This window comes from Ovis aries, chromosome 6 (genome assembly GCF_016772045.2).
Source record: "Ovis aries strain OAR_USU_Benz2616 breed Rambouillet chromosome 6, ARS-UI_Ramb_v3.0, whole genome shotgun sequence".
Lineage (NCBI taxonomy): Eukaryota > Metazoa > Chordata > Mammalia > Artiodactyla > Bovidae > Ovis > Ovis aries.
This window is the reverse complement of record NC_056059.1, coordinates 2978140-3122318: the sequence shown is the minus strand read 5'-3', so window position 1 is coordinate 3122318 and position 144179 is coordinate 2978140.

Below are 144179 nucleotides of genomic sequence, written 5' to 3'. Positions count from 1 at the left end.
ATTAAGTAAGAGTTGCCAAATTCAGACTCAAACTGAAGAAAATAGGGAAAACCGCTAGACCATTCAGGTATGACCTAAATCAAACCCCTTATGATTATACAGTGAAAGTGAGAAATAGATTTAAGGGCTGAGATCTGATTGATAGAATGCCTGATGAACTATGGAATGAGGTTTGTGACATTGTACAGGAGACAGGGATCAAAACCATCCCCATGGAAAAGAAATGCAAAAAGCAAAATGGCTGTCTGGGAGGCCTTACAAATAGTGTGAAAAGAAGAGAGGTGAAAAGCAAAGGAGGAAAGGAAAGATATAAACATCTGAATGCAGAGTTCCAAAGATTAGCAAGAAGAGATAAGAAAGCCTTCTTTAGCGATCAGTGCAAAGAAATAGAGGAAAACAACAGAATGGGAAAGACTAGAGATCTCTTCAAGAAAATTAGAGATACCAAGGGAACATTTCATGCAAAGATGGGCTCGATAAAGGACAGAAATGGTATGGACCTAACAGAAGCAGAAGATATTAAGAAGAGGTGGCAAGAATACACAGAAGAACTGTACAAAAAAGATCTTCATGACCCAGATAATCATGATGATGTGATCACTAATCTAGAGCCAGACATCTTGGAATGTGAAGTCAAGTGGGCCTTAGAAAGCATCATTAAGAACAAAGCTAGTGGAGGTGATGGAATTCCAGTTGAGCTGTTTCAAATCCTGAAAGATGATGCTGTGAAAGTGCTGCACTCAATATGCCAGCAAATTTGGAAAACTCAGCAGTGGCCACAGGACTGCAAAAGGTCCGTTTTCATTCCAATTCCAAAGAAAGGCAATGCCAAAGAATTCTCAAACTACCGCACAATTGCACTCATCTCATATGCTACTAAAGTAATGCTCAGAATTCTCCAAGCCAGGCTTCAGCAATACATGAACCGTGAACTTCCTGATGTTCAAGCTGGTTTTAGAAAAGGCAAAGGAGCCAGAGATCAAATTGCCATCATCTGCTGGATCATGGAAAAAGCAAGAGAGTTCCAGAAAACATCTATTTCTGCTTTATTGACTATGCCAAAGCCTTTGACTGTGTGGATCACAATAAACAGTGGAAAATTCTGAAAGAGATGGGAATACCAGACCACCTAACCTGCCTCTTTAGAAATCGGTATGCAGGTCAAGAAGCAACAGTTAGAACTGGACATGGACCAACAACTGGTTCCAAATAGGAAAAGCCGTATGTCAAAGCTGTATATTGTCACCCTGCTTATTTAACTTATATGCAGAGTACATCATGAGAAACGCTGGACTGGAAGAAATACAAGTTGGAATCAAGAATGCCAGGAGAAATATCAATAACCTCAGATATGCAGATGACACCACCCTAATGGCAGAAAGTGAAGAGGAGCTAAAAGCTTCTTGATGAAAGTGAAAGAGGAGAGTGAAAAAGTTGGCTTAAAGCTCAACATTCAGAAAATCACGATCATGGCATCTGGTCCCATCACTTCATGGGAAATAGATGGGGAAACAGTGGAAACAGTGTCAGACTTTATTTTGGGGGGCTCCAAAATCACTACAGATGGTGATTGCAGCCATGAAATTAAAAGACGCTTACTCCTTGGAACACAAGTTATGACCAACCTACATAGTATATTCAAAAGCAGAGGCATTACTTTGCCAACTAAGGTCCATCTAGTCAAGGCTATGGTTTTTCCTGTAGTCATGTATGGATGGAAGACTTGGACTGTGAAGAAGGATGAGCACTGAAGATTTGATGGTTTTGAACTGTGGTGTTGGAGAAGACTCTTGAGAGTCCCTTGGATTGCAAGGAGATCCAACCAGCCCATTCTGAAGGAGATCAACCCTGGGATTTCTTTGGAAGCAATGATGCTAAAGTTGAAGCTCCAGTAGTTTGAACACCTCATGTGAAGAGCTGACTCATTGGAAAAGACTCTGATGGTGGGAGGGATTGGGGGCAGGAGGTTAAGGGGACGACCGAGGATGAGATGGCTGGATGGCATCACGGACTCGATGGAAGTGACTCTGAATGAACTCCGGGAGTTGGTGATGGACAGGTAGGCCTGGCGTGCTGAGATTCATGGGGTCGCAAAGAGTTGGTCATGACTGAGCGACTGAACTGAACTGAACTGCCTAGAATTTCTCAGTTTTGTAAAGCCAGGAATGCAGCTCTAAGAGAGCTGCCTCCTTGTCCCTAAAAATTTGTCTCACTCAGTAACACAATAACAACTAATATGCTGTATTGTGCTAGTTACTGTTAATTTATGCTTGCTATTTTTGTCTAGACTGTCACAGTTTCCTTGAGGGCACAGTTTATATCTGATACCTTTCATGCCTGTACAAGTACAGCACAGTGCTGGGTACGCACCTTGCACTGACTAGGAAAGAAAGTGAAAGGGAAAGTTGCTCAGCCGTGTCCAACTCTGCGACCCCATGGACTGTCCACGGAATTCTCCAGGCCAGAATACTGGAGTCGGTAGCCTTTTCCTTCTCCAGGGGATCTTCCCAACCCAGGGATCAAACCCAGGTCTCCCTCACTGCAGGTAGATTCTTTAGCAGTAGAGTCACAAAGAAAGCCCAAGAAGACTGGAGTGGGTAGTCTGTACCTTCTCCAGCAGATCTTCCTGGCCCAGGAATCGAATCAGGGTCTCCTGCATTGCAGGCGGATTCTTTACCAACTGAACTACCAAGGAAGCACTGACTATCCTTGCTGGGTAATTTTAATACATCTTTTTTTTTTTTTTTACAAGTACTTTTGAAATTTACCAGGACTCTGAGATCCCTCAGCATGGCAGCTTTTCCTCCATCTCTTATTTGTAGGGAATAGGCTTCAGCTCCATGACCCTCCCTGAGTCACAAAGAGCAGATTAACATAATTTCTAATCACTGAAGGAAGGGGAGGCAGTGAGAAGGGAGGAGCAGCCAAGAAACAATAGTGCAGCCTTAGGGCAGGGTCCTGGTTCCACTTCAGGGGATACACAGAACAATATCTTTGAGTTGTTTATAGTTCTTTACGGAACTCAACCCCAACAAATGGACTTAGCCTTCTTCATTCCAGAATAGACCATCTAAAGTCAGATTAAGGGAACCAGAGAAACTCAAGAGATTTCCTGAGACCAGATTAAGTGAATACAGGCACTTCACACACCCTAATCTCATCAGCAACCTCACCCTTGCTATACTACTCCTCACCAAATTCCCCCAGGTTGAGACAGTTTTTCAGGAACATGAGCCTGATGGTCCCTCCCGCCTTAGCATGGTGAAGCAATAAAGCTATTTTTTTACTTCACCCAAAACTCTGTCTTCAAAATTTGATTCAGCACCAGCGCACATTCTGAAGTTTTGGCAACACCTTTGCAAGTTTTCTTCAGCGTTACTGGTTGGGGCATAGCCTTGATATTGAATGGTTTGCCTTGGAAACGAACAGAGATCATTCTGTTGTTTTTGAGATTGCATCCAAGTACTGCATTTCAGACTCTTTTGTTGACCATGATGCCTACTTCATTTCTTCTGAGGGATTCCTGCCCGCAGTAGTAGATATAATGGTCATCTGAGTTAAATTCACCCATTCCAGTCCATTTTAGTTCACTGATTCCTAGAATGTCGACATTCACTCTTGCCATCTCTTGTTTGACCATGTCCAATTTGCTCTGATTCATGGACCTGACACTCCAGGTTCCTATGAAATATTACTCTTTACAGCATTGGACCTTGCTTCTATCACCGGGACTAACAGGCAAATTTGCCCCTGGAATGCAGAAAGAAGCAGAGCAAAGACTAATACACTTTTGCCAAGAAACTGCACTGGTCAGGGCAAAAACCCTCTTCCAGCAACAAAAGAGAAGACTCTACACATGGACATCACCACATGGTCAACACCGAAATAAGATTGATTATATCTTTTGCAGCCAAAGATGGAGAAGCTCTATACAGTCAGCAAAAACAAGACCAAGAACTGACTGTGGCTCAGATCATGAACTTCTTATTACCAAATTCGGACTTAAATTGAAGAAAATAGGGAAAACCGCTAGACCATTCAGGTATGACCTAAATCAAATCCCTTATGATTATACAGTGAACGTGGGAAATAGATTTAAGGGCCTAGATCTGATAGAGTGCCTGATGAACTATGGAATGAGGTTTGTGACATTGTATAGGAGACAGGGATCAAGAACATCCCCATGGAAAAGAAATGCAAAGAAGCAAAACGGCTGTCTGGGGAGGCCTTACAAACAGCTGTGAAAAGAGGAGAAGCAAAAAGCAAGGAGAAAAGGAAAGATATAAACATCTGAATGCAGAGTTCCAAAGAATAGCAAGAAGAGATAAGAAAGCCTTCTGCAGGGATCAATGCAAAGAAATAGAGGCAAACAACAGAAAGGGAAAGAATAGAGATCTCTTCAAGAAAATTAGAGATACCAAGGGAACATTTCATGCAAAAATGGGCTTGATAAAGGATAGAAATGCTATGGACCTAACAGAAGCAGAAGATATTAAGAAGAGGTGGCAAGATCTTCATGACCAAGATATTCACGATGGTGTGATCACTCATCTAGAGCCAGACATCCTAATGTGAAGTCAAGTAGGCCTTAGAAAGCATCACTACAAACAAAGCTAGTGGAGGTGATGGAATTCCAGTGGAGCTATTTCAAATCCTGAAAGATGATGCTGTGAAAGTGCTGCATTCAATATGCCAGCAAATTTGGAAAACTCAGCAGTGGCCGCAAGACTGGAAAAGGTCCGTTTTCATTCCAATCCCAAAGAAAGGCAATGCCAAAGAATGCTCAAACTACCACACAATTGCACTCATCTCACATGCTAGTAGAGTAATGCTCAAAATTCTCCAAGCCAGGCTTCAGCAATACGTGAACCATGAACTTCTTGATGTTCAAGCTGGTTTTAGAAAAGACAGAAGAACCAGAGATCAAATGGCCAACATCCACTGGATCATGGAAAAGCAAGAGAGTTCCAGAAAACATCTATTTCTGCTTTATTGACTATGCCAAAGCCTTTGACTGTGTGTATCACAATAACTGTGGAAAATTCTGAAAGAGATGGGAATACAGACCACCTGACCTGCCTCTTGAGATATCGGTATGCAGGTCAGGAAGCAACAGTTAGAACTGGACATGGAACAACAGACTGCTTCCAAATAGGAAAAGGCTGTACATCATGAGAAACGCTGGACTGGAAGAAACACAAGCTGGAATCAAGATTGCCGGGAGAAATATCAATAACCTCAGATATGCAGATGACACCACCCTTATGGCAGATAGTGAAGAGGAACTAAAAGCTTCTTGATGAAAGTGAAACTGGTGAGTGAAAAAATTGGTTTAAAGCTCAACATTCAGAAAACGAAGATCATGGCATCTGGTCCCATCACTTCATGGGAAACAGATGGGGAAACAGGAAACAGTGTCAGACTTTATTTTTGGGGGCTCCAAAATCACTGCAGATGGTGACTGTAGCCATGAAATTAGAAGACGCTTACTTCTTGGAAGAAAAGTTATGACCAACCTAGATAGTATATTCAAAAGCAGAGACATTACTTTGCCGACTAAGGTCTGTCTAGTCAAGGCTATGGTTTTTCCTGTGGTCATGTATGGATGTGAGAGTTGGACTGTGAAGGAGACTGAGCACCAAATAATTGATGGTTTTGAACTGTGGTGTTGGAGAAGACTATTGGGAGTCCCTTGGACTGCAGGTAGATCCAACCAGTCCATTCTGAAGGAGATCAACCCTGGGATTTCTTTGGAAGGAATGATGCTAAAGCTGAAACTCCAGTACTTTGGCCACCTCATGCGAAGTGTTGACTCATTGGTAAAGACTCTGATGCTGGGAGGGAATGGTGGCAGGCGGAGAAGGGGACGACAGAGGATGAGAAGGCTGGATGGCATCACTGACTCGATGGACATGAGTCTGAGTGAACTCCGGGAGTTGGTGATGGACAGGGAGGCCTGGCGTGCTACGATTCATGGGGTCGCAAAGAGTCGGACACGACTGAGTGACTGAACTGAACTGAACTTGCAAGTTTTCATTCTTTCTAAACTGAGTAAGTGATGTTAAAACTAAGGTCGCATTAACTTCAAGAGTGAGTGATAAGTCTTTATCTATCACTTCTCTAATATTAATGTGAGAAAATCAGGCTGGATCAAATGAAATCTTTAAGAACGATAACCCTCTGGGTGTTGATATTTCCTTATGGAAGGAGCTCCATTAAAGGAACACTCCAATCTCTTTTACCTGATGCTCCTCACCTCTGGGAAGACAGTAAGGAAACCACTGTACTCAGGATCAGTTCAGTTCAGTCGCTCAGTCATGTCTGACTCTTTGTGACCCCATGAATTGCAGCATGCTAGGCCTCCCTGTCCATCACCAACTCCCGGAGTTCACTCAAACTCATGTCCATTGAGTCACTGATGCTATCCAGCCATCTCATCCTCTGTCGTCCTCTTCTCCGCCTGCCCCCAATCCCTCCCAGAATCAGAGTCTTTTCCAATGATTCAACTCTTCACATGAGGTGGCCAAAGTACTGGAGTTTCAGCTTTAGCATCATTCCTTCCAAAGAACACCCAAGGCTGATCTCCTTTAGAATGGATGGTTGGATCTCCTGGCAGTCCAAGGGACTCTCAAGAGTCTCCTCCAACACCACAGTTCAAAACCATCAATTCTTCAGCTCTAAGCTTTCTTCACAGTCCAACTCTCGCATCCATACATGACCACTGGAAAAATGATAGCCTTGACTAAATAGAGCTTTGTTGGCAAAGTAATGTCTCTGCTTTTGAATATGCTATCTAGGTTGGTCATAACTTTTCTTCCAAGAAGTAAGCGTCTTCTAATTTCATGGCTGCAGTCACCATCTGCAGTGATTTTGGAGCCCAAGAAAATAAAGTCTGACACTGTTTCCATTGTTTCCCCATCTATTTCCCATGAAGTGATGGGACCAGATGCCAGGATCTTCGTTTTTTAAATGTTGAGCTTTAAGCCAACTTTTTCGCTCTCCTATTTCACTTTCATCAAGAGGCTTTGTAGTTCCTCTTTGCTTTCTGCCATAAGGGTGGTGTCATCTGCATATCTGAGGTTATTGATATTTCTCCCGGCAATCTTGATTCCAGCTTGTGCTTCTTCCAGTCCAGCGTTTCTCATGATGTACTCTGCATATAAGTTAAATAAGCAGGATGACAATATACAGCCTTGATGTACGGCTTTTCCTATTTGAAACCAGTCTGTTGGTCGATGTCCAATTCTAACTGTTGCTTCCTGACCTGCATATAGGTTTCTCAAGAGGCAGGTCAGGTGGTCTGGTATTCCCATCTCTTTCAGAATTTTCCACACTTTATTGTGATCCACACAGTCAAAGGCTTTTGCATAGTCAATAAAGCAGAAATAGATGTTTTTCTAGAACTCTCTTGCTTTTTTCATGATCCAGCGGATGTTGGCAATTTGGTCTCTGATTTCTCTGCCTTTTCCAAAACCAGCTTGAACATCTGGAAGTTCAGTTCACATACTGCTGACGCCTAGCTTGGAGAATTTTGAGAATTACCTTACTAACATGTGAGATGAGTGCAATTGTGTAGTAGTTTGAGCATTCTTTGGCATTGCCTTTCTTTGGGATTGGAATGAAAACTGACCTTTTCCAGTCTGCGGCCACTGCTGAGTTTTCCAAATTTGCTGGCATATTGAATGCAGCACTTTCACAGCATCATCTTTCAGGATTTGAAATAGCTCAACTGGAATTCCATCACCTCCACTAGCTTTGTTTGTAGTGATGCTTTCTAAGGCCCACTTGACTTCACATTCCAGGATATCTGGCTCTAGGTGAGTGATCACACCATCCTGATTATATGGTTATGAAGAACTTTTTTGTACAGTTCTTCTGTATATTCTTGCCACCTCTTCTTACTATCTTCTGCTTCTGTTAGGTCCATAGCATTTCTATCCTTTATCGAGCCCATCTTTGCATGAAATGTTCCCTTGGTATCTCTAATTTTCTTGAAGAGATCTCTATTCTTTCCCATTCTGTTGTTTTTCTCTATTTCTTTGCATTGATCCCTGAAGAAGGCTTTCTTATCTCTTCTTGCTATTCTTTGGAACTCTGCATTCAGATGTTTATATCTTTCCTTTTCTCCTTGCTTTTTGCTTCTCTTCTTTTCACGGCTATTTGTAAGGCCTCCCCAGACAGCTGTTTTGCTTTTTGCATTTCTTTTCCATGGGGATGGGCTTGATCCCTGTCTCTTGTGCAGTGTCATGAACCTCATTCCATAGTTCATCAGGCACTCTATTTATCAGATCTATCCCTTAAATCTATTTCTCACTTCCATTGTATGAAGAGACTTGATTTAGGTCATACCTGAATGGTCTAGCGGTTTTCCCTACTTTCTTCAATTTAATTCTGAATTTGGCAATAAAGAACTCATGATCTGAGCCACAGTCAGTTCTTGGTCTTGTTTTTGCTGACTGTGTAGAGCTTCTCCATCTTTGGCTGCAAAAGATATAATCAATCTTATTTCGGTGTTGACCATGTGGTGATGTCCATGTGTAGAGTCTTCTCTTGTGCTGTTGGAAGAGGGTGTTTGCTCTGACCAGTGCGTTCTCTTGGCAAAACTCTATTAGCCTTTGCTCTGCTTCATTCCATATTCCAAGGTTAAATTTGCCTGTTACTCCAGGTGTTTCTTGACTTACTACTTTTGCATTCCAGTCCCCTATAATGAAAAGGACATGTTTTTTGGGTGTTAGTTCTAAAAGGTCTTGTAGGTCTTCATAGAACCATTCAACTTCAGCTTCTTCATCATTACTGTTGGGGCATAGACTTGGATTACTGTGATATTGAATGGTTTGCCTTAGAAACAAACAGAGATCATTCTGTTGTTTTTGAGACTGCATCCAGGTACTGAATATCAGACTCTTTGTTGACCATGATGCCCACTCCATTTCTTTGGAGGGATTCCTGCCCACAGTAGTAGATATATCGGTCATCTGAGTTAAATTCACCCATTCCAGTCCATTTTAGTTCACTGATTCCTAGAATGTTGACGTTCACTCTTGCCATCTCCTGTTTGACCACTTCCAATTTGCCTTGATTCATGGACCTAACATTTCTGGTTCCTATGCAATATTGCCCTTTTTCAGCTTTGGACCTTGCTTCTATCACCAGTCACATCCACAGCTGGGTATTGTTTTTGCTTTGGCTCCATCCCTTCATTCTTTCTGGAGTGATTTCTCCACTGATCTCCAGTAGCATATTGGGCACTTACTGACCTGGGGAGTTCCTCTTTCAGTATCCTATCATTTTGCCTTTTCATACTGTTCATGGGGTTCTCAAAGCAAGAATACTGAAGTGGTTTGCCATTCCCTTCTCCAGTGAACCACATTCTGCCGGACCTCTTCACCATGACCCGCCCATCCTGGGTGGCCCCACAGGGCATGGCTTAGTTTCATTGAGTTAGAAAAGGCCGTGGTCATAGTGTAATTAGATTGACTAGTTTTCTGTGAGTATGGCTTCAGTGTGTCTGCCCTCTGATGCCCTCTCGCAAAACTTACCGTCTTACTTTCCTTTCTCTTACCTTGGACGAGGGGTATCTCCTCACCGCCGCCCCTCCCAACCATGAACGTGGAGTAGCTCCTCTAGGCCCTCCTGCGCCCGCAGCCACTGCTCCTTGAACGTGGGGTAGCTCCTCCCAGCCACCGCCCTTGGCCTTGGGCAGCGGTAGCTCCTCTTGGCTGCTCCCGTGCTGTCGCAGCCTGGCACTCTCAGCTGCTGACGCTGACCTCAGACGCAGGGTAGTTCCTCCTGGCCGCCACCCCTCAGGCATGGGGTCCTCCCGGCTTCAGCCCCTGACCTTGGACGTGGGGTAGCTCCTCTCAGCTGTGCTTGTGCACCATCGCAGCCCACCGTGTTCAGGATGGGACTTCTGTTTTCACAACCCCATGGAGATACCATTTACACTGTAGTTCTAGACTCTTTAGGAAATTATCAGTGAAACGAACCCTGCTTTAAGGGTCTAATTAGCTACAGAGAGGTTGTTTTCCTTTGTTCTCAGCAAATAAACTCAACAAGGTATAGTCCTATAATTTAAGGGGATAAATTTAATGTAAGGAGCAAAATTAGCAAGACCACTTGTCTACAAATCTAGGCTATATTTTCCACACAGTTTCCTCACTCATGAAACTGATTTTTTTTTTAGTGTATTTATTTTGTAATTGAAGGATAATTGTTTTATGTAATTTTGCTGTTTTCTGTCAAACCTCAACATGAATCAACCATAGGTATACATATATCCCCTCCCTTTTGAACCTCCCTCCCATATCCACACCCCCATTCCACCCTTCTAGGTTGATACAGAGCCCCTCTTTGAGTTAGAAACTGATATTTTTGACTCTCATGTTATTTGCTTCCAAATTCATGTGCCAGGAAAGGGAATTTATTTATTTAGTGAGCCTCCTTAAATATCAATAATGGTTGCCTCTTTTTGTAACTCACTTCCAAAGCCCCATAAGAGGACAGCAGGTGTGATCTTGGCTGTTGGCTGTCTGAGTATCTCAGAAGCTAAATATAAGTGTCCACTGCCTGTGGAAAGAGAAATGGAGTGTTATCTCCTGTCTCATTTTCTAAGACAGCAGAAGCCAGTAAACTCAACTTTTACATTTCTAGCATTTCTGTATTTTTAGCGTTGAGAAGTCTTGTACAAATCAATGCAGTCATTCATTTCACCCAAGTTAGTGTTCCACTGAGCTGGGAGCTACAGTTTTTCACATGAAGGCTCTGTAACTAGATTGTCATAAGCAACATTTTGTCCACCTGAGACACTGCTGAACTAACTTGATGCAATACATCAAGCATTGACAATTTGTCACTTGCTATTACAGTGCTTTGGAAAATGATTGGGTTAATTAGTTAGTAAGCATAACTAGTTCAAAACATTCAACAATAAATCAATTAATTTACTTTTAGTAGAATTAGTATGGATACTAAATACCTCCCAGGAGAAAATGGAAAAATGGGCTGTAATGTTAGACAGGGTAGTCAAAATAACATAAACAGAGTGTTGGGTAATTTCTCAGTTGCTTTCCTAGTGAGGCCTTTCTAACCACTCTTTCTAAAATTTCAACCTGATATCCTGACACTTTATAAGCCCCTTCTCTGTTTCTTTGTTTGCTTGCTTTTTCTTCTTGGGTACTTATCAATGATTAAAGTGATATGTATATTGTTTATCTTTTTTTTTCTCCAAAATACACACTTCATGAAAACAAGGATCTTTTGCTCATTTTTGTGTCTCCAGATACTGGAACTATACCTGACACATTAGAGGTTATTGATAAACATTTTAAAATGAATGAACAGATACATGAAGGACAAAATTCTGAAAAAAAATCCCCTTATTTTCTCTTCCTTGCAGTGAAGAAAAATTGCCTTTTTCTGCAGGAAGGAAAACTGCTTTTTCCCGTCCCAACCTTGCCCTTGCAGAGTTCCTTTAACTTCACTCCATCACTTTGGTCTACACCTTTTCCCATAATAACAACAATACAGACACTTAGAAAAGTGTGAGATTGTGTACCTAAAAACATAGATTTGTTTTACCTCTCTCACTGAGGAGCTGTTTAATGTGAGCCTGTTATCTCACTTGTGAAGTGGAAATACAAATACATTCACAAAGATGTAGAAAAGATTAAATTAGCATTGCAAAGTGCTTTGCAAACCTCAAAATCCTATATAAATATTTACAATAACAAGCCAACTGTCATTTCTACAAGAGCTTTTTCTTCTCCTTTCTGCCAAATTGTATTCTGCAATCCCATATATGTATGTTTTAGATATAAATAAATATTCCATGAACTCTTTATTTGGAAATGGACAGAACGGCAGTCCAGGAGCTTCTGTACCTCTGGCTAATAGAAGTAAAGGCCATGCCATTGGCCATCATGTGTGTGACTGCTGCTGCTTACAGACCTCTGACAACCAGATGTAAATCCATGAGCTGATAGAAAAGATAATAACACATTAAAGGGTTCAACAGCCAAAGAGCAAAATACCAGGCCAAGCAGGCAAAGTACATGCATGGTAAATAACAGCACAAGTGGAGTAAGTAATATAATTAGAAAGGTGGTAGAAACATCTTTCCTCATTTGCTGTGGACTCTGAAATTACAAAATGAGATATTGATTTATTTGTTTCATGACATTTCTCTTCAGAAGTCTTCTATTAGTGAGTAAATGCCATCTGAGAGAGACACATAAAAGCCAGTAGCAATCTTCAGTATCTTTGCATAAATTAGGTTTTATAACTAGCCCTCTCATTGAGAGTATAGAGGGTTTTTTTTTTTTTTTTTTGCTTCTGTAGGATTGTTTTGTTTTGTTTTTGTTTTTTGTTTGCCTGTGTTGGGTGTTAGTTGCAGTATACAGACTTCTATAGGTGCAGAATGTGAGTTTCTCTCTAGTTGTTGCATGGGGGTTCCAGAGTGCACTGGCTCAGTAGTTGTGGCAAGCAGGCTTAGTTGCCCCACAGCATGTGGGATGTTTATTTTCCCAACTAGGAATCAAAGTTGTTTCTCCTACTTTGGAATGTGGACTCTTAACCACTGAACCACTAGGGAAGTCCCAAAAAGAGTATGTCAACCTATAGCAAGGTTCAGCAAATCTTTTCCATAAAGGATCAGTTCAGTTCAGTTGCTCAGTCGTGTCTGACTCCTTGCTACCCCATGAATCGCAGCACGCCAGGCCTCCCTGTCCATCACCAACTCCTGGAGTTCACTCAGACCCATGTCCATCGAGTCAGTGATGCGATCCAGCCATCTCATCCTCTGTCGTCCCCTTCTCCTCCTGCCCCCAATCCCTCCCAGCATCAGAGTCTTTTCCAATGAGTCAACTCTTTGCATGAGGTGGCCAAAGTACTGGAATTTCAGCTTCAGCAACATTGTCTCCAAAGAAATCCCAGGGTTGATCTCCTTCAGAATGGATTGGTTGGATCTCCTTGCAGTCCAAGGGACTCTCAAGACTCTTCTCCAACACCACAATTCAAAACCATCAATTCTTCAGCACTCAGCTTTCTTGATAGTCCAACTCTCACATCCATACATGACCACTGGAAAAACCATAGCCTTGACTAGATGGACCTTTGTTGGCAAAGTAATGTCTCTGCTTTTCAATATGCTATTTAGGTTGATCATAACTTTTCTTCCAATGAGTAAGCATCTTTTAATTTCATGGCTGCAATTACCACCTGGAATGTCAGGTCCATGAATCAAGGCAAATTGGAAGTGGTCAAACAAGAGATGGCAAGAGTGAACGTTGACATTCTAGGAATCAGCGAACTAAAATGGACTGGAATGGGTGAATTTAACTCAGATAACCATTATATCTACTACTGCGGACAAGAATCCCTTAAAAGAAATGGAGTAGGCATCATGGTCAACAAAAGAGTCTGAAATGCAGTACTTGGGTGCAGTCTCAAAAACGACAGAATGATCTCTGTTCATTTCCAAGGCAAAACATTCAATATCACAGTAATCCAAGTCTATGCCCCAACCAGTAATGCAGAAGAAGTTGAACGGTTCTATGAAGACCTACAAGACCTTTTAGAAATAACACCAAAAAATGATGTCTTTTTCATTATAGGGGACTGGAATGCAAAAGTAGGAAGTCAAGAAACCCCTGGAGTAACAGGCAAATTTGGCCTTGGAATGCGGAATGAAGCAGGGCAAAGACTAATAGAGTTTGCCAAGAAAATGCACTGGTCATAGCAAACACCCTCTTCCAACAACACAAGAGAAGACTCTACACATGGACATCACTAGATGGTCAACACCAAAGTCAGATTGATTATATTCTTTGCAGCCAAAGATGGAGAAGCTCTGTATAGTCAACAAAAACAAGACCAGGAGCTGACTGCGGCTCATGAACTCCTTATTGCCATAAAGGATCAGATAGTAACTATTTTAGGCTTTTCAGGAGATTTGGTATCTATTACAACTACCCATCTCTGACATTGCAGCTGTCAAAACAATAAATATATGAATGGGCATGGTTGTGTCCCAATAAAATTTTAGTATTTACAAAAACAGGTATTGGACTGAATTGGCTACTGGGCCACAGTTTACCAACTATGGAGGTTTGGCCTGGAGGTTCAAAATGGGCAGCTATAATTGGGATGCACCAGGGAGTGCCTGGGGCAATAGAGACCTGTTGGATGTTGTTACAGCTTGAGGTGGTCATAAGCTCTCCAGAGGAAGATTCCCCAATTCACGGCTCCCTGTGAAGAGCCATACTGTTTAAGCCCCCAGAATGGTGTGGGCAGTAACCTGTGCCTGCTTACAGCCTGGTAGTAGCTCCACCTCTTGCATCAGAACCACATCAGCAGGGTTTTGTCCACCACCTCAGGCACCTTCCCTGGGTTTGGCAGCTGCAGTCACACCTAATTCTGCAGCTGGGTCAAAGTAGCCTTCTCAGCATGTCCTCATGGCCAGCAGCCCCCAGCCTCTCCCAGGGATCTTTGTTGGAGCCTCTTGCCACCTCCACCCTCTGATAAAGGCAGAGGCTTGCTAGTTGTTTCACTCGGCAACCTGTCCCTACCCTCTGGTCTGGGCTGAGGCTTGTGAGAAGTGTTGATGGTTAGCGGCAGTGATTTTTGCAGTGAACTTTCTCTGTGTTTTGCCCTCTGAGCTCCCACTCAGAGCAAGATGCACTCTGAGGCTCCATAGCTCTCCCTTGGCTCCTCCTGTGAGGTGGTTTCCTAGTGCATGGAAACTTCTCCTTCATGACTCCCTCCCCCACTAAAGGCATGAGTCCTCTTCCTGAAATACTTAGTCTCTTTTTGTGTCTTTATCTTTTGTCCTACCTCATTCTAAGAAGGTTGACTTGTGAAAGTTTTTGGAAGTTTGGGGTCTTCTGCTATTGTTCAGAAGTTGTGTTCAGTAGGAATTGTTCCATATTCCAGTGATTTTTGATAAATTTGTGGGGAGGCAATTGATCTCCCTGTCTTACTCCTCTGCCATCTAATTGAGAACATTTTTAAGAGTCCCTTCTTGTAAGTGATTCAGAATGACACACTCCTTAAATGAGTGTCCAGGGGATTCTGTAACTGTGATCTCTGAAGAATGACTATAGCAGAATCTAGATAACAAGAGGGCTCTGTCTAATGATGAGCTTGCTGTTGTTCAGCTGTGTCCAACATTTTGAAATCCCATGGACTGCACCACCTCAGGCTCTCCTGTCCTCCCCTATCTCCTGGAGATTGCTTAAATTCATGTCCATTGAGCTGGTGATGCTATCTAGCCATCTCATCCTCTGTCATCCCCTTCTCCTTTTGCCTTCAATTTTCCCCAGCATCAGAGTCTTTTCTAGTGAGTTGGCTTTTCACATCTGGTGGCCAAAGTATCGGAGCTTCAACTTTAGCATCAGTTTTTCCAACGCATATTCAGGATTGATTTCACTTAGGATTGACTGGTTGGATCTCCTTGCAGTCCAAGGGACTCTTAAAAGTCTTCTCTAACACCACAGTTCAAAAGCATCAACTCTTTGATGTTCAGTTTTCTTTATGGTCCAATTTTCACACTTGCACATAACTACTGGGAAAACTATAGCTTTGACTATATGAACTTTTGTCAGCAAAGTGATGTCTCGCTTTTTAATAAGGAGCTTAGCAGCATCCCAAAGCCTGTTTCAAGGCTGCACTTGAAATTCTAAGCTGTCTTACAGTTTTCTAGTCTTTGAAATGCATTGTGAAGAAGACCTTTCAAGTAACATGGATTAGTTCCTCAGGGCTGCCATAACAGTGTACTAAAGCTACATAACTTAAAACAAGGGAAATGTATCTTTTTCAGTTCTGGAGCTAGAAGTCCACCCAGAAAGCTCTTGTGGAGGATCCTTCCTGACTTCTTTCAGCTTTTCCTAGCTCCAGGCATTCTTCAGCCTGTGGCAATGTTAGCCCGAATCTGCTTCATCTCCACACGGTACTCTCTTCTCTGTGTCCTTCCTCTTACAGATATCACTCAGATTGTATTACCCACCGAAAGGCCCCTTCTCAACTTGGTTACATCTTAAAGACTCTACATAAGGTCACATTCACAGATACCAGGAGTTAGGATTTCAATATTTTTGAGGGACACAATTCAATCCATAAGATAAGCAACAAACATACAAATTTCACTTGTGTTGTGTTGGGTTTTGAAGACATTGATTAACATTCCTTGCTACAAAGTAATCACATGTAGCCTTGGCTTATTATTAGAACCACTTGGGGGCTTTTAAACATCCCAGTGCTCAAGTCTGCCCCATAAAACAATTAAATCAGCATCTCTGGAGGTGACCTAGCACCAGAATATTGAAAGCTCTTAGGTCATTTCAATATGTATCTAAAGGTTGAAAATTACTGTAGCAGACACAGAAGACAGTAAGTATAAAGAAAATCTGCTTTATTATTGAAGAGCATAGTTTCACCCATGAGGTCAAAATACTTTCCTATTTCTTTGCACATGAATCAAACTTAACTCCTTGGTGATAGAACATCTTGATAATAACAGGCTACCCCTGCAGGGGCAGAGGTTGGCCCAGTTGGCTTTTAGCATCTAGGCTGCCAGCAGTCAAGTCTGGGGAGTGAGGGGATCAGGCTAAGCCAGCACACACAGAGATTTCAGTCATATCATTCAGATCAGTCTCCCATGGAGAGTAGTGAGAGGCAGAAAAAAGAATGGAAAGTTACTGCTGCTTCCAAGTATCAGATACTCATTTGGTTTTCCCTTCTAAAGAAGTAAACATAATTTCTACTTATAACTGAAAAAGTACAATCTATTGATTATTTTCATTCCCCACAAAATATTGTTAAGCTAAAACTTAATTTCTCCCCAATTGACTCATGTGACTTTTAATTGACTCCCTTTTTCCTATCCAATGGAATCTTCCTCAAATAAGACTTTCTACAGGGAATGGAATGTCCTTTTTATTTTCACAGCATTTTGACTATGATTATCTGTCCAAGGAAGATATAAATTGATTGATTCCTTTATGGCTGCTCACGTTCTGCTCATGAATCTCAGGTACTGTGCTCTGAGCCAACAGGCATCTTTCTCATCCCTGTCTTGGAGTTTAGATTCTGTTAGGAAAGAGAGAAAATAACAAGCAGACAATTAAATATTTTTGGTAGTGGTAGGTGCTTTGGAAAAGCATAAAGCAGACTCAAGAAGAGAGTGTGAGAAAACCCACGGGAGTGTGTGCTACCTGCTGTCTCTTGGCTTTCCTCCAGGCCTCATACCTCCCTTATAACTTTACCAGGATTCAGAGAAAAAGATCCATCTCCAGACTGCCTTTTCACAGCTCCTAAACACTAGGAGTGGTTTGGGTTCTATCAGGAAGATGTTCTTAAAACAGATGTGGAACACTCAATGAATGAGAACCTTGCAGAACCAACTACCAGGCAAGTAGATGTGAGCATGTCCTAGGTACCAGGGTCCACTGTCTAATACTTGCTTCAGGGCAGGTATACAGTAAGATGTAACAGTGCATCAGCTATTTCAGCTATTTCCTGACCTCTACAGGGGTGCGACCCAAAGTCAGTGGTGCTGTGCTGAAAACTTGATTTCTTTTCCATCTATTAACTTTGTAAGCTCCTAATTTTTAAAATATATTTCTTTCTGCTTGAAATACCTACTGTTATTTCTGTTTCCTGCCCTAAATAAAGGCGGCTTCTTAAAAAAAAAAAATGTAGCTAGGAAAGTGTCTAAAATGAGCTGACTTCTGGGTGGAGAAAGACCTCTGAATGAAGTCAGGGCTGTACTCATGCAATGACCAGGGGAAGAGAGTTCTAGGGGAAAATGATTAAAATCGCACAGATGGGAGTTGAGTTCAACATGTCTACAACGCTGCATGAAGTCCAACACTTGGAAAAAATTTGAGTAAAAAGAAGGTTAACACACAATATGGAAGAGAAGCAAAAGTAGGATCATGTCAGGCCCTATAAGGCATGAAAAGATGATGAGATGTATTCTTAGATGGAAAGTTATTGGAAAGTTGTAATGAGGGTGTGACATAAGTTTTCTCCTGTGCTGAGTGAAAGGGAAAGTGGCTCAGTCGTGTCTGACTCTTTGTGACCCCATGGATATACAGTCCAAGGAATTCTCCAGGCCAGAATACTGGAGTGAATAGCCGTTCCCTTCTCCAGGGGATCTTCCCAACCCAGAGGTCAAATCCAGGTTTCCCACATTGCAGGCAGATTCTTTACCAGCTCAACCACCAGGGAAGCCCTGGGCTGAAATTAGAATATAATTGAAGCAATTATAAAAGTAGGAAGACCAGTTTAAAGCCTGTTGCCATAATCCAAGTAAAAAAGAAGAATGTGGACAATGATAATGTGTTGGAAACGGGGAGAAATGAACGAATACTAGATACTAAGATATTTTGAATATATTTTAAAAGTAATGCCAGCAGGATTTTTGATGTGTTGTATAGGGCTATTCCATGGAATTGAAATTGGGTAAAGCCAGAAGACCTTGGGACTGAATAAGGATCTTAATATTTCTTCTAGGGACACAAACATAAACTGAGACTGTTCTAAGCAAACTAGGTGTATAAAGAAGTATACACTTTAAGTATAAAGAAAAGTATAAACAAGTATACACTTTACGTATAAAGAAAATAAACACTTCAAGAATTACACAAAGTTCTTAGTTTTAACCACTGGATGATAAGATTGTCATTTTCAGGAAGAGAAGTGAGTGCAGCAGCTTAAATCAAGAATCCTGTAAGGGCTGGCCTCATGAACAAGCGACCCCTGATGTCACACAGACACTATGCTAAGGAGATCTCCAAACCAGGGCTGCAGAGAAGATGCAGAAAGTTAAACTCACTCTAATCGTCTGAAAAGTCCTCTCATGACTAGTAACAGAGCAGTTTGACTGTGAGTCTCAGAAGGCTGAAAAACTGATTCTCCTTTTGTCTGAATTCAGAACTGGTCTTAGATCTGGGGACGCAACTAACCCTGCAAGTGACAGTCAGTTATTCTTATTATTGGGTTTAGACAAGAAGGTGCCCTAGGTGAACAGAAATGGGTATTGACTTGGATACATGCCATTACACACACACACACACACACACACACACACACGCACACACACACACACGCACACACACACATACACACACACACACACTGGGGAGGGATTGGCAAAGAGGAGGGTGTGAAAACACCAAAGCTATACTAGATGCTACAAGTCACTAACATCTTCTACTTAATTTTGTTTGGGTAAAAGTACGAATATGTTTCAAGACTGTGCTTTGAGGAACTGAAAGTAATTGCTTTTAAAAAATTACCTAAACATATCATTTTACAGCTAATTTGTTTTTTTTCTTTTTCAGTTTTGCTGTTTCTTATTTCCTTTCACTTTTTTATTCTCTCCCCACTTGATGTCTCCTCCCTTTGTAAAATAGCATGTTGCATTGGGTTATTTAGATGTAAACACCATCATTAATATTTGAAAGAAATGTGGTAACCATAATTTCTACTTAATACTTTGATTAGTCATTTGATATATCTGTTTTTAAGTGAAATATTAGCATTTGAATATGGATAATAAATCTGCATTTTATCCTGGTCAGGAAGATTACCTGGAGAAGGGAATGGGCTACCGAGTCCAGTACTCTTTCCTGGAGAATTCCATGGACAGAAGGGCCTCGCAGGTTATAGTCCATGGGGTTGCAAAGAATTTAACATGGCTATGAGACTAAGCTGCACACATGGATAATAAGTAGAAAATTGGTCATTATTTCAATAATTTTAAAATAAATCTATATTTCTGTAACTGGTTAAAGAAAAATTATGAATAATCTGTTTATATCATGTAAAATAACATAAAAAGTCTTTAGTATCGTCAAAGCATTCCCTGTCTAGATATTTCTGTCATAAATCCTAAAATTTTATCATATTTGACTCATATTAGCTATGACTTGACGACTATTACAGTGCTCAGAAATAGGACACATCACATTTCTCTGATTTCTCTAAATAAATTTTAACAAGATCTGACCCCCTTTCCTGCCAAATTGGTAAGAATTTTGTGCTCAGTCTTTTTTGGGATCCTGTTCTCCCTCTGAGAACTTACAGTGTAAAGGTCACTGGGCAGATCCCACAGCCCTTGAGTGTGTGTTGAAAGGAGGCGTGGTGACCCCAAGAGTCAGCTTCTTCTTTGTGACTCTGCAAACTCAGTTAAAGGGCTGCACTCCATACGGCAGCAAATTTGGGAAACTCAACAGTGGTCACGGGACTGGAAAATGTAAGTTTTCTTTCCTATCCCAAAGAAGGGCAATGCCAAAGAATGTTCAAACTACTGCACAAGTGTACTCATCTCACGTGCTAGCAAAGTAATGCTCAAAATTCTCTGAGTGAGGCTTCAGCAGTATGTTAACCATGAACTCCCTGATGTTCCTGCTGGATTTAGAAAAGGCAGAGGAACCAGAGATCAAATCGCCAACATCCGCTGAATCATGGAAAAAGCAAGAGAGTTCCAGAAAAACATCTATTTCTGCTTTATTGACTATGTCAAAGCCTTTAGCTGTGTGGATCACAACCAACAGTGGAAAATTCTTAAAGAGATGGGAATACTGGACTGCCTCATTTGCCTCCTGAGAAACCTGTATGCAGGTCAAGAAGGAACAGTTAGAATGATACATGAAACAATGGACTGGTTCCAAATTGGGAAAAGAGTACGTCAAGTCTGTATATTGTCACCCTGCTTATTTAACTTCTATACAGAGTACATCATGTGAAATGCTGCACTGGATGAAGCATAAGCTGGAATTAAGACTGCTAGTTGAAACAGCAATAACCTCAGATATGCAGATAACACCACCTTAATGGCAGAAATGAAGAGGAATTGAACCTCTTTATGAAGGTGAAAGAGGAGAGTGACAAAGCTGGCTTAAAATTCAACATTCAAAAATGAAGGTCATGGCATCTAGTCCAAACGCCTCATGGAAAATAGATGGGGAAACAATGGAAACAGTGACAGACTTTATTTTTGGGGCTCCAAAATAATTTTTTATGCTGACTGCAGCCATGAAATTAAAAGACACTTGTTCCTTGGAAGAAAAGCAATGACAAAACTAGGCAACATATTAAAAAGAAGAGACATTATTTTGCCTACGAAGGCCCATATAGTCAAATACTGGTTTTTCCAGTAGTCAGGTACAGATGTGAGAGCTTGACAATAAAAAAGGCTGAGTGCCGAAGAGGTGATGCCTTCAAACTGTCATGACAGAAAAGACTCTTGAGATTCCCTTGGATAGCAAGGAGATCAAACCAGTCCATCCTAAAGGAAATACAGTCCTGAACATTCATTGGAAGGACTGATGCTGAAGCTGAAACTCCAGTACTTTGGCCATCTGATGGGAAGAACTGACTCATTGGAAAAGACCCTGATCCTGGGAAATATTGAATGCAGGAGGAGAAGGGGGTGACAGAGGATGAGATGGTTGGATGGCATCACCGACTTAATGGACATGAGTTTGATCAATTTCTGGGAGATGGTGAAAGACAGGAAAACCTGGCATGCTGCCGTCCATGGGGTTGCAAAGAGTCGGGCAAGACTGAGCAACTGAACGACAACAACAAACTCAGTGGGTACAGGACTCTGATGCCTGATCCCACAGGCTCCCATCCTGCTGCCTGGCTCATCTGTGAACCAACTTACTCAAGTATTCCAATCAGCTTGAACAATATCAGAACTCTTTGTAAAACACTACTCTTATCCACATTTTCACTCTGTTGAAAGACGATTTTATGACCATCTTAAATCAACACTCAGTTTATTTTAAATGACTGTAGCTTTATATATTAAAAAATCCAGTGGGTTGCCTGGGCTGGTAACTGGTTTCTAAGGTCTGACTCTCTCAGCACATACCAAGTTTTTGGAACTATGCCTGTGCAGCTGCTTTTTCTGTGAAGAGGATTCTCCTGTCTCCCTGGGGCTGCTCCACCTTCTTATTAATGTGCTCCTCAAAGAAAGCAGGGTGCTACAGGTGCCTAGGCACGTACAAAGCTAAGATAAAAGAACAGGAAGAGAGCTATCATCTGAGAAAAACAACTTCTCAAGTATGAACCAGACATGTAGAAGCTTCCCACACCTTTAATGACTGCTGATTTTTGCATTATGAAGACATCAAATACAAATAGTAACTTCTATTTTTATTGAAAAATGATTATTTGAAGGTTAAACTGGATCCATGCTAAGTACCCACCAACTCTGAAAATTCAATATGAGGGCTGTCTTGAGTATTGTAATGTATGGAAATTGTTTCTATAGTTTGGGTGTCTTGAAAAAGTCATAAAATTCCATAAATGGAGTAAAGACCATAAAATGGAAAATAATATTAAGAAATATCTTTTATATTGGGCAAAATTCTCTGCTTAGAACCATGATTCCTAATTTCCTCAATGGGATGCTTGGTGTCACTAAGAAAGAAAATGTAATTTGTCCTTTTATTCTCTGAGTGACAGCAATAAGTGGTCCTGAAACAAGATCTTAGTTCCCCGCCCAGAAATTGCACCTGGGTAGCCTGGATGACACTCAGGAATCCGAGCCACCAGCCCACCAGGGACTAGAGGCAAGAAGCAAAATTGCCTAACTCTTGCCCCAGTTTGAAAAATGAATTTCTCAAAAACAGGTGCAAGCTTTATTATCAGAGATACAGCATAGTATATGAGAGAGAACACAGATAAGTAGTTTATTTATTTAAGACAGAAGCAAGGCAGAAATGCATATACATAGAGAAAGGTTGTGCCATCCTCCCTGATAAGGAGAAGTACAATAAAGAGGTGGTTCAATCATTTATATAGGGCAGTTCTTCTGGATCATTTTTACTTTTAGCCAATTATCTCATTACTTTTCGATACTTGACTTGCTCTAGGACCCTTCCCAATATGTGTGTGCATCTTTTTGCCAAGATGAATTCCAGTGTAGAGGCTTGTGGGAGGTTTAACAACACTTATGGGATGACACTCTCTACTTTTTTGCCCCCTGAGAAGTCTTTCTGTACATGTGCAGTCAACGAGATTTCCCTGACCTCCTGAGTGGTAAATAAGTCATCTTATCTATTCCAGCAGAGCTCAGCTCCAGCCACTAACTTTGTCCTTGAAGTGTCTAGGGGAAACAAAACTCCAATTGACTCCACTTAACAAATTCCAGCTGCTCTGCCCAGAGGTCTGTCTCCTCAGTTCAGTGCAGTTGCCCAGTCATGTCCGACTCTTTGTGACCCCACGGACTGCAGCACACCAGGCCTCCCTGTCCATCATCAACTCCCAGAGTTTACTCAAAGTCATGTCCATTGAGTCGGTGATGCCATCCAACCATTTCACCCTCTGTCGTCCCCTTCTCCTCCCACCTTCAATCTTTCCCAGAATTTCTCATACCTTCCATATTGTCTTTTCCAAGGAGTCAGTTCTTCACATCAGGTAGCCAAAGTATTGGAGTTTTAGCTTCAGCATCAGTCCTTCCAATGAATATTCTGGACTAATTTCCTTTAAGATAGACTGGTTGGATCTTCTTGCAGTCCAAGGGACTCTCAAGAGTCTTCTCCAACATGAGTTCAAAAGCATAAATTCTTTGACGCTCAGCTTTCTTTATAGTTCAACTTTATAGTTCAGTCTGTCTCCTGCTGCTGCTGCTGCTGCTGCTAAGTCGCTTCAGTCATGTCCGACTCTGTGTGACCCCAGATATGGCAGCCCACCAGGCTCCTCTGTCCCTGGGATTCTCCAGACAAGAACACTGGAGTGGGTTGCCATTTCTTTCTCCAATGCATGAAAGTGAAAAGTTAAAGTGAAGTCACTCAGTCATTTCTGACTCCTAGTGACCCCATGGACTGCAGCCTACCAGGCTCTTCCATCCATGGGATTGCCAGGCAAGAGTACTGGAGTGGGTTGCCATTGCCTTCTCCTACTTCACTCTAAATCCCTGACTTTCCTAACTTCACCCACATATGGGCAATTTTGAGAGAAGAGACGGGGCAAATCACAAAGTTTTTAAAAATAATTTACTAGAGTATGAGCTCAACTGAGGAGAGTTGATTTGATCTTCTTCACTGCTATCTCCATGACCTACCACATGCAAGCAAATAACTGATATTATAAATATTTGTTGAATTAATTAATTGAAAGGAATGGGAGATAGTTATGGATATATGAGTTTCTTTTTCTCTTTTTTTCTTTTTAGGAACATTTGGAAACTTCTGCTAGCATAATTTATCTGCATCTTGCAGTAGGCTAATTAAGAACTCCTCCATTGCAAACATTATTTGCAATTCCAAATATTTAGCCTTGCTTCTGATTTGAAGGGACAGCTCTCTCTCATGGCCAACAGTACAGCCTCTTGAAGTCTTCACTGAAGTCTGTCTTTCAAAATTAGCATTGAAAACTGCTATTAGATGTATTTTGGGTATTTCACAGTTGCATGTTTTTATTGATGGCCTCTAAACCCTATCTCTTTAATTAATGATTATTTATATCATTGTTGTTTTCAGTCAGTAAGTTGTGTCAAACTCTGCGATTCCATGGACTGCAGCATGCCAGGCCTCCTGTCCTGCACAATTTCCCAGAGTTGGCTCAAATTCATGCTCATTGATAACCACCTCTTCTGTGCTGCCCCCTTCTCCTTCAGGATATTTTATCTCCTGAATATCTCCATCAGGATATTTTCCAGTGTATTGGCTCTTCACATCAGGTGGTCAAAGTATTGGAGCTTCAGCATCAATCCTTCCAATGAATATTCAAGGCTGATTTCCTTTAGAATTAACTGGTTTGATCTCCTTGCAGTCCAAGGGATTCTTTTTTTGTTTGTTTTTGTTTTGTTTTGTTTTAATTTTTACTTTATTTTACTTTACAATACTGTATTGGTTTTGCCATACATTGGCATGAATCCACCACGGGTGTACATGTGTTCCCAAACACGAACCCCCCTCCCACCTCCCTCCCCACAACATCCCTCTGGGTCATCCCCATGCACCAGCCCCAAGCACGCTCTATCCTGCATCGGACATAGACTGGCGATTCGATTCTTACATGGTAGTATACATGTTTCAATGCCATTCTCCCAAAGCATCCCACCCTTTCCCTCTCCCTGTGAGTCCAAAAGTCCGCTATGCACATCTGTGTCTTTTTTGCTGTCTTGCATACAGGGTCATCATTGCCGTCTTTCTAAATTCCATATATATATGTGTGTTAGTATACTGTATTGGTGTTTTTCTTTCTGGCTTACTTCACTCTGTATAATCGGCTCCAGTTTCATCCATCTCATTAGAACTGATTCAAATGTATTCTTTTTAATGGCTGAGTAATACTCCATTGTGTATATATACCACAGCTTTCTTATCCATTCATCTGCTGATGGACATCTAGGTTGTTTCCATGTCCTGGCTATTATAAACAGTGCTGCGATGAACGTTGGGGTACATGTGTCTCTTTCAATTCTGGTTTCCTCAGTGTGTATGCCCAGCAGTGGGATTGCTGGGTCATAAGGCAGTTCTGTTTGCAATTTTTTAAGGAATCTCCACACTGTTCTCCATAGTGGCTGTACTAGTTTGCATTCCCACCAACAGTGTAGGAGGGTTCCCTTTTCTCCACACCCTCTCCAGCATTTATTGCTTGTAGATTTTTGGATCAAAGACATTCTGACTGGTGTGAAGTGGTACCTCATTGTGGTTTTGATTTGCATTTCTCTAATAATGAGTGATGTTGAGCATCTTTTCATGTGTTTGTTAGCCATCCATATGTCTTCTTTGGAGAAATGTCTATTTAGTTATTTGGCCCAATTTTTGATTGGGTCTTAAGAGTTTTCCCCAGCAACAGTGTCGACAAAATAAGATTGCTTTCACAGTCTTTTCTGTAACTTCCAGCTGTAACTTGAACTCAAGGGAGTAAGTGTGGCAACAACTCCCATTCAATTTAGGAAAAGTAAGCCTAATGTGGAAGCACTGGAGCCCCTGTGCTTCCTGGGGCCCCCTTCTAACACCTGGAGCCCCCTTCTAATACCCGGCTATGCCAGTATAGTACCTGCCTTCCCTTCTCTGTGGTCATAAGAGGTATGCTTTGTGTTACATCCCAACTCCCTACAGGAAGTACAATCCCAGGCTGTGTTCGCCTGGGAAGGTCTGAATATTATGTCTTTAAAAAAATATAAAATTTAAACTAATAGAACATATATTCAGAATAATTAAGTTTTTACCTGTGTATGGTTGGTCAAACTTTAAAACCAGAACTTCCATCCAGAAACCAACCTTTCTTGGAAGTGTCCTCATTTCTAAAAATGCTTCTCCATCTACAGTGCCAGAAGTATTTGATTGTACATTTTTGTGGGTGTCTACCAAATAGTTTCAGATGTAACTGAGAGTCAGCAGCTTGACTAAAGAGTTTATAGCAGTGGTTTTGTTTCCTAGGCCTGCCATAATGAAGTCCCAAAACTTGGGTAGCTTTGGACAACAGAATTTAGTGTCTGAGAGTTCTGGGAGCTAGAAGTCCAAAATCAAGGTGTCGAGTGAGCTCATGTTTTCTCTGATGGCTCTAAGGGAAAATATATCCCTGCCTCTTCCAGCTTCTGGGGTCCACTGGCAATCCTTGGTGTTTTTTGGCTTATGGATATATTGCTCCAGTCACATGGCTGTCTTCCTCCTGGGGGTCTTTATATCATCTTCTCTCGGTGTGTGTCTGTCTCTCTGTACAAATTACCTTTTTTATCTAAGGACATCAATCATACAAAATAAGACCCAGCCAGTAACTTAATTTTAACTTGATCAACTCTATGATCAAGGGTCTATGTCCAAATAAGGTCACATTCTGAGATACTGGGGGTTAGGACTTCCACATTTATTGCAAAGATGAAGGGGGCACAGCTCAACCCACAGCACACAGGAAGGATGAAGAGGGGACTGGGCATCATTAAGGAAGATGATGAGAGCTGAGTTTTCTTTGTGCCATATTAGAAAGACCAAGGAGTCAATTACACTCCCACCCCCACTGTGTGACGGGGAAGGAGGGGCGACCTGCCATCTGCCCCACGTTCATGGTCCTAGGACCACTGCTCTGTTTCCTGATACTCAGGGCGGAGGGTTATCTGCAGGTGCCCACAGCTCTATGCTCTGGCTCTCAAGCTTCAGCATGAATCAGAATGACCTGGAAAGTTCTGGGCCCACCTCAGAGTTTCTGTTCAAAAGGCCCAGAATGGTGTCAAGATGATCAGGTCCCAGTTTCCCAGCAACCACACATGGAAAACCACTGCTTTAGTGTAAATTGGGATATGGTAAACAACAAAATCTTATCACACTTATTAATTTATCTTCTAATTCCACTCACTTGAATGGAATGTCCCATCCTGACACATACTATAGACCCCCATCAATTTCAGTACAAGGTTTTTCTAATCAAATGTGAAGTCATATTGTCAGAAATGATAATATAAAAACCCCTCCCAGAACACCTCCAGTCTGTGTTTACTTCCTGCGTTTATCTTCTGTAAATGCTGACTTAACATCCTTGAGATTCAACCTTCCCTCAGCTGCCTCCTATTCAGACAGTTTGTCTAGCTTTAGTAATCCCATTTTTAACACTCCAATCTGACATTATCTCACAAGTACCTCAAATTCAGTCGTCTAGAACTCACCTCCAGCTTCACCTGTCCCTGCCTTCCTTACTAATGGCCCTCTAGTCACAAGACTGGCCCAAGAGGATCTCTCTGACCCCCTGTGTCATTTGCCAGGCTGACTGCTCTACGTCTCTGGGTCCCCACTCACTACTTCCGTTTCTGCTGTGACCAGCATTCAGCCCTCAGCTCCTCGGCTAGGTCATCTCAAGCACTACAGACTCACCTCTGTCTTCAGCTTCCCTGACTCCAAGCTGGAGTCCATCCAGACCCCACCAGGTGGCAGGTGCTGGGGGACACAGCACTGATCACTGAGCTTCCTGCTGGAAAGATTCTATGGCGCCTGCATTGAAAACTCCAGCCCAGCACTCAGGGCCCCGTACATTCTAGCCCTCCCTACCTTTCCTTAAATTAATTTTTATTGGAGTATAGTAGCTTTACAATGTTGTATTTGTTTCTGCTCTATAGCAAAGTGAATCAGTTATATGCATATGTATATCCTCTCTCTTTCAGATTTCTTTCCATTTAAGTTACCACAGAGCACTGAATAGAGTTCCCTATACTGTACATAAAGTTTTCATCAATTATCTCTTATACACAGTAGTGTATATATGTCAGTCCCAGTCTCCTGATTCTTCCCTCACCCCTCCGTGCCATAGTATCCATAAATTTGTTCTCTACAGCTATGTCTCTATTTCTGCTTTGCAAATAAGTTCCTCTGTACTGTTATGTATATATATTGCTTGCGTGCATGCTAAGTGGCTTCAGTTGTGTCCGACTCTTTGCAGCCCCATGGACTGTAGGCAAGAATACTGGACAGGGCTGCATGTCCTCCTCCAAGAGACCTTTGCCACCCAGGGATTGAAACCACACCTCTTACGTCTCCTGCCTCTTACTTCTCCTGCATTGGTTCAGTTCAGTTCAGTTCAGTTGTTCAGTCGTGTACGACTCTTTGCTACCCCATGAATCACAGCACGCCAGGCCTCCCTGTCCATCACCAAATCCCAGAGTTCACTTAGATTTGCGTCCATCGAGTCAGTGATGCCATCCAGCCATCTCATCCTCTGTCGTTCCCTTCTCCTCCTGCCCCCAATCCCTCCCAGCATCAGAGTCTTTTCCAATGAGTCAACTCTTCGCATGAGGTGGCCAAAGTACTGAAGCTTCAGCTTTAGCATCATTCCTTCCAAAGAAATCCCAGGGTTGATCTCCTTCAGAATGGACTGGTTGGATCTCCTTGCAGTCCAAAGGACTCTCAAGAGTCTTCTCCAACACCAAAGTTTAAACGCATCAATTCTTCGGTGCTCAGCCTTCTTCACAGTCCAACTTTCACATCCATACATGACCACTGGAAAAACCATAGCCTTGCCTAGACGGACCATTGTTGGCAAAGTAATGTCTCTGCTTTTGAATATGCTATCTAGGTTGGTCATAACTTTTCTTCCAAGGAGTAGGCGTCTTTTAATTTCATGGCTGCAGTCACCATCTGCAGTGATTTTGGAGCCCCCAAAATAAAAAGTCTGACACTGTTTTCACTGTTTCCCCATCTATTTCCCATGAAGTGATGGGACAAGATGCCATGATCTTCGTTTTCTGAATGTTGAGCTTTAAGCCAACTTTTTCATTCTCCTCTTTCACTTTCATCAAGAGGCTTTTTAGTTCCTCTTCACTTTCTGCCATAAGGGTGATGTCATCTGCATATCTGAGGTGATTGATATTTCTCCCAGCAATCTTGATTCCAGCTTGTGTGTCTTCCAGCCCAGCATTTCTCATGATGTACTCAGCAAAGAAGTTAAATAAGCAGGGTGACAATATACAGCCTTGACATACTCCTTTTCCTATTTGGAACCAGTCTGTTGTTCCATGTCCAGTTCTAACTGTTGCTTCCTGACCTGCATATAGGTTTCTCAAGAGGCAGGTCAGGCGGTCTGGTATGCCCATCTCTTTCAGAATTTTCCACAGTTTATTGTGATCCACACAGTCAAAGGCTTTGGCATAGTCAATAAAGTAGAAATAGATGTTTTTCTGGAACTCTCTTGCTTTTTCTGTGATCCAGTGGATGTTGGCAATTTGATCTCTGGTTCCTCTGCCTTTTCTAAATCCAGCTTGAACAGTAGGAAGTTCATGGTTCACATATTGCTGAAGCCTGGCTTGGAGAATTTTGAGCATTATTTACTAGTGTGTGAGATGAGTGCAATTGTGTGGTAGTTTGAGCATTCTTTGGCATTGCCTTTCTTTAGGATTGGAATGAAAACTGATCAGTGTGTGATCAAGGTCAAGACTAACAGTGATAAATCAATATAGTCATGTAACATTTCATGTAAATCACAATAGTATGTACCTTTTATATGATGTGACGAAACGGTGCTGTATCTCTATAGTGCTGCTCCTAAAACACCTGTAACTGCCATCTAATCATAAGACAAACATCAGATGAATTCTAGTTGGGAGGCATAGTACAATATATCTGACCAATTTGACTCATCACAACTGTCATGACCATCAAAAACAAAGGAAGTCTGAGAAATTCTCACAGCCAAGGGGAGCCTAAATAGACATGGCAACTAAGTGTCATGTGGTGTCCTGGATGGGATCCTGGAGAAAAAGATGTTAACACCAAAGAGATAAGAATCAAGTAGGGACTTTAGTTTAATATTAATAATAATGCATCAATACTGGTCCACCAGTTAAAACAAAAGAGCCATGTGTATGTAAGATACTAACTAAAGAGAAACTGGATGAAAGCATATGGTAACTCTCTGTACTATCTACAGTTTTTCTATGTATCTAAAATTGATGTAAAATAAAGATGTTAAATAAATACACTGGCCTGTTTCTGTAGAAGATTGTAAATATTACTCATTGTATCCTCAATTACTGCTAGGTTTGTTAACATGAGTACATTTTTTTAAGGCGTCATAAATCTCTGTGTTTCACCATCATCCAATGCAAAATAAAAGAAAGAGAAATAACACCTCCCTGGGTCAATATATCCTACAGGTCTAATAGATAGTGAGCATTCACAGACCAATGATGGGAATGCTCTTAGACTCAGACGCATTACTGCAACCGCTTGTGGACAACTCTCACAAGACCAGCTAGTGTCATGTCAGCAACATCGTCCATCTTCAGACTCTCCCCTGGACCACAGGACGTTCTGTTGATGGAAACTCTTACCACCAGATCACAGTTTATAGTCCATCAGTGAGAAGCTTTGGCAACAGAGAAGAGGATACCCTTATTCTCTTCGGCAGCGACATTCAGTGGTCTGGATAAATGACAAGTGTACATTTGCATCGCCTTCTGGGTATTCTTCAGTTCTTCAGGAGGTTGGGGCCACAGGCACTGCTTTCCTGGGAATTATGCAGTTTCTTGATTTCTTGTTTAACAGTTTCTTGTATGCAGTTTCTTGATTTCTTGGCTTGCCCTCCTATGATCTTCCAAAGATTCTGCAGGTAACCAATTTCTTACATTAAATTTATTCTCATTTGACACACCTTGAATGTTGGCTGGTTTACTAACAAAACACTAATTCAATTCATTAGTAGTTTGGTCGATGAATGCAGCTATCTTGTTTTGAGGGTCATTTAATTCCCAAATATGTGTGTGTGTATGCTCAGTCACTCAGTCATATTTGACTCTTTGCAGCCTCATGAACTGTAGCCCTCTAGTCTTCTCTGTCCATGGAATTTTCCAGCCAAGAATACTGAAGCAGGTTGCCATTTCCTACTCCAGAGGATCTTCCAAACTCAGGGATTGAACCCATGTCTCTTTCTTTTTCTGCATTGGCAAGCAGATTCTTTACAGCTACACCACCTGGTGAGCCCAAATATACTGCCTCACAATCTAGTAGTAATTTATTGTATTCCCATACCAGAAAAGCTTATTCAATCTGATATATAGGAGACTGATATACAACTGAGGTAGCTTATAATCCACTCATTCTTTGGTTCCAAAGTTTGTAATTCTGGCCCACATAACTTTTAACCCAATCTCTACATAATCATTCTGAGTTGCATCATTTATTTTAGTAATTAATACCTCTGATATACAATAAAAAGCAAAATTTCAAACCAAGTTAGAACTGTTCGGTATTTCCTCACTGACAGAAATGAATCCAACATGGCATTCAGAGGTCCATGTTGTAAAATAGGCATTTTTACAAAATCATCTTAAATATATTTCAAAGTTCTTGAATTAAGCTAGAAAATAAACTCAATACAGATACACCTCAACAGTGCTAACAGGTACAGCAGCCCCAAATAAAACACACATTAGAAGAACAAAAATCTAATCAGTCCCTGACTCGGCTTCCTTGGAAAGCCATGTCTTTATGCAAGAACAAGGTGTATTTTGCTATTTTGCATATATCTGTATAAGGAAATATGTTGTATTCATAAACCTAGTTTTGAAGCATACAGAGGGTAAAATGTGTCTCAGCCTTTGAGTAATAATAACCATCTAATAAGATAATAACCATCATCTTTGAGCAATAATAACCATAATAATAAGAAAGAAGAGAGGAGGAAGGAAGGAGTAAAGAAAGAAAAAAAATTAATCACATAAAGGAAAATAGAAAAGGAAGAATTGGAGAGAGAAAAAGAATGAACAAAAAAAAGAAAGAAATATATAATATTTTCTTTATCCATAGTAATTTTTACTGAGAATTCTTGACTCAAGCTAAGAACTCACTTACTCTAGCCTAGATAAATATTTTTAAGTTAATATCTATGGTACTACATGAATTTCCCAGAAAGGTTTGTCTGTAAAAATTCAAGCATGCATTATTATATGGTATGCAAATTATATATTACTTATCAATTATAAATTATGAAACTGGACTACTGAGAGTATACAAAGTAAGTTTTACTATATCCATATCTGCTACAAAATAGGTGCTCAGATTTTTGAACATTAATAAATACTTCTAATTGCAATATTAATTAAAATATCTAAATTTATTTTATACATATTATAAGGAGGCATTTTATGGTCATTATCCTGTTTAAGGCTCAAAGATGTCATCTAAGGTATGTTGTATACTATTACTCCCTTTATACAAGTATGAAAAATGATGCACAGTTTTAATAACATAAACACACAATCTACATACACACACACTTTTTGTCAAGGTTTTATTTATTTATATGGTCTAAGGACAGACCATAGAATCAACCTTTGAAAAGATGCTAACTTAAGACAAACTAAACTGCCCAACCTGTGAGGATGGCTACAAAATGAGATGAAATCCCATTAAATGACATTAGAACTTTTATTATGCGTATGCACAACACTGTTCAGCGAAGAATTTAACCATAAGAATTTTAGTGAACCAAAAAGCCTTAAACAGAAATTAGTTAATTTATAACTAAATAACAACTTAGCTGTTTATAAGGAAAATTTGACTCTACTACTTTTATTATTTCTTTCAGTTTGAATTATAACAATTAAGCTAGACTTCTAAAAGCAAGCAAAACCTCCCCCATACTCTGTATTTTTGTAAAAATGTAGTTCTGGCTATTCTTTGGGATAATTAAAATTTATTACACAGTTTTCCCATATTTCTGAAGCTTGGAATACACAGACATAGTTCACATTTACTTAAAAATGTTTTAGTTTTTTACCTCTCCCATTTTTTTTCCAAGTTCTATTTTCCAGTAAATTATTTATAGCAGCAGACCTGAGCACCAAGTCTTCTGTTTCATCCTAATTGCTATAATCATTTTTCCTATATATTTAGATGAGATGAATCACTTTTTAGAAATGAAGTGTGTATATTTAGTATGAATTCATGTCCTAAATTTACTAAGGAAGACACAATATCCTGAAATTGTCATCACGTATTATAACAGACAATGTTACTTTGACATGTCAAAAATACTGCTGTTTCCTGTCAAGCTTTCCTGAAGTATTTCACTGTTACCATTCAGTTTCTCTCAAGTTAAATAACTAGGTAAATAGCATGAGTTCTAATGATTCACCTAAACTACTTGCAGGGGAACATGTAAGTATATTTGAAAGTTTACATAAGTTACATTTGACTAGAAGTACCTGTAGCTCAATTTAGAAGAGAATAATTTATGATTCTTCTTCACCAGCTTGAAAAAAAAATATATTCTTGATGTCTTTTCTGGGTTCATCAGAAACTTCTATTCTGCTAGAGAGGGGACCCTAACAAATTTTGATGTCTATTATATAAACACAGGATTTCAATCAGAGATTGTCAATTTTGTTAAGCCACGCAAGACAGGATGGACATTTAAAGTAGGCAGTGGAACTTGGGGCAACCTGAAGAGGAATACATGTGTGCGTGTGAAGTCACTCCAGTCCCGTCTGGCTGTGTGACCCCACGGACTGTAACTTGCCAGGCTCCTCTATCCATGGGGATTCTCCAGGCAAGAATACTGGAATGGGTTGCCATTGCCTTCTCCAAGGGATCATCCCAACCCAGGGATCGAACCCACATCTCGTGCATTGGTGGGTAGGTTCTTTAGCACTGAGCCACCTGGGAAGCTAGTGAAGAGGAGTAAATCCTCTTTCATTTCACCAAAACTCATACAGGTCTTTGCAGTTGGTGTTCTATTAACAAAAGGTAAAAAGTAAGTATTCTTTTGACTTTTACTGTTTTAAAATGCCCTTAAATGGAAGCCAAAATTTATCCTACGTGCTTCCTTTGAAAGGAAAGAGAAATTAACAATTAACGTTAATTCTATCTATACCAGACAGATATCTTTGCAAACAATTGTAGTGCAGAGGTTCATGCACCTATCCATTCACTTACAACAGAATGTAGCTTCTTTTTTTTAATTAACTTTCATTTCATTTTGGAAAATTAGTCACAATTTTTAAACACTGTATTTTTGTTTTATTTTATCAAAACTCTTTTAGTCCTTTATTCTTACCTCTGAGATGCGTTTTTTTCCTGCACTCTTTCTCTTTTTTGCAGACAGTGAGTTTACTTTTAACATTTTAACTTCTCAGAAAAAAACAAAACTTCTTTATTATTATTTTTTAAAATATAAAGCACTAGACTTCTAAAAGTCCTCTAAAGGACTGCCTAATAATAAACATACACTAATACTATTAAGCCCTTTAGGTACTCTCTGGAGACCCAGGACTAATCTGGAAATCTTTTCATCTCTGATGTAAAACTTGGCTACTTCAGTTTCCCAGAGACTTTGGTAACTAAAAATGGTCAAGGAGAGAAATAAAGTGTGATGCCATCATGTACTTTGAAAACACACTGTGAAACTCTCCCAGGCCTCCTTCTAACAGGCTGGGGTTGGACATGAGCAATGTTTCTTGAATTAGAAATAGGAACTGACAAACAATATGAATTATTTAGGCCTTAAGTTAGTAATTTTAGCTGTGATGTTTGCAAACGGTGTCTCCTTTTTTAAAGTGAATTAGCAAATGTAAAAATCAAAATGTGGTCGATATTGATGAATGTACTTGCACCTCTGATTAATCCCTGGTTTTTAGAGAAGTCTAACTTTGTTTCTAACTGCAGATGGTGACTGCAGCTATGAAATTAAAAGACGCCTACTCCTTGGAAGAAAAATTATGCCCAACCTAGATAGCATATTGAGAAGCAGAGACATTACTTTGCCAACAAAGGTCCATCTAGTCAAGGCTATAGTTTTTCCAGTGGTCATGTATGGATGTGAGAGTTGGACTGTGAAGAAAGCTGAGCACAGAAGAATTGATGCTTTTGAACTGTGGTGTTGGAGAAGACTCTTGAGAGTCCCTTGGACTGCAAGGAGATCCAACCAGTCCATTCTGAAGGAGATCAGCCCTGGGATTTCTTTGGAAGGAATGATGCTAAAGCTGAAACTCCAGTACTTTGGCCACCTCATGCGAAGAGTTGACTCATTGGAAAAGACTCTGTTGCTGGGAGTAATTGGGGGCAGGAAGAGAAGGGGATGACAGAGGATGAGATGGCTGGATGGCATCACTGACTCAATGGACGTGAGTCTGAGTGAACTCCAGCAGTTGCTGATGGACAGGGAGGCCTGGCATGCTGCAACTCATGGGGTAGCAAAGAGTCGGACACGACTGAGTGACTGAACTGACTGAACTGAACTGAGATTTGTTTCCATTCCATGGGACCATCCCATCTGAAGGGTAACTTCAATGCCAGGAATTAGCAAAGGAAAAAGCTCCATAAGCAACAATGGTGGTGGTGGTGGTGCTGCTGCTGCTGCTGCTCCTAAGTCGCTTCAATCATGTCTGACTTTGTGCAACCCCATAAACTGCAGCCCACCAGGCTCCCCTGTCCCTGGGATTCTCCAGGCAAGAACACTGGAGTGGGGTGCCATTTCCTTCTCCAGTGCATGAAAGTGAAAATTGACAGTGAAGTCGCTCAGTTGTGTCCAACTCTTAGCAACCCCATGGACTACAGCCTACCATGGATTTTCCAGGCAAGAGTACTGGAGTGGGGTCCCATTACCTTCTCCACAATAATGGTGAGGACATGTTAATTTTTTTTTTTTTTTAAGTTTGAAGGAACCTCAGGAGGGCAACTGGGCTTCCCTGGTGGCTCAGTGGTAAAGAATCTCCTTGCCAATGTAGGAGACACAAATTCAATCCCTGTGTCAGGAAGATTTCCTGGAGAAGGAAATGGCAACTCACTCCAGTATTCTTGCCTGGAAAATCCCATGATCAGAGAAGCCTGGAGTGCTACAGTCCATGGGTTTGCAAAGAGCCAGCCATGACTTAGTGACTGAACAACAACAACAGGAGCAAATGACTTAGACATCCTCTATCCTTAGTTTCTAGTCTGACCAATTTTAACAAGAAAGGATCAGACACCAGCAGCCAAACCCCGCTGGTACCCACATTCTCACACCATCCCCTGAGGACTTCGGTTTTCCCATTGTCTTATTAACAAAAGGAAAAAAAGACAGTGCCTTTTGCTGTTTTAAAATGTCCTTAAAAGGAAGCTAAAGAGTTCTCCTATGTGTTTCTAAGTGAAAGAGAAATTAACAATTAATATTTATTCTATCTATGCCAGAAATACATCTTTACAAGCACTTACAGTGCAAGGCGGAGAAGGCGATGGCACCCCACTCCAGTACTCTTGCCTGGAAAATCCCATGAAAGGGGGAGCCTGGTAGGGTGCAGTCCATGGGGTCGCAAAGAGTCGGACATGACTGAGCGACTTCACTTTCACTTTTCACTTTCATGCACTGGAGAAGGAAATGGCAACTCACTCCACTGTTCTTGCCTGGAGAATCCCAGGGATGGGGAGCCTGGTGGGCTGCAGTCTATGGGGTCGCACAGAGTCGGACACGGCTGAAGCGACTTAGCAGCAGCAGCAGCAACAGTGCAAGGGGATTATGCACCAAGACATTCACTTATAACAAACAGGAAGTAACTTCTTTGTTTTTTTCTTAAATTTATTAACTTTTTTTTTAATTTTCAAAAATTATTCATGATATTTTAACTATATTTTCCCCAATAAAAGCAACTTTGCAGATTTTCTCTGCCAGGAATCATTTTTATAACAATTTACAGCTGGTTAAACTAAACTAAAAAGAGGTCAAATGCCTTGTCCCAAAAGAATACCAAATTAGTTACAGTGTCAGGAAATAGAAACCAAGTCTCATGATTCTTTATCCAGTATTCTAGTTCACACTGAAAATCTGAATTATTAAAAATAGTTCTAGAGAAGAAGTACTCTTATGGGGCCTATATATTTGAAATAAGACAATTGCCCCTGTGTTAACTATAAAGAATAAGAATTTGATTCTTAAGTTAAAATATAATTAAAAAGTAATTATGTGTTCCTTCTATAGAAAGGCATTATAAAGCTATTTAAATATTAGCTTCAGATGGATACCCTTTTGCCTCAGCTGGAAAAGACTCTGCCTGCAGTGCAGGAGACCTGGGTTTGATCCCTCGGTTGGGAAGATGCCCTGCAGAAGGAAAAGGCTACCCACTCCAGTATTCTGGCCTAGAGAATTCCATGGACTAGAGAAATCCATGGGGTTGAAAGAGTTGGACATGACTGAGCGACTTTCACTTTTCACTCACTTTCAGATGGATACACAAAGTGTTGTGTTGTTGTTTTTTTAAACCACAGTAGCACTCCAGGTCAAAGCAACTGCATAATATCTGCAGTGACAGTGTGTTAAATCTCACAAAATGCATTACCTGTAACACAAAGTCACTGACATTTTATAGGTGAGGAAAATGAAGCTAGGGAAAGAAGATTAAATACACTCCCTAGAGGCTGCCTTGGTGGTTCAGTGGTAAAGAATCTGTCTGCTAATGCAGGAGACACGGGTTCAATCCCTGATCTGGAAAGATCGCACATGCCGCAGAGCAACTAGGCCCATGCACTGTAACCTTGAGCTCTAGAGCCCTGGAGCCGCAACTGCAGTGCCCACATGTCCCAGCTACTGAGGCCTGAGTGCTGCAGAGCCCGTATTCCACAACAAGAGGGGTCACTGCAGTGAGAAGCCTGTGCACTGCAACTGGAGAACAGCCCCTGCTCACAGCAACTAGAGAAAAGCCTGAAGGCAATGAAGACCCAGCACAGACAAAAATAGAAATAATTATAAATGCACTCCCTGAGTCAGACTGCTGGAAAAGGACGTTTCTGTGACTTGAACCTATGGGGAGTTTAAGTCTCATTGCATGCTCTTACTAAGTAGAATACTTGTTTGTTCTATAATGAAGAGCCCAAGACCAATGATAGTGATATAAAAATCATTAAGGCAATTTATATGCAGAGATAAAGCTTAGAATTTGTCAATATTTATTTAATCTATAACAGGATGGAAAATTTTTTAAAAACTCATTCATACAACAATGTCAGCCTTAAAAAGTTATAGAAGCAATCACATTTTCAAATAAAAATAAATTATGAGTGAGTAACTTCCCACTGGGACATTTAAGGACATTTATTTCAATCAACATCTCTTGAGCACTGCCATATGTCAGGTCACAACTTCACATGGCCCTCCAGTCCCATCCGTTTTGTCCCACAGACAAGACCCTCATCAGGACCTGGGTCTGTCTTACCTGCTCTGACATGGGACTCACTTAGGTATGGTAACATGAGCACAAATTATCACTAGGGATAGCAGCTGGTCCACATGAGTCATAAAGTCACAAAGAAACAAATGCTTTTTCTAATTTATTTTATTGAAGTATAGTTGATTAACAATGTATTAATTTCTGCTTCACAGCAAAGTGACTCAGCCAAATATAATAAGTATGTGTATATATATATACACACATACACATGCATTCTTTGTTGTATTCTTTTTCATTATGGTTTATCATAAGATATTTTAAGACTTCTCTGGTGGCTCAGATGGTAAAGCATCTGCCTACAATGTGGGAGACCTGGGTTCAATCCATGGGTCAGGAAGATCCTCTGGGGAAGAAAATGGCAACCCACTCCAGTATTCTTGCCTGGAAAATCCCATGGATGGAGGAGTCTAGTAGGCCACAGACCATTGGGTCGCAAAGAGTCTCAGACAAATATATATATATATATATATATATATATATACACACACACATATATATATACACATATATATACACATACATATACATATACACACATGCACATACAATAATGTATATACATACATTATTTGTTGTATTCATTTTTCATTATAGTTTATCATATGATATTTTATACAATACACTGCGCTATACAATAGGACATTAGGTGCAGACAAATACTGCTTAAGACAAAAAATTAGTAAGTCAAAAATCAATGCTAAGAGTCTTGGCAGGCTGGTAAGTCTTCACCAAGTTTATGAAAGTACAAAAGAGAAAGTCACTCAGTCATGTCTGACTCTTTTTGACCCAATGGACTATACAGTCCATGGAATTCTCCAGGCCAGAATACTGGGGTGGGTAGCCTTTCCCTTCTCCAGGAGATCTTCTCAGCCCAGGGACAGAATCCAGGTTTCCTGCATTGCAGGTGAATTCTTTACCAGCTAAGCCACAGGGAAACCAAATTTGAGTAATGTCATAACAACCTTCCTACCCAGTAGGATAAAAAGATGAAGTGGATTGTTTAATTGAAAGTTGACTAAAACAGGTATTAACAAAAGAAAGATATACATTTCCTTTTTTTTTTTAACTTAACACCTATATATTTACAGTCATTTGCAATTTTTAGGTTGTCAGACTTAAGACTGCTTTGGTTAAACATCTATGATCAGATGCTCAAGTTGCCTTTCTTGCCTAAACCACAATCATAATATATTACCCTAAGATTTATAGTTTATGACTCTTGAAAGTAGAACAAGAACATTAAGATCCTTACAGGCAACTTAATGAAGAATCCCTCTGGCCTTATTTTCATCATTTCCCTTCTGTTATTTAGAGCTGTCTAGCACACAGCTAATTTTTTTCTCTTTTAATATATATATTTTTAAAAAATATTCTATTTTATATGGAAGTGTAATTGATCAACAACGTTGTGTTAGATTCAGGTGTACAGCAGAGCGATTCAGCTTTTCATATACATGCATCTATAAGAATAGAGAAGAACTACACAAAAAAATGGCCTTAAGGACCTGGATAACTAAGATGGTATGGTCACTTACCTAGAGTCAGACATCCTAAAGTGTGAAGTCAAGAGGGCCGTAGGAAAAATTACTATGAACAAAACTAGAGGAGGTGACAGAATTCCAGCTGAGCTCTTTAATATTCAATATGTATTCAGTTCAGTTCAGTTCATTTCAGTTGCTCAGTCATGTCTGACTCTTTGAGACCCCCTGAACCATGGCACACCAGGACTCCCTGTCCATCACTGACTCCTGTAGTCCACCCAAATTCATGTCCATCGAGTCAGTGATGCTACCAACCATCTCATCCTCTGTCGTCCCCTTCTCCTCCTGCCCTCAATCTTTCCCAGCATCAGGGTCATTTCCAACGAGTCAGCTCTTCACATCAGGTGGCCAAAGTATTAGAGTGTCAGCTTCAACATCAGTCCTTCCAATGAACACCCAGGGCTGAACTCCTTTAGGATGGACTGATTGGATCTCCTTGCAGTCCAAGGGACTCTCAAGAGTCTTCTCCAACACCGCAGTTCAAAAGCATCAATTCTTTGGCACTGAGCTTTCTTTATAGTCCAACTCTCACATCCATAAATGACTACTGGAAAAATCACAGCGTTGTCTAGACAGACCTTTGTTGACAAAGTAATGTCTCTGCTTTTGAATATGCTGTCTAGGTTAGTGATAACTTTTCTTCCAAGGAGTAAGCGTCTTTTAATTTCATGGCTGCAATATATCAACAAATTTGGAAAACTCATCAGTGGTCACAAGACTGAAAGAGGTTAGTTTTCATTCCAATCCCAAAGGAGAGCAATGCCAAAGAATATTCAAATTACCATACAATTGTGCTCATTTCATATGCTATCAAGGTAATGCTCAAAATCCTTCAAGTTAGGCTTCAGCCAGGCTTCCCTGATAGCTCAATTGGTAAAGAATCTGCTTGCAATGCAGGAGACCTTGGTTCAATTCCTGGATCAGGAAGTTCCCTTAGAGAAGGGAAAAGCTACGCACTCCAGTATTCTGGCCTAGAGAATTCCATGGAGAGTCCATGGGGTCGCAAAGAATCGGACACAATTGAGTGACTTTCACTTTCACTTTCAGGCTTCAGCACTCCTTCAAGCTAGACTTTAGTAGTATGTGAACAGAGAACTTCCAAATGTTCAAGCTGGGTTTTGAAGAGGCAGAGGAACTGGAGATCAAATTGCCAGAATTTGTTGGATAATGGAGAAAGCAAGTAAATTCCAGAAAACAGCTACTTCTGCTTCACTGACTATGCTAAAGCCTTTGATTATGTTAATCACAACTGCGGAAAATTCTGATAGAAATGGGAGAGTCACACCACTTTACCTGTCTCCTGAGAATGAGAATCAAGAAGCAATAGTTAGAACTGGACATGGAACAAGTGACCTATTCAAAACTGGGAAAAGATTATGACAAAGCTATATATTGTCACTCTGCTTATTTAACTTATATGTGGAGTACATCATGCATAATGCTGGGCTGGATGAATCACAAGCTGGAATTGAGATTGCCAGGAGAAAAATCAACAACCTCAGATATACAGATGATACCACTATAATGGCAGAAAGCAAAGAGAAACTAAAGAGCCTCCTCATGAAGGTAAAAGAGGAGAGTGTAAAAGCTGGCATGAAACTGAACATTAAAAAAACTAAGATCATGGCCTGCAGTCTTGGTTTTTCATGGCTTCAGGCTACGGTTTTTCTAGTAGTTGTATACAGATGTGAGAGTTGGACCATAAGGCTGAATGCCAAAGAATTGATGTTTTTGAATTATGCTGGAGAAGACTCCTGAGACAGTCTCTTGGACAGTTAAGAGATCAGATCAGTCAGTCCTAAAGGAAATCAACCCTGAATATTCATTGGAAAGTCTGTTGCTGAACCTGAAACTCCAATACTTTGGCCACCTGATGCAACAAGCTGACTATTTAAAAAAGACTCTGATGCTGAGAAAGATTGAAGGCAAAAGGATAAAGGGGGTGGCAGAGGATGAGATGGTTAGACAGCATCACAGACCCAATGGACACAAACTTGAGCCAACTGCTCAAATAATGGATAATGGAGGGCAGAGGAGCCTGGTGTGCTAAAGTCAATGAGGTTGTAAATAGTGGGACATGACTTTGTGACTGAACAACAAAATAACGCTTTTTTCAAATTCTTTTCCCATTTAGCTTATTAAAGAATATTGAGTAGGGTTCCCTGTGCTATGTAGGTCCTTGTTGGCTCTTTATTTTGAATATAGCATTGTGTGCATGTCAATCCCACACTCCCAACCTATCTCTCCACCTGGTAACCATAAGCTTGTTCTCTAAGTCTGTATGTCTGCTGCCATACACCTAATTTGAATGTGCTTATTAAGTTTTTCAACATATTAAAAGTAATGGCAACCACAAGCTTTTCTAACCCATATTTTACCATATTATGTAATATCTAAATTACAGAAGTAAAATAGTGATTCAACCATTATCATCAGATTTAATTGCTAATTGTGTTTTAATTAAAACACAGTTGAAACATGTATACTATCATGTAAGAAACGAATTGCCAGTCTAGGTTCGATACAGGATACAGGATGCTTGGGGCTGGTGCACTGGGATGACCCAGAGAGATGAAATGGGGAGGGTGGTGGGAAGGGGGTTCAAGATAGGGAACTCATGTACACCCATGGTGGATTCATGTCAATGTATGGCAAAACCAATACAGTATTGTAAAGTAAAAAAAATAATTAATTAATTTAAAAAAACACACACAGTTGACTCTTGGGAAGCCCAATAGGAGCAGAAGAACACAGGGATGCTCAGAAAAAGCCTATTAGTGGTAAATATTTGTTGCATCATGGGTATCTGTCAGTATCGTACAAAGGGAAAGGAAAACATCATGATGTCCAGTGAAAGACACCACCAAGCAATCATTTCAATAAGACACCTCAGGATCTACAGTTTTTTTGCAGGTCAGTTCAGAACAATTTCAGCTTTCCTGAGCTGAATGAATTAAATAGAGTTAGCCTAAGGGAACTCTGATTTTTCTGAAAGTGAGCTTGCTCTTAACATTTAAGCTTAAACCTTCAGCCTATCAAAATAACCTCCTGGGTGCCTCTAGACAATGTTTGGACGCTCTTGCAGTTTATCTCTTATATTTGCCCTCAAAAATGCTGTAAATTTCATAATTATTATATTAATACTGAATCCATAAGAGATAGTACTGCTGTGCTTGTATTTGAAGACATTTGGTGTTGAAGGTATTTTGGAATGCCTGAATAGCAAAATGATATAAAATATTTATAGGGATAATGTTCATAATATTTTTCTAGAACATAAAAAGTATTCCTGTATGTTCCACTTCAGTAAATTAAATGCCAATCATTTTCTCTGCCATGCATCCTGAAAACTTTTCCGCATGACAAAAGTTCCACATGGCAGAAGATTTTAGAGAGAAAATGGTAACAAAATGTTCAGTATTTATCATCCAAGAAATTCCCTAAGGAAACCAGCAGTCCTTCTAAGCATCTCCTAATGAAAATACTTTTTGCTATGATATGGGTCATAAAAACTTGTGAATATTTCTGAAAATCAGTCAAGCACAGTAAGTATATAGCAGTCCAGTTCCTTCTTGGTGTTCTGAATGAGCTCATGTTCAGTTGCTCTTATATACAATAAGTTAAAAGAGTGTGGGCCACACTCATCCTCTGCAAGGGCCCACACTCTGTCTGTGGAGGGTGCTTCTCTCTGAACCTGAATAAATCTACTTCTTACCTATCACTTTGTCTCTCACTGAATTCTTTCTGGGATGAAACATCAAGAACCTGAGCTTCACTAAGTCCTGAAACCCACCAATAGAGAAGGCTCTAGAAGGAAGAATTCTCAGGACCAATCTATGTGGCTGGAGGCAGCCTGGGTCTGGGACTCAGTGTCTCAGGCCACTTTGGAATCCAGACCTTCAGCCTACAGAGATCTGGATCTTGACAAGTTGGTCATTTTGAGGCATTAGCCTGTCATATTCTCGGTTGGCTGTCTCCCCAGTTGAAGTCCCTTCCTTGCCTCAGCATCTCATCTCTCAGATTTGCTGGCCTGTCACGCAGTGAGCAGAGCGAACTTGACTCAGTAACACTTCCAGAGCCCGCTCTGTGCATTTACATCCATATACACGAATGTATACAGGTGCGGAGTGGTGTTTTGTGGGTGTTCTTTTACATAAATTAGATCACACTAATACCCATTGTTCTGCAACTTGCGTTTGTCACTTACCAGTCCATCTGGGAGATTAACAAACATATACTGAGCACTCACCTTGTGCCAGACACAGTTTCTAAGAGGTGGAGAGACTTTGGCCTACAGCCTAAAAATCCTTACCCTCATGGAGCTGACATTCTAATGGTGGGGGTGCAGGGAGGGGGAATAACATAAGTGAGTGAAATATATAGTGTGCTAGGTGATAACAAGCCTTAGGGAGAATAGGAAAGTGGAGGGGAGGGGTGGAAAGAGAGGACATGGCAGGAGGGGCTGCAATTTTAAATAGAATGATCAGGGAAGGCCTCATGAGAAGGTTTGCAGAAGGTGAGTGAGCAAGCCAACCAGACACCTGGGGAAGGAGCATTCCATGCCAGGAGTGTGGCCGGGGTCCTGAAACAAAAGTCAAGTGATTCCCGGAGCTGATGAGTGATAGGGAGACTAGTTAGAGAGGAGGACTTTGGCTTTGAGTAAGATGGAGCCATTGGGCCATTGTGAGCAGAGAAGTGATGTGATCTGAGTTACATTTTACCCAGAAGTGAGAAGTGGCTGGATTTGAATACCTATTGCAGACAGAACTGACAACATTGGCTGAGGAAGTGGCTGTGTGATGTGTGATGACTGTTGGGGAGGAAAAGACTTCCCCTCAATCCTTTTAGGTTCTTTTTGTTGGTCTAGTCATTAAATTGATGTAAGAGAGATTATCAGGAGAAAAATCCAATTTTGACTTGGTACTTACAGGAATTCATAGATATACGAAGCTCAAAGAAATGACCAAAGCAAGCAGCTTTTATACCTTTTAGACAAAGAAACAATAAATGTGTGAAGAACTGACAAGACAAAGAAACTTAGGCTTGGGTACTAATCAGTGAAATACCCAAGCAGAGTTTGTTAGCGCAGCACTTACCCTGCGCCAAGCACTGTCCTAACAGCTGAAGAGACCTCCCTGGCATTGGCAGTGAGGATGTTTCCCTGTTTCTGTTTTCAGGGACACAGAGAGGAGGGTCATAGTGTCCTTTCTGCACTGGCTGTTTCTCAGATAACTTTAATTCAACATAATTAATATGCCAAAGTGGCATATTTGGGGTGGCCTGTCACATCTTGACCCCAAGTCTTTTGATCTGAGTGCTCCATTGAAAGCACAGAGTCCCCATTTTAGAAATGCAGAAGACTGTGAGAGGAGCAGGTTTGGGGGGAGGCATCAAGTATTTGGTGTTGCACCTGCTAAATGTGGTGTAACAACTAGATACCCAGGTGGCGATGCCAAGGAGGCCACTGGTTATAAAGGGGTGGAGTTCAAGAAACAGGTCCCTCACAAATTAACTTGTCTTCTAAGGAGAAACAAACGGAGGGTTGGGTTGGAAGATTAGGATTAGCAGACGCAAACTATTGTTACTGAGGATGGATAAACAATGAGGTCCTATTGTGTAACGCAGGAACTATATTCAATATCCTGTGATAAAACATCATGGAAAAGAATATATATATCTATAACTAAATCACTTTGCCTTACAGCAGAAAGTAACACAACACTGTAAATCAACTATATTTCAATAAAAACTTTTTTAAAAAGAAAAAAGTGTGTGTATATTGTTATGTATATATACACATATAAAATTTTTAAACTGTCAATCAGTTTTATTGGCATTTTAAATGTCTTCTAAAAAATTGTCCAGGGGTGTGAAATTGGCCTATTAAGAGCAATTTTTGAGCTGAAGTAAGAGCCAAAAGATGGAATTTCTCCTTTTAGCATTAATTTTTTATTAAAAATCATGAGGTTCAATTTCTACTGTATTATTTTAACAAATCATTGTTTTATACAAATAAAAGTAAGCCAGTAATTTTTTTTTAAGCATAATGTGTTTTGGATTCACTTTATACAGAAACTTAACTGTACAAAATGCTGAATATATGTGAGGATTTTTTGTTTGCTTGTTTGACACCTTTCTTAACATTTGCTTTATTTCACTTAAGTTCAGTTGCTCAGTTGTGTCTGACTCTTTGCAACCCCATGGACTGCAGCACACCAGGCCACCCTGTCCATCATCAACACCCGGAGTTTACTCAAACTCATGTCCATTCAGTTGGTGATGCCATCCAACCATCTCATCCTCTGTTGTCCCCTTCTCCTCCTGCCTTCAATATTTCCCAGCATCAGAGTCTTTTCAAATGAGTCAGTTCTTCCCATCAGATGGTCAAATCATTGGAGTTTCAGCTTCAGCATCAGTCCTTCCAGTGAATATTCAGGACTGATTTCCTTTAGGATGGACTGTTTGTATCTCCTTGCAGTTCAAGGGACTCTCAAGAGTCTTATCCAGCATCACAGTTCAAAAGCATCAATTCTTTGGCGCTCAGCTTTCTTTAAGTCGAACTCTCACATCCATACACGACCACTGGAAAAACCATAGCCTTGACTGGATGGACCTTTGTTGACAAAGTAATGTCCCTGCTTTTTAATATGCCATCTAGGTTGGTCACAGAGAAGGCAATGGCACCCCACTCCAGTACTCTTGCCTGGAAACTCCTATGGATGGAGGAGCCTGGTGGGCTGCAGTCCATGAGGTCGCAAGGAGTCAGACACGACTGAGCGACTTCACTTTCACTTTTCACTTTCATGCATTAAAGAAGGAAATGGCAACCCACTCCAGTGTTCTTGCCTGGAGAATCCCAGGAACCGGGGAGCCTGGTGGGCTGCCATCTATGGAGTTGCACAGAGTCGGACATCACTGAAGCGACTTAGCAGCAGTAGCAGCTAGGTTGGTCATAACTTTTCTTCCAAGAAGTAAGCATCTTTTAATTTCATGGTTGCAGTCACCACTACACCATTACAGTGTACACCATTACAGTGATTTTAGAGCCCCCGAAAATAAAGTCTGCCATTGTTTCCATTGTTTTTCCATCTATTTGCTATGAAGTGATGGGACCAGATACCATGATCTTAGCTTTCTGTTGAGCTTTAAGCCAACTTTTTTCACTCTTTTCTTTTACTTTCAACAAGAGGCTCTTTAGTTCTTCTTGCTTTCTGCCGTAAGGGTGGTGTTATCTGCATATCTGAGGTTATTGATATTTCTCCTGGCAATCTTGATTCCAGCTTGTGCTTCATCCAGCCCAGTATTTCTCATGACGTGCTTTGCATATAAGTTAAATAAGCAGGATGACAATATACAGCCTTTACATACACCTTTTCCTATTTGGAACCAGTCTGTTGTTCCATGTCCAATTCTAATTGTTGCTTCTTGACCTGCATACAGATTTTTAAGGAGGCAGGTCAGGTGGTCTGGTATTCCCATCTCTCTCAGAATTTTCCTCAGTTTGCTGTGATCCGCACAGTCAAAGGCTTTGGCATAGTCAAGAAAGCAGAAATAGATGTTTTTCTGGAACTCTCTAGCTGTTTCAATGATGCAGTGGATGCTGACAATTTGATATCTGGTTCCTCTGTCTTTTCTAACTATAGTTTGAACATCTGGGAGTTCATGGTTCTCATATAGTTGAAGCCTGGCTTGGAGAATTTTTAGCATTACTTTACTAGCATGTGAGATGAGTGCAATTGTGCAGTAGTTTGAGCATTCTTTGGCATTACCTTTCTTTGGGATTGGAATGAAAACTGACCTTTTCCAGTCCTGTGGCCACTGCTGAGTTTTCCAGATTTGCTGGCATATTGAGTGCAACACTTTCACAGCATCATCTTTTAGGATTTGAAATAGCTCAATGAATTCCATCACCTCCACTAGCTTTGTTCATAGTGATGTTTCCTAAGGCCCACTTAACTTCACATTGCAGGATGTCTGACTCTAGGTGAGTGATCACACCATGGTGATTATCTGGGTCGTAAAGATCTTTTTTGTACAGTTCTTCTGTGTATTCTTGCCACCTCTTTTTAATATCTTCTGCTTCTTTTAGGTCAGTCTTACTTAGCTCTCATTCAGCCTGGATCATAAAGTAATGTGTGGTGTGTATGCCCAGCAGTGGAATTGCTGGGTCATAGGCGTTGGAGCAGCTGTGAGGAGATACCCACCTCCAAGGACTAAGGAGAAGGCCTAGCCAGATGGTAGGAGGGGTAAATTCATGTTTAGAATCAAACCCCATTCCCGCCAGAGAAGCTCAGAGGGCTCAAGCACACCTTGTGTGCACCAGGACCCAGAGACCCCACAGAGACTGAGACAGAACTGTGTTTGAGCATCTCCTGTGGAGGTACAGGTCAGCAGTGGACTGCCACAGCAGCAGGGGCTCTGGGTGCAGCAGACTTGGGTACAGCAAAAGCCCTCTTGGAGGAGGTCACCATTAACCCCACCATGGAGCTGCCAGCATTTACACATGATTGGGAAATAGACTCTTGGTGGGCACAAAGATACCCTTGTGCACCAGGACCCAAGAGAAAGGAACAGTGACCCCACAAGAGACTGACCAAGACTTGCCTGGGAGTGTCCAGGAGTCTCCAGCAGAGGCATGGGTCAGTGGTGGCCTGCTACAAGGTTGGGGACACTGAGTGTAGCAGTTCCTGCATGGGATCTTTTGAAGGAGGTCACCATTATCTTCATTACCTCCGCCATAGTTTGGCCCCAGGTAAATCCCAGGGAGGGACCACACCTCCACCCATCAACAGAAAATCAGATTAAAGATTTACTGAGCATGGCCATGCCCATCAGAACAAGACCCAGTTTCCCCCTTAGTCAGTCTCTCCCATTAGGAAGTGTCCATAAGCCTCTAAACCTTCTCCATCAGATGGCAGATAGACTGAAAACCACAGTCACAGAAAACTAACCAATCTAATCACATGTACCACCGCCTTGTTGACCACCACCTTGTCTAACACCGCCTTGTCTAACTCAATGAAACTATGAGCCATGCTGTGTAGGGCCACCCAAACAGATGAGTCATGGTGGAGAGTTCTGTCAAAATCTGGTCCACTGGAGAAGAGAATAACCAACCACTTCCATATTCTTGCCTTAAGAACCCCATGAACAGTATGAAAAGGCAAAAGATAGGACACTGAAAGATGACTCCCCATGTCGGTAGGTTCCCAATAAGCTACTGAAGATCAGTGGGGAAATAATTCCAGAAGACAGAGTCAAGGCGAAAACAACACCCAGTTGTGGAGGTGACTGGTGATAGAACCAAGATTTGATGATGTAAAGGGCAACATTGCATAGGAACCTGGGATATTAGGTCCATGAATCAAGGCAAACTGGAAGTGGTCAAACAGGAGATGGCAAGACTGAACGTTGACATTTTAAGAATCAGTGAGCTAAAGTGATCTGGAATGGGTGAATTTAACTCAGATGACCATTATATCTACTACTGTGGGCAAGAATCCCTTAGAAGAAATGGAGTAGCCATCATAGTCAACAAAAGTCTGAAATGCAGTACTTGGATGCAGTCTCAAAAACGACAGAATGATCTCTGTTCATTTCCAAGGCAAACCATTCAATATCATGGTAATCCAAGTCTATGCCCCAAGCAGTAACGCTGAAGAAGCTGAAGTTGAACGGTTCTATGAAGACCTTCAAGACCTTCTAGAACTAACATCCGAAAAGATGTCCTTTTCATTATAGGGGACTGGAATAGAAAAGTAGGAAGTCAAGAAACTCCTGGAGTAACAGGCAAATTTGCCCTTGGAGTACAGAATGAAACAGGGCAAAGGCTAATAGAGTTTTGCCAAGAGAACACACTGGTCATAGCAAACACCCTCTTCCAACAACCCAAAAGAAGACTCTACACATGGATATCACCAGATGGTCAACACTGAAATCAGATTGATTATATTCTTTGCAGCCAAAGATGGAGAAGCTCTATACAGTCAGCAGAAACAAGCTGACTGTGGCTCAGATCATGAACTCCTTATTGCCAAATTCAGACTTAAATTGAAGAAAGTAGGGAAAACCACTAGACCATTCAGGTATGACCTAAATTAAACCCCTTATGATTATACAGTGGAAGTGAGAGATAGATTTAAGGGATTAGATCTGATAGAGTGCCTGATGAACTATGGATGGAGGTTTGTGACATTATTCAGAAGGCAGGGATCAAGACCATCCCCAAGAAAAAGAAATGCAAAAAAGGAAAATGGTATCTGAGAAGACCTTACAAATAGCTGTGAAAAGAAGAGACGTGAAAAGCAAGGGAGAAAAGGAAAGATATACCCCTTTGAATGTATAGTTCCAAAGAATAGTAAGGAGAAATAAGAAAGCCTTCCTCAGTGATCAGTGAAAAGAAACAAAGGAAAACAATAGAATAGGAAAGTCTAGAGATCTCATCAAAAAAATTAGAGATACCAAGGGAACATTTCATGCAAAGATGGGCTCAATAAAGGACAAAAATTGTATGGACCTAACAGAAGTATTTGCTTAAGTACAGCTAAAAAAGGCATTCCCTAAGCAAGCATTAAATGAACAAAATTAAGTTTACAGTCTGTATTAAGTCTACTGGAAATCTTATAAGAAAAGGTGAGTTGTAATCAAAGGATTGTTTTCAGCATTTTTTTTTTCACCTGAACATACGATGTCCGATATCGCTTATCACACCTTCGTTGAAGTACTGTCATCACTGTTTTCACTGCATCACCTTTTCTTGGGTTTTTTAAATGCTCTATTTGTTCTCGTTCTTCACTATAGACTATCTTCGTGACTCAAATCTTAATTGTTGCTGCTCTTAAAATTACTTCCATCCTTGGACTTCTTTTCCATGTTTTGTCTTGGTGGTCTGAGCCATTTCACTAAGTTCAGTCACCACAACTTCAAATTCTGCATCTCCAGGTCCTTCTTCTCATCTCTGTACTGCAACTATCTCATCTAAATAGGTCCATTTTTCTGAGATTATAATAATCCATGTATCTTACAAGGATTTTGTATAATCCATGTATAATGGATTATATTCCATGGATTATATTCCATGTTATAATCCATGGCTGCATAATTCATGTATTTTACAACTATAAGCACTTGTTTCTTGTTTGGGGTTCTGTGGGTCGACAGCAGAGGCTCTGCTCCTGATAGTAAGATATGACCCATTACAGGATGGGTGAAGGAGTAAATTTAAGGTTTTGATGTCTTTGTAGTGGAGAGCAGGAACAATCACGAGAAATGAAAACATGCCTTTTAAGGCTCTGTTTGGAACAGGCAACCTGAAGCTCTTACTTTTATTTCATTAGTGCAAGAAAATTACATATTCAAGCCCAAAATTAATGGGGGCAGGGAAGCATATTCTATCCACATTAAATCAATGCAAAGGATAGAAAGGAAAAAAAATTAAACAAATTAAATAATTTTTCAGTTATACCTGAAAGCAGAAGGTTTAAATTGATAACAGTTATAATTTGAAAATAGCTGTTATCATCCTAAGAATCCTGAGCATTACCATTTTTCACTGTTACCATCTTCCCAGCTGAAAAGCTAAAAATTATTCTCTGCTCTTCCATTTCTTTCATGGTAAATTAGTTAATGGCCCTTGCTACTTCTCTCTCTTAAACACCTGTTATAAAATTCATTTCTTTCTAGCCCCATTACCACTGCACTGTTTCAGGATCTTCTCATCCTTCACCAATCCATAATGGTAGCTTTCTTTCATTTGAAAGAATCTACTATTACAGACTAAGCACAAAACTTCAGTAACTTAACACAATAGAAATTTATTTTTTCACTCATAAAATATCCAAAATAGGTATTCTAACTTCATGGATGCTATTCTTCCAAATAGTGACCCAGAAAACTATAAAACTTCTACCTAATGGCTCTGCCATCTTCATATACTTCTTCCTAAGGGTCTAGAATATGCAGCATTGCATGTTTTTTCAAGTCTTTTTTTATTGATTTTGTTACAAGATTGCTTCTGTTTTATGTCTTGATTTTCTGGCCACAAGGCATGTGGGATCTGAGTTCCCTGATCAGGGATCAAACCTACATCCTCTGCACTGAAAGGTGAAGTCATAACCTGTGGGCCACCAGGGAAGTCCCCAGAATTGCATGCTACTGAGTCTTGAGTGCCAGGCCTAGAAGTTACCCCTATTACTTCTACCCACTGTCCTTTCCCTAGAACTCATTGTTTGGCTTTACCCATCTTTAAGACTGGAATATACCATCTAGTTGTATGCTCAGGAGGAAGGGAAAATGTGTTTGGTGAATGGCTAATCAGACTCTGCTACAAACTTCTAGCTGATCTCTTTGCCAGCAGGAATAGTCAACATTGTCAGAATAATATCTATAAAGCATAGTGTTCATGATGTTATTCTTCAGGTTAAAAACTATTCATAACTCTAGAAGAATTGAAAGTGAAAGTTGCTCAGTTGTGGCTGACTCTTTGCGACCCCATGGGCTATACAGTCCATGGAATTGTCCAGGCCACAATACTGGAGTAGGTAGCCATTCTCTTCTCCAGGGGGTCTTCCAAACCCAGGGATCAAACCCAGGTCTCCCACATTGCAGCAGATTCTTCACCAGCTGAGCCACCAGGGAAGCCCAAGAACACTGCAATGGGTAGCCTATCCCTTCTCCAGTGGCTCTACCTGACCCAGGAATCCAACCAGGGTCTCCTACATTATGAGCAGATTCAAGAATTGAAAGCAAAGGTCAAATTTCTCAATGAGATTTTCAAGGCACTTGTTATGAAGATAACATAGAATATAACAAGGCAGATGGGTTAATATTCTAGGGACAGAATTCAGCTCGTCCAGATGAAATCAAGTGACAGAAATCTCCATAAGACTACATGTCATCTACAAGTTTTCCAGAAAAGTGTAGGCTACTTAACTCTCCAGATTCTTATTCTCTGATTGTGAAAAGATGGCAAAGCCTGTACAATTATTCTAGCCATTCCACATATACTGAGAACTTTTCATCAGTGAAAATTATTTTAAAAGCTACTGTATTAATTATTAAACTTGGCATTAACTACAGATAGAGTTAAATCTTTACTAGTGAAGCCTTATGATTAGTGTGTGTCAAAGGCAAGATAATGTCTCTGCTTTTTAATATGTCTAGGTTGGTCATAGTTTTTCTTCCGAGGACAAATATCACATTTAGAGTTAATATTACATCTAGAGCTATACTTGTGCACAAACTTGTTGATTTTTCAGAAAATTAGAATGACCAGAATATTATAAAACATCAAACAGCATTCACTGTACTCTACATAGAATTAAGAATGGAAATCCGTATGTGTTTCAGTGTATCATCAATAAGCATAATATCAAATTAAATCAGTGAAATCAAAACTGAAATAATAGAAGAGATTTTCCAGGCACCAGGAGGCTGCAACTTCCCAATCCATCCTGGATCTTACTCCTGTGGGTTGTGAAGAGCACCAAGAGAATCCTGGGGGTGGTAACAAGAGCTATGGATCAAACAGAAAGAGTGACAAGAAATGGGAGATCAGAAGTGAGGCTACTTCTATGTCCAAAAATCTTAATGTATGAGTTTCCATATCATTTCTTTTGTTAGTTTGTTTACAATGGGTTGCTGCTTAGATAATATAAAATATCTTCATTCATTTAGAAAATGTAGTGTGTGTATATATATATGTGTGTGTGTGTGTGTGTGTGTGTGTATTCCACCATATGATGGAATACTACCCATCTGTAAAACAAAGAAGGAATAATGCCATTTACAGCAACATGGGTGGACCTAGAGATTATGATACTAAGTGAAGTAAGACAGAGAAAGGCAAATACCATGATATCACTTATATATGGAATTTAAATTATGACACAAATCAAACTTATTTACAAAACACAAATAGACTAATAGACTCACAGACTTGAAAGCAAGCTGATGGTCACCAAATGGGAGAGAGGAGGAAAGAGGAATAAACTAGGAGTTTGGGATTATCAGGGGCTTCCCTGGTGGCTCAGACAGTAAAGAATCTGCCTGCAAGTTTGTAACATGGATTTGATTCCTGGGTCAGGTAGATCTCCTGGAGGAGAAAATGGCAACCCTCTCCAGTATTCTTGCTTGGAGAATTCCATGGACAGGGGAACCTGGCAGGCTACAGTCCATGGGGTCACAAAGAAGACATGCCTGAGTGACTAACACTTGGGATTAGCAGGTACACTGCATGATAGCTTGGTAGTGCAGATGGTAAAGAATCAGCCTGAGATGCAGGAGACGCGGATTCAGTCCCTGGGTTGGGAAGATCTCCTAGAGAAGTAAATGCCTACTCACTCCAGTATTTTTGGCTGGAGAATCCCATGGACAGAGGAGCCTGGTAGACTACAGTCCATGGGGTCGCAAGGAATCAGACATAACTGAGTGACTTCCACTCACCATGATATATATATAGATAAACAACAGGACCTCTGGTATAGCACAGGGAACTATATTCAATATTTTATAAAAACCTATAAGGGAAAAGAATCTGAAAAAGTCCATATACATATGCATGTGTATCTATGCTTGTGCTCAGCCTCTAAGCCATGTCCAATATAAACATGAACCACTGTGCTGTACATTTGAAACCAACACAACATTGTAAATCAACTATACTTCAATTAAAAAATAAAATATGTTCTTTTAAAGTGGTCTGAATTTTTCTCAGCTATCAAGAGTAGTTGAGTTAATCATTACAAGTAGACACTTTAGTTCAGTTCAGTTCAGTCGTTCAGTTGTGTCCGATTCTTTGCGACCCCATGAATCGCAGAGCACCAGGCCTCCCTGTCCATCACTAACTCCTGGAGTTCACCCAAACTCATGTGCATCAAGTCGGTGATGCTATCCAGCCATCTCATCTTCTTTCGTCCCCTTCTCCTCCTGCCTCCAATCCCTCCCAGCATCAGGGTCTTTCCAATGAGTCAACTCTTCGCATGAGGTGGCCAAACTATTGGAGTTTCAGCCTCAGCATCAGTCCTTCCAATGAACACCCAGGACTAGTCTACTATAGGATGGACTGGTTTGATTTCCTTGCAGTCCAAGGGGCTCTCAAGAGTCTTCTCCAACACCACAGTTCAAAAGCATCAATTCTTCGGCACTCAGCTTTCTTCACAGTTCAACTCTCGCAACCATACATGACCACTGGAAAAACCATGACCTTGGCTAGATGGACCTTTGTTAGCAAAGTAAAGAAAGAAACAAAGTGAAGTCGCTCAGTTGTGTCCAACTCTTTGCAACCCCATAGACTGTAGCCTACCAGGCTCCTCAATCCATGGAATTTTCCAGGCAAGAATACTGGAGTGGGTTGCCATTTCCTTCTCCAGAAAATCTTCCTGACGCAGGGATCGAACCTGGGTCTCCCACATTGCAGGCAGACCCTTTATGATCTGAGCCACCAGGGAAGCCCTGGCAAAGTAATGTCTCTGCTTTTTAATATGCTGTCTAGGTTGATCACATTTAATATGGTGTCTAGATTGATCACATAATATGCACCATAATATACACACTATAAATTATATAAAATTGCATTTTAGAAAACTTAATTAATTAAATGCTTTTTAATTTAATTATTAATACTATAAAGCATATCTTTTCAATGACATCTATTCTTACTATGTTTAATGATAACAATGGGGCTGAATTTTATTTTATTTTTTTCTCATGGAATTATTTCATTTATCTATTTTTTAATTTTTATTTTTACTTTATTTTGCTTTACAATACTGTATTGGTTTTGCCATACACTGACATGAATCAGCCACAGGTGTACATGAGTTCCCAATCCTGAACCCCATTCCCTCCTACCCCCCATATCATCTCTCTGGATCATCCCCATGCACCAGCCCCAAGCATCCTGTATCCTGTATCGAACATAGACTGGTGATTCGTTTCTTACATGATAGTATACATGTTTCAATGCCATTCTCCCAAATCATCCCACCCTCTCCCTCTCCCTCTGAGTCCAAAATTCCGTTCTAAACATCTGTGTCTCTTTTGCTGTCTTGCATACAGGGTTATTATTGCCATCTTTCTAAATTCCATATGTATGTGTTAGTATACTGTATTGGTGTTTTTCTTTCTGGCTTACTTCACTCTGTATAATAGGCTCCAGTTTCATCCACCTCATTAGAACTGATTCAAATGTATTCTTTTGAATGGCTGAGTAATACTCCATTGTGTATATGTACCACAGCTTTCTTATCCATTCATCTGCTGATGGACATCTAGGTTGCTTCCATGTCCTGGCTATTATAAACAGTGCTGCGATGAACATTAGGGTACACATGTCTCTTTCAATTCTGGTTTCCTCAGTGTGTATGCCCAGCAGTGAGATTGCTCGGTCATAAGGCAGTTCTATTTGCAATTTTTTAAGGAATCTCCACACTGTTCTCCATTGTGGCTGTACTAGTTTGCATTCCCACCAACAGTGTAAGAGGGTTCCCTTTTCTCCACACCCTCTCCAGCATTTATTGCTTGTAGACTTTTGGATCACTGCCATTCTGACTGGTGTGAAATGGTACCTCATTGTGGTTTTGATTTGCATTTCTCTGACAATGAGTGATGTTGAGCATCTTTTCATGTGTTTGTTAGCCATCCATATGTCTTCTTTGGAGAAATGTCTATTTAGTTCTTTGGCCCATTGTTTGATTGGGTCATTTATTTTTCTGGAATTGAACTGCAGGAGTTGCTTTTATATTTTTGAGATTAGTTGTTTGTCAGTTGCTTCATTTGCTATTATGTTCTCCCATTCAGAAGGCTATCTTTTCACCTTGCTTATACTTTCCTTTGTTGTGCAGAAGCTTTTAATTTTAATTAGATCCCATTTGTTTATTTCTGCTTTTATTTCCAGTATTCTGGGAGGTGGATCATAGAGGATCCTGCTGTGATTTAAGTCGGAGAGTGTTTTGCCTATGTTCTCCTCTAGGAGTTTTGTAGTTTCTGGTCTTACGTTTAGATCTTTAATCCATTTTGGCTTTATTTTTGTGTGTGGTGTTAGAAAGTGATCTAGTTTCATTCTTTTGCAAGTGGTTGACCAGTTTTCCCAGCACCACTTGTTAAAGAGATTGTCTTTACTCCATTGTATATTCTTGCCTCCTTTGTCGAAGATAAGGTGTCCATAGGTATGTGGATTTATCTCTGGGCTTTCTATTTTGTTCCACTGATCTATATTTGTGCCAGTACCATACTGTCTTGATGACTGTGGGTTTGTAGTAGAGCCTGAAGTCAGGCAGGTTGATTCCTCCAGTTCCATTCTTCTTTCTCAAGATTGTTTTGGCTATTCGAGGTTTTTTGTGTTTCCATACAAATTGTGAAATTTTTTGTTCTAGCTCTGTGAAAAATACTGCTGGTAGCTTGATAGGGATTGCATTGAATCTGTAGATTGCTTTGGGTAGTATACTCAGTTTCACTATATTGATTCTTCCAATCCATGAACATGGTATATTTCTTCACCTATTAGTGGCCTCTTTGATTTCTTTCATCAGTGTTTTATAATTTTCTATATGTAAGTCTTTAGTTTCTTTAGGTAAATATATTTCTAAGTATTTTATTCTTTTCATTGCAATGGTGAATGGAATTGTTTCCTTAATTTCTTTTCTACTTTCTCATTATTAGTGTATAGGAATGCAAGGGATTTCTGTGTGTTGATTTAATATCCTGCAACTTTACTATGTTCATTGATTAGCTCTAGTAATTTTCTGGTGGAGTCTTTAGGGTTTTCCATGTAGAGGATCATGTCATCTGCAAACAGTGAGAGTTTTACTTCTTCTTTTCCAACTTGGATTCCTTTTATTTCTTTTTCTGCTCTGATTGCTGTGGCCAAAACTTCCAGAACTATGTTGAATAGTAGCAGTGAAAGTGGGCACCCTTGTCTTGTTCCTGACTTTAGGGGAAATGCTTTCAATTTTTCACCATTGAGGATAATGTTTGCTGTGGGTTTGTCATATATAGCTTTTATTATGTTGAGGTATGTTCCTTCTATTCCTGCTTTCTGGAGAGTTTTTATCATAAATGGATGTTGAATTTTGTCAAAGGCCTTCTCTGCATCTATTGAGATAACCATATGGCTTTTATTTTTCAATTTGTTAATGTGGTGAATTACATTGATTGATTTGCGGATATTGAAGAATCCTTGCATCCCTGGGATAAAGCCCACTTGGTCATGGTGTATGATCTTTTTAATGTGTTGTTGGATTCTGATTGCTAGAATTTTGTTAAGGATTTTTGCATCTATGTTCATCAGTGATATTGGCCTGTAGTTTTCTTTTTTTGTGGCATCTTTGTCAGGTTTTGGTATTAAGGTGATGATGGGCTCATAGAATGAGTTTGGAAGTTTACCTTCCTCTGCAATTTTCTGGAAGAGTTTGAGTAGGATAGGTGTTAGCTCTTCTCAAAATTTTTGGTAGAATTCAGCTGTGAAGCCATCTGGACCTGGGCTTTTATTTGCTGGAAGATTTCTGATTACAGTTTCACTTTCCATGCTTGTGATGTTTCTGTTAAGATTTTCTATTTCTTCCTGGTTCAGCTTTGGAAAGTTGTACTTTTCTAAGAATTTGTCCATTTCTTCCACATTGTCCATTTTATTGGCATATAATTGCTGATAGTAGTCTCTTATGATCCTTTGTATTTCTGTGTTGTCTGTTGTGATCTCTCCATTTTCATTTCTAATTTTATTGATTTGATTTTTCTCCCTTTGTTTCTTGGTGAGTCTGGCTAATGGTTTGTCAATTTTATTTATCCTTTCAAAGAACCAGCTTTTGGCTTTGTTGATTTTTGCTATGGTCTCCTTTGTTTCTTTTGCATTTACTTCAGCCCTAATTTTTAAGATTTCTTTCCTTCTACTAACTCTAGGATTCTCCATTTCTTCCTTTTCTAGTTGCCTTAGGTGTAGAGTTAGGTTATTTATTTGACTTTTTTCTTGTTTCTTGAGGTATGCCTGTATTGCTATGAACTTTCCTCTTAGCACTGCTTTTATAGTGTCCCACAGGTTTTGGGTTGTTGTGTTTTCATTTTCATCCATTTCTATGCATATCTTGATTTCTTTTTTGATTTATTCTGTGATTTGTTGGTTATTCAGAAGCGTGTTGTTCAGCCTCCATATGTTGGAATTTTTAATAGTTTTTCTTCTGTAATTGAAATCTAATCTTAATGCATTATGGTCAGAAAAGATGCTTGGAATGATTTCAATTTTTTGAATTTATCAAGGTTAGATTTATGGCCCAGGATGTGATCTATCCTGGAGAAGGTTCCGTGAGCACTTGAGAAAAGGTGAAATTCATTGTTTTAGGGTGAAATGTCCTATAGATATCAATTAGGTCTAACTGGTCTATTGTATTATTTAAAGTTTGCGTTTCTTTGTTAATTTTCTGTTTAGTTGATCTGTCCATAGGTGTGAGTGGGGTATTAAAGTCTCCCACTATTATTGTGTTATTGTTAATTTCCCCTTTCATGCTTGTTAGCTTTTGTCTTACATATTGTGGTGCTCCTATGTCGGGTGCATATATATTTATAATTGTTATATCTTCTTCTTGGATTGATCCTTTAATCATTATGTAGTGTCCTTGTCTCTTTTCACAGCCTTTGTTTTAAAGTTTATTTTATCGGATATGAGTATTGCTACTCCAGCTTTCTTTTGGTCTCTATTTGCGTAGAATATCTTTTTCCAGTCCTTCACTTTCAGTCTGTATGTGTCCCTTGTTTTGAGGTGGGTCTCTTGTAGGTAGCATATATAGGGGTCTTGTTTTTGTATCCATTCAGCCAGTCTTTGCCTTTTGGTTGGGGCATTCAACCCATTTATGTTTAAGGTAATTATTGATAAGTATGATCCTGTTGCCATTTACTTTATTGTTTTGGGTTCGGGTTTATACACCCTTTTGTGTTTCCTGTCTAGAGAATATCCTTTAGCATTTGTTGGAGAGCTGGTTTGGTGGTGCTGAATTCTCTCAGCTTTTGCTTGTCTGTAAAGCTTTTGATTTCTCCTTCATATTTGAATGAGATCCTTGCTGGGTACAGTAATCTGAGCTGTAGGTTATTTTCTTTCATCACTTTCAGTATATCTTGCCATGTTATTTTTAATATTGGTCTAATATTTTGTGATGCAGGGTAATACAAGTCAGTTCCTAAGTTTTGTTTACTTAGATACTGGGTATTAATGGCTCTCACAGCCAAGACTATACCCCTAAAAGATTTATTAACTCAAATGAAAGAGATGCATCACTGACAGTATTTTTCTACATTTTAATTTCTAAAAAGTTTCAATCACATATTTTTACCATACAGTACTAATAATGAGGAGTTTCTCAGGTGATTCAGTGATAAGGAATCAACGTGCCAGTACAGTAGACTCAGGAAATTCAGATTTGATCCTCGGTCAGGAAGATCCCCTGGAGTAGCAAACGGTACCCACTCCAGTATTCTTGCCTGGAAAATCCCGTGGACAGAAGAGCTTAATGGGTTAAAGTCCATGGGGTCACAAAGAGTCAGAGATTACTGAGCAGCTGAACACACACACCCAATAAAAATTTTATTGTAAATAACATGTTTAAAACATGCATTTTGTTAAAAAAAATTGTTTATTTTTACTGTATATAATTAATAAAATGTATATGTTTATTTTTTATAAATTATAATAAATATTTGAATATTGAGAACTCACATTGAACATTTTTAATGTTGGTGTTTTGGCTACCCACTGCTCTATAATGAACTACCAAAAACTCAGTAATCTAATACATCACACACTACTATCTCACTGTTTATAAGGCTCAAGGTTTGGAATGAAGATGATCCAGGGTCCTCCACGTGGGGTCCACAGACTGAAGACAAGGTCTCAGTCAGGCTTATTCTATTCTGAAAGCTGGAGTGCAGAAACCATTTCCAAGTTCGCCCAGATTGGTTTCCTTGCAGAAAAAAATATAACCATAGAAATAAAAGTATAACATAAAAGGCAATGAGTAACTGGGGCCCTGGCTTTTTCTTTGCTGCTGCCTAGAAGGTGCACACAGGTCCCAGAGGCCACCTCATTTCCCTGCTACATGGGCCACCCACATGGCTATGTGCTTCTTTCAGGTCATCGAGGGAAAAAGAGTTTCCACCCAGAATAGGGCTCCAATCTGATGAAACCACTAGAGAAGGAAATGGCAACCCGCTCTAGTATTTTTAGCTGGAAAATCCCTTGTACAGAGAAGCCTGGAGGGCTACGGTTCATGCAGTTGCAAAGAGTCAAACACGACTTACTGACTGAGCACACATGCACCCTGAAAAAACTGACGGTGGGATATGCCAGCCCTTCTGCAATGTCCTGTCAATTATAAGCAAGTTATAAATCCCACCCACATTCAAGGGCAGTGAATTACATAGGATGTGAATGCCAGGGGTAAGGATCTTTGGAGGTCACATTAGAGTCTGGCCTTCAGTTGTATTGTTTAAAAAAAAAAAAAAACGAAGGTTTGGAGATCACTATTTTAGACTAATACATGACAATCTGGATATTCCCATTAAAAGTATGTCAGAAAATCATATTGAATAATTCGATCGGCCTTTCCATATTCTAATGAATTTTTAATTTTTAAGTTGCTAAATATTTAAGGTTCATTGGTTTTAACACCCTTCTGTACCCTTAACAGACTACTTTGTTCTCTATCTTTAGCTTGCAAGATCATTGAATTAATTCAATGTGATCCTATTAAGAGCTCAATTCATAGGAAATTTTTAAACAGTTTTACTATCTTGTCAGTCATCTATTGATGTGTAAAAAGTCACCTAGGCCATAGTGATATAAAGCAACAAGAATTTATTATTTCTCACCATTGTGTAGGGTGTCTGATCCCATGTGAGGAGATTTTTTGCTGCATATTGTGTTGGGTAGGGATATTCATGAACTACACTTAACTGAAGCTAAGCTGGAGTTGAAATGTCCAAGATGGCTTTTCTCATATGTCTAAGACTTCATCTGGGGATACCATTTAATTTTTAGAGCTTTATTTTGTTAAGTCTACAAATAATAGATGCTGTAGATGGTGTGGAGAAAAGGGAACCCTCCTATAGTGTTTGTGGGAATGTTAACTGATGCAACCACAATGGAGAACAGTATGGAGATTCCTCAGAAAACTAAAAGTAAAGCTACCATGTGACCCAGCAATCCCACTCCTGAGCACATATCTGAGAAAATGATAATTCTAAAGGATACATTCATCCCAATGTTTATACGAGCACTATTTACAGTAGCCAAGACATGTCAGCAGCCTAAATGGCCACATATACATGAATGGATAACAAAGATGCTGTACATATATATAATGGACTATCACTCTTTCTTGTGAAAGAATGAAATAATGCCATTTGCAGCAACATGGATGGACCTAGAGATGATCATACTAAGTGCAGCAAATCAGACAGAGAAAGATTGTCTGATATCCGGTCCCATCACTTCATGGGAAATAGATGGGGAAACAGTGGAAACAGTGTCAGACTTTATTTTGGGGGGCTCCAAAATCACTGCAATTAAAAGACGCTTACTCCTTGGAAGAAAAGTTATGACCAACCTTGATAGTATATTCAAAAGCAGAGACATTACTTTGCTGACTAAGGTCTGTCTAGTCAGGCTATGGTTTTTCCTGTGGTCATGTATGGATGTGAGAGTTGTACTATGAAGAAGGCTGAGTGCTGAAGAATTGATGCTGTTGAACTGTGGTGTTGGAGAAGACTCTTGAAAGTTCCCTGGACTGCAAGGAGATCCAACGAGTCCATTCTGAAGGAGGTCAGCCCTGGGATTTCTTTGGAAGGAATGACGCTGAAGCTGAAACTCCAGTACTTTAGCCACCTCATGCGAAGAGTTGACTCACTGGAAAAGACTCTGATGCTGGGAAGGATTGGGGAGAGGAGGAGAAGGGGACAACAGAGGATGAGATGGATGGATGGCATCACTGACTTGATGGGCATGAGTCTGAGTGAACTCTGGGAGTTGGTGATGGACAGGGAGGCCTGGTGAGCTGTGATTCATGGGGTCGCAAAGAATTGGACACGATTGAATGACTGAACTGAACTGAAGTGAACTGATCACTTATATGTGGAATCTAAAAAGAGGGTACAAAGGTACTTATTTATAAAACAGACTCACAGAAATAGAAAACAAATTATGGTTACCAGAGGGGAAAAGTAGAGGGAGAGATAAATTGAAAGATTGGGCTTGACACACACACACACACTACTATATATAAAAGAGATAAACAAGGACCTACTGGGACTTCCCTGGTTGTCCAATGGTTAACAATCTGCCTTCCAATGCAGGGACATGGGTTAAATACCTGTTTGGGTAACTAAGATTCCACTTGCTGTGGGGCAACTAAGCCTGCATACCACAACTAGAAAGAAACCACCATGCAGCCGCTAAGACAAAATGCAGCTCAAAATAAATTGATGAATTAATTAAAGAAAAAAAAAGGACTTACCCTATAACACAAGGACCTATCCTCAATATTTTGCAATAATCTATATGGGAAAAGTATCTGAAAACAACAGACTGGTTCCAAATAGAAAAAGGAGTACAAAAAAAAAAAAAAAGAAAAGAAAAAAGAAAGAAAAAGGAGTACATCAAGGCTGTATATTGTCACCCTGTTTATTTAACTTATGTGCAGAGCACATCATGAGAAACGCTAGTCTGGAAGAAGCACAAGCTGGAATCAAGATTGCCAGGAGAAATATCAAGAACCTCAGATACGCAGATGACACCACCCTTATGGCAGAAAGTGAAGAACTAAAGAGCCTCTTGATGAAAGTGAAAGGGGAGACTTTAAAAGTTGGCTTAAAGCTCAACATTCAGAAAACTAAGATCATGGCATCCTGTCCCATCACTTCATGACAAATGGATGGGGAAACAGTGGGAACAGTGGCAGACTTTATTGTTTTGGGCTCCAAAATCACTGCAGATGGTGGCTGCAGCCATGAAATTAAAAGATGCTTGCTCCGTAGAAGAAAAGCTATGACCAACTTAGATAGTGTATTAAAAAGTAGAGACATTACTTTGCCAACAAAGGTCTGTCTAGTCAAAGCTATGTTTTTTCCAGTGGTCATGTATGCATGTGAGAGTTGGACTATACAGAAAGCTGAGCACCAAAGAATTGATGCTTTTGAGCTATGGTGTTGAAGAAGACTCTTGAGAGTCCCTTGGATTGCAAGGAGATCCAACCAGTCCATCCTAAAGGAGATCAGTCCTGGTGTTCATTGGAAGGAATGGTGTTGAAGCTGAACTTCCATACTCTGGCCACCTGATGCGAAGAGCTGACTCATTTGAAAAAAACCCTGATGCTGGGAAAGATTGAAGGCAGGAGGAGAAGAGGATGACAGAGGATGAGATGGTTGGTATGGCATCACTGACTCGATGGACATGGTTTTGACTAAATTCCAGTAGTTGGTAATGGACAGGGAGGCCCAGCATGCTGCAGTCCATGGGGTCACAAAGAGTCAGACACGTCTGAGCAACTGAACGGAACTGAACATATATATACACAACTAATCACTTTTCTGTACCTGAAATTAACACACATTGTAAATCACTTTACTTCAATTAAACAATAGATATTAAAAAAAACTTTATCTTGTTATTTTTTTTATTTATTGTATTTATATATTTTCCTACAAAATGTTGCTCTTATTTCATTGTGGATGCATCTTTTTTTTTTTCAAAAATAATATAGCCATAGTAGCAAAAAAGTAAAAATAATATAGGATTTTGGAAAATGAACCTTTATTTAAATGCTCAGGAAAGTAATTTTGGTTAGGGTACATGATATTTACATGAGTTTATACAGGAGTCAGGTTTCCCTGGTGGCTCAAAGGTAAAGAATCCACTGGCCAAGGCAGGAAAGGTGGGTTCGATCCCTAGGTCACAAAGGAAAGGGCAATCCACTTCAGTATTCTTGCCTGCGAAATCCCATGGAGAGAGGAGTTTGGCGTACTACAGTCCCATGGGGTTGCAACTGAACAACAACAATAACAGTACAGTAGCCAGTGTGTCATGAGTAGCAAGAGCTAAAATTGTTTCTTGAACAATAAGCATAAGAGAAAAAGGATAAATCTGAGTTTGTCTGGTTGCTCGAAATGCATAAGACTGTATAGAAGAGAAAAAGAAATCATTAAAATGATGCAATTAGAAACTCCTCAGATTAGTTTATTTATACAGTTGTCAAAGTAATACATGACATCAGTGAAGAAATATTCCTTGCATGCAGATGGTTGTTTCTGTTTCTTGAATATTGCCAACAGGCTATTAAATTTGCATTTTCAGAAATGAATAAAAAATCTCATGGCTTCAGGAGAAAGAAAAAAAAGAGCTGGAGAGAAAGCAAAATGCTATACTCTAGAGAACTCTAAAAAAGTGTATGTGACTTATCTCCCCACTTTGGAGGTTCCAAATAAAGACAGATTAAGGATCACTTACTTGATTCTCAGTTTTCCTAAAGCAGAAGTGATCTGTACCCAGTGCTTTTTTCTGAAACTCTGATAATCAGAAGCCCGCAGAAGCTCAGTACCTTACCACAGTCTCATGGGAAAGCAGCTGGAAGTCTCTGAGCTCTTGAAGAGGATGCAGAATTTAGTGAGAAATTAAACACAAGTAAGACTAAAAAGGTGTTTCCTTGCCACAGGGAGGAATCACATCAGAAGTGGAAATTGGCATAGATCACACACCCAGGTATAACTGGGGACAGGAATGCCTTAGAAATAGTGCTGAGAGGGATCTGCAGAGACCCTGAAAGTGCTGTCCACTTCAGGGGAGGCCAGAGTGGACAGCTGCTGACCAAACACCAGCTGCCTCACTTAGTGCTGAACGGCCACGTAAGCCCCTTATCCAGAACTCAGGTGATCCTCCAAAGAAAAGCCAGAAGGATATACGTTGAGTTAAACAAGTTTAAACCAGAGAGAACAGTGTTTTCCTGGAAGCTGTGATCAGATAGAATAAGAATTTAAAAGAGAAGCTGAATTAATTTAAGAGATAGAGGGCATTATATTTCTCATATACCTCAATTCATGGCCTCTGAAGTTCAAGTGAGCACGAGTGCTCAGTCACTCAGTCATATGTGACTCTTTGTCACCCTGTGGATGTAGCCTGCCAGTCTCCTCTGTCCATTCTTCAGGCAAGACTACTGGAGTGGGTTGCCATCCATTCTCCAGGGGATGTTCCTGACCAAGGATCAAAGCCATGTCTCCTGCACCTCCACTTTAGCAGGTGAATTCTTTACAGCTGAGCCACCTGGGAAGCCCAAAGTTCAAATACAATAATTTGCTTATTCAAATAATTAATATTAAAAGCTGTGTCCCCTCTGAGATTTCTTATTGCTTATCTATTCAGCTCAGAAAAGTACTGATTTATGTATTATGTTTAACTTTGAAAGTTGAAACTGAAAGGATAATCTGGAGAGCATAAGGGAGAAATCAGTGGTTTTACATATTGAATCTGAAACTTCAGGGAAAATAGGACTTACATGCAGAACTTGGGGATAAAAAAGACAATTTAGTGAATCTGGAATACAGCATAGCAATCTGCATTTTTATCACTTTAATACTTCAATCAAAGATAATGTGTCAGCAAGAATGTAGAGAAAAGAGAACCATTGTTCACTACTGACAGGAATGAAAATTGGTACAGCCAATATGGAAAATAGTATGGAGAGTTCACACACACACACAAAAAGGAACTATTATATGATCCAGCAAGCTAACTTCTGAGCATATATTCAAAGGAAATAAAATCACGATCTCAAAGACACAGCTGCACTTCCATGAAAACTGAAGCATTATTCACAATAGCCAAGATATGGAAATAGCTAAGTGTCTGTCAATAAATGAATGGATAAGGAAAATGAAGTGTGTTTATAGACACACTTCAGAGATTTTTCAGGTTCATGGCAATAAAGCAAATATCCCAGTAAAGCTAATCAGATTTGCAGCCTACTTATAACAGCCAAGGCATGAAGCAACCTAAGTGTCCATCAACAGATAAATGGGTAAAGAAGATGTGATGCAAAATGCAGTACTACTCAGTCACGAAAAGGAATGAAATACTGTCATTTGCAGCAATGGCCTATGAATGGACCTATAGGTTATTATACTAAGTGAAGTTAAGTCAGCGAAAGACAACCATTATATGATATCACTTATATGTAGCATCTAAAACATAACAAAGAAATCTATTTATAAGACTCACAGACATAGAAAAAAAATCTATGGTTATCAAAGGGAAAAGGGATTGAGGAGGAATGAATTAGGAGTTTGGATAAATAGATACTTACCAGTATATATTAAATAGATAAAATCAAGTACCTACTATATAGCACAGGGACATATACTCAATCTTATAATAACCTATAAGGAAAATAATCTAAAAATACTCATCTATATTTCTAATTGAATCACTTTGCTGTATATCTGAAACTAACATATTATTGTAAATCAGCTATGCTTCAACTAAATAAAAAGAAGGAAATTCTGGCATTTACAACAATGTGAATAAAACTGGAGGGCATTATGTTAAGTGAAACTAGCCAGACAGAGAAAACTATCACTTTTATGTAGAATCTAAAAAAGTTGAACTCACAGAGGCAGAGAGTAGAATGGTGACTACTAAGATCTAGGGGCTTGGGTAATCAAGAAATGTTGGTCAAAATGTATAAAGTTTTATACAAAATGAATAAAGACTGGAAGTCTAATGTAAGTGATGACTGTAATTAATAATACTACATTGTATATATGAAATTTCTAAGAGAATAGAATTTAATTGTTCTCCCCCTCTCCACCCCCCAAGAAAAGGATTATGTGAAATAATGGCAATGTCATTTAGCTTAAATGTACTAATCACTTTAACAATGTATGCTGCTGCTGCTGCTGCTAAGTCGCTTCAGTCGTGTCCGACTCTGTGCGACCCCATAGACGGCAGCCCCTTAGGCTCCACCATTCCTGGGATTCTCCAGGCAAGAACACTGGAGTAGTTGCCATTTCCTTCTCCAATGCATGAAAGTGAAAAGTGAAAGTGAAGTCGCTCAGTCGTGTCCGACTCTTAGCGACCCCATGGACTGCAGCCTAACAGGCTCCTCCACCCATGGGATATTCCAGGCAAGAGTACTGGAGTGGGCTGCCATTGCCTTCTCCGTTGACAATGTATACATATATTGAAACATCTCACACACACACACACATACAGACACATATATATACCTCAAAAAATTTTGTGAATAATACAATTTTTGTTTGTGAACTACAAACATGTATGAAAAGGAAAAATGATATGACACCAGAAGAAGAGCCCCCCAGGTTGGAAAGTGTCCAGTATGTTACTGGGAAAGAGCAGAGGGCAATTACTAATAGTTCCAGAAAGAAAGAAGCAGCTGGGCCAAAGCAGAAACAATGCTCACATGTAGATGTGTCTGGTTGTCAGTCTGATGCTGTAAAGAGCAATATTTCTTTACCTGGACCTGGAATATTAGGTTCATAAACCAAAGTAAATTGGGCATGGTCAAGCAGGAGATGTCAAGATTGAACACTGACAGTTTACGATTCAGTGAACTAAAATGGACGGTAATGGGCAAATTTAAATCAGATGACCATTATATCTGCTACTCTGGGCAAGAATTCCTTAGAAGAAATGGAGTACCCCTCCTAGTCAATAAGAGAGAGTCCAAAACGCAGTACTTACGTGCAACCTCACAAGCAACAGTGATCACGTTTCATTGCTAAGGCAAACCATCCAACATCACAGTAATTTAAGTCCATGCCCTGACCACTGATTGCATAGAAGGTAATGTTGATCAGTCCTGCTGATCAAGATACCTACAAGACCTTCTAGAACTAACACCTGAAAAAGATGTCCTTTTCATCATAGGATACTGAAATAAGAAAGTAGGAAGCCAAGAGAGTCAAAATAACAGGCAAGTTTGGCACTGGAGTACAAAATAAAGTGTGGAAAAGTAACAGAGTTTTGTAAAGAGAAAACGCTGGTCACAGCAAACACCCTTTTCCAACAACCCAAGAAATGACTTTCATATGGACATTACCAGATGGTCAATACTGAAACTAGATTGATTACATTCTTTGCAGCTGAATTATGCTGCTGCTGCTGCTGCTGCTAAGTCACTTCAGTTGTGTCTGACTCTGTGCGACCCTATAGACGGCAGCCCATTAGGCTCCCCCGTCCCTAGGATTCTCCAGACAAGAACACTGCAGTGGGTTGCCATTTCCTTCTGCAGTGCACGAAAGCGAAAAGTGAAAGTGAAGTCGCTCAGTCGTGTCCGACTCTTAGCGAACCCATGGACTGCAGCCTACCAGGCTCCTCCATCCACGAGATTTTCCAGGCAAGAGTACGGGAGTGGGTTGCCATTGCCTTCTCAGAGAGACCTCTATAGATCAGCAAAAATAAGACCTGGAACTGACTGTGGCTCATATCATGAACTTATTATTGCAAAATTCAGGCTTAAACTGAAGAAACTAGGCAAAACCGCTGGCCATTCAGGTATGACCAAAATCAAATCCCTTATGATTGCACAGTGAAGGTAATGAATAGATTCAAAGGATTCAATCTGGTAGACAGAGTGCCTGAAGAACTAAGGACGGAGGTTCATAATGTACACAGGAGGGAGAGATCAAAACTATCCCAAAGAAGAAAGAAATGCAAGAAGGCAAAATCGTTGTCTGAGATTTTGCAAATAGTTGAAAAAAGAAGAGAGTGAAAGGAAAGGGAAAATGGAAAAGATATACCCAACTGAATGCAGAGTTCAGGAGAATAGCAAGGAGAGATAAGAAGACCTTCTTAAATGAGCAATGCAAAGAAATAGAGGAAAACAATAGAAGAGGAAAGACTAGAGGTCTCTTCAAGAAAATTGGATATATTAAAGGGAACACTTCATGCAAGGATGGGCACAATAAAGGAAAGAAATGGTAAGGGCTTAACAGAAGCAGAAGAGATTAAGAAGAGGTGGCAAGCATACACACACAAAAAAACAAAACTACAAAAAAAAAAAAAAAAAAGGTCTTAAATGACCTGGATAACCATGATGGTGTGGTCACTCATTTAGAGCCAGACATCCTGGAATGTGAAGTCAAGTGAGCCTCAGGAAGCATTACTAAAAACAAAGCTAGTGGAGATGATGGAACTCCAGCTGAGCTATTAAATATCCTAAAAGGTATTCTGTTAAAGTGCTGCACTCAATATGTCATCAAATTTGGAAAACTCATCAGAGCCCACAGGACTGGAAAATGTCAGTTTTCATTCCAATTCCAAAGAAGGGCATATTCAAACTACCATACAATTAATTATCCTCATTTCACAGGCTAGCAAGTTTATGCTCTAAATTCTTCAAGCTAGGCTTCAGCAGTATGTGAACCAAGAACTTCCAGAGATACAAGCTGGGTTTCGAAGAGGCAGAGGAAGCAGAGATCAAATCGCCAACATTCACTGAATCATGGAGAAAGCAAGGGAATTCCAGAAAAACATCTAGTTTTGCTTCATTGACTACCCTAAAGCGTTTGACTATGTGGGCCACAACAACTGTGGAAAATTCTTAGACATGGGAGTACCAGACCACCTTACATATCTCCTGAGAAACATGTATGTGGATCAAGAAGCAACAGTTAGAACTGGACATGGAGTGACTGACTGGTTCACAACTGAGAAAGAAGTACAATAAGGCTATATATTGTCACCCTGCTTATTTAACTTATATGCAGAGCTGTTGCTGTTTAGTCACTCAATCATATATCACTCTTTGTGACCCCATGGACCGTAGCCTGCCAGGTTCCTCTGGCAATGGGAATTCCGCAGGCCAGAATAATGGACTGGGTAGCCGTTCCCTTCTGCAGGGGATCTTCCTGACCCAGGAATTGAACCAGGGTCTCCTGAATTGCAGGCTGATTCTTTACCAGCTGAACTACCAGGGAAGCCCGTTCTGACTATACAGACCTTTGTCAGCAAAGTAATGTCTCTCTTTTTTAATACACTTTCTAGGTTTCTCATAGCATTCCTTCCAAGGAGCAGTTCCAAGGTGTGCCTTTTAATTTCATGGCTTCAGTCACTGTCCACAGTGATTTTGGAGCCAAATAAATAAATAAATAAATGTCACAGATTCCACTTTTCCCCCTTCTATTTGCAGTGAAGTGATGAGATCAGATGCCATGATCTTAGTTTTACTGAGTTTCAAGCCAGCTTTTTTTCATTCTCTTCTTTCACTTTCATCAAGATACTCTTTAGTTCCTTTCACTTTCTGCCATTAGAATGGTAACATCTACAGATCTAAGGTTGTTGATATTTCTCCCAGCAACCTTGATTCCATCTTATGATTCATCCAGTCTGTAATTTTGCTCAGTGTACTTTGCATATGAAAATAAAAGATGCTTTCTCCTTGTAAGGAAATCTATAACATCATATTAAAAAGCAGAGATACCACTTTGCCATCAAAGGTCGGTATAGACAAAGCTACGCTTTTTTCCAGTGGTCATTTACAGATGTGAGAGTCCATAAAAAAGGCTGAGGACAGAAGAATTGATACTTTCAAGTTCTAGTGCTGGAGAAGACTTCTGAAAATCCCTTGGACTGCAAGAACAGAGCAGTGAGTCTTAAAGGAAATCAACCTTGTGTATTCATTGGAAGGGCTGATGCTGAAGATGAAGCTCCAATACTTTGGCCACCTGGTGAAAAGAGCTGACTTATTGGAAAAGATTCTGATGCTGCGAAAGATTGAAGGCAAAAGGAGAAGGGGGCAACAAGGGATGGGATAGCATTACTGACTCAATGGACAAGAATTTGAGCAAACTCCAGGAGATAATGGAGACAGAAATGTCTGACGTGCTGCAGTCCATGGGACTGAAAAGAGTGGGATGGGATTTAGCTACTAAACATCAATATACCTGGGGTAACAAACCCAAACAAAATTTATCCTCTCCAAAAAGGTAAATTAAAAAAATATATATATACAATGTTGTGTTTTGTGTATATTCATATGGCATTACTAATATTTCCTTTCAGATAATTTATAGATTTTTCAATCTTGTAAATATATTAGAATGAACACACATGAAATTTTTAAGAGTCTGGTGCCAAGCACATTATTACCCACTCAGCAATTCTGGATAATTCTAGCTGCCAAAGGCAGTACATTAAAAATCTCTTCTGGTATCCTTCTTGCAAATTTCTCTAGATTTGCCTTTCTTCTATGTCTTTACCAGCTCTCTTTCTCCTTTAGTTCCCAAGCTCTGAGGCCTCATATTTGGTGGCTTTTTTTTTTCTTTTTGTTGCCTTGACTGGATCATGGATGTTTTTTGAAGTGTTCATCTTGCTTTTGACCTAGCAATCCATATGATGCTATATATGGGTGTTCTCAAGCTCCACATATTGCAGAAAACTCCCAGAATGGTGGCTTATCTCTCCCACTCTCCAATCCAGAGAAGAAGATCAGACAGGATAGTTCTAAGTCATTTGAAAATAATATGCTGATATAATGGGAAATTTTATGACTGATTTATACTCTGAACATTCTGACAAAAAGTTCTTCAGAAGGTTTCAATATGATGGCAGAGGAATAACCTGAACTTACCTTCTATTGTGGACACAACAAATCTATAACAACATATGAAATAATTCCCTCAGAATGAGCTCTGAAAACTGGATCAATAGAACTTCCACAACAAAAGATAAAAGAACATTATTGAGACAGCCAGAAGAGGCAGAGATAGACTCATTAAGAGAAAAAAGTCACCCTAGCTACAGCAACTCACGATGGGGAGGGATCAGAAAAGTTTGCATCTTCTCCCTGAGAAGTGAGGGATTCCAAGTCTATGTCAAGCATTCTACCCCTAGATCCTGCACAGGAGAGAAGAGCCCAATGGGGAATACATCCAAGAAAACTATGCAGGGAATGAAAATATTGCTTAAAAAGAGCTCACAAGCAAACTTCTTGATTCAATAACCAGTGCAAAAAACAGTAGCAATCAGGCAAGAAAAAGAAATAAAAGGAATCCAAATTGTAAAAGAAAAAGCAAAATTATTACTATTTGCAAATGACATGATTTTATATATAGAAAATCTAAAGAATCCACCAAAAAATGTTAGAATTAATAAATAATTCAATAATTTTGAAAATCAAAAAAATAAATAAATTCACAGAAGTCTGCTGCATTTCTATGTATTAATAATGAACTATTAGAGAAATTAAGAAAACAATCCCATTTACAATTGCATCAAAAAGAATAAAATACCTAGAAATACATTTGACTAAGGAAGTGAAAGACCTGTACACTAAAAACTGTAAGGTACTATGAAAGATACTGAAAACACAGATAAATGACAAGATAGTTCATTTTCATGGATAGGAAGAATTCATATTGTTACAATATCCCCGCTACCAAAAAGCAATCTTCAGATTTATATGTAGTCCCAAAATTCCAATGGCATGTTTCACAGAAGTAGAAAAAAAATAATTCAAAAATTTGTATGGAACCACAAAAGATACTGAATAGCCAAAACAATCTTGAGAAAGAAAAATGAAGCTGAAGGTATCACAATCCCTGATTTTAAACTATACTACAACACTACAATCCAATACTTTGGCCACCTGATGCAAAGAGATGACTCATTTGAAAAGCCCCTGATGCTGGGAAAGATTGAGGGCAGGAGGAGAAGGGGATGACAGAAGATGAGATGGTTGGATGGCATCACTGACTCAATGGACATAGATCTGGGTAGACTCTGGCAGTTGGTGATGGACAGGGAGGCCTGGGGCCTGGGGAGCTGCGGTTCATGGGGTCGCAAAGAGTCAGACATGATTGAGCGACTGAACTGAACTGAACTGAACAACACTACAATAACCGAAACAGTGTGATGCTGGCACAAATGTAAACACACAAACCAATGAAACAGCATTGATAGCCCAGAAAGAAATCAAAACACGTATGGACAATTAATTTAAGGGAAAGGAGCAAAAAACATATAATGGAGAAAGGATAGTCTCTTCAATAAATCTTGGGGAAAAAACAGCTACATGCAAAAGAATGAGATGATACCACAATCTTATGCCATACACAAAAAATAACTCAAAATGGATTAAGGACCTGAATGTAAGACTGGAAAGCATAAAACTCCTAGAAGAAAACTCAGGCAATATGTTCTGACATTAGTCTCAGGAGCAGTTTTTCGGATCCCTCTCCTCAGGCAAAGGAAACAAAAGTTGAAATAAATAAATATAACCTAATCAAACTTAAGGTCCGTCTAGTCAAGGCTATGGTTTTTCCAGTGGTCATGTATGGATGTGAGAGTTGGACTGTGAAGAAGGCTGGGCGCTGAAGAATTGATGAGTTTGAACTGTGGTGTTGGAGAAAACTCTTGAGAGTCCCTTGGACTGCAAGGAGATCCAACCAGTCCATTCTGAAGATGAGCCCTGAGATTTCTTTGGAACGAATGATGCTGAAGCTGAAACTCCAGTACTTTGGCCACCTCATGCAAAGAGTTAACTCATTGGAAAAGACTCTGATGCTGGGAGGGATTGGGGGCAGGAGGAGAAGGGGATGACAGAGGATGAGATGGCTGGATGGCATCACTGACTCGATGGACGTGAATCTGAGTGAATTCCGGGAGTTGGTGATGGACAGGGAGGCCTAGCATGCTGCGATTCATGGGATCGCAAAGAGCCGGACATGATTGAGTGACTAAACTGAACTGAACTGAATCAAACAAAACCTTTTACACAGTGAAGTAAATTATCAACAAAATTAAAGATAACCCACTGAATGGGAGAAGATAATTGTAAATGATATGTCTAATAAATGGTTCATATACAGAATATATTAAGAGATCATACAACACAATATTAAAAAAAAATCCCACAACCAAACCTATTTAAAAAATAGGCAGAGGATCTGAATAAACATATTTCCAAAGATGACATGCAGATGGCTAATAGGTACATGAAAAGATACCCAACATCACTAATCATCAGAGACATGAAAATCAAACAATGAAATGCCAATTCACAATGGTCAGAATAGCTATTATTAAAAAGACAAATGTTAGAGAGGATTTGGAAAAAGAGAACCCTTGTAGACTGTTGCTGGGATTGTAAATTAGTGCAATATGGGAGTTCCTCAAAAAATTAAGATTAAATTATCATAGGCCCAAGCTACTCTACTTCTTAATATTTATCTGAAGAAAATGAAATCAATAAGTTGTAAAGATATATGCACTCCCATTTTCACTGCAGCATTATTTGCAATAGCCAAGGCATGGAAACCTCTTAGGTGTCCATCAGTGGCTAAGTGGATAAAGAAGATGTGATATTGGTAGATAGACAGACAATGTATTTCTATTCAGCCACAGAAAAGTATGCACTCTTGTCATTTGTAACAACATGGATAGACCTAGGGAGTATTATGCTAAGGGAAATAAGTCACATGGAGAAAGATAAATACCAAATTATTTCAGTCATATTTAAAATATAAAGCAAAAAAAAAAAAAGAACAAACAATAGATACAGAGACCAGATTAGTGGTTTCCAGATTTGAAGGGTGTTGGAGGTGAACAAAATGAGAGAAGGTCTCTAATGTAAGTGATATGTGGCAACTAGACTTGTGGTGGTTACCACATTGTAGTCACATTACAAAGTGTGCATTTGCTGTTTACTTGAAAGTTATATAATAGAAAAGAAGAGAATGTAAAAGAAAAGCACTCTGAAAAGAAAATCCTCCTGTAGTTAAAGGACTCCTTGACAATAACTAGTTTCCCTACACTCAGTCTCTGAATTTAGTGTATGCTAAATTCTTATAAAGTTATACTTTTCATGGGCAAGAAATTCAAGCCATTCTAAACCACATAGAAGATTCAGAAAAATAAAATCTTATCAATAATGGGACACATGTGTTCATTTTCCTTAATTGCTCACTTATTAATTTGTTCATTCACAAATATTTTTAGAACTTAGTGAACAGAGAATAAATGTGAAGCCAAGGAAGAAAACAGGTAAATAATAATTCTGCAACATGCCAAGAATGGCATTACAGAAACAGGCAAATGATACGAAATGTTCCTTTTCTTAAGTTGCTGATGTGTCTCTGAGGTTTCATTAAGAGAAGATGTAGAAGGGATGATGGTGGTTTACCTCTGTTTCTGAAGGATTTTGCAATGGCATCATTTACTATTCATCAATTTTATCTCTATTCTTTTAGTACTACACCCATATGCTCAATGAATAATTAATTCATATCCTTGTGTACTTGATTGAAAGCAGCATGCAATTCCTTACTTTTTATCCTCAGAGCTGCTTGGGGGGATTTTTTTAGATAACTAAATAATTCAATGCAGAATTCCTCTCTTTCGTTTTGCTCTTAGAACTAGCACAGTGATCTATGTATTTCCTTTTTATTCCCCTTACACAGCAAAGAGTTATTTATTTTCCTAAGGTAAGATATTTTATTTGGAGTAAAATCCCATATCCACTTTCATGGCCTTTTAAACTATAAATTGTAGCAGCACACTAGTGACTTTCGGGAGCTGAGAGGTAGCACATATTAATATATTGTGCATTTTCTCTTCAAATTATTAAAAGAGCAAGAAAATAAATTGCTTTCCTCCGTTTACCTTTTTGGCACATGCTAATAGAATCCTAAGTACCTGCATTGAACAGGCCATAAAAGGATATTTGCTTCATTTAACTAAGAGATTATCAAAGAAGCCAAGTCCACAATCATAAGACAAAAGTGATTGCTGGATTGCTAAAAGCATTAATACTTTCAGTAGAAAATGCTTAAGTTTCTATTTCCTACAGTCTACATATAAAAATGTAACTCAGATAGAACTGACACTGAAGGATAAACCAAAAAAAAAAAAAAAGAAAGATAATCTCCTGCGAGTTTGATTGGTATGTTAGTTTGTACCTGATGAAGTAGGGAAGAGAGATAAGTATCTTGCATTATTCTCCAAAAGTCAATCACTAGATTTCAATATTGTCTAAAAGAAATGGAAAGGGAAAACCTACCAGCAAGAGGTCTGACTTCAGTGTAAAGTAAATGATCAAAGCAATTTATTTTAAACGTTGGTAGAGAACATTTGCTTATAGGGAGAAAGACTAAAATTGATTCAAGCAAGATAGGAGGACTGCTATACTGAGCCATGCTAATGTAATTACATCCATTCCTTTTCATTTCTAGACTTCTATGTCAACACAAAGAATGGGAGCTTAGTGAAAATTCCATAGGAGTAAGAAATAAAGACACAATAATAGCATTACAGATGAGGATCTCTGATTCGACAGAACCATAATGTATCACTGAAAGTTCTTCAATCAAATCAGACATTACAGACCCTTTTAGACCCACTATTTCATTTTACATCCAAGGTGAGGAGCAGTGGCTGCACTTTGCTGGAGCAACCATGAAGACATACCCCACATGCAAAGTAAGAGAAACCCCAGTAAGATGGTAGGCCCTGAGAGAGAGGGCATCAGAGGGTAATCAGACTGAAATCACAGTCACAGAAAACTAGCCAATCTGATCACATGGACCACAGCCTGGTCTACCTCAATGAAACTAAGCCATGCCATGTGGGGCCATCTGAGACGGATGGGTCATGGTGGAGAGTTCTGAGAAGATAAAACGTGCTCCACTGGAGAAGGGAATGGCAAATCACTTCAGTATTCTTACCTTGAGAACCCCATGAACAGTATGAAAAGGCAAAAAAATAGGACACTGAAAAATTAACTCTCCAGGTTGGTAGGTGCCCAATATGCTACTGGAGATCACTGGAGAAATAACTCCAGAAAGAACGAAGGGATGGAGCCAAAGCAAAAAAACACTCAGTTGTGGATGTGACTGGTGATAGAAGCAAGGTCTGATGCTGTAAAGAGCAATATTGCATAGAAACCTGGAATGTTAGGTCCATGAATCAAGGAAAACTGGAAGTGGTCAAACAGGAGATGGCAAGAGTGAACGTTGACACTCTAGGAATCAGTGAACTAAAATGGACTGGAATAGGTGAATTTAACTCAGATGACCATTGTATCTACCACTGTGGGCAGGTATCCCTTAGAAGAAATGGAGTAGCCATCATGGCCAAAAAAGAGTCCCAAATGCAGACTTTGATGCACTCTAAAAAATGACAGAAGGATCTCTGTTCATTTCCAAGACAAACCATTCAATAATAACTAACCATTCATGGTAATCCAAGTCTATGCCCTGAGCAGTAATGCTAAAAAGCTGAAGCTGAACGGTTTTATGAAGACCTGCAAGACCTTCTAGAACTAACAACCAAAAAAGATGTCCATTTCATTATAGGAGACTGGAATAAAAAAGCAAGAAGTCAAGAAAAACCTAGAGTAGCAGGCAAATTTGGCCTCGGAATACAGAATGAAGCAGGGTAAATGTTAATACAGCTTTTCCAAGAGAATGCACTGGTCATGGGAAACACCCTCTTCCAACAACAAAAGGGGAGACTACACATGACCATCATCAGATGGGCAATACTGAAATCAGATTGATTATATTGTTTGCAGCCAAAGATGAAGAAGCTCTATACAGTCAGCAAAAACAAGACCGGGAACAGACTGTGGCTCAGATCATGAATTTCTTATTGCCAAATTCAGACTCAAATTGAAGAAAGTTGGGAAAATTACTAGACCATTCAGGTATGACCTAAATCAAATCCCTTATGATTATACAGTGGAAGTGAGAAATAGATTTAAGGGACTAGATCTGATAGAGTGCCTGATGAACTTTGGACAGAGATTCGTGACATTGTACAGGAGACAGGGATCAAACCATCCCCATGAAAAAAAAAAATACAAAAAAGCAAAATGGCTGTCTGAGGAGGTCTTAAAATAGCTATGGAAAGAAGAGAACTAAAAGCAAAGCAGAAAAGGAAAGATAAACCCATGTGTATGCAGAGTTCCAAAGAATAGCAAGGAGAGATAAGAAAGCCTTCCTCAGTCATCAGTGCAACGAAATAGAGGAAAATAATAGAATGGGAAAGACTAGATATCTCTTCAAGAAAATCAGAGATATCAAGGGAATATGTTATGCAAAAATGGGCACAATAAAGGACAGAAGTGTTATGGATCTAACAGAAGCAGAAGATATTAAGAAGAGGTGGCAAGAATACACAGAAGCTGCTGCTGCTGCTGCTAAGTCACTTCAGTCGTGTCCGACTCTGTGAGACCCCATAGACGGAAGCCTACCAGGCTCCCCCGTCCCGGTGATTCTCCAGGCAAGAACACTGGAGTGGATTGCCATTTCCTTCTCCAATTCATGAAAGTAAAAAGTGAAAGGGAAGTTGCTCAGTAGTGTCCGACTCTTAGCGACTCCATGGACTGCAGTCTACCAGGATCCTCCGCCCATGGGATTTTCCAGGCAAGAGTATTGGAGTGGAGTGCCATTGCCTTCTCAAAATACACAGAAGAATTATACAAAAAAGATCTTCACTACCCCAATAATTATGGTGGTGTGATCAATCACTTAGAGCCAGACATCCTGGAATATGAAGTCTAGTGGGCCTTAGGAAGCATCACTATGAACAAAGCTAGTGGAAGTGATGGAATTCCAGTTGAGTTATTTCAAATCCTAAAAGATGATGCTGTGAAAGTGCTACACTCAAGATGCCAGCAAATCTGGAAAACTCAGCAGTGGCCACAGGACTGGAAAAGGTCAGTTTTCATTCAATCCCAACGAAAGGCAATGCCAAAGAATGCTCAAACTACCACACAATTGCACTCATCTCACATGCTAGTAACGTAATGCTCAGAATTCTACAAGCCAGGCTTCAGCAATGCATTAACCATGAACTTCCAGATGTTCAAGCCGGTTTTAGAAAGGCAGAGGAAGCAGAGATCACATTTCCAACATCCACTGGATCATCAAGAAAGCAAGAAAGTTCCAGAAAAATATCTATTTCTGTTTTATTGACTATGTCAAAGCCTTTGACTGTGTAGATCACAATAAACTATGGAAAATTCTGAAAGAGATGGGAATACCAGACCACCTGACCTGCCTCTTGAGAAACCTATATGCAGGTCAGGAAGCAACAGTTAGAACTGGACATGGAACAACAGACTGGTTCCAAATAAGAAAAAGAGTACTTCAAGGCTGTATATTGTCACCCTGCTTTTTTAACTTATATGCAAAGTACATCATGAGAAATGCTGGGCTGGATGATGCACAAGTGGAATCAAGATTGCCAGGAGAAAGATCATTAACCTCAGATATAGATGACACCAGACTTATGGCAGAAAGTGAAGAAGAACTAAAGAGCCTCTTGATGAAAGTGAAAGAGGAGAGTGAAAAAGTTGGCTTAAAGCTCAACATTCAGAAAACGAAGATCATGGCATCTGGTCCCATCACTTCCTGGCAAATAGATGGGGAAACAGTGGAATCAGTGTCTGACTTTATTCTTCTGGGTTCCAAAATCACTGCAGATGGTGATTGGAGCCATGAAATTAAAAGATGTTTACTCCTTGAAAGGAAAGTTATGACCAACCTAGACAGCATATTCAAAAGCAGAGACATTACTTTGTCAACAAAGGTCCATCTAGCTAAGGCTATGGTTTTTCCAGTATTCATGTATGGATGTGAGAGTTGGACTATAAAGAAAGCTAAGGGCCAAAGATTTGATGTTTTTGAGCTGTCGTGTTGTACAAGACTCTTGAGAGTCCCTTGGACTGCAAAGAGATCCAACCAGTCCATCCTAAAAGAGATCAGTCCTGTGTATTCATTGGAAGGACTGATGTTGAAGCTGAAACTTCAATACTTTGGCCACCTGATGTGAAGAGCTGACTCACTGGAAAGACCTTGATGCTGGGAAAGATTGAAGGCAGGAGGAGAAGGGGATGACAGAGCATGAGATGGTTGTATGGCATCACCGACTCAATGGACATGAATTTGAGTAAGCTTCACGAGTTGATGATGGACAGGGAGGCCTGGCATGCTGCGGTTCATGGGGTGGCAAAAAGTCAGACACCACTTAGCAACTGAACTCAACTGAAGTTCGGTTTAAAGAAAATATTTCATTTTAAAGGTGAAGAAGGAAACCAGGTAAAGATCAGAAGGTAGTATATTGAATTAGACACATGAAAACTACATAATGGAAACTGTAGGCCTGAAATACAGCCCTCTGTTCTCCACATTTAGTGAATTTTCACATGTTCATACTGGGGTAAATCACAGACTAAATTATACACATCACAGTTTGAATTATATATATCACATGAGTTATACATCATCACAGACTGAACTATACTTATGAGCCATATAGATATGTACTTAAGGTATCTTCTTAGTTATAATGATGATGATATTAAACAAAGTTATTAAAAGATGTTTTTATTTAGCTTAATAGCAATTAACTAAAAAAAATTAAAGTTACACTATAAGGAAAAAGTACTACAATAATAAGTATTTATCATGTATTGTTCTGCCAACTATGAGATAGTTAGAGTCTCTAAAAATATTAGGGAAGGGGCTTCCCTGGAGGTCCAGTGGTTGGGACTCTGAGCTTCCACTGAAGCAAGTGGAGATTTGATCGCTGAGCAGGGAACTAAGATCTTGCATGCCTCACAGCATGGCCAACGTTTTTTTGACTAAAATAAATTCAGCTCAGTTCAATTCAGTTCAGTTTCTCAGTCGTGTCTGATTCTTTGCAACCCCATGAATCGCAGCATGCCAGGCCTCCCTGTCCATCACCAACTCCCGGAGTTCACCCAAACTCATGTGCATCGAGTCAGTGATGCCATCCAGCCATCTCATCCTCTGTTGTCCCCTTCTCCTCCTGCCTCCAATGCCTCCCAGCATCAGGGTCTTTTCCAATGAGTCAACTCTTCGCATGAGGTGGCCAAAGTATTGGAGTTTCAGCTTCAGCATCAGTCCTTCCAATGAACACCCAGGACTGGTCTCCTTTAGGATGAACTGGTGGATCTCTTTGCAGTCCAAGGGACCCACAAGAGTCTTCTCCAATACCACAGTTCAAAAGCATCAATTCTTTGATGCTCAGCTTTCTTTACAGTCCAACTCTCACATCCATACATGACCACTGGAAAAACCATAGTCTTGGGGATTCTAATAGTATTAATTTAATTTTTGTTAATTTTTACAATGTAAATTATTAAATTTCCATGAAAAAGAACTTTTTTAATGTAAGAGATAAAAGATGTAATAATATTTCTCCATTATGTCGCTGCTAATAAATGTGATTTATATTGCTGTGGGGGGATATTTGCTACCTATAAAATCACTCTTTGCAAAAGTTACTACAATTTAATCTATAGACAATAACAAGAACCCATATTTTTTAACTTAAATGAAACATATTCAGAGTATCAAAAACATGCAGATAGTTGTTTATAAATATTATTATCTATAAAAAAGAATTTTAATGAAATTGTTTTGAAATCAAGCTAATAGAATAACTGGAGATCTGTAAGGGCGAAGTAACTACCTAGGGAACATGAAAAAGTAATTTTAAAACTTGCAAAGGAGAGGGTTAGATATAACACACCTATGAGCTCCAATGCATCCATTTTTATACCACTGCCATTTCCAAAAGCTTTCATTTTAATATATGACCCCCCTACTTAAAGACATTTAATTCCCTATTTCCCACAGTGCAAAATCCATATTTATTTATCCTAACACATGGAACTCTATGTAGAACTCCACCAATACAACCAGCACCTTTAAATGTTTGATTTGTTGTGAATGCTACCTTATTTTTTCTTCCCACAAGATCTGCTCCACCGTGTTTCTGGTGGGAACACACCATAATAAATCCCATCTTCCTGAGTTTCCTCTGAATTTTCTGCTCACATCATTGGGAACATCCTTTTCCTCTTCAGACACATCCACATCCTGTCTTTCTGCAAATTCACTTCTTCCAGGAAGCCCCTCCTGACCACATCACTGAATTACTCTAATGATGTAATCAGTAACTTTACTATTTTTGTCATCATATTTAACTATCCTGGTGGGTATCATAGTCCGTTTAGGCAAGAATAATTTTTATCCTACTCAGCATCTCAAAAGGTGCATTGTACAACACATGAGCATCATAGTCACTCAATAAATAGTGAATACATAAATAATAGGTTTTAGAAAGGGGCATATCTTCAGGTAACTGGAGGAAACATGTAATTGATGATGTCAATTTAAACTTGAAATCCAGCATTTATTTTCTGACTTGTAGACTTTTTTTAAGTTCTCATCTCTTATGGAAGAGGATAAAAAAATAAACAGTAACCCAAGAACACTAGATGTTCTAATACCCCATAAACTGGACATAAATCCAAAACTAAAGTACTGGGAAGAAAATTCTCAGTCTTACATTGAATCTAGACAAGATAGGTAAAATGTAAGCAATGGAGACTATTGGCACAAGAAACAGTAATAATACAGAAAACAAATCTCTTATACATTTTTTTTTTCAGATTTCTACAAAATTTTCTTAACAGCAGAAGTTGCCAACTGTCTCCTGGTCTACAGATATCAGATGATTTTCAAAGTTTTGCATATAATCTTGAATTTAGCTTTTAAATCAAGGCAATATGAGCTGATATTTTAAAACACTAAATAGGACAAAGATGAGTCACCCTTCCCACACAACTCTATTCCTGTCCCGCCTCCCAAGTGTGATCGCTTTTATCCTTCCTGTTTCAATTTTTCTAGTGGTCATCTCCAACCTTCTGAGCTTGTCCCCTATTTCTTGATTTATAAACTTTCAACTTTATTCATTAGCATCCTGATATGAAAAATGAGTATTTTTTACTTGTAAAGATACCCTACCACCTCCTCCAAATTTGAGAAGATCATAACGCTCAGTTCTTAACTGGTTACTACTGAAAACTAAAATCTATTCAACCTGCTGTTTCTTTTGCTACTGGTCACGGGTATTTTGTCTGGACTCCCTGTTTTGTGAGATGAGGACATAAGCTTCAGTTAGCTTCAACTTATTCTTAAGGGTGCTTAAAATAAAAAATTCTAATGAACACGTGAAAAGATGATTTAAGATGAATTTAAAATAGAAAACTAAGTCATATTAGTCTTAACGCTCTTTTACACTTTTTATTCTGTGTTCAAGAAAATGGGCTTTTAATGCAATGCAATAAGGAAAATACCTAGTATGCTAATACCTATGAAAAATACAATTTTAATATGTTATATTCCATAATATAGGATAGAATATAATTTTAGAGCTGTGAGAGCATGAGACAAAAGTGATTAAAGAACTTATTCCATCAAAATTTTTATTATTTTTAATAGGAAGAAACAATTGTGTTGCTTTTATCTTTGAATATTCTATCAATTATAGTGAGTTCATATGTAACACACCATTATATTATTTTTATTATCCTGTCTATTTACAAACATAGTTACTCTGTAATTCAGTAGAAGAAATATATACATATTTCTTATATATAACAGAAAATTATATTTAAGCTGTGCAATTTCTGGGGAATGTAATTGTTTTGTGGAGAGGAATGTGATGCTGTACCACAAACATTATGAAAGAAAGAAAACACTGAGGAGATGATCTACATTCTAATTTCATCTGTGATAAAACTTAGTGAGAAGTGATTTGTGATAATAACTTGTGGTAAACCTTAGTGAAAAGTTACTACCTAAGCAATTTCCAAGCTTCTAAAAGTAGAAGAGCTACTGTTCTGTAAATTATCACCTGATTTTGCAGTTAAATGTGTAAATGTGTGCCTTCCTTTACCAGTTTTCTAGGAGACCACGCTAAAACTATCCTTGGAGGAATGTAGCATAATAGCAATATGATTTTATCTGATATTTGGTTTATTTAAAGCCTTAGTTAAGGAGGCAGAACTAGATGACTATTGCAAAATATTATGCACATTTTAACAAATGCAGACAGAGTAGCAAAGAAATAATATACAGCTATCACAGGTGGATTTCCAAGAAGCAAACTCTTTAGATGTAGAGCCATGTTCAGGTGTATTACCATTTAGAATGTGCTCTCAGGATCAACTCTTGAGATGGAAGTAGTGTTTACAGAGGGAATAGTTTTGCTGTCCTAAAGAGGGACATCCTGAAGTTGGAAGCCGGGCTGCACTGAGATTTCCTTAACTGGTACAAAGACATCGAGCTTTTATAACCCACTCCCCATCCCTGGCATCCAAATTAGCTCCAGGTTGAATGCAGGCTGCCCTGAAGAAGAGGTGTCACTATGACCCATTCATAGGAAAGGCAAGAGAATTGACGATATCTGCAGACATCATTCCCTGCAGTTGGGAGAAGAGGCTACAGTTTGAGATTAGAGCTGGACAGGGCACCACAGCATCCAAGATGGTAATCCCCCTGATGTGAGGTTTCACTTTCCAAAATTTTAGTTGTGGTAAAACGGAATCTGAAAATATTAACAGGAAAAATACAGAAATAAACTCATAAGTTTTAAATTGTGCACAATTATAAGCAACATGATGAAATCTCAAGACCATCCAGCTCCATCCCAATGAGGAATCCAACGTTGTCTGATGTCCAACTGTCAACATCCAGGATAACCTAAAGCAGATGATCTCCCTCTGATATGGCCTGAGAAGGTCAATAGTAGTAGCCTAACCCTGTGTCACAATGCCTGTGTCAGTCACCTCATTTCATCTCATCACTTAGGCATTTTATTATATAACCTCACATCATCACAAGAAGACTGAGTACAGTACAATATGATATTCTGAGAGACAGATGCCTCACATAAATTTTAATGCAGTATTTTTTATAGTTATTCAATTGTATTATTGGTTATTGTTGTTAATCCCTTACTGTTCCTAATTTATATTGGGTTGGTGCAAAAGTAATTGCACTTTTGCATTGTTGGAATTTGTCACTTGATATTGGAATACATTTTAAAATAAAAATGGTTATGTTATGCATAATTTTAATGTTCATATTTTTTGCTAATAATTTTTTACTTGCTGTTTATTTTATATTTACTTTAGACTAGGGAAATGTTAGACAAAAAACGAATTCAAGAAATTTTCTTATTCGAGTTCACAATAGTTTGCAAAGCAGTGGAGACAACTTGCAACACATTTGCCCCAGGAACTGCTAACGAACGGACAGTGAAATGGTGATTTAAGAAGTTTTGAAAAGGAAAGGAGAACCTTGAAGATGAGGAGCACAGTGGGCTGGGCATCAGAAGCTGATGATGATCAACAGAGAACAATCATCAAGCTGATCCTCTTACAACTATAAAAGTTGCCAAAGAACGACCGTTCTATGGTCATTTGGCCTTTGAAGCAAATTGGAAAGATGAAAAACCTCAATAACTGGCTGCCTCATGAGATGACCAAAAAATTTTAAGAAACTTGTCATTTTGAAGTGTTATCTCTTATTCTACAGAACAACAGCAAACCATTTCTCGGATTATGGAGTGCGATGAAAAGCAGATTTTATACAACAATCAGTGATGACCAGGTCAGTGGTTGGACCTAAAAGAAGCTCCAAAGCACTTCCCAAAGCTAAACTTGCACCCAAAAAAAGGTCATGGTCACTGTTTGGTGGTCTGCTGCTGGTCTGACCCACGATAGCTTTTGTTAAATATAAATTTATTTATTTTAATTGGAGGTTAATTACTTTACAATATTGTATTGGTTTTTGCCATATATCAACATGAATCTGCCACAGGTACAACTAATCTCAAAAATATGCAAGCAACTCCCATTATAGCTTTTTGAATCCTAATGAAACCATTACATCTGAAAAGTATGCTCAGCAAATCAACGAGATGTGCTGAAAACTGCAATGCCTGCAGCCAGCACTGGTCAACAGACCAGTTGTCGTGTTCTCCACGACAACACCCAACCTCGTGTTGCACAGCAAATGCTTCAAAAGTTGAACAAATTGGGCTACAAAGTTTTGCCTCATCGCCTATATTCACCTAGCCTCTCACCAATTGACTACCACTTCCTGAAGCATCTCAATAAATTTTTGCAAGGAATATACTTCCAGAGCCGGCAGGAGGCAGAATATGCTTTTTACGAGTTCATTGAATCCCAAAGCATGGGTTTTTACACTATAGGAATAAGCAAACTAATTTCCAGTTGGCAAAGATGCCTTGATTATAATGGTTGCTGTTTTGATTAACAAAGTTGTGTTTGAGCCTAATTACAATTATTTAAAATTCATGGTCCAAAACTGCAAATACCTTTGCCCCCAAACGAAGATCATGGCATCTGGTCCCATCACTTCATGGGAAATAGATGGGGAAACAGCGGAAACAGTGTCAGCTTTACTTTTTTGGGCTCCAAAACCACTGCAGATGGTGACTGCAGCCATGAAATTAAAAGACGCTTACTCCTTGGAAGAAAAGTTATGACCAACCTAGATAGCATATTCAAAAGCAGAGACATTACTTTGCCAACAAAGGTCCGTCTAGTCAAGGCTATGGTTTTTCCAGTGGTCATGTATGGATGTGAGAGTTGGACTGTGAAGAAGGCTGAGCGCCAAAGAATTGATGCTTTTGAAGTGTGGTGTTGGAGAAGACTTTTGAGAGTCCTTTGGACTGCAAGGAGATCCAACCAGTCCATTCTGAAGGAGGTCAGCCCTGGGATTTCTTTGGAGGGAATGATGCTAAAGCTGAAACTCCAGTACTTTGGCCACCTCATGAGAAGAGTTGACTCATTGGAAAAGACTCTGATGCTGGGAGGAATTGGAGGCAGGAGGAGAAGGGGACAACAGCGGATGAGATGGCTGGATGGCATCACCGACTGGATGGAAGTGAGTCTGAGTGAACTCCGGGAGTTGGTGATGGACAGGGAGGCCTGGCGTGCTGCAATTCATGGGGCCACAAAGATTCAGACACGACTTGAGCGACTGAACTGAACTGAACTGAATAATATTTTAACTTAAAATCCATTATATTACCAAACAAGAGGCCAGTGGTAGGAACATTATGTCAACTATAAAATATCCCCATCCCAATTACAAACTATGAGACTGAGGAAATGACCACAGATGGATCCATGTGATAATGCGTCCACTATGAACGGGATCGCATGTGACTCCCATTATTATAAGAAAAAGTCTAAAAAGACTCATGTCTCTGGTATCAGTGATAATTCAGACACTTAATCAATAATACTAAAAAATACTAAAACTAAAAAATACTAAAGAATTATCTTTTCTCCAGTATGTGCCTTCAAGGATAAATGAATATTATCCCTGTGGGGAAGATGAGAGGAATTATTACTCTGTATACTTGCTGTAGTGCTGCAAGTTCCTTCCTCCCAGGAATCTGGAAGAAAGTTTGGTATGAAACTTTCTGAAAGTTTCTGGTAGAAACCGGTATGAAAATCAACTCGGTATAAAAATTAACCAACAAATCCTGATTCCTTAATTGGGCTGTCTATATTCAATCTCTTGATCATATAGTCACCAGTCTTTTCAGTTAAATGGAATGAGAAATACCCTTGCTGGCTGACAATCTTTCTAGTCCCTAGAGAGACTGCATACAATTAATAACTCATAGAGCTCTCTGTGGGTCAGGCCTTCCTGGCCACCCCTAAGACCTCACCACTCACTGTGATCACTGTACCTGCCTGACTTCCACTTGCTTCTATAATTTCAGAATCCTACCTGTAAACCTACTTTAATGATTACACCTCTCAGTGTCAGCCCTGGCTTACAGGTGACACCTATGGCCCCATTTCTCAGTGACACTGATATCCCTCATCAAGCCGTTCCTTTGGTGTGGGAAGTAGAATGTCCCCAGAAACCCCCAGAGGGTCTCCAGCCCCCGGTAACACAACCACCTTATCATGTGCACTTATCTAAGCTTCTGGACCTTTCTTTCTTTCTCCATGGCCATTCTTGAATTTTCACTTTATTTGAAATGGGGTAGCACTTTCTCCAAGCTTCTAAGATGTATTTTAGAAACACATTAGCACCATCTCTTGTTCAGCATGTTAAGTCCTGTATCCCAGGAAAAAATGCTCCCATATTAAAAAATTATTTTATGTTCCATCAATCTTGACCCAAGACATCAGAGTCCAGTGCAATGTCCTCTCCCTGTTCCTGCTAAAACTCAGTGAATATGTCCTATCTATCTGAGGCTCATCTAGAGTACAGTCCTTTTCCCTCTAACCAAACCCAGCACTTGGCTAATCAGGTGGTTGTGACTCAGCCCTAGTGCTGGCCTCAGGGCCAGGAGGAGAGATGCGGGTGATCCGGAGAATGGCACAAAGGAACATTGCCTTCCACCTTATCTCCAAGGTCAGTGGAGGCAGGATTTGCCTCTAACATAAAGGAGTGGGTTGTGTCTTAAGCTTTAAAGGTCCAGAAGGAGCTCAGAGAGCCCCATCCCATGTCTCAGGATCCCGTTCTTCCACAGACTACCTAACTCAGGAGTTTAACCTTATACATAACTGCGGTGTCCTTTCACAAAGTCCTGGGCTCCGCTCCAGCTGTCTGTGTCCTCAGAAGGCCTGTATTCCATTGTTACCTTTTAATTAACAACTCTGTTCAGCTTTTCATTGTCTCTCTCCAGAGGATCAATCACCCCTGCTGCTGCTAAGTCACTTCAGTCATGTCCAACTCTGTGTGACCCCATAGACGGCAGTCCACCAGGCTCCCTCGTCCCTGGGATTCTCCAGGCAAGAACACTGGAGTGGGTTGCCATCAGCAAACATCATCCAATTTAACTGTCGTTATAGTTGCTCTTTCTTCTATATTTTATTTACTTTAAAAAACATTTATTGGAGTGCAGTTTCTTTATAATATTGTGTTAGTTTCTACTACACAGCAAAGTGAATCAGTCATGTGTGAATATATGTACATATACCCACTTTCCTTGGATTTCCTTCCCATTTAGGTCACCACAGAGCATTGAGTAGAGCTCCCTGTGATGTACAGTAGGTTCTCATTAGTTTTCTGTTTCATACATAGTAGTGTATATGTCAGTCCCTATCTCCCAATTCACCACACCCTCCCTTTCCCCCTTCATCTCTATTAGTCTATTCTCTACATCTGTGTCTCTATTTCTGCTTTGCAAATAAGTTCCTCTATACCATTTTTCTAGATTTCACATATAAGTGACATCATATGATATTTGTTATTCCCCTTCTGACTTTCTTCACTCTATATGACAATCTCTAGGTTTATCCCTATAATTTTAATGTGTATCACTGCAGATGGTGGTTGCAGCCATGAAATTAAAAGACACTTACTCTTTGGAAAGAAAGTTGTAACCAACCTAGACAGCATGTTAAAAAGCAGAGACATTACTTTGTCAACAAATGTCCATCTAGTCAAGGCTATGGTTTTTCCAGTAGTCATGTATGGATGTGAGAGTTGGACTATAAAGAAAGCTGAGCACCAAGGAATTGATGCTTTTGAACTGTGGTGTTGGAGAAGACTCTCAAGAGTCCCTTGGACTGCAAGGAGATCCAACAAGTCCATCCTAAAGGTGTTCAGTCCTGGGTGTTCATTGGAAGGACTGATGTTGAAGCTGAAACTCCAATATTTTGGTCACTTGTTGTGAAGGGCCAACTCATTGGAAAAGACCCTGATGTTGGGAAAGACTGAAGGCAAGAGAAGAAGGGGACGACAGAGGATCAGATGGTTAGATGGTATCACCAACTCAATGGACATGCATTTGGGTGGACTCCGTGAGTTGGTGATGGACAGGAGGCCTGGCGTGCTGCAGTCCATGAAGTCGCAAAGAGTCAGACACTACTGAGTGACTGAACTGAACTTAATTGATACATTATTGCCACTAACTCATATTCTTCAACTGATACATCATCCCAACTTACTATCAATGAAAATTTTAATAATTCCATAATTACCTGTGTCCAGGGCTGTGTGTTGTCCGCAAATACCCCACTCCATCCCCTACTAATGTGACTGTGTCCTCACCAACAGTGAGTGCGACACCTTCCCAACCTCATTACAGCACTTGCTTTCCCAGACCACTACTGGCACCAACTACTGCAAGATGAGGTCCCTAGGAAGCAGAGGGATGAGTGTGCAAGAGTTTCACTGGGGAATGAGCACTCTAGGAACCCACAACTCTGGTGAGAGGAGAGGAAACAGGCTTTGGTAGAACAAGTAGGGAAGCCATGCATTCATGACTAGGTCTCAGCCAGCTTTGCAGAGACAGTGCATGAGTGAGGTGACCACATAAAATCCTAACTGTGGTGAGTATGAGAGTGCTTACACTCCATGACAGCTTCCCTCTATCATTTTCTGGGAACTTAGTCAAGGTAGGTTTCTTCAGCAAAGAGCAAGTCCCAGAAAACACTGACAGCTAAAGGTAGCTGACAATTGGTAGTATACTGTGCAACCAGGGAAGAATCTTCCAACTCTGAAAGAAATCCAGATTGTACACCACAGCATCCACTTCAGCCAGCACCAAAGAGAATTCAGGAAAAGTAATTATAGAATCAAGCTCCATTGTTTGTACTTCTCATTGAAGATGCCTTGGGGGAAAGCAAATAAGTTCAATACTTGCCTAGTTCTCTTGCATTTTCTGTGGTTTTCCTTTCCTGCCATCTTTTCTGTGTCTGGGACATGTCATTATCTTCACTCTGCATTAGTGGCAGATTCATGTTTCTGAAGCACTGAGTACAGATCTCCTCCTCTACCAAGAGCCTCCTTTTCTCCTAAAGAATCAATAAAACCCAACCTTTAGAACCTCCTCCAACCTAATTCCAGCTAACCTCTCAACTCCATACACAAAACATCTTCTCAAGCCACATGGTCCATATTATTGTCCTTTGACCCCCCCCCCCCAAGCATCCACTCTGCATTGCCTCTTTCATGTTTTGCTCATACTGATCTACCCTTTGAAAAAGCACTTCCTTCTCCTATTCATCCTTCAAGATGACTTAGGCCAAAATTCAAATGGTATTTTTTAAGGGCAGGCAATTATTTTGCCGACTAAGGTCCATCTAGTCAAGGCTATGGTTTTTCCTGTGGTCATGTATGGATGTGAGAGTTGGACTGTGAAGAAGGCTGAGTGCCGAAGAATTGATGCTTTTGAACTGTGGTGTTGGAGAAGACTCTTGAGAGTCCCTTGGACTGCAAGGAGATCCAACCAGTCCATTCTGAAGGAGATCAGCCCTGGGATTTCTTTGGAAGGACTGATGCTAAAGCTGAAACTCCAGTACTTTGGCTACCTCATGCGAAGAGTTGACTCATTGGAAAAGACTCTGATGCTGGGAGGGATTGGGGGCGGGAGGAGAAGGGAACGACAGAGGATGAGATGGCTGGATGGCATCGCTGACTTGATGGACGTGAGTGTGAGTGAACTCCAGGAGATGGTGATAGACAGGGAGGCCTGGCGTGCTGCGATTCATGGGGTCGCAAAGAGTTGGACAAGACTGAGCGACTGAACTGAACTGAACTGAACTGAACTGAATGATATCTCTTTCCTATAGATTTTGTCACCAGCTCTCTGCTAATAAAGAATTGTTTCAGAAATTTTTTATACCTCATCAGCAATTAAATCATTGTTCTGCTTTATGACTTAACTCTTTCACAAAATTAAGACTTTTCTCCCTGTTTAGAGAATAGATAATTTTAGGGCAAACTCCACTTTGATCCTGTGTGCCTGGGATCAATAAACCATAAATGAGTGGACATGGGAAAGCACCTGCCATAAGGCAAAAGCCAGTGCATTTGCTCACTGAGAATGAAGCCCTTTCAAATTCAGTGTCTCCCAAACTTAGGATTTATCCTGTCCTAGTAACCGTAGCACTTAACATGATGTCAAATTACATTCCATCCCCACTAGGTCTATTTGTACCAAAAGGTGGTATTGGTCCATTTACCCTATCAAAAAGGAAAATCATTCTTACATCTTAGAATTCATGCAGGTTCTTCTTTGTGTGAAAAAGAAAGCAAAAACTCACTCGCTACACATATAATAGCTATAAAAGCTTTTTGTACCCCTTTACCAGTTAAAGGCACCAGGAACAACATGCCAAATGGTAAGTAATTATCCAATGAATGAAAGACAACCACCAAACACTTAAGGCAGCATGCCAGTGGGTTTTATGATTATAGCTATTATTCGTGTTGAGCACCAAAGTGCTTCAAGATTGAGTAGTTGGAAAATATGGAAGAATTTTTCCCATTTTTGATGGCCAATAAAGCTGTGATTTTAATTTATTTTACTAATTTAAAATAATAAATTTTTAAACTGCTTTTTCTTAATTTTTCAAAGGGTGGAGTGTCTGGGTAGATTGAAAACAATATTTTCACCATTTAATAGCATTCTTTAAGTGGTGCTGGGATTTCTGACCACATGATCCTAGACAAACATTTTCAGAGGGTCAGAATCCAGGGCAGTGGTGCTCAGCTTGAGGAGGTTTCCCAGAGAGGACACTGGAAGGTGTCCGGCAACAATTCAGGTATTACAAATGGGTGGTGGAGATGCTATTGACATCTCATAGCTGAAAAATATCCCTGTAGCAGAGACTTCTCAAGTATAACTATCCCTAGCGCTAAGGTAGAGAAACCCCAATCTGTAGCAAAGTGCTGTTTTTTATCATTTCACTCCCCCACCAAAGAAAAAGAAATGCATTCTTCCTCTGGCACTAAGAAACTCTAGTTTCTTAAACTGAAGCAGTTTAAGATTTCTTTATTATGTATACCTAAAGTCAGGAACAGATTTCTGAGGCAATGATAACAAAGTTTCACCTAAAATTTTGCCTGGAAATGTATTATTGCATGCCACGCAGTGATGTGGAATTAAAATCTTAGCAAAGTTTACTTTATTTTCTTTTACTCCAAGGACTTACTTTAATAGCTCCATCATTGCCACAATTGAAACTGCTATCACAGTTGAAACTACAGAACATTTTGAAGCCCTTTACTTTCCCAGGGCTGCAAAACTGTTACTATTACCATTTAAAGAAAAAAGAAAGTGAAAATCTCTCAGTCCTGTCCTGTTCTTTGCAACTCTATGAACTATACCGTCCAAGTCCAGGCCACAGTACTGGAGTGGGTAACCTTTCCCTTCTCCAGGGGATCTTCCCAACCCAGGAATTGAACCGGGGTGTCCTGCATTGCAGGCGGATTCTTTATCAGCTGAGCCGCCAAGGAAGCCCATTTGGATCCTTTAAATGTACTCCAACCCAGTGGTGTCCAGAATCTGCTTCACCGTAATTCTTCCATGGTTACAGGCTGTTCGTCTCTCCTTGCAACTAGTGCTCTCAGCCTGGTTTTATGCTTTCAGTGTATTTCAAGTATACAAATGTGGACTGAACATCTGCTCTATTTCTGTAATCAAAGTATTTTCTCTGATGCAGTGACAGCTCAGAGCCACTACCATCAGGTAGCTTCCTAAAAGCCATTCATACAGCGCTTTCAATAAAACAGAGTTGTTCTCCTAATAAGTGATGTTCCTTCTAATCGCAGAACCAAAATGACAAGTAGAGTCAACTGTTTCCATTATATGTTTCATTAGCAGCAAATTTCCCCAGTGTTTACATCAATAAGATTTTTAGAAAGGAAAACAAAAGGAGAAGCACAACCAAAAAAAAAAAAAAAAGTAAATTTGATTGCACTCAATGTTCAGATTATTTTTAATAATAATCAGTTAATGATAGCAGATAACAAAAAATTTCATGATGTGGGTAAATAGTCTTACTTATTTACCTACAAGAAATTTTTATGGTATAAAAAAATGAGTTCTTGCATTTCTTCTCTGGAAAAAAATAAAATAATAATCAAACTAATAAATTGCATGTTAATTTGTACATAGGTTCTTCATGAGCTTTTATTTCATGCTAAATAGGGTGTCATGGTGTAAAACACTGCATCTGCTCATGAAGAGTCAGTACATGGTATGTAGACTGTATGAAACTGATAAGGAAAGTGTGACCAGGAAAGAGCAATGAAGCAGTTTTATTTCAACCAACCAAATGACAATATAACGAGAAAAAGAAAAACATTAACAATAGCTTCTGGTTTAACAGTCTGATAAATCTCTGGATGTTGATGACAACTGAGATGGAGAACAGAATATTTTAGTAGACATCCAGAACTTGGTCAAGGATATGCCCATGAATATTAGTAAGATTTTTTTTTTTAATTAGTGTTGTTTCTTTTACAATGGTTCAAGCTGCAAAAGGAAATTCAGCACAATCAGAGACCTTGAAATTCCCCACAGAAAGGCTTCCTTAGATCCTATTTATGCTGAAAGTTTTAGGTGATCATGCAAAATACAATAGCTTATCACCTCTAATAGAAAAAGTTTATTTTAAACTCAATATACTTCTTAATCCATTACTCAGGAGGAGTACTTTGAAGAACTTCCATGATCTTTCTGCTTATCAATTTCTTCATCTGTGGAAATCCACACTATTTAATAAACATTTACGGAGTTGCTTCTAGGTAGTTATTCTTGTGTTTTAGTCCTGTCTGACTCTGCGACTCCATGAACTGCAGCACGCCAGGCTTCCCTGTCTTTCACTATCTCCTGGAGCTTGCTCAAACTCATGTCCATTGAGGCAGTGATGCCATCCAACCATCTCATCCTTTGTTGCCCCCTTCTCCTTCTGCCTTCAATCTTTCCCAGCATCAGGGTCTTTTCAAATGAGTCAGTTCTTCGCATCAGGTGGCCAATGAATTGGAGCTTCAGCATCAATTCTTCTGATGAATATTCAGGGTTAATTTCTTTTAGGATTGACTGGTTTGATCTCCTTGCAGTCCAAGGGACTCTCAAGAGTCTTCTTCAACACCACAGTTCAAAAGCATCAATTTTTCAGCACTCAGTCTTCTTTATGGTCCAACTCTCACATCCATATATGACTACTGGAAAAGACATAGCTTTGACTAGACAGACATTTGTTGGCAAGGTAATGTCTCTGCTTTTTAATATGCTGTCTAGGCTTGTCATAACTTTTCTTTCAAGGAGCAAACATCTTCTTTCACAGTTGCAGTCACCATCTTCAGTGATTTTGGAGCCCAAGAAAATAAAGTCTATCACTGTTTCCATTGTTTCCCCATCTATTTCCGATGAAGTGATGAGATCAGATGCTATGATCTTAGTTTCTGAATGTTGAGCTTTAAGCCAACTTTTTCACTCTCCTCTTTCACTTTCATCAAGAGGCTCATTAGTTCTTCTTCAGTTTCTACCATAAGGGTGGTGTCATCTGCATATCTGAGGTTATTGATATTTCTCCTGGCAATCTTGATTCCAGCTTGTGCTTCCTCCAGTCCAACATTTCTCATGGTGTATTCTTCATATAAGTTAAATAAGCAGGGTGCAATATACAGCCTTGACGTACTCCTTTTCCTATTTGGAACCAGTCTGTTGTTCCATGTCCATTCTAACTGTTGCTTTCTGACCTGCATACAGCTTTCTCAAGAGGCAGGTCAGGTGGTCTGGTATTTCATCTCTTTAAGAATTTTACAGTTTGTTGTGATACACACAGTCCAAGACTTTAGCATAGTCAATGAAGCAGAAGCAGATGTTTTTTTGGAATTCACTTGCTTTTTCTATGATCCAACAGATATTGGCAATTTGATCTCTTGTTCCTCTGCCTTTTCTAAATCCAGTTTAAACATCTGGAAGTTCTGTTTATGTACTGTTGAAGCCTAACTTGGAGAATTTTGAGCATTACTTTGCTAGCGCATGAAATGAGTACATTATCAAATACAGAGTTAAGTAAGCCAGAAGGGAAAACACCAACACAGTATACTAATGCATATATATGGAATTTAGAAAGATGGCGACAATAACCCTGTATGCGAGACAGCAAAAGAGACCCAAAAGAGATGTATAGAACAGTCTTTTGGGCTCTGTGGGAGAGGGAGAGGCTGGGATGATTTGGGGGAATGGCATGGGAACATGTATAATATCATATAAGAAATGAATCGCCAGTCCAGGTTCGATACAGGATCCTCGGGGCTGGTACACTGGGATGACCCGGAGGGATGGTACAGGGAGGGAGGTGGGAGGGGGGTTCAGGATGGGGAACACGTGTCCGCCTGTGGCGGATTCATGTTGATATGCGGCAGAACCAATACAATATTGTAAATTAATTAGCCTCCAATTAAAATAACTAAATTTAAATTTTTTAAAAAAAGAGAAAAGAAGATACAGTGTCTTTTCTGCTCGCAAATTATGATAAATTTTATTTCTCACTTGAATATTGCAAGGTGAGGTAACTGATTAGAAAGCCATCCTAAAAGTATCAAAACAAGATGAAACAGAATGAAGTTAAAAAGAGAAAAATAGTGTATATTGACACATATATGTGGAATCTACAAAAACAGTACAGATGAACCCATATGCAAAGCAGAAAAAAGACACAGACGTAGAGAACAGACATATGAACACCATAATGGGAAGGGATGGTGGGATAAATTGGGAGATTGGGATTGGCATATATACACTACTATGTATAAGATAGATAACCAATGAGAACCTACTGTATAGCATAAGGGGAAAAATGTTACCACCTGTTTGTAAGATATATTTGAAGTTAACCTTAAAAATGCATTCCAATATACACTGTGTGTGCGTGTGTGTGTGTTCAGTCACGTCAGTGGTGTCCGACTCTTTGTGACCCTTTGTAACCTGCCAGTGGTGTCTGATTATTTGTGACTCTTTGTGACCTGCCAGGCTCCTCTGTCCATGGGATTCTCCAGGCAGGAATACTGGAGTAAGTTGCCATGACCTCATCCAGGGGATCTTCGTGACCCAGGGATTAAACCAGAGTCTCCTACATGTCCCTTGCATTGCAGAAATATTCTTTAACACTGAGCCACCAGTAAAACCCCTCCAATATAATTGGGCACAGACAAATACTGCTTCCTTCCACTTATACAAGATACCCAAAACAGTCAAATTCATCGAGTCAGAAAGTACACTGGTAGATGCCAGGGGCCAGTGGCATTAGCGTCTAATGGGGACGCTAATTTCAGTTTAGGAAGGTGAAAAATCCGGGAGATGGATGACGGTGAAGTTGCAGAACAATGGGAATTCTACAGCTGAAATAGTATGTTTTATATTACATGACTTTTATCACAATTTAAAAAAACATTTTAAAAAAGTATTTGAAATAGAGAGAAAGTGTCCTGAGTTTGGGGTGGGAAGGGGGAACTTACGTTGTAACTGATTATCAAATGTTTAACACTAAACACAGACATTTCTATTGACTTATTATTGCCCAGGTCCTAAGGATTTCATCACGAATGCTCTGAAATATCATCCTGCATGAAGCCTCACTCAGGTGTGCAGCAGAGCAGCAGTGAAATGAGAGTGGAATGGACTTTGACCCCCTGCTTGTCTCATGGACTAATTGTCCTGGTTCAAAGGGATCTAGGAAAAAGGAGGAAAAGAGGAGCAGGGAACAAGCGATTGCTGGCTTCCCTACCTCCCGTGGGTTCACTGACCCTTTGTCTGAAGTCCATGAGCCACTCTGAGCACAACCCAGATGTGAGGTGATTTCCATCCAATACTCATCAAAGGCAGGCTTGAGACCTTTGATATCACAGAGAAAGTTTAAGCAACCTTTTAATACACATTCTTCCAGAGACTGTAAGTTCATCCAGACAGATCACCAGGTGGTAAACATTCAATTCTATTCTATTCTCTTTCTACAAATTACATCTATGAGCTAACATATAACATACTCTCAATACACAGAGATAATACATATCTAAATGCTAGAAAGGTCATTTAGAAACTTTTTTCTCCAATCATGAATGAACCTTTTCTCACCAATCCCTAAATCTTTGACTCTCATTGACCTGAGATATTTAACTGAATTTCAGTGAATCCAGGAACTATCCAAAATATAATGCAAAAAAAAAAAATTTAAAAAACTATTTTTTCTGAGGCAGACTGAGATGGATCTGGTGCTTTCATCATGTTTCTGAAGGAGTTTGTAATCTTTTTAAAGCATTTTAAAATAACTCAGTCCCTGTACTTCTCAAAAGTCCTAGGTTTAGAAGAAGAATATTATATTCTAAGCACAATTTGTTTCTAAATAATCATCCTCACAGTTCAGAGTCATAAATATAAGCTTACACTTCTTCCCACAGGGAGAATAAGAGTAGTTTTCATGTTTTATATCTATGTCTGTGGAGCTTAGGAATAAGAAAAGGTTGGGATAGGAAAATGCCTCACCACTGATGGTCAAGTTACCATATAATTACAAGTAGAGATAGATTTCTGGGATTCTTAGCCTGGATATATGAACAAGAGATTTTAGAGACACAGCTGGAATTCTGATGTGATCCTCTTGCTTTCAGTGGAAGCAGTACATAATTATATCCTAACTAATGATTGCAAATCAAGCTCCAGACCCTATTCAGGCAGAGTCTACATTTCTAAGTCTTATACATTTCTAAATCTTACTACATTTGCATGCTCCTCCAGTTTCAGGAGATAAGAACTGCAGCTTTTCTCCCTTGGATTTTCAAAGCTTCACATCAGTCATCTCAATTTCTTGCTCACTATCTAACTGACTCCCAGAATCTAAAGCCATTTTCTAACTCTATGGAGTGCCCTTCACCTCTCCTAGGTTAACAATTCAGTAGATTTTCCAGAGAAGTTTGGAACTTTCTATAGTCAGAAATGATTTCCAGAGGAAAGGAATAAGGATACACTTGTACTTCACTCTATTACATTAAAATTTTGTTTTTTAAATTAAAGTACAGTTGATGTACAATGCTGTATTAGTTTCTGTGTATGCACATGCTTCAGTCATGTCTGATTCTTTGAAACCCCATGGATTGTAACCCACCAGGCTCCTCTGTCCATGGGATTCTCCAGGGAAGAATACTGGAGTGGGTTGCCATTTCCTCCTCCAGGAAGATCTTCCCGACCTAGGGATCGAACCTGTATCTCTATGTGCCCTGCATTGACAGGCAGGTTCTTTACTGCTAAGACCACAGATGTAGAGCAGAGCAGTTCAGTTATACATATATATATATATATATATATATATATATATATATATATATATACATACACACATATATATACAGTTTTTCATATTTTTTATGTATGGCTTATTACAAGATATTGAATATAGTGCCTTGTGCTAAAAGTATTAATAAGATTATGTTGGTATTATATATAATATTTACATATTTAGATATATACATATTTTATATATAGTGATATCTATTAGCCCAAAACTTCTAATTTGTGCCTCTCCCCATTCCCTCTTTGGTAACCATGGTCTGTTTTCCATGTCTGTGAGTCTGTTTCAATTTTGTAAATAAATTAATTAGTACCATATGTAGATCTCTTTAGATTCCATATATAAGTGATATCATATGCTACTTGCCTTTCTCTGCCTGACTCACTTCACTTAGTATCATAATCTCTGGGTCCATCCATGTTTCTGTAAATGGCATCATTTCGTTCTTCTTTATGGGTGAGTAGTGTTCCATTGTATAAGTATGCCATATCTTCTCTATCCATTCATCTGTCCATGGATATTTAGGTTGCTTCCATGCCTTGGCTTCCATTTCTTCCATTTATTGTAAATAGTGCTACTATGAACATTGGGGTGCATGTGTCTTTTCAAATTATAGATTTCTCTGGATATATGGCCAGGAATGGGACTGCTAAATCACATAGCAACTCTATTTTTAATTTTTCAAGGAACATCCACACTATTCTCCATAGTGGCTGCACCAATTTACATTTCCACTAACAGAGTAGGACAGTTCCCTTTTCTGCACACCCTCTCCAGCATTTTAAAATTTATATTTAATACCATTTTTTATGAATTGGCTTAATGTCCTATTTCCATATTTTGTAGTAAACAGAAAGTTAAATATGATTTTATTATAGTTATACAACAGGATTGTCATTTTCTTTGCCCTGATATATGATTAACTACCATCACAAGACTTCCCTCTTGGCTCAGTTGAAAAGAATCTGCCTGCAATACAGGAGCTACAAGAGACACAGTTTCTATCCCTGGATCAGAAAGGTCCCCTGAAGAAGGAAATGGCAACCTATTCCAGTATTCTTTCCTATAGAATCCCATGGACAGAGGAGCCTGGTAGGCTGTCTATGAGGTCAAAAGGAGTTGGACACAATTGAAGGGGTTTAGCACACACACTGCCACAAGGCATGACTTATTTGACTCATATACAGAGTATGTCATGTGAATCAAGATTGTGGGAGAAATATCAACAACTTCAGATACACAGTTGTACCATAATGGCAGAAAATGAGGGGAAACTAAAGAGCCTCTTAATGGAGGTGAAAAAGGAAAGTGAAAACCTGGCTTAAAAACTCAACATTCAAAAAACTAAGATCATGGCATCTGGTTTCATCACTTCATGGCAAACAGATGGGATAAAGGTGAAAACTGTGGCAGATTTTATCTTCTTGGGCTCCAAAACCACTGCAGACAGTGACTACAGCCATGAAATTAAAAGACACTCGTTCCTTGGAAGAAAAGCTATGATAAACCTGTGTGCTTAGTCTCTCAGTCATGTCTGACTCTTTGCGAGCCCATGGACTGTAGCCCACCAAGCTCCTCTGTCCATGGGATTCTCCAGGCAAGAATACTGGAGTAGGTTGCCAAGCCCTTCTCAAGAGGATCCCCCTGACCCAGAGACTAAACCTGGGTTTCCTGCATTGCAAGCAGATTCTTTACCATATGAGCTACAGGGAAGTTCCTAGATGTCTCCTAGCAGAGATATCACTTTCCTGACAAAGGTCCATATAGTCAAAGCTATGGTTTTTCCAGTAATCATGTAGCCATAAAGAAGGCTGAGTGCCAAAAAAATTGATGCTTTCAAACTGTGATGCTAGAGAAGACTTCAGAATCCCTTGGACAGCAAGGAGATCCAATCAGTCAATCCTAAAGGAAATTAAACTTGAATATTCATTGGAATGATTCAGCTGAAGCTCCAATACCTTGGCCACCTGATTCAAAGAGCTGACTCACTGGAAAAGATGTGAAGCTTGGAAAGACTCAGGGCAAGGGGAGAAGGGGAAAATAGAGGATGAGATGATTGGATGGCATCACTGACTCAATGGACATAGTGAAAGTGAAGTCACTCAGTCGTGTCCGACTCTTTGCGATCCCATGGACTGTAGTCTACCAGGTTTCTCTGTCCATGGGATTTTCCAGGCAAGAGTACTGGAGTGGGTTGCCATTTCCTTCTCCAGGGGATCTTCCTGACCCAGGGATCGAACCCAGGTCTCCTGCATTGCAGGCAGACACTTTATCCTCTGAGCCACCTCTTTCCAGTGGTCATAAGCTTGAGCAAACTTAGGGAGCTAATAAAGGACAGGGAAGCCTGGTGTGCTGCAGTTTATTGGGTCACAAAGAGTTGGACACGATTTAGCAACTAAACAGCAACAACAAGGTATGGCTCAAGATTAGCTATTCCAAATCTCAAATCATTAGTTTTAGTAGCAAACCTCCAACATACATTAGCTTAAGGCCAATAATACAGGGCATTTCATGCCCTAGATATTCTAAATATTCTTGGTATATGCCATTATTATAATGAAATTTACCTAAAGAAATGTTGGCACACATGGAAAACATAATAGATCTTGGCACTAGCTGATATCTACAGGTTAGGCCTCATTCATGTTTATACCCAGTTTACAGTAACTTTGAAACCCTTCTCAAATCACTGGCATAATTTCCTATTTCACAGGTTTCCTTCCAGAGCCTAGGCTCTCCCAGGGGGCTTATGGAGATTAAAAGCACCTGCTGATACTCACTGAGGTAATGGAGGAACGCAGGCTCTCACCTTGAAGCCAGATCCCCGAGGATGGCCCCTCTACTGGGCTTGATAGCTTTTACCACTACTCTGGGCCAGATGGTCAGGCACCGTGGACACTGCTGCTGGTGCTGGAGTTCTGAGTAGGGATATGGGGTAAGAAATTTCACTTAATACTCAATTGGGGATCCTGTAACAAAATTCCTAACCTAAGCTCCCAGAGCTGCTTGAACTCAGAAACGTGCAGCTACAATCATTATATTCCTTGGATTCATATATTTCTATCTGGAGGTGTGCTGCATTCAATAAACTCAACAGAATGCTTAAATTTAGCTTAAAGCAAAGAATATTAAGGACATCCAAAGAAAGAGCCCACATCCACAGCTATTCCAATATGTTCTTCCTCAAACTCTTCAAAATCTTTCTACAAGCTCTGAATTAAGCAGGCTTTTTTTTCACTTCTTTTTATCAAATTTACTGTTTCTGTATTTTCTCATATTGATTGGCTCAGACGTTTTATCTGCAAGAAGGACTTTCTTGTCTGTAAGAGGAAGAAAGATAGGTGATTATCAGTGAGCAATTTTCAGATTCTCTGTGATAGCTGCAGGAGAAGGAAAATTTAATTTTTGTACCATAAATACAGGCATTTTCCTCAGTGTGAATCTCACCGTTATGGGGTGAGTTAGTATGAATGCTATAAGGATATGGAGCAATCTTAGAGTAAGTTTACACAAGACATACATGCAATATATTCACAATAACACCTCCCGTAGTGGTTAGTATGAGTCAGATGTCTACATGCAATCCTTCAATTCTATAAATTCTCCTTTGTTTGTAGCTGTCTCAGTTTAAATGATAAATTGTTGGTAAGTTGACTATCTCAGTTTTAATGATATCTTAATTTTATGGTAGACAGAAATTCAGAGGCAAAACTCTTTTCTCTTTTCACTCTTAAATTGTTCAAATGAATATGCATTGGCAGGGATCCAAAATGTTTCTCTCATGCACAGCAGCTATTAAAATGAAAAGTGGATATATCAGTTAAAGGATGACACAGTGACACTCACTAACAATTCTATCTACAAGTACTGTCCAGCCAGAGTATCTGGATATATCTGGAATAAAAATAGGTATCTGTTCACAAACCCAGGTATGTTAGAAGTAAAGTGTTATTCACCTTCTTGTAACATTCAGATTAATTTCCCTTGACGTCTGTTCTACTACAGTAGTGGGGAACAATGTCCTTCCATTTGTAATTTCCCTCCACTTCATCAAGATTGTGTCTAAGTTCTGAAGAGCTTACAAAATACCAGGGAATCAGTACGTCCCAATTTCAGTGTTTTCTGAGCAAGTAGGCATCTGCCCAGATAGTCTTCCTCATGTCTGATCCACACGGTGCCTTAAGTCAAAGGATTTTTCCTTTACTTCTAAGTCTAACAACCATGGATCTTCTCCAGTGCCGGTGCAGAGCCTGGAAGCTCTGCAGGGTGACCAAATCCCCATCCAGCCTCTCAGCGCCTTGAAACACCCCTTGGATTCTGACAAGATCTCAGCCCCCTTTCCAGTCAATTTCTCCAAAAGTCTCAAGGATCTTGCCAGTTCTGAAGACTCTGGGGCCCTCTGATAACTGTCCATCCTCATTTTAAATAGAAAGAGAAAGGAAGAGGAAAGTCATTCCTTTCTTCAGAATGCTCTCAAGTATTCTGTGTATCTTTCACTTACTGAGAGACCAGTAAGGAACAAGACTCTAAGAAACCTTATAAATATTTTCTTATCACAAAAACATATTCAGACAAGGAAATTACTGGGTATAACATAGACCTCCATCAGAGAGAATCAAGGTGGAATCAGGAGTTGGGAGCGGGGGGGGAGGATTTTGGACCAGTGCCAGTTGCCTGCTTTCATGATGGCAATCTTGTATTTGCTTTTTCCTCTTCATGTGGCAAACACAAATTTATAAGGAAAAATCAGTTTTATCTTTCAGTTGAGCTCACAAAATAGATGAGCCAGCTCTGTGTAAGCCTTTCCTTGTCTGTAAAACAGTGTGTGTGTGTGTTTTTAAAATATTATGAAGACATTTAAAGAAGCGTTGAAATTTTCTACAGATTTCTTTTTAGTAAAGGTTAAACCAGAAAATAGTGAAGAATGAGAGCTCTCCCAGCCTCCTCTCCTTTTTCAATTGCATTCCAAGACAAGAGGGAGCTCATGAAAATGGAAAAAGAAACTCCACCTCTGACGGGATGAAGATGCACCTGTAGCCAGACTCCAGGATGGACTATGCTGGACAGGGCAACTTGGAGCGCAATGAGAGACATGCGTAGGACTCCACAGCTAAAGTGTCTGAGAGGGCACAGGCTTCTCTGAAGCCATGGATGGCTGAGGGGCACATGGACTGTCTAAAAATGCTACCCTAGCTTCCTTCCTATATTCCTGACATCACAATGTACACAAGCACCAGCTAAATTGGAAACATACAGAAAACACCATTCTGCAAATGTGCTGTGATGCGGGATGTGAAAAAGATCAGGCGTTCTAAAGCTTCTAATTTTCCTCAGCTGAACAGCTGGAGGCCTCCCCAGGGAGGCAGGAAGTTTCTGAACCCAGATAGCAGAGCTTTCTTTCTATAAAACATCTTTCAATAAACTGCTAGCTCAGGGAGAAATCTCCTATTTGGATGTGATCTTTTTAATGATATAATGTCTAAAAAAATATATACATATGAAACAAAAGAAATAAAAATGAGGGATAAAGAATAAATAAAAAATGTAGCCCTTGAATAAACAAAACTACTGAGGAAAAACTATTTCCAATAACTTAAAAACAGTAATAAAAATATTGCACCTAAAAGGTAAGAAATCAATAAAGATACAAAATCTGATGATTAATTGAGAAAACAGTCAAAGGAAATGAAAAAAAATGTCATGTGGAGTTTATGAAAAAATAGAGGAGAAAATAAAATACACCAGGACAGAAATTAAGTCCAGGAAATTTTAATTCAAGAAATCTTTCTTGAACTAAAAATACACTTAAAATGATAGATTATGAAAAATTATAGGTTAAAGGGGTACATATGGGTCAGAAAATATCAATCCAGAATTTTAAGCTTCAACACAAGTACTAGAAGTTACTAGCATTCCAAAAACAGAAAGAACTCTTGAAAATCCAGGGAAAAAAGGCACCATTTCCCTCCCAAAACTCAGAGGGCCCTCTCATCTCCGACAGTGGCATTCATTTCTGGGGGAGAGGACAGAATGCACACATCTTCAGAAGGAAAATCATTACCTGGTTAATTACAAGAAAAATTTACCAGGCCCAGATATCTTACTAATTTAAAGATCACAGAAAGATATTTTTAATATATAAAACTCAGGAAATATGATTCACACGATCTTTTGTTGAAAAATGCATTAGAGGAAAAACTTAAAGTGAAAAAAAAAGGACCAGAAACACTGAGGTAAAAATTGCGGACATGGAGCATTAAATCCATTTAAATACAGGACATAGGCTAAATAATGAAGGGAGTTATAGTTACAGAAGAAGATTTTAGTGTTATGAACTATGACACAATGGAAACAGTACTGTAGCAAATAAAAGTTGATATGGCAAAGTAAAGAGAACACATAAAAAAGGATAAGTATGTATCTGGCTTCATCTTTTTATAACTTGAGACCAAAAGATGTAATTTAAAGCTATAAATAAAGTAACAGAGATATGCATGCTAAGTCACTTTAGTCATGCCCAACTCTTTGTGACCCTATGGACTGTAGCCTACCAGGCTCATTGGTTCGTAGGATTCTCCAGGCAAAAATAATGGAGTGGGTTTCCGGGCCCTCTTCCAGAGGATCTTCATGACCCAAGGATGGAATCCACGTCTCTTATGTGTCCTGCATTGGCAGGTAAGTTCTTTACCACTAGCACCGCCTGGAAAGTTCAATAGAGATAGTTATAAAGATTAAATACAAAAATAAATCATATTAACAATATGAAATCAGGCAACATAAAACAAAAATCAGAGGAGAAAACAGAAGTATGAGGATGTCAAATTATGCTAATTGTAGTAATTCATCTTTCGAGTCATTACTGACTCCTGCTTAGTCCCTCAGTCATGTCTGACACTTTGCAACCCCATGGACCAGTTTCCTCTGTCCATAAGGATTCTCCAGGCAAGAATACTGGAGTGGGTTGCCATACCCTCCTCCAGGGGATCTTCCCAACCCAGGGATCAAACCCAGGTCTCCCTCATTGCAAGCAGATTCTTTACCATCTGAGCCACCAGGGAAGCCCATTACCAACTAAATAAGAACTAAAATTATGTCATACAGTAACAGTAGTAATATATCTAGCTACATAAGAAACTAAAATCAGAGTGCAAAACTTTCAGAATATCAAAAGAATAGACATATAAAACCAAATAAAGAAAATAAGTACTTGCTTATTTCCATCTATAACGACTGACTGTGAAATGATAAGCAAGGAACCACTAATAAGATCAAGGGGATGGAAAGTGTTGGCAAGATTAAATTTAAACCAATAAAAATAATTTAATAAAAAGTGTGCCATATTTTTTAATTGTTATTTTTTAATAGAAGGGTAATTGCTTTACAGAATTGCGTTAGTTTCTGCCAAAAGGTTTTTAAATTATGAAGATATAAACAAAATCCATAGTGGCTTCACACAGTGTCATCTACCTAGTGGAACTAGACACCCTTCTCTGTACAATTCCAGGCACAAGGATTTGCACGAGCTTAATAAAGATACAGGAGACACAGCAGCCACTACCTGGAGCTGGTCTAGGGCTCCAGGTGATGGCTGCAGTTCACACTGACCCTGCTTTTCTGATTTGCCATTAACAAAGGGCTTCCCCTGAGCCTGTAGCTCTTCCACCCCACCCCGCCCCTCCATGAGTTTCTCGTTCAGCTTCTCCAAGTCCAGGACCAGATGCATGTGCGGCTCTAGTGAAAAAAATCACTGGATTCCTCTACAAATGACCGCAACATTGAGACTGGAGGCAGTAACAGGCGGTTTCCAGCCGGTCTTATGAATTCCAGAGCATCCTTGTTCTCTCCTTCTTTGCATCCAGCTTTTCTTCTTGACCTTTGGCCTCAGCGATCCACAGTAACTTCAGGACTCCAACAGAAGCAATGATTTTCCAGATCTTCATTAGATCTCACAATTATGTGAGGTCATATGCCTACGCATCCCTATTCTGCATCACTCACAGTGGTTCTGTGTCTCTGAATGACTCTTAACTCATACAAAAATAATGGTAACAAAAGAGAGTTCAGGGAAGCAGCCTTAAAGATGAGTTCTCTGAATTGGTCATGAGTTTTCTGGAACTGGTTCTCTGGTCTGATTAAATTTAAAGATCTTAGTGACTCATTTGCCAGGGGTAAAGGAAACATGGCAGGCAGTGGAAAATAACTTCAACCAGCATCTTCAGAAACTTCTGTTATAGTGTCTATAGATGACAGGGCTTAGAGTTACCAATAGTTGCCCTCAGTGAACATTTTAGAAAAATTTAAGAGTTCAGTGTGGTTGCTTGCTTGCTTTTAAGGGCACTGGAGAAGAGGTAGGTGGTACAGATCTTAAAACTTGACATTTTAAATTCCAAGCTCAAGATCAAAGTGACTAGACACTTTCTATGATTATCCTAAGGGCGGTGGGGGGGGGAGAAAAAAAAAGACCCTCTTACTTTCTATTTCTGAAGGATGAAATTTTTCAAAGTGGCAGGTGATTGAATTATAATGCAAATTGAATCCCTAAACTCACAGAGTCTCATATGCTAAAGTCAGAACACTGATTGGAAAGGACATAGACCCCAAATATCCGGGCCAGTATTTGAAGCTAGGAACCCTTGGAACTCTGCATTCTGCTGCCTCCTTTGCCAATAAAAGAAACACTTTTATTCCTGAGATTAGTTCCCAATTGCCAGAAGGAAATGTTATCAGTTCAGTTCAGTTCAGTCACTCAGTCGTTTCCAACTCTTTGCAACCCCAGGTACTGAAGCACGCTAGGCTTTCCTGTCCATCACCAACTCCCAGAGCTTATTCAAACTCATATCCATTGAGTCGGTGATACCATCCAACCATCTCATCCTCTGTCATCCCCTTCTCCTCCCGCCTTCAATATTTCCCAGCATCAGGGTCTTTTCCAATGAGTCAGGTCTTTGCATCAGGTGGCCAAAGTATTGGAGTTTCAGCTTCTCCCAATTAATATTCAGCACTGATTTCCTTTAGGATTTACTAGTTGGATCTCCTTGCAGTCCAAGGGACTCTCAAGAGTCTTCTCCAACACCACAGTTCCAAAGCATCAGTTCTTCAGTGCTCATGTTTCTTTATAGTCCAACTCTCACATCCATACATGTCTACTGGAAAAATCATAGATTTAACTAGACAGACTTTGATTTGCAAAGTAATGTCTATGTTTTTTAATATGCTATCTAGGTGAGTCATAGCTTTCCTTCCAAGGAGCAAGCATCTTAATTTCATGGCAGCAGTCACCATCTGCAGTGATTTTGGAGCCCAAGAAAATACAGTCTGTCACTGTTTCCATTGTTTCCCGATCTATTTGCCATGAAGTGATGAGACTGGATGCCATGATCTTAGTTTTCTGGACGCTGAGTTTTAAGCCAGCTTTTCCACATTCCTTTTTCACTTTCATCAAGAAGCTTCACTTTTTGCCATAAGAGTGGTGTTGTCTGAATATCTGAGGTTATTGATATTTCTCCTGGCAATGTTGATCCCAGCTTGTGCTTCTTCCAGCCCAGAGTTTCTCATGATGTGCTCTGCATACAAGTTAAATAAGCAGGGTGACAATATACAGCCTTGACATACTCCTTTTTCTATTTGGAAATAGTCTGTTGTTTCATGCCCAGTTCTAACTGTTGTTTCTTGACCTGCATACAGATTTCTCAGGAGGCAGGTCAGGTGGTCTGCTATTCCCATCTCTTATAGAATTTTTCAGTGTGTTGTGATCCATACAGTCAAAGGCTTTGGCAGACTCAACAAAGAAGAAGTAGATATTTTTCTTGAACTCTCTTGCTTTTTCAACGATCCAATAGATGTCACCAATTTGATCTCTGATTCCTCTGCCTTTTCTAAATCCAGCTTGAACATCTGGAAGTTCACGTACTGTTGAAGCCTGGCTTGGAGAATTTTGACCTTTACTTATCAGCATGTGAGATGAGTGCAACTGTGCAGTAGTTTGAGCATTCTTTAGCATTGCCTTTCTTTGGGATTGGAATGAAAATGGACATTTTCCAGTCCTGTGGCCACTGCTGAGTTTTCCAGGTTTGCTGGCATATTGAGTGCAGCACTTTCATAGCATTATCTTTTAGGATTTGAAATAGCTCAACTTGAATCCCATCACCTCCACTAGCTTTGTTCATAGTGATGCTCCTAAGTGATGCCCACTTGACTTCACATTCCAGAATGTCTGGCTGTAGGTGAGTGTTCACACCATTGTGGTTTTCTGGGTCATGAAGATCTTTTTTGTATAGCTCTTCTGTGTATTCTTGCCACCTTTTCTTAATATCTTCTGCTTCTGTTAGATCCATACTATTTCTGACCTTTATTGTGCCCATCTTTGCATGAAATGTTCTCTTGGTATCTCTAATTTTCCTGAAGAGATCTTTAGTCTTTCCCATTCTATTGTTTTCCTCTATTTGTTTGCATTGATCTCTGAGGAAGGCTTTCTTATCTCTCCTTGCTATTCTGTGGAACTCTTCATTCAAATGGGTGTATCTTTCCTTTTCTCCTTTGCCTTCAGGCACTCTGTCTATCATATCTAACCCTTGAATCTATTTGTCACTTCCACTGTATAATCATAAGGGATTTGATTTAGGTCATACCTGAATGGTCTAGTGATTTTCCCCACTTTTTCCAATTTCAGTCTGAATTTGAAAATAAGGAGTTCATGATCTGAGCCACAGTCAGCTCATGGTCTTGTTCTTGCTGACTGTATAGAGCTTCTCCATCTTTGGCTTCAGAGAATATAATCAATCTGATTTTGGTATTGACCATCTGGTGATGTCCATGTGTAGAGTCTTCCCTTGTGTTGTTGGAAGAGGGTGTTTGCTATGACAACCCCTGGCAGTTACCATAGAAAAAATTACTTATTAACCCTTTTATCGTCCTATCCCCACCATCTTTGTTGTTTCAAGATCTTGTTGTTGTTCAGTCACTAAATCCTGTCTGACTCTTTGCAATCCTATGAATTGCAACAGCCAGGTTTCACTATCCTTCATTATCTCCCTGAGTTTGCTCAAATTTATGTCCACTGAGTCAGTGATGCCAGCTACCATCTCATCCTCTGTCGTCCCCTTCCCCTCTTGTCCTCAATCTTTCCCAGCATTAGGGTCTTTTCCAGTGAGTTGGCTCTTTGTATCAGGTAGCCAAATATAGGAGCTTCAGCTTCAGCGTCAGTTCTTCCGATGTATATTCAGGGTTGATTTCCTTTAGGATTGACTGATTGGATCTCCTTGCTGTCCAAACAACTCTCAAGAGTCTTCTCCAGCATCACAGTTTGAAAGCATCAATTTTTTGGCACTCAGCCTTCTTTATGGTCCAACTCTCACATCCCTACATGATTACTGGAAAAACCATGGCTGTGACTATATGGACTTTTTTGGCAAAGCAGTGTCTCTGGTTTTTAATATACTGTCTGTGTTTGTCATAGGTTTTCTTCCAAGGAGCAAGTGTCTTTTAATTTCATGGCTGCAGCCACCATCTGCAGTGATTTAGGAGGCCAAGAAAGAGAAATGTGTCACTGTTTCCACCTTTTCTGCATCTAATGGCCATTAAGTGATGGGACCAGATGCCATGATCATTGTTTTTTTCAATACTGAGTTTCTAGTTTAGCTTTTTCACTCTCCTCTTTCACATTCATCAAGAGGCTCTTTAGTTCCTCTTTGCTTTTTGCCATTTGTATGGTATCATCTGCATATCTGAAGTTATTTATATTTCTCCCAGCAATCTTGATTCCAGCTTGTGCTTCATTTAGCCCTGCATTTCACATGATATACTCTGCATATAAGTTAAATAAGCAGGGTGACAATATACAGCCTTGAAATTCTCATTTCCCAATTTTGAACCAGACTGTTGTTCCATGTTCAGTTCTAACTGTTGCTTCTTTACCTGCATATAGGTTTCTCAGGAGGCAGGTTAGGTGGTCTGGTATTCCCATCTCTTCAAGAATTTTCCACAGTTTGTTGTGAACCACAGAGTCAAAAGCTTTAGCATAGTCAATGAAGCAGTAGACATTTTTCCTGTAATTTCCTTGCTTTCTCTATGATCCAGTGGATATTGGCAATTTGATCTCTGGTTCCTATGCCTTTTCTAAATCCAGCTTGTATATCTGGAAGTTCTCGGTTCACGTATTGTTGAAGCCTAGCTTGTAGCATTTTGAGCATTATCTTGCTAGCTTGTGAAATGAGTGCAATTATGCAGTAGTTTGAACATTCTTTGGCAATGTGTTTATTTGGGATTGGAATGAAAACTGACCTTTCCCAGTCCTGTGGCCACTGCTGAGTTTTCCACATTTGCTGGAGTATTTCTATAGCTACAACCAGAGAAATTTTGGAAGGCACCAGAGGATAAGGTGAAAGTTTAGCCCCTGAGGAGATACAAGGTAGATCATCACAAGAGTCACAGGATGTTGCCATTACATATCAGTAGAAATCTGAGGAGCACTTAAGAGAATGAATCCCAGTGTTGCTGCATCTGGGTGGAAAAATGTAATACTGAACCAAGCTCAAGTTATTGATGTGGGCTTACAAAAGAGAAATTCCAGATTGAATGAGTCAAAAAGTCACTGGCCATGGCTCTAACATTTTCCCGATTGATTGACAGAAATCTAGACCCAGTGCTGGCCTATACTAAGAAGGCAAGATGCTAGAACTTTCTTGGTGTATTGTAGAGCAGTAGTTCTCAGTGTATTTCACAGATGACTAGAGTCCCTAAGAACCTTATATGAGGCTTGCAGGATCCAAACTATTTTCATAGTAACTTTATATATTATTTAATTTTTTCATCAGCTTGACATTTATACTGATAATATAAAAAAAAATGCATGTAGAACTGCTGACATATTACCATAAATCACAACAATGGCACTACACCATACTAACAGTTTTTATATGCTTTACCACCATGAACTTGTACAAAAAAAAAAAAAAAAAGCCAGTTTCACTTAATAATGTTTTTGATGAAGTAGTAAAAACTGTTAAAATTGTAAAGCTCCACTATTTGGATACATTCATTTATAATATTTTGTGTAATGGCAAAGGAAACATGCATAAAGGATTTGAGGTTGGTACTGACATTATCAATAGTTCATTTTTAATATTGTATAATGGGACATGTCAATATTTGGAAAATGTGAATAACTCACAGAATCAATGCATGGTGCTACAAAATCATGCACGGATAAGAGATATATCCAAAGTGCAAGGCAGAGCAATGAATGTTAATGTTGCTACAGAATAGAAAATTTTATTTATATGGTTTCATTGTCACAGTGAAATTAACCCTTAAGAAATTATTATGGGGCTGTTTGGGCCTCCCTTGTGGCTCAGCTGGTAAAGAGTCCACCTGCAATGCAGGAGACCTGGGTTCAATCCCTGGATTGGGAAGATCCTTGGAGAAGGAAAAAGTTACCCACTCCAGTACTGTGGCCTGGAGAATTTCATGGACTGTATAGTCCATAGGACCACAAAGAGTTGGACACGAATGAGCAACTTTCTCTTCACTTTCACTTTGGTGCTAAACCAAAAAAGAGTATCTACAATTATCTGAGAAAACTATTAAAATATTCCTCCATTTTCAATTAAACATCCATGTGAATCAATTCTTTCATCTGTTCCACCCAAAGTAAGCTATCTCAAGAAACTGAATACAGAAGCAGATATGACATCTAGCTATCTTCTCTTGTTTCCAAAGATATTTTCAAAAATATAAAGCAATATCACTTTTCTCATTATTTTTTTGAGAAAATATAGCTATTTACTTTAAAAGTATGTCATTTATATCAATATGTGATGAGTTTATTCTTGTTATTTTAAATAAATTATTGATAAACATTGTTAACATTTAACAATTTTAATTTTGGTACTCAATAAGTCACATAAGTAAAATTCTTTGAGTTGCTCAATAATTTTTAAGGATATAAAGGGAAGGGACATCCCTGGTGCTCTAGTAGTTAAGAATTCACCTTTCAGTGCAAGGCACATGGGTTTGATCCCTGGTCTGGGACCTAAACTCATACACAGCAACTCACACAGGCTCCTACTGAGCCCCCATGCTCTAGAGCTGGCATGCCACAAAGAAGGGCCCGCATGCTGCAGTGGAGATCCCACATACCACAACTAAGACCCAATGCAGCCAAATAAATAAATAAATATAGACTTTTAAAGAATACAAAGGGAAACTGAGATGAGACATTTGAGAGTTGGTGTTATACAGGAAGATTTTAAAGCCTTAGGAAGACTGGAAGAGGCTGGAGTAAATTTTCACATACACATTCTCCACATCTCCAGGAGTATCAGGAGGACGTGTCCAGCTCAGCATAGGCCATGACTGACCATGTTAATTGCTGCCCTGGGGATGGGCTCCCTGAATTTCATGGTCATTGCAGGACCTTGGAGCCAGAAACAAAGTGGATATTTTACCACAATGGGTAATAGGGCCCAAATCACACTCAGAAGGGATTAATCTAGAGGAATATTTGGCATGAGTTAACCAAAATCATGGAGTCCCTAAAACTGAAATAGACAGGTTCTAGCAAAAGTGTTTGGAGAAGGCAATGGCATCCCACTCCAGTACTCTTGCCTGGAAAATCCCATGGACGGAGGAGCCTGGTGGGCTGCAGTCCATGGGGTCGCTAAGAGTCAGACACGACTGAGCGACTTCCCTTTCACTTTTCACTTTCATGCATTGGAGAAGGAAATGGCAACCCACTCCAGTGTTCTTGCCTGGAGAATCCCAGGGATGGGAGAGCCTGGTGGGCTGCCATCTATGGGGTCACACAGAGTCGGACATGACTGAAGCGACTTAGCAGCAGCAGCAGCAAAAGTGCTACCTGACATACAGGACAGAAAGCTCTATTGATCTGGCAAATGTTAAGATTCATGAGAGTCACCACAGAGAGAGCTGCAGCCCCTCTGGCAATTGAGGACCTTAGCTAACAGACAGAGCCCAGACCGTGCGCATGAAAGAGGTCATCTTGTTCCTCTTAAGGAATGATCCTTCTTCCCTGCTTGTAGCTGATGCTATCAATCTTCTGACTGGATCCCCCCACATACACACAAAATGAACTTGTAACCATTTTCCAGTATGATTGTGCCCTGAATTAGGTGAAATAAACAGACTTTTAGGACACAACTGAACATCAGTTTAAAACTTAAAATCATTACGTGTAGAGAAAAAAATGTGCAATTAAAATGCTAGTCACAGAGTGGGAAAGATATTTGTGACACCTGAAACAATAGAGGGTCACATTTAGAATATCTTAAGAACTATAGGAAAAGACTGTCAATGCATGTTCTTTTTTAATTTGGCAAGAGATTTGAACAGCTACTGATTAAAAGAGAATATGTAGATGGCCAGTAAGTATATATGAAGAGCAAACTCATTAGCAATCAAGGGAAATAAAATTTCAATGAGACACCACTACACATCAACCAGAATAGCTAATGTTTAAATAAATATGCAAATTTTGGCAAAGATATAGAGAAAATAGAAATTTCATATATCCATGATCCAGGTTATATAAACTAGTATATACTCTTTGGAAACTTAGATAACTACTACATTCAATCCTATGTATCAATAGAAATGCCTTCACATATGCATCAAACTCTGCACAGGAACGTTTATAATACTGTTATTTGTAGTAGTCTTCCTGCAGAAGGAGTAAATGGTATTGCAATAGGAAAGAAACTTTGTATTCTATAACAGATTAATTACTAAAGGGATGTTGTCTATAAGTTTGAATCACACACAATGGCCCATCTCTGGGAACACTGTCTCCTAGGTAATGAGCATTCACTAAGCTAAAACACCTTTGTTTAGCTCAGAGGAAACATCCTGACCAGCCTTGTGAATGACTGCAGGGAGGAAGAAATTAATACATTCACTCCTGAGGCTGACCCAAACCAGAAATTGTTTGACTTTACTCCCTCCCCTTTCTGCATAAATGAAGCCTGAATTCTAACTCAGGGAACTTGGTTCTCTGAGACCCTGGTTCACCATTTTCTCAGTCTGACATCTTTTCAAACAAAATCGCTACTCCTTGTCCCAACAACTTATCTCTTGATCTATTGGCCCTGTCGTGCAGCAAGCAGTACTGAGTTTGGCCTTGATAACAGTCATCTATTTGTACAATGAAATACAGTACAAAAATGGAAATGAAAGAAATACTGCTCTGTGCAACAAAATACGATAATCAAAAAAAATAAATATTGAGTAAAACAAGCTGGACATCAAAGAGTACATGGCACAAGATTCAATTATAATAGAACGAATATAAAGTGTTAGAAGTAAGAGTAGTGGTTACCTTTGGAACAGAGGCTGGAGATCCAAGCACCATTTGTTGAAGAGACTATCCTTTCCCCCACTGTGTATTCTTAATATTCTCACTGAAAATCAGTTGATCATCTATGTTAGGATTTATTTCTAGGCATTCTATGCTATTCCGCTGATCTATATGTCTGTCTTTATGCTAACACCATGATGACTAGAGCTTTGAACAGGAAAACCTCATTTTATTGAGCTTTACTTTATTGTACTTCACCACCAAAAAGTTATGGCTCACTGAATGACTGGATGATTTTTAGCATTTTTTAGCAATAAAGTATTTTTTAATTAAGATATGTACATTGTTATTTCAGACATAACATTATTGTTCATATAATAGACTACAGTATAGTATAAGCATAACTTTCATATGCACAGGAAAACCAAAAACTTCATATGACTCACTTTATTGTGACATTTGTTTTATTGTTGTGGTCTGGCACCAAGTCTCCATATCTCCATGGTATGCCTGCAATTCATTTTAAAATCAGAAAGCACGATGCTCCAGCCTTGTTCTTCTTTCTCAAAATTGCTTTGACTGTTTATAACCTTTTGTAGTTCCATATGAATTGTAGAATTGCTTTTGTCTATTTCTATTAGAAAATGTCATTGGAATTTCGATAAAGATTGAATTAAATCTGTAGATTGCTTTGGGTCATGTCGATGTTTTAACAAAATCAGTTCTTCCAATACATTAATACAGGCTATCTTCCTATTCATTCATCTCCTTAGTAAGTTTATTTCCAAGTATTTTATTTCTTTTGATGCTATTGTACATGGGATTGTTTACCTACTTTCCTTTTCAGACAGCTCATTGTTAGTGTATAGAAACACAACTGATTTTTGTATGTTGACCTTGTATCCTACAACTTTAAAAAAATTCATTTATTAGTTCTAGCAGTTATTTTAAAATAACCCTGTGAGTTTTTCTGTTCAATTATTTGTTTTTCAGGATCATGTATTCTGTTTGGTATTTTTAAAATATTTTCTATCTCGTGAAATTCTCTCTTTGTTCATGTGTTTTTCTATGGATCTTTGTGAGAGCTATTTTTAATTTTCTGTTAGGTAAATTGTACAACTCCACTTAATTAGAGTTGGTTTCTGAAGGCTCATCTTGTTCTTTTGTTTGAACACTTTGCCTGGTTCTTCATTTTCCTTGACTCTGTGTATCAGTGTCTATGTTGGACATAGCAGGTCTGGATTTCAGTCTTCATTATCTACCTTTGTACAGGAGAAATGCTTCACCAACAAGCCTGACCAGAGATTCTGAGGGTCTCTACCAACCCTCCCCAGGGAGAAGCAGGCTGTTGTGGCTTTCGCTTGCTATTCTGTACTAAAGCAGGTGGGAGCTAAAGCATGTAGCAGTCCAAACCATTGCCTTCATTCCCCCTGTGGCAGCTACACTGTCCCAGAACCATCAGTGATCCAAGACAGATAAGACAGAAGCCAGTCCTCTAAGTGAGGAACCCCCTCAGAAAAGCTGGGACCCAGAACCAAGTCTTCTTTTCCCCATGGTGAAGCCAGGTGGAACTAGGGAGTCTCTTCCTGATCGTATGGCACTGCAATAGGTGAACGGTCTCTGGCAGGAAGACATCCCATATCTTCCTACCAGTTTTGGTCAGTCTGGTTTTGCATTCTCCCATGATGCAGAAGACTTACAATCAGTTCCTGATTTATTCCAAAGGGAATTTGTCCATGAAATATTGCAGACTTGATATGTTGGGTGTGGGTGGGATATGAAGGGTCCAGAGCCAACTGCCATTCAGTTGATGCCACTGAAATTGACATATTATGTTAATTGTAACACATGAAAGTAATTGTTTTAAAATCAGGAACAAAACAAGAATATTTCTTGTTCTAGATTGAATTGTGTCCCCACAAAATTTTGTGTTGAAGTTCTAACCCCCAATACCATAGAAGGTATTTGAGGACAGCATCTTGCACAGTAATTATGTTAAAATGAAGTTATTAGGGTGTGCCTTAGTCAACTCTGATGGATGTCGTTATAAGAAGAGGATATTAGGACACAGGCACACACTAAAGAAAAAAACACATGAAGAGTCCAGAAGAAGACACAGTGTACAAGCCAAGGAAAGAAGACCTAGAGGAAGCCAACCGTGTCAACATCTTGATGAAGACGTTGATCTAGAATTGTAAGAAATTAAATTTCTTTAGTTTCAGCCACATATTCTGTGGTATTTTGTATGGCAGCCACAGCAGACTGACCTTCATGACACTGAAGATGCTAAACAGTACAATGATAAGTAAATAATAATAGATAATTAAAGAATGTAAAATAAATAAAACTGTCATTTTAAATTTTTATTATTATATACAAAAAGTTCAAAGGAATCCACCATTAAATTAGAACAACTAATAAGATAGCTTAAAATTTTTATAAACTACAAAATATACAAAGTCAGTATACAAGATTTGAGGAGGATGTGGACTGCAGTCCTCTGACAGCCCAACTTCACAGTTGAAGACTGGAAAGTCTCACAGAGTTCAGTTCCCATTTCTTCCAGAAAATAAAAATGAAAGATAAAAAAGAAATAACACTTTCATGTTCAAAGGACTGAATTACCTCTTTCTTTTCACTGATTCAAAGAAATCATCTTTCTCACTTTATCATAAGGACTCAGTAAATTTATCCTACCAAGTCTTCCCATCTTTTTTATTCACTCAGTAATACCCCCATCAGTTTTGTACTGTGAGGTTCAGTTCAGTTCAGTTCAGTTACTCAGTCGTGTCCAACTCTATGTGACCCCAGGAATTGCAGCACTCCAGGCCTCCCTGTCCATCACCAACTCCCAGAGTTCACTCAGACTCACGTCCATCGAGTCAGTGATGCCATCCAGCCATCTCATCCCCTGTCGTCCCCTTCTCTTCCTCCCCCCAATCCCTCCCAGCATCAGAGGCTTTTTGAATGAGTCAACTCTTCACAAGAGGTGGCCAAAGTACTGGAGTTTCATAATCTGCAATTTAGTAAAATCATGAAAATATTTTAAGTCCATTTAAAATTTTCAAAATTTAAGGCACTCTTAAAGCAAAAATCCCCAAAAAATCCTTTCTCAGAGATCACTGCAGAATAGCTTTGGCGATTAATGCATTAGTATAATTAATGGATTATTAATTCACTCAACTAGCTGAGAGAGGCTGAATGATGTCAGAGGACAGTTGTACATATACACAAACACAACATCTCACCAGTTTGTTTATTAAATTGCCTGGTGACACAGATATTTAACTTCCTCATCTCCCAACCTCAATGCCATGGTGTGGTCTACATAAACCCAAAGTCACCTGGGTCTTCAGTCATCTGTCTCCTCATTCAACCTATTCAGTGTATCTGGATTTTCACTGCCTGGACTTCCCATTTCAAGATGGAAGAACTCTTCCCTGGCATATAGGAAGACTGACAGTTATTGGGTCATGAGATCCCCCCTCCAGGTGACCATCTTTGGCTAAAGGCAACATCCTTGCTAACATTACACTCCTTTCATGAGCAGCTCTCTGACTGGTCCTCAGGTGTAGGAAGGGCTATGAAGGCACATCCCTATTGCCCACATTCAGGACCCAATTCCCTGTACAATTAGCTAGTGTTTCCATGGTGATTCCCTCCTGGGTCCTGCCTCTTCCTCTCCCCACCCCCCCACCCCACCTTGAGAGCACTCCCTGATTCCATGTAAGCCAATCACAGTCTCACAGTTGACTTCCCATGGAACCTCACCTTTGACTAAGCAGTTTCTTAGCAGATAAATGATATAAAGTGCTAAAGTCTGCTTATCTTGAGTGTCCTGGTTTTATGTTGCTGTTGTTCAGTCACTAAGTTGTGTCCGACTCTTCATGACCCCATGAACTGAAGCACACCAAGCTTCCCTGTCCTTCACTATGTCCCAGAGTTTGCTCAAACTCATGTTCATTGAGTTGGTGATGTTATCCAACCATCTCATCCTCTGTCATTCCTCTTCTCCTCCTGCCTTCCATCTTTCCCAGTATGAGGGTCTTTTCCAATGAGTCTGTTATTTCCATCAGGTGGCCAAAGTATTAGAGCTTCAGCTTCAGCATCAGTCATTCCAGTGAATATTTGGAGTTGATTTCTATGGCTCAGCTAGTAAAGAATCTGCCGGCGATGCAGGAGACCTGGGTTCAATCTCTGGGTTGGGAAGACCCCCCTGGAGAAGGAAAAGGTTACCCACTCCAGTATTCTGGCCTGGAGAATTTCTATTTCTGCTTTATTGACTATGCCAAAGCCTTTAACTGTGTGGATCACAATAAACTGTGGAAAATTCTGAAAGAGATGGGAATACAGACCACCTGACCTGCCTCTTGAGAAATCTATATGCAGGTCAGGAAACAAAAGTTAGAACTGGACATGGAACAACAGACTGGTTCCAAATAGGAAAAGGAGTACGTCAAGGCTGTATATTGTCACCCTGCTTATTTAACTTATATGCAGAGTACATCATGAGAAACGCTGGACTGGAAGAAACACAAGCTGGAATCAAGATTGCCGGGAGAAATATCAATAACCTTAGATATGCAGATGACACCACCCTTATGGCAGAAAATGAAGAGGAACTAAAAAGCCTCTTGATGAAAGTGAAAGAGGAGAGCAAAAAAGTTGGCTTAAAACTCAACATTCAGAAAACGAAGATCGTGGCATCTGGTCCCATCACTTCATGTGAAATAGATGGGGAAACAGTAGAAACAGTGTCAGACTTTATTTTGGCGGGCTCCAAAATCACTGCAGATTGTGATTGCAGCCATGAAATTAAAAGACACTCCTTGGAAGAAAAGTTATGACCAACCTAGATAGTATATTGAAAAGCAGAGACATTACTTTGCCGACTAAGGTCCATCTAGTTAAGGCTATGGTTTTTCCTGTGGTCATGTATGGATGTGAGAGTTGAACTGTAAAGAAGGCTGAGCACCAAAGAATTGATGCGTTTGAACTGTGGTGTTGGAGAAGACTCTTGAGGGTCCCTTGGACTGCAAGGAGATACAAGCAGTCCATTCTGAAGGAGATCAACCCTGGGATTTCTTTGGAAGGAATGATGCTAAAGCTGAAACTCCAGTACTTTGGCCACCTCATGCAAAGAGTTGACTCATTGGAAAAGACTCTGATGCTGGGAGAGATTGGGGGCAGGAGGAGAAGGGGACTGGATGGCATCACTGACTCGATGGACATGAGCTTGAGTGAACTCCGGGTGTTGGTGATGGACAGGGATGCCTGGTGTGCTGTGATTCATGGGGTCGCAAAAAGTCGGACAGGACTGAGCGACTTGCACTTTCACTTTCAATTTCCTTTAGGATTGACTGGTCTGATTTCTTTGCTGTCCAAGGGACTCTCAAGAGTTTTCTCCAGCTCCAAAAACAGGTTCAAAAGGTGAGAGATTAAGAAATTAACAAGTTAAGGCAAAGTAACCAAATGTTGTATAGAAATATTATTCTTATCCTAATTAGTTCCAAAGCATCTTTAGTTCACTTTGAAAAGTCATTCACTGATGTTTTGTTGCTGTTGTTTTTTTAAAGATAGGTTACAAATTATTTTTACTATCCTTTCTTCATAAGTTGGGGTGGGGGTAGGAAGGAGAACCTCTTTGTAACTATTTCCAAATAATAGAAGAATAAGCCTCTAAGTAAAATTGCTTCCTGAAATCCTATTTAATGTCCATTTCTATCAAGACAAGAAAATTTGAATCCTACTTTTTAAACAAAGAAAACATTGCCAGTGAGAAAGAGATAATAGGATCCATTTATGAAGATATTTTGATGTTTCAAGCATACTTTAAGGATAAAGTATATTTGTCTTTCATGGCTCCTGCAAATCATAAGGCAAAAAAGAAGACTGATATTTTGAATTCTGGGAAACTGGTATATTACAAAAAGGAAGAATCATGCCCAGTCCTTTTTAGTGTTAAACTCTCAAGGAGTTTTGAGCACATAATAAATGCTTAATACCACTTGTTAAGTAGATAATCAAATGAGTGGATGTCTAAGTATATTGTTAACCTTCTGAAGATAAGCCTCCATTCATCCTCATTTGGAATATATTTTCCTCATCTCTAACAAAATTAAGCTTGTTCTTTCTTCTCACTTTTAATTTGATTTATCAATAAGTGATAATGCCATATTCCATTTGAAAAGAACATATTCTGTCCTCTCTGTTAGAAGTAGAACTAGAAGTAGAATAAGTGAACCTAGAAAGAAAAACCACAGCTGTCATCCTTAAAATGAGATTTAAGAAAGTTCTTGAGACAATTAATTTACCTGGCATCAGTTTCACAGTTCTCCTCTTCTCAAGGCTTGTATCATAATAACAGAAACCATAATCCAGAGAGACGGAAAGATGCTCCTTGTATTCTTCCACTGTTTTTAAAAAACACTGTACTTCTTCTGTGAACCAGACACTGCACGTAGGATGTAAAAAGCGATGAAACAATACTCAAGAGCTCACACTGTGGAGAGGAAAAGATATCGGACCCATGTGATGGATAATGTGAGAAGCATAAAAGCAAGGTGTAGGGCACAGAATGCAGAAGGCAAGGGGCCACGTCCCCACAGAGGGTAGAAGGCTTCTCAGAGGAGGTGGCCTCAGGAGTGAACCTTAAATGATGAGTTGGGATTCACAGATTGGGGTCAAAGAAACTGTTCTAAGGACTTCCCCAGTGGTCCAATGGTTAAGTATCTGCCTTGCAATGCAGGGAACGCAGGTTCGATTCCTGGTCAGGGAACTAAGTTCCCACATCCTGTGGAGCAACTAACCCCATGCCACAACTAGAGAGTCTATGAGCCATAATGAAAGGTCTCGAGTGCTGCAACTAAGACTGATACTACTAAATTAATAAATATTTTTATTTTAAGAAGCTATTCTAATCAAGGGTGATTAAAGCAATAGTGGTGAAATTGGCTAGGAGTCCACAGGGAGATTTTTAGGTATTGGGATCAGTAGGAAGTGGTGATGGGATGAATGAGCCAAGAAGAGTCAACAGGAAAAGAAGAAAGGATGACCCATGCAAATTTGATGCATGAAGCAGGGCACCCAAAGCCAGTGCTCTGGGAAAAACCAGATAAATCGGGTGGGGAGAATGGTGGGAGGGGGTTTCTGGATAGTGGGGACACATGTACACCTGTGGCTGATTCATGTTGATGTACATTGTGTGGCAAAAACCACCACAATAAATGTAAAGTAATTATTCTCCAATTAAAATATTATTTTAAAGAGAGAAAAGGGAATAATGGACACACAGAGGTCTAGGACAGAGGCCAAATTCAACCTGAACTTGTCCACTGAAAGCTCACTTTTCAAGGGTTGTAAAGAAGGAGGCAGAGTAGCGTTAGAGACAAGAAAGACTGAAAGTTAATTCTCTGGGCTTTTACTGAAAATTTTTATTAAAACTTGCTCTAGAGGGTGGGCTCAAGATTTCAGACAGATTATTCTTATAAAATTAAGAACTTTTATGTCTATGAAATGCAAAAAATTAAGAATGAATGAAGTTAGAGAGAGAAAATAGAGAAGCAAATAATTTTCTCCTGATAGATTCAACTTATATATGTATATATTATCTATAAGTTCATCTGTTGAGGACAAAAGGTCTTTATTTAGGGAGGTGATTTTGAATACAATTACTTCAGACCTGTGTGCTTAGTTTTCTGTTGTTATCCAGTAATTAGCAAGTCAAAAAACCATCAGAATTTGTATACCAAAAAGAATATCTAACTTGTTTTTCCTAAGCCGCCAGTCTAAAAGAAGATAATCAAGAGGATACAAACAAATCTCTCTTATTTCAAGAGAGATTTTAATAATCAACCTCCCACTCCAACCTCACCCTTAGATATGCAATCATCAAAGAGCTTTTAGCCATGGCTCTTGAACCACAGCTGTCCTTTCTACCATACATATTTTGCTTCTCAGAGGAATGGACATGCATTCTTTGCCAAAGGCTGGCATTGAGCACCACGAAAAAGACATGGCAAACTTGGCTGATTAACTTTTTGACTTTGTTCTCCCTGATGAGAAATTGAAGCTTCATTGTTATCAAACTCACATCTGGTGACTCATCATTCAAGAATCTAATATTGAGAGACAAGCATTGGGTAAGAGGTGGTTGTTGTTGTTCACTCACTAAATTGTGTCTGACTCTTTCCCAGCCCATGGACTGCAGCACAGAAGGCTCCTCTGTCCTTCATTATCTCCTGCACTTTGCTCAAATTCATGTCCATTGAGTAAATAATGCTATCTAACCATCTCATCTCCTGCCATACCCTTCTTCTTTTCCCTTCAATCTTTCCCAGCATCAGGGTCTTTTCCCCAGTGATTTCGCTCTTTGCATCAAGTAGCTAAAGTATTGGAGCTTCAGCTTCAGTATCTGTCCCTCCAGTAATTATTCACAGTTGATTTCCTTCAGATTTGACTGATTTGATGTCCTTGTAGTCAAAGAAACTCTCAATAGTTTTCTCCAGCACCACAATTCGAAAGCATCCATTCTTTGGCATTTAACCTTCTTTCTGGTTCAGCACTCACATCCCTACATGACTATTGGAAAAACCATAGCTTTGACTATATGAATCTTTGTTAGCAAAGTAATGTCTCTGCTTTTTAATACCCTGTCTAGGTGTGAGATAGCTTTTCTTCCAAGGAGCAAGCGTCTTTTAATTTCATGGCTGTAGTCACCATCTGCAGTGATTTTGGAGCCCCCCAAAATAAAGTCTGTCACTGTTTCCATTGTTTCCCATCTATTTGCCATGAAGTGATAGGATCAGATGCCATGAGCTTAATGAGTTTTAAGCCAACATTCTCACTCTACTCTTTCACCTTCATCAAGAGCCTCTTTAATTCTTCTTCACTTTCTGTGATAAGGGTGGTGTCATCTGCATATCTGAGGTTATTGATATTTCTCCCAGCAATCTAGATTCCAGCTTGGGTTTCATCCAGTTGGCATTTTGTATGATGTACTATGCATATAAGTTAAATAAGCAGGGTGACAAGCTTCTTGGCATGCATACAGCTTTCTCAGGGGGCAGGTCAGATGGTCTGGTATTCCTATCTCTTTCAGAATTTTCCAGTTTGCTGTGATCCACACAGTCAAAGGCTTTAATGAAAGTGAAAGTCACTCAATCGTATACAACTCTTTGCGACACCATGGACTAGTCTATGGAATTCTCCAGGCCAGAATACTGGAGTGGGTAGCTTTTCCCTTCTCCAGGGATCTTCAAACCCATGGATCAAACCCTGGCCTCCTGCATTACAGGCAGATTCTTTTACCAGCTGAGCCACAAAGGTAAGCCCAAGAATATTGGAGTGCGTAGCCTATCCCTTTTCCAGTGGATCTTCCCAACCCAGGAATAGGGGCTTCCTGCATTGCAGGGAGATTCTTTACCAACTGAGCTATGAGGGAAGTAGTCAGTAAAGCAGAAAGAGATGTTTTTCTGGAACTCTTTTACTTCTTTGAGCCTGAATTTTGTAATAAGGAGCTCATGATCTGAGCCACAGTCAGCTCCTGGTCTTGTTTTTGCTGACTATATAGAGCTTCTCCATCTTTGGCTGTGAAGAATATAATCAATCTGATTTTGTTATTGGCCATCTGGTGTTGTCCGTGTGTAAAGTTATCTCTTGTGTTGTTGGAAGAGTGTGTATGCTATGGCCAGTGCGTTATCTTGGCAAAATTCTGTTAGTCTTTGTCCTGCTTCATTTTGTACTCCAAGGCCAAACTTGCCTGTTACCCCTGGTATTTCTTGATTTCCTCTTTTGCATTACAATCCCCTATGATGAAAAGTACATCTATTTTGGTGTTTTTGCTCTAGAAGATCCTTTAGGTCTTCATAGAACTGTTCAACTTCAACTTCTTCAATATTAGTCATTGGGGCATAGACTTGGAGCACTGTGATATTGAATAGTTTGCCTTGGAAACAAACCAAGGTCATTCTATCATTTTTGAGATTACACTCAAGAACTGCATTTTGGACTCTTTTGTTGACTGTGATGGCTACTCCATTTCTTCTAAGGAATTCTTGCCCACAGTAGGAGATATAATGGTCATCTGAGTTAAATTCATCCTTTCTGGTCTGTTTTAGTTCACTTACTCCTAAAATGTCAGTGTTCGCTCTTGTCATTTCCTGTTTGACCACTTCTAATTTAGATTGATTCATGAAGCTAACATTCCAGGTTCCTATGCAATATTGGTCTTATGGCATTTGACTTTAGTTTCACCACTAGACATATCCACAACTGGACGTTGTTTCCACTTTGGCTCAGCTTCTTCATTCCTTCTGGAGCTATTTCTCTGCTCTTTTCCAGTAGCATATTGAACACCTACAGACCTAGGGAGTTCATCTTAGAGTGCCCTATCTTTTTGCCTTTTTCTACTGTTCATGGGGTTCTCAAGGAAGGAATGCTGAAGTGGTTTGCCATTCCCATCTCTGGTGGACCACGTTTTGTCAGAACTTTCCACCATGACCCATCCATCTTGGGTGGCCCTACATGGCATGGCTCATAGTTTCATTGAGTTAGAAAAGCCTGCGGCCCATGCGATAAGTTTGGTTAGATTTTTGTGACTGTGGTTTTCATTCTGTTTTCCCTCTGATGGATGAGGATAAGAGGCTTGTAGAAGCTTCCCGATGGGAGGGACTGGCTGTGGGGAAAACTGAGTCTTAGTCTGGTGGGCAAGGCCATGCTCCATAAATCTTCAATCCAATTTTATTCTGATGGGTGGGGCTGTGTTTCCTCCTTGTAGTTAGGCCTGAAGCCAAACTTTGGTAGGTGTAATGGCGGTAATGGCAACCTCCTTCCAAATGATTTATGCCAGCATGCCACAGCTCTAGGACCTTCATAGTTGGTGCTGCTGATGCCATGGCAGGTCATTGCTGACCCATGCCTCTGCTGGAGATGCCTGGGCCTTCACAGGCAAGTCGGGCTCAGTCCTTGTGGGGGTCACTGCTACTTTCTCCTGAACCCCGGTGAGCACAAGGTTTTGTTTGAGCCCTCTAAGAGTCTCTTTCCCCCCAGTCCTGTGGAAGTTCTTAAATCAAATCCCACTGGCCTGCAAAGTCAAATTCCCTGGGAGTTCTCAGTCCCTTTGCTGGGTCCCCAGGAAGGGAAATCTGTTGTAGGCCCTAGAACTTTTTGCAACAATATGAGAACTTCTTGCTATTTCAAATCCTGAAAGATGATGTGGTGAAAGTGCTGCACTCAATATGACAGCAAATTTGCAAAATTCAGCAGTGGCCACAGGACAGAAAAAGTCAGTTTTCATTCCAATTCCAAAGAAAGGCAATGCCAAAGAATGCTCAAACTACCACACAGTTGCACTCATCTCGCACACTAGTAAAGTAATGCTCAAAATTCTCCAAGCCGGGCTTCAACAATATGTGAACTGTGAACTTCCTGATGTTCCAGCTGGCTTTAGAAAAGACAGAGGAACCAGAGATCAAATTGCCAACATCTGCTGGACCATCAAAAAGCAAGAGAGTTCCAGAAAAACATCTATTTCTGCTTTATTGACTATGCCAAAGCCTTTGACTGTGTGGATCACAATGAACTGTGGAAAATTCTGAGAGATGAGAATACCACACCACCTAACCTGCCTCTTGAGAAATCTATATGCAGGTCAGGAAGCAACAGTTAGAAGTGGACATGGAACAACAGGCTGGTTCCAAATAGGAAAAGCCGTACGTCAAGGCTGTATATTGTCACCCTGCTTATTAAACTTATATGCAGAGTACATCATGAGAAACGCTGGACTGGAAGAAGCACAAGCTGGGATCAAGATTGCTAGGAGAAATCTCAAAACCCTCAGATTTGCAAATGACACTACGCTTATGGCAGAAAGTGAAGAGGAACTAAAAGCCTCTTGATGAAAGTGAAAGAGGAGAGTGAAAAAGTTGGCTTAAAGCTCAACATTCAGAAAACGAAGATCATGGCATCCAGGTCCATCACATCATGGGAAATAGATGGGGAAACAGTGTCAGACTTTATTTTTGGGGGCTCCAAAATCACTGCAGATGGTGACTGCAGCCATGAAATTAGAAGACGCTTACTCCTTGGAAGAAAAGTTATGACCAACCTAGACAGCATATTCAAAAGCAGAGACGTTACTTTGCTGACTAAGGTCCGTTTAGTCAAGGCTATGGTTTTTCCTGTGGTCATGTATGAATGTGAAGGTTGGACTGTGAAGAAGGCTGAGCGCTGAAGAATTGATGCTTTTGGACTGTGATGTTGGAGAAGACTCTTGAGAGTTCCTTGGACTGCAAGGAGATCCAACCAGGCCATTCTGAAGGAGATCAACCCTGGGATTTCTTTGGAAGGAATGATGCTAAAGCTGAAACTCCAGTACTTAGGCCACCTCATGCAAAGAGTTGACTCATTGGAAAAGACTTTGATGCTGGGAGGGATTGGGAGCAGGAGGAGAAGGGGAGACAGAGGATGAGATGGCTGAATGGCATCACTGACTCAATGGACGTGAGCTTGAGTGAACTCCGGGAGTTGGTGATGGACAGGGATGCCTAGAGTACTGTGATTCATGGAGTCGCAAAGAGTCGGACACGACTGAACGACGGAACTGAACTGAACTGAGAACTTCTTTGGTATGAATGTTCACCTGTTTGTGGGTTGTCTGCCCGGTGGCTCTGTAGTAGAGCTAATGGCGATCTCCCCCAAGAGGACTTATGCCAGCATGCAATGCCTCCCAGGACTGCTGCAGCCAGAGCCCCTCCCTGAAGCAGGCCACTTCTGACCCATTCCTGTGCAAGAGACACTCACTCAAAGGCAGGCTGGCTCAGTCTCTTGTGGGGGTCACAGCTCCTTTCCCTGGGTCCTGGTCATACAAGGTTTTGTTTGTGCCCTCCAAGCATCTCTGGCGGGTATGACATTTGATTTTAAATGCAATTGAGACCCTCCTATCATCTTGTTAGGGCTCCTACATTGATCTTGGACGCAGAGTATCTTTTTTATTTTTGGTGGGATACAACATTATTCTGTCAGCAGCTAGTCGTTATTTTGGTGTTCTCTGCTATCCTTTGAAGAAAGAGCCAACCTCCTGCTAAACTTAAATATTGCACAGGACATCAACATCAGCAAGTTTCTCTGTGATCATGGTGGTAAGAGACAGAAGCATGACTGCAGGCATAACTGAGCACAGACAGAGTAAGAACAGCATGCAACCCAAATAAACGGTCAAGCATCAGCGCCTCCTTCCAGCAAACACGAGTACATGAGTGTTGCTTCTCCACCAACCACAGCATTCTCCTGCCCAGTCCATCCCTCCTGCCCTGTATATACGAAGCATTAAGATACCCAGTTACAGACCCACCCTAATTAATGCACCCAATACAGAACCAGAACAACTTCTGTGAACCGTCTCCACAGTCACCTCACCCAAGCCCATCTTCCGTGTCTGCCCTCCCAGACCCCCTATGCTGATAAACCCACATTCCTTGTGTAAGCTCCCATATTTGTCTGGTGTCTCCTGGGGATCTTTAATGACATTCACTGAGAAGAAAAATACTGGCTATAGATAGGATTAATTGAGGGTAAGAGGATATTTTTGTGCACATTGAATGTGAGGTACATTATATTTTTTTATTTACTATTTTTAAACTATAATTGCTTTACAATGTTGTGTTAGTTCTGCTGTACAACAAAATGAATCAGCTAGTCTTTCTCCCGAGGAACATTATTTTTTGAGGGAACTAGATGTATTGATCTAAGACTGATCAGGAGTTTACGCTGACAAATAAATCTGTGAGTTATCAGCATAGACATGGAAGTGAAGTCAGAGGGAGGCGGACATATAAGTAGATATGGAGTATATCTGAATAAACTCTGTACATTGAGGGGAATAAGTAGGTCCAATGCAAATCTTTAGGAGAGAGGGGAAGAGACAATGGCAATAGAAGAATCAGGAATGACAGGGGACTTACATGAAAAACACATGTCACTTAGCAGTGATGTCATAGAAGACAAGCAAAGAAATCTCTTCAAGGAAGAGTAATTAACCAAATCTATAAAATTTGTTTAATATAATGTTAAATTTTATGCTATTATTTTCACTTGCAGCCTACCCTATGAACTCTTACAATTTTCTTATCATAAAAGCAATGTACGAACTTAATTTTTAATAAATACATATACATGCACTCTACATATTTCTCAGGTGTGTCTACTGCTAACAGTATTGTGTATTCATAAAAAGTATTTTTCCTTGAACTTTTTATATGGAAGCATACACATATTTTTGTTTTTACATAAATAGGAACATATTACAAGTATTTTGTACTTTTATATAGTTTATGAGATTCTCACAGAAAGTATATTGGGGTGGTTTGCCATTCCTTCTTCCAGTGGATCACGTTTTCTCAGAACCCTGTGCTCTGACCCATTATCTTGGGTGGCCCTACACGGCATGGCTCATAGCTTCATCGAGTTACACAAGCTCCGTCACCATGACAAGGCAGTGATCCATGAAGGTCAATCCTCATACTGATTCCCAAGAAGGGTAGTACTAAAGACTGTGCTAACCATTGGACAATTGCACTCATCTCCCATGCTAGTAGCTCAGTTCAGTTGCTCAGTAGTGTCTGATTCTTTGTAATCCCATGGACTGCAGCAGGCAGTCACCAACTCCCTGTCAATCACCAACTCCCAGAGCTTGTTCAAACTCAAGTCCATGGAGTCGGTGATGACATCCAACCATCTCACCCTCTGTCATTTCCTTCTCCTCCTGACTTCAATCTCTCCCAGCATCAGGGTCTTTTCTAGCAAGTCAGCTCTTTGAATCAAGTGGCCAAAGTGTTGGAGTTTCAGCTTCAGCATCAGTTCTTCCAATGAATGTTCAAGACTGATTTCATTTAGGATGGACTGGTTGGATCTCCTTGCTGCCCAAGGGACTCTCAAGAGTCTTCTCCAACACCACACTTCAAAAGCATAAATTCTTCAGTGCTCAGCTTTCTTCACAGTCCAACACTCACATCCATACATGACCACAGGAAAACCATAGCCTTGGCTAGATGGACCTTTGTTGGCAGAGTAATGTCTCTGCTTTTGAATATGCTATCTAGGTTGGTCATAACTTCTCTTCCAAGGAGTAAGCATCTTTTAATTTCATGGCTGCAGTCACCATCTGCAGTGATTTTGGAGGCCCCCCAAAAAAAGTCTGTCACTGTTTCCATTGTTTCCCCAGGTTGGAAAGATTTCCTGGAGAAGGAAATGGCAACCCACTCCAGTACTCTTGACCGAAGAATCCCATGAAAGGAGGAGCCTCGTAGGTTCCAGTCCATGGGGTCTCAAAGAGTCAGACACGACTGAGCAACTTCACTCACTCACTCACTCAATGAGGCCAGATGCCATGGTGTTAGTTTTTTGAATGTTGAGTTCTAAGCCAGCTTTTTCACTCTCTTCTTCCACTTTCATCAAAAGGCTCTTTAGTGCTTCCTCACATTCTGCCATAATGGTGGTGTCATCTGTATATTTGAGGTTATCAAAATTTCTGCCAGCAGTGTTGATTCCAGTTTATGCTTCATCCAGCCTGGCATTTTGCATGATGTACTCTGCATATTTTAAATAAACAGAAGGACAATATACAGCCTTAATAAGGTCTATGCTTAGATGCCAGAGTCCAGCTCCAGCAGCCAGGGATTCAACCTGAAGAGATGGACGGTGTTGGAGATGATGATGTAGTCTGTGACTCATAGTACAAGATTACATCCAGCAGACAATGATGTAGCCTCTGACTCATAGTACGGGACTACAGGTTTATTTCAAGCTTCAGGTTCTCTTTTATACTTTGACCAAAGCATTAAGTCAGAGGTTTGACGTTTTTAGTTTCCCCCACCCAGATTTACTGTACTTTTCTGAGAGAGATGGGAATGACAGACCACCTGACTTGCCTCTTGAGAAATCTATATGAAGGTCAGGAAGCAACAGTTAGAACTGGACATGGAATAACAGACTGGTTCCAAATTGGGAAAGGAGTACGTCAAGGCTGTATATTGTCACCCTTTCTTCACAGTCCAACACTCACATCCATACATGACCACAGGAAAAACCATAGCCTTGGCTAGATGGACCTTTGTTGGCAGAGTAATGTCTCTGCTTTTGAATATGCTATCTAGGTTGGTCATAACTTCTCTTCCAAGGAGTAAGCATCTTTTAATTTCATGGCTGCAGTCACCATCTGCAGTGATTTTGGAGGCAAAAAAAAAAAAAAAAAAAGTCTGTCACTGTTTCCATTGTATATATTTAACTTCTATGCAGAGTACATCATGAGAAACGCTGGACTGGAAGAAACACAAGCTGGAATCAAGATTGCCGGGAGAAATATCAATAACCTCAGATATGTGGATGACACCTCCCTTATGGCAGAAAGTGAAGAGGAACTAAAAAGCCTCTTGATGAAAGTGAAAGAAGAGAGTGAGAAAGTTGGCTTAAAGCTCAACATTCAGAAAACGAAGATCATGGCATCCGGTCCCATCACTTCATGTGAAATAGATGGGGAAACAGTGGAAACAGTGTCAGACTTTTTTTTTTTTTTTTTGCCTCCAAAATCACTGCAGATGGTGACTGCAGCCATGAAATTTACTCCTTGGAAGAAAAGCTATGACCAACCTAGTTAGCATATTCAAAAGCAGAGACATTACTTTGCTGACTAAGGTCCCTCTAGCCAAGGCTATGGTTTTCCCAGTAGTCATGTATGGATGTGAGAGTTGCACTGTGAAGAAGGCTGAGCGCCAAAGAATTGATGCTTTTGAACTGTGGTGTGGGAGAAGATTCTTGAGAGTCCTTTGGACTGCAAGGAGATCCAACCAGTCCATTCTGAAGGAGATCAGCCCTGGGATTTCTTTGGAAGGAATGATGCTAAAGCTGAAACTCCAGTACTTTGGCCATCTCATGCAAAGAGTTGACTCATTGGAAAAGACTCTGATGCTGGGAGAGATTGGGGCAGGAGGAGAAGGGGACGACCGAGGATGAGATGGCTGGATGGCATCACTGACTCGATGGACATGAATCTGAGTGAACTCTAGGAGTTGGTGATGGACAAGGAGGCCTGTCGTGCTGTGATTCATGGGGTCGCAAAAGTCAGACAAGACTGAGCAACTGAACTGAACTGAACTTGTGATTACATTGTAACTCATGCTACATTCCTCAGTTTATTTCTTATCTTTCTAAATCTTATTTTCCCCTAGCATCTTAAGATCATTATCTCCTAAAACGGCTTCTAGCTATTCTTAAATTAATCCTAAACCCTAAACTCAGCAATTTGCCTTCATTCATGGACCTGACATTCCAGATTCCTATGCAATATAGCTCTTTACAGCATTGGACTATGTTTCTATCACCAGTCACATCCACAGCTGGGTATTGTTTTTGCTTTGGCTTCATCCCTTCTTTCTTTCTGGAGTTATTTCTCTACTGATCTCCAGTAGCATAATGGATACCAGCTGACCAAGGGAGTTCCTCATTCAGTATCCTCTTATTTTGCCTTTTCATACTGTTCATGGGGTTCTCAAGGCAAGAGTACTGATGTGGTTTGCCATTCCCTTCTCCAGTGGACCACATTCTATCAGACCTCTCCACCATGACCCACCCATCTTGGGTTGCCCTGCAGTCATGGCTTGGTTTCATTGAGTTAGACAAGGCTGTGGTCCTAGTGTGATTAGATTGACTAGTTTTCTGAGAGTATGGTTTCAGTGTGTCTGTCCTCTGATGCCCTCCTGCAACACCTACTGTCTTACTTGTGTTTCTCTTACCTTGGGCATGGGGTATCTCTTCACGGCTGCTCCAGGAAAGTGCAGCCGCTGTTCCTTAGCTTGGACGAAGGGTATCTCCTCACTGCCACCCTTCCTGACCTTCAACGTGGGATAGCTCCTTTAGGCCCTCCTGCACCAGCACAGCCACCGCTCCTTAAAAGTGGTCAAACAAGAGATGGCAAGAGTGAACGTCAACATTCTAGAAATCAGCGAACTAAAATGGACTGGAATGGGTGAATTTAACTCAGATGACCATTATATCTACTACTGTGGGCAGGAATCCCTCAGAAGAAATGGAGTAGCCATGATGGTGAGCAAAAGAGTACAAAATGCAGTACTTGGGTGCAATCTCAAAAACGACAGAATGATCTCTGTTCGATTCCAAGGCAAACCATTCAATATCACGGCAATCCAAGTCTATGCCCCAACCAGTAATGCTGAAGAAGCTGAAGTTGAATGGTTCTATGAAGACCTACAAGACCTTTTAGAATTAACACCCAAAAAGATGTCCTTTTCATTATAGGGGACAGGAATGCAAAAGTAGAAAATCAAGAAACACCTGGAGTAACAGGCAAATTTGGCCTTGGAATGCGGAATGAAGCAGGGCAAAGACTAATAAGAGTTTTGCCAAGAAAATGCACCGGTCATAGCAAACACCCTCTTCCAACAACACAAGAGAAGACTCTACACATGGACATCAACAGATGGTCAACACCAAAATCAGATTGATTATATTGTTTGCAGCCAAAGATGGAGAAGCTCTATACAGTCAGCAAAAACAAGACCAGGAGCTGACTGTGGCTCAGATCATGAACTCCTTATTGCCAAATTCAGACTTAAATTGAAGAAAGTAGGGAAAACCACTAGACCACTCAGGTATGACCTAAATCAAATCCCTTATGATTATACAGTGGAACTGAGAAATAGATTTTAGTGACTAGATCTGATAGATAGAGTGCCTGATGAACTATGGAATGATGTTTGTGACATTGTACAGGAGACAGGGATCAAGATCATCCCCATGGAAAAGAAATGCAAAAAAGCAAAATGGCTATCTGGGGAGGCCTTACAATTAGCTGTGAAAAGAAGAGAAGTGAAAAGCAAAGGAGAAAAGGAAAGATATAAGCATCTGAAGGCAGAGTTCCAAAGAATAGCAAGAAGAGATAAGAAAGCCTTCTTCAGCGACCAATACAAAGAAATAGAGGAAAACAACAGAATGGGAAAGACTAGAGATCTCTTCAAGAAAATTAGAGATACCAAGGGAACATTTCATGAAAGATGGGCTCGATAAAGGACAGAAATGGTATGGACTTAACAGAAGCAGAAGATATTAAGAAGAGGTGGCAAGAATACACAGAAGAACTGTATTAAAAAGATCTTCACCACCAAAATAGTCACGATGGTGTGATCACTTACCTAGAGCCAGACATCCTGGAATGTGAAGTCAAGGCGGCATTAGAAAGCATCACTATGAACAAAGCAAGTGGAGGTGATGGAATTCCAGTGGAGCTATTTCAAATCCTGAAAGATGATGCTGTGAAAATGCTGCACTCAATATGCCAGCAAACTTGGAAAACTCAGCAGTGGCCAAGGACTGGAAAAGGTCAGTTTTCATTCCAATCCCAAAGAAAGGCAATGCCAAAGAATGCTCAAACTACCACACAATTGCACTCATCTCACACACTAGTAAAGTAATGCTCAAAATTCTCCAAGCCAGGCTTCAACAATATGTGAACCGGGAACTTCCTGATGTTCAAGCTGGTTTTAGAAAAAGCAGAGGAACCAGAGATCAAATTGCCAACATCCGCTGGATCATCAGAAAAGCAAAAGAGTTCCAGAAAAACATCTATTTCTGCTTTATTGACTATGCCAAAGCCTTTGACTGTGTGGATCACAATAAACTGTGGAAAATTCTGAAAGAGATGGGAATACCAGACCACCTGACCTGCCTCTTAAGAAATCTGTATGCAGGTCAGGAAGCAACAGTTAGAACTGGACATGGAACAACAGACTGGTTTCAGATAGGAAAAGGAGTACTTCAAGGCTGTATATTGTCACTCTGCTTATTAAACGTATATGCAGAGTACATCATGAGAAACACTGGGCTGGAGGAAGCACAAGATGGAATCAAGATTGCCAGGAGAAATATCAACAACCTCAGATATGCAGATGACACTACACTTATGGCAGAAAGTGAAGAGGAACTAAAAAGCCTCTTGATAAAAGTGAAAGAGGAGAGTGAAAAAGTTGGCTTAAAACTCAACATTCAGAAAACGAACATCATGTTATCCGGTCGCATCACTTCATGGGAAATAGATGGGGAAGCAGTGGAAAAAGTGTCAGACTTTATTTTGGGGGGCTCCAAAATCACTGCAGATGGTGATTGCAGCCATGAAATTAAAAGACGCTTACTCCTTGGAAGAAAAGTTATGACCAACCTAGATAGCATAATCAAAAGCAGAGACATTACTTGCCGACTAAGGTCCATCTAGTCAAGACTATGGTTTTTCCAGTGGTCCTGTAAGGATGTGAGAGTTGGACTGTGAAGAAGGCTGAGCACCAAAGAATTGATGGTTTTGAACTGTGGTGTTGGAGAAGACTCGAGAGTCCCTTGGACTGCAAGGAGTTCCAACCAGCTCATTCTGAAGGAGATCAACCCTGGGATTTCTTTGGAAGGAATGATGCTAAAGCTGAAACTCTAGTACTTTGGCCACCTCATGCAAAGAGTTGACTCATTGGAAAAGACTCTGATGCTGGGAGAGATTGGGGGCAGGAGGAGAAGGGGACGGCCGAGGATGAGATGGCTGGATGGCATCACGGATTCGATGGACGTGAGTCTGAGTGAACTCCGGGAGATGGTGATGGACAGGGAGGCCTGGCCTGCTGCGATTCATGGGGTCGCAAAGAGTCGGACACAACTGAGTGAACTGAACTGAACTGAATTTTATAGATTATTTTCCAGGCACAACTGTAGAAGGCATTGTGCTTTTTCATGCTTCTCTCAAGCACCTTAACATTCTTTCCAGCCAACTCAACCGAAGAAAGGAAAGAGCAAGTTAGAATCACAAGGCCTAACTCCTTCATACCAGGACCATGCCTGCGAGATGAGGAGAGGGGATTGGGGCCGTGCCTCCATTTTGTCAGTAATGCCTAACGCAGCTCCCGACACTGAAAGATAGAGGTCTGTGCTTAAACAGGTCTATGCTTAAAGCATGCTAGTAAGGTCATGCTTAAAATCTTGCATCTAGGCTTTGCATTATGTGAACGAAGAACTTCCAGCAGTCCAAGATGGATTTAGATAAGGAAGTGGAACCAGAGATCAGATTGCCAACATTCTCTGGATCATAGAGAAAGGTAGGGAATTCCAGAAAAACATCTACCTTTGTTTCCTCAGCTACTCCAAGCCTTTGATTGTTTGAATCATTATAAACTCTGTAAAGCTTTTAAAGAGATGGGAATACCAGGCCATCTTACCTGTTTCCTGAGAAACCTGTATGCAGGTCAAGAAGCAAGAGTTAGAACCCTGTATGGAACAACTAATTGGTTCAAGATTGAGAAAAGAGTATCTGCTGTCACCCTGTTTGTTTAATCTATACCCTGAGCACATCATGAGATGTAAGTCTGGATGAGTTACAAGCTCGAATCAAGATATGTGGGAGAAACATCAAACACCTCAGCTTTGCAGATGATACCATTCTAATGGCAGAAAGCAAAAAGGAACTAAAGAGCCTCTTGATGAGGGTGAAGGAGAAGAGTGAAAGAGTAGGCTTAAAACTAAATATTTAAAAAACCCCTAAGATCATGGCATCCAGCCCCGTTACTTCTTGGCAAATGGAGGGGTAAAATGTGGAAGTAGTGACAGATTTCCTCTTCTTGGGCTCTAAAATCACTGCAGATGGTGATTGTAGCCAGGAAATCAGAAGACGTTTGCTTCTTGGCAGGAAAGCTGTGACAAACCTAGACAGTGCGATAAAAAGCAGACATTACTCTGCTGACAAAAGTAGTCCATATAGTTAAGGCTATGGTCTTCCCAGTGGTCATGTACAGTTGTGAGAGTTGGACCATAAAGAAAGTGGACCACTGAAGAATTGATGCCTTTGAACATCTTGAGATTTCCTTTGACATCAAGGAGACCAAACCAGTCAATCTGAAGGGAAATCAACCATGAATACTCACTGGAAGAACTGATGTTGAAGCTGAAATTTCAGTATTCTGGTCATCTAATGCAAACAGCTGACTCATGGGAAAAGTCCCTGATGCTGGGAAAGATTGAGGGCAGAAGGAGAAGAGGGCATCAGAGGATGAGATGGCTGGATGGCATCATTGATGCAATGAACATGAACTTGGACAAATTTCGGGAGATGGTGAGGGACAAGAAGACCTGGCTTGCTGCAGTTCATGGGGTCACAAAGAATCAGACATGACTGGATGACTGAACAACAGCAACAAATGCTTTGTATCTTGCATTTTTATTTAACAACAAATTTCTGCACAGTAAATATGACCACATAGTATCATCCTTTTCAATGTCTGTTTGATATTCTTTTGTACAATGCATCACACATTATTGTGTCACTTTTAACCAATTCATTATTATTATCTGGGTTATTTTCAGTCTTACAGAGTTGCAATGAAGATCTTCATACACAAAAAATTAACTGCTTATGCAAGTATATTTAAAGGATAAATACCTCAAACTGGAATTTCTGGATTAATGGCATTGTATACCCAATTTTTAATATTCACTAAAGGGTTACATGAAGTAACATATTCACAATATCAGTTCTTATTTCCCCAAACCTCAGTAAATTCCTGATATATTTTTCCTAGCCCCAATTTCTTCTCTTGATTGAAGCGTGGCCTCCATCTGCTGACCCTACATTGCCCTTACCTCTCCAGATACAATTTGGTTTCCAGATGCTAGTTGCATTATTTCGCTTTCCAGCCTGCTGACACTGTACCAGAAAGTTAGGCATTAAAAGCATACTCTTAATAGTAGTTGGCGGTACTATATCCAAAAATACAAAAATGCCCCAAATCTGCCAATCATTCCTCCCTCTCCCTTCTTCCCATAAGTTTCCCAAGAACTCTATAAAAGAAACAAAGCAAATGGAAAACAAAGTACCACTTAGTGACCGTGGAGTCGGTGACCAGTGACCACAAAAGCACATATCTGGCAGAGGCTCAGGGGGTGTGGCTAAGCATGACCTTTACCCACGCCACCCTCCCCTAGCCCAAATCTGTGTCTTGGGAGGACTTGACAACCTATTAGGTGAGGAAATCACGGATAGAGCTCCTGAGTTTGTCGGTGAATTGCCTAACTCAGTCCTTAAGACAGAAGAGCAGAGGAGAATATTTCTGGATTAACATGTATTTTTAACTTAAAATTTTCTCACTACTGGTGAAGGAAGTGGAATTTCTTGGATTTATTTATATATGAGAGCAGTAGCTCCTCTTCCTCAAGTGGATACAGGAAGACAGGGAGGAACAGAGCAGAGAGGTCCTCCTCCCCCAGCTGTCAGAGCGAGACCAGAAAGAGAAGCCACCCTACACCAGACCAGCCTAAAACTGCTTATTTCTGGGCAAAGTGAGTGCTGTGACGCAAGCAAATCTACAAGCACCTCTCCTTCTTGGCACATTGTGTTAATTGCTCAACCGTGTCTAACTCTTTGCAACCCCAGGAACTGTGGCCCACCAGACTCCTCCATCCGTGGAATTCTCCAGACAAGAATACTGGAATGGGTTGCCTTTCCCTTTTTGAGAGGATCTTCCAGACCCAGGGACTGGTCCCAGGTCTCCCGAATTTTAGGCAGATTTTTTACTGCCTGAACCACCAGAGAAGCCTTAAAGTGTTAGTGGCTCAGTCATGTCGAACTCTTTGCCACCCCATGGGCTGTAACCTGCCAGGCTCCTCTGTCCATGGAATTCTCCAGGCAGGAATACTAGAGTGGGTTGCCATTCCCTTCTCCAGGGGATCTTCCCAACCCAGGGATTGAACCTGAGTCTCCTGCATTGCAGGTGGATTCTTTATCATCTGAGCCACCAGGGAAGCCCTTCATGAAGGTCTAATTTATTTTAGGCAGCCAGTGTGGACATTTGTAGGGAGCAATAGTCAGGCTCCTCTGTCTGTAGGAATTCTCCAGGCAAGAATACTGGAGTGGGTAGCAATTCCCTTCTCCAGGGGATCTTCCCAACCCAAGGATAGAACCTGGGTCTACTGCATTGCAGACAGGTGTTTTTTTTTTGTTTGTTTGTTTTTTTTGTTTTGTTTTTTTTTACCATCTGAGACACCAGGGAAGCATGTAACTGTTTTTATCTTTGTTTTGACACAAGTGGAAGGAAAACATAATGTAAAATATTTAGATGAAATTGAACTTCATTCTGAATTTAAGGATGAACTTCACTCTCGAAGACCAATGTATGAAAATACATAAAATGCAACACTGGTTTCAATTTTTTAGAAATTACAAGTTACCAAAGATAAAATGATTCTGATTTTGCCTAGAGTCAGCAGAACATAACTAAAATAAAGATGTGATCTCTGCCTTAGCACATGTTGTAGACCATTCTGAAGGTTTTTCTGTCAAACTGGAAAACTCCTACACATCCATCAAGACATAGCACATGTGACACCTCCTCTGTGCTGCCTTCCCTGCTCTTTCCTTTATTTTCTCACTCCAGCTCATAGTTATTTCTACCAAGGCACTCATCTCACTGAACAGAAACCAATTTTTCCTTTCCCTGCCATCCCCACTAGACAGTGAGGTCCTTAAGAGTTCGTGGTTTGTGGTTCAGTCACTGTGTTTCCAGAACTAAAAGCATTATCTGGAACACAGATACTCACTAAACATTTATAAAATAAATAAAGAAAATATACAGCCACTTATGCTTCTGGTTCATTAATTGGAACCAGAAGTGACAAGGAAACTTAAAGAATGTCTTCTCTATTAAAGATTGCCTACAGGAAGAATTCCATTAACTAGAGGTCTCATTGAATAGAGAACTCACAAAATATGAAAATTGATACCTTTATAAAAAAAATCAGGAATATTTGTAGCTTCTGGATACCTGGTAAGAACTTAGGAGGAAAGAAATGATTTCCATCTTCTGGATCCATAGGAGCTTTAAGCGACTTTCAGTGAGTTTCAGCCATTTGCTGACAAAGTTTTTATGTTCTGAAAACTCTTACCTCCTTTTTGTTTTAATCACCTCTAAGATTTACTGGCAATCAAAGATAACTGTGTAAGAAGAAAATCTGCGCTTCTGCTTACAAATTTCTCTGTAGCTCATTCAACTTGCTCTTTTTGGTTTAATAATTCCCTGGATCAATGTAAGCTGATAAGCACTTACCTAATATAAGAGTTTACAAACCTAAGTGAAAAACATTTCTCTGCTTGTTACATTAAATAGAACGGACTGAGTTGCAAGTTTTACTTTACTTTGTACACATATCAAATGTTTTATTTCTCCTTGTGATTGTTTTTGCTTTTGTTTCAGTCACATACAAAATGAATCACACAAATAATATTATCTAAGTAGGCTTAAACTTATTTGCGAAATAAGATCATGCAGCAATACAATAACTCCATTGACAGAGTAGAAAGACAATTAAAAAAAAATTTTTTTTCTTCCTACTATCCAATCAACAACCAATTTAGAAGAATGTAGCTCACGGATATTTTTTCATGTACGGAAGGAACTGCTATCTATTCTTAAGTTTTAGCTAGAATCAGAAGGAGGAGAGGAAGTCAGAAGAAATGATGTAAAGAAAATCCTCTTACTGAGATTGTAGGGAGAACAGAAAAAGAGAAGGAAAGCGAGGTGCTCATATGTATGTCTAATTTTAGGTTCTCTAGGGACAAAGAGAGATACCAAGGGAAGGGAGGGCACTAGGGGAAGGCAGCTGTGTCCACAAGCTGCCCTTCTGCCCATATCTACCTGGACACAAGCCGCATCAAAATACACTTGGCAGTGTGAATAAAAAATGCTGCCTGGCACATTAGCAAACAAGGGATGTTGCAGGCTTCAAGCCACTACAGTCCCCCCACCAGTGAGCCCGGATGCTACCAGGCCGGAAACAAAGAACACTTAGCATGTAGCAGTCAGCGGCTGCAGTCAACCATGAGGTGCACCCTGATGGAATTCAGGATGGAGACACATAGGCTGCTCACTGTCAAGCCCTAGTGCACTGCAACTGCTCTCTGTGACGTGCCCTGTGCAGACTCAAGATGAGAAAACACAGGACTTGGGCCCCAGATAGCAGCGGTGCATGGCAAAGTAATGGTTTCAGTGAGCCCAGACTCCTGTGTGTATGTTCCCATATGCTGAAAAGTGGTAAATTCCTTAGCTTCTTTAATTAACAATAATCTTTTCATGTTCTGACTAACTGGTTTTTGTTGCAGAAACTTCTATGTATCCTTGCTCTTCCTTTACCTCTTCAGAGTAGCTCCTCAAAGCTACTTGAGAGGCTGGAATTGAATCCTCAGTTCAGATCAGCTCAGTTGCTCAGTAGTGTCTGACTCTTTGCAACCCCATGGACTGCAGCACCCCAGGCCTCCTTATCCACCACCAGCACCCAGAGTTTACTCAAACTTATGTCCATTGAGTCAGTGATGCCATCCAACCATCTCATCCTCTGTTGTCCCCTTCTCCTCCTGCCTTCAATCTTTCCCAGCATCAGGGTCTTTTCCAAGGAGTCAGTTCTTCGCATCAGGTGGCCAAAGTATGTGAGTCCTCAGAAAATCTAAATAAAACAGAATTCTCAACTTTTGTTGTGCTTTTTTTTTTTTTTTTTCCAGTCTCCAGCAGCACAGTGTCATCAAGTAGATGGAAGATGTCATGGGCTTAACATTCCCCAAATTTTGATTTTTCCCAAAATTTACATGTCAAAAGCCTTAATGTTACTGAATTCAAGTTTCATCTACTCACTGCATGACAGGTCAATAATTTGGAGCCAAGGTATTGAGGCAAGGAATAGCGACTATATTCTGAAAGCTGGGTGTTCGAGAAGATGGTAGACTAATGTCCCAGAGTACCATCTTATCTGGGTCTGGATGCCAGTTTCTATTATAGAACAAAGTGGGGTGGGGAGTGAAAAAAAGTTAAGTAAAAAGGTCATAAATCTTGCAACTATCTCTTGGCTTGGCCACATTGGGGAGGGAATGTGTTAATTTCTTCTTTTCTGCAGCCATTCACTGGTGGTCAGGGTCAGAATGTCTCCCTGTGAACTGAACCTTAACATGTAGGCAAAGAAGCAGGGTTTCCTAGGTCAGGCCATTATGTACGCTCACAGCTACAGACGGTCTTCTCCCAGTGGCTCAGCTGGTAAAGAACATACCTGCCAATGCAGGAGACACACAGGCACAGAGAGTTCGACCCTGGGTTGGGCAGATCCCCTGGAGAAGGAAATGGCAATCCACTCCGGCATTCCTGCTTAGAATATCCCATGGGCCGAGGAGCCTGGCAGGCTACAGTCTAGAGGGGCGCAGAGTCAGACGCGACTGAGGGTGCATGCTCACACACACTTCGACAGCATCCTTTTGGCGATTATGTTGGGGGAAGCACAATGACTAAAACCGCCTACCCTGGCCAAGCACCGTAGTAACCACTTCTGTGAGTTGTCTTACAACAGTAGGTTTGGTAAGGAACACTGAACAAATAAGCCACCACCAACCGGAAGAGTTTGGGAAGGTTCAAAAGGTGACACCACGTGTCCAACCAGGCTGTTTCCCGCGGCTGTGACTTCAAACTCGGACTCCCCCAGTTTCGTCTGTCAGAGGATGAACTGTGAAGGAGAGAGGAATCTCCCTGGCTGCCCCTCCCCACAGGCCCCCTTCAGTTTCAATGTGGGGCAGGGAGAGTGACAGGGCCCTCATAGGGGCTCATGGTTGAACCGGCTCATTCTGTTGACCTCGCGAACAAAGAATAAAGTCACAGGGACCCTTGAGA